At 36.5% G+C, this 109,850-nt stretch overlaps 4 protein-coding genes, 2 non-coding genes and 5 pseudogenes across 6 annotated transcripts; 5 read left to right on the forward strand and 6 right to left on the reverse strand.

Annotated features, from left to right (window-relative positions):
• Positions 1–800: 800 nt before the first annotated feature.
• LOC143577033 (multiple C2 domain and transmembrane region protein 16 pseudogene) lies at positions 801–3,739 on the reverse strand (annotated as a pseudogene).
• A 38,157-nt stretch (positions 3,740–41,896) lies between these two features.
• Positions 41,897–44,627, forward strand: LOC143577043 (uncharacterized). The gene is made up of 10 exons (XM_077060991.1): positions 41,897–41,980; positions 42,059–42,295; positions 42,805–43,029; positions 43,093–43,426; positions 43,516–43,562; positions 43,662–43,741; positions 43,845–43,900; positions 43,997–44,037; positions 44,325–44,383; positions 44,491–44,627. The coding sequence occupies exons 2-9, from the start codon at positions 42,188–42,190 to the stop codon at positions 44,379–44,381; spliced, it is 948 nt and encodes a 315-aa protein (XP_076917106.1). The 5' UTR covers positions 41,897–41,980; positions 42,059–42,187; the 3' UTR covers positions 44,382–44,383; positions 44,491–44,627.
• A 5,206-nt stretch (positions 44,628–49,833) lies between these two features.
• On the forward strand, positions 49,834–53,693 carry LOC143578808 (uncharacterized). Its single transcript, XM_077062287.1, has 8 exons — positions 49,834–50,077; positions 50,189–50,318; positions 50,430–50,516; positions 51,232–51,423; positions 52,120–52,278; positions 52,372–52,551; positions 53,284–53,482; positions 53,591–53,693. The coding sequence occupies exons 1-8, from the start codon at positions 49,844–49,846 to the stop codon at positions 53,691–53,693; spliced, it is 1,284 nt and encodes a 427-aa protein (XP_076918402.1). The 5' UTR covers positions 49,834–49,843.
• Positions 53,694–55,148: 1,455 nt separating this feature from the next.
• Positions 55,149–57,601, forward strand: LOC143577050 (pentatricopeptide repeat-containing protein At1g51965, mitochondrial-like). The gene is made up of 2 exons (XM_077061001.1): positions 55,149–55,856; positions 56,249–57,601. Exons 1-2 carry the CDS (start codon positions 55,149–55,151, stop codon positions 57,452–57,454), a joined length of 1,914 nt encoding a protein of 637 aa, XP_076917116.1. The 3' UTR covers positions 57,455–57,601.
• Positions 57,602–58,032: 431 nt separating this feature from the next.
• TRNAE-CUC (transfer RNA glutamic acid (anticodon CUC)) lies at positions 58,033–58,105 on the forward strand. Its single transcript has one exon. It is a non-coding gene; the product is annotated as a tRNA-Glu (tRNA).
• Positions 58,106–58,682: 577 nt separating this feature from the next.
• On the reverse strand, positions 58,683–59,449 carry LOC143578817 (major allergen Pru ar 1 pseudogene; annotated as a pseudogene).
• A 1,207-nt stretch (positions 59,450–60,656) lies between these two features.
• On the forward strand, positions 60,657–60,729 carry TRNAE-CUC (transfer RNA glutamic acid (anticodon CUC)). Its single transcript has one exon. It is a non-coding gene; the product is annotated as a tRNA-Glu (tRNA).
• A 3,638-nt stretch (positions 60,730–64,367) lies between these two features.
• LOC143577059 (protein VAPYRIN pseudogene) lies at positions 64,368–66,224 on the reverse strand (annotated as a pseudogene).
• An 18,234-nt stretch (positions 66,225–84,458) lies between these two features.
• LOC143577870 (dehydrin HIRD11 pseudogene) lies at positions 84,459–84,755 on the reverse strand (annotated as a pseudogene).
• A 14,966-nt stretch (positions 84,756–99,721) lies between these two features.
• LOC143578832 (FH protein interacting protein FIP2-like) lies at positions 99,722–108,037 on the reverse strand (annotated as a pseudogene).
• LOC143578054 (FH protein interacting protein FIP2-like) lies at positions 101,743–103,174 on the reverse strand. Its single transcript, XM_077061729.1, has 5 exons — positions 103,141–103,174; positions 102,814–102,944; positions 102,621–102,764; positions 102,352–102,516; positions 101,743–101,781 (listed from the first exon to the last, which is right to left on the reverse strand). The coding sequence occupies exons 1-5, from the start codon at positions 103,172–103,174 to the stop codon at positions 101,743–101,745; spliced, it is 513 nt and encodes a 170-aa protein (XP_076917844.1).
• Positions 108,038–109,850: the final 1,813 nt, after the last annotated feature.

Genomic DNA, 109,850 nt, shown 5'->3' on the forward strand with positions numbered 1-109,850 from the left:
TGATAAATGCTAACTCAGCCTAAGATGACCAAAAGGATACATAAATCTATAATCTTAACTTACAAAAGACTCCACTCTATTTTATAGTTAAGATGACTGCATTGCCACTTTTCTTTCACTAACGTGATATGAGACGAACCAAAAACAAAGATTTCAGTTTCATAACTAAAATATGATAACTCTTAAAAATCAGTCCTTTCCCATTTCCCATACCACTTTTCCCTTATCACATCTCTTTATCTTTTAGTACATATACTATCTTTATACTCTCTTCTTTATTGTAGATTATACATAAAAAGCAACCACAAGATATGTGCATAATTGTATATATGTTTTGTCTTAATCAAATGGTGAAGCTCGGATGAAAACACAAGGGGCGGGCTCAAATCTTCGGGACGAAACAGGTAAATATGCATTGCTGCCCAATCCGCATGCCGGGAGGGGGGGGGGGGGCGGGACCAGGCTTAAGCTATCCTTCGCCCCTGGTCTTCATATTTTATAATTTAAACGAGTCAAACAAGCGAGCCAGCTAACAACCTGGCTTGGGTTCACCTCGTTTACAAACCGAGTCAAATGCATCCCATTGATAATAATGTATAAATCTATTCCTTATCTTGTAACTGAAACAAAAATGAGTAATTTGTATTCGAATATATTATAGAATTCATCATAATTTAGATTGAAAAATACATAACATACAACCTCAGATGCATTTAGTACAAGCACTTAATTACTAAACTTCCAAAAGTCATGTCACATTTTCACCAATTTATACAAATAGGTACCGAACCGTTGAACTAGTTACCCTACAGCATACGATCTGCTAAGGACGGCAATCTTCGGAAGAAGTTCAACGCAGGCGACGGCATCCTGTCCCTAAAGATCGGGTGCCGCATATAGTAAAACCCGAGCGTCATGGCAACCATTTTCGATGGTACAAGGTACAATACTATTGCTACCACCAAACACATCCCAACAAAGATCCCGGTGGCACGTGGGTCCCGCCACGTAACCAAAGCCTGCACGCGTTCCCCTTGTGTCACAATATCACCTAACACGCTTTGCACACGTGCGCCTAGCATACGAAGCTTGTCATACCTTTCCCGCACCATTTCATTAGGTCTAGTACATGGTAATGAGTCAAACTCCTCATCGAGCTCGTGACCATCGATTGTTTCAGCCAACGAGAGCTTCGGGTCGAAGTGTGGGAGCCGGGCCCGAGCCCTGGCCCGGAACCGATAGTTCCACATCCCGATCACAAACGTGTAAAACGCTAGTGTCGGGATGATTAGGTCTGGAAACCACACAAGCATCATGAGGAGTACATGAACCAAGATAGTAGCTGTCGGATTCTTCCACGAACGCGTGTCGTCCAACCATTTGACCATTTCGATAACCCCGGATAAGACATTGACTATTCTTAACCAATTGGCACGGACTTTCCTCATGCTGAATGCATGAGTGTCTGCATCCAGCATGTGAGTCACCACTTCACGACGAAGTGGTGGCTCAGACCGTGCAAAGTGAGCCGCGGTTATCTTAACCGCTATGGTTCTAAGTACCTCTTGTTGCACCACACCAATTGGCTTGATGTGGTGCATTAACGGTAACAAGGGTTGCGCATATACATTTAAAAAATCAATCGTTGGTGCCATACGCACGAACCGAACCGCCAACTCTAGCTCGCCCATTTTCTTTAAACCAGTTGCATTAAGTAACATTAACGGGTACGAATTTTTGTAAACTTCCCGATCTCTAAAGTAGATAACCGTATACGCACTTTTCCCATACGAAAATCTGATCGCGTGGGCTCTTTTTGACCGTCTGATCCATAAGCCTCCCAACTATCAAAAACTCCGATTGTTAACACCGTGGACGGGTCATAAACTCTCCATGTGTATTGCTCGTTCCATTTTGGGTCTAGATTATCCGAAATGGCCCGTGTTCGTACCCATTTGTTACCATACTTTGCAACCGCATAAGCATCGGTTGACCCCTTGCCATCAATAGACTTCATCGGTAGCAAATTCTTGCACCCGATTATCCCAAGCTCAACCGTGCCAATGGGCGGTTTCCAAAGCTGCTTTGCGGTGGGCCGATAGTCGCTGCAAACATTAGTCGATTCGTCCATCACATGGTATCCCCCGTCGAAGAATACTTTGACTTGAACCCGACCACGATAAACTCTCTTCTCTTCGTTCGGGTCTTTAAAGGTTAACCATCTTGATACCACATCTCTATCGTCCACGCGACGCTCTATGGTGGCTAAAGGGATGATTGTATCGCCTTTAACCGTGGTTTCTTTAGACCCGCGTTGTTCAACCAAAAAAAAAAATGATTGTTCGGTGAATGGTTTGGCCGCAACAAACATCAAGTCTTCGGTCCACGAAGAAGATCCGTTATGTGTGATGACGAATTTGGTTTTTTGAACTACCCGAGTTGGGCTTTGATTTGGAACGATGACGAGAGGGAAACGTCTTGGGCCTCGACGATCGTGGCACGCAAGTACCATAACTTCGGTGACTGGTAGATTTTGGACCGGGAGCTTGGATTACCGGCTGTGTCGGTTTTCCAAGCTTCCGGAAACGACTCGTCCGCTTGTGTTCCGACCCATGTAGCCAACATAAGATCTCCTCTGTGAGCCCCACCTCCTTCTAGTCTGTACCACTGTGGGGCCAACGAGCTATCACGAGTGGTGTCAAAACATATCCCACCTAGGAAATTGTGTCCCGCCACATCAGACATCGAGGTCGAGATCAGCGGGTCCCACACGGAGATCTCAAGGATCGAGGCCGAATCTTGGGTGTCTCGTCGGAATGCGAATGTTTGATCCCACTCAAAGTACATCGTTTTACGAGCTGGTTTTGATATGACCTGGCAACCCGAAACCACTATCTTGGTAACCGGGTGGCCCAGTGTAGGTAAAGACCGAGCTTTAACCACCTGAACAAATAGGTAGTGCATTTTATCGACTAGATCGAACGATGACCTTTCGATCGGGAACCAATCCGATACATCTGTCGTGAAGCTACTAATCGACGATACCCGAGGGATCGGCTGTGGGCCCACCGGAATATCACCGCCAATTCTAATATCCGGCATGGATTTCGATGTTTTTAGTCGATCTTGAATAAGTGGCTCTTCCTTCACCGGTGTACCTGGTTCAACAACCGGATCACCATCACCACCACCATCGGCTATTCCGGTGTCTTGACCGGAATTTTCATTCGGTGCCGCCTCCGCCGCTGGTGTCTCTTCTGGCGGCTTCGGTTCCGTCTTCACCTCCTCCGCCGGCGGCGGAGACGGCGGAACCACCACCGGCGGCGCCTCATCGGAAAAATAAATTTTCAAACCAATGTCACCTTGAATCCAATTAAACAAATGCTTCTTCTCCAACGGATAATAAATCAAAGCCTCCTCACCTTTCTTCACAAACTGCCGTGAATCCAACCGGACTCTACCAAGAAAATTGTTTCTGGTGGTGGGTCCCAGACTGCGGTCATGGTTAACATCAACTTCAAGCATGTCACCAAACACATCCGATGGTTTGCCGACATTAAACTCCAAAACCTCGTTCCAAACCGGGTTTAAATCCCTTGGTATCACTTTGGTCTTCCTTCGTTGACCGTGGAAGTCGAGTATGACGTACGGACTGGATGCTCCATGGCCGTCTTTTGGAAGAAGGTTCCGGGCGTCAACTACTTCTACTATGAGCTTCCGAACAGCCGCCATTGATGGATGTTTTTAAGGGACTGAACAAATGTTTTGTGTTGTAGTGAGTTATGTTTTGTTTTTGTCACATATTATGTTTTGGTGCAAATGTTGAGTGGGAGATGAGAAGAAAAGGTGGTGGGTTTGCCTTCATGAGCAAGTAGGAGGAGAAGCTTTCTTTTGTTGGTATTAATGGAGGGAAATCATGCTTTTTAAAATATAACAGCTTGCTTTGTTTGCTTTTTTCTTTGCTTACTATGGTAATATTTTTAAACACTGATCTAGCGAACTTTAGTTTCTTTTTTAGTTTATTTTTATGATTATTATTAATTTTTTTGAACGGCGAACTTCTTGTCGTATGTGGGATTTGAAACAAATACCTCTCAACCTAAGGGTTTTGCACAACTAGGAGCGCCTTCAACATATATTTCACATGCACGAGAACGAATACGGACGATCATGATATCCAAACCCCCCCATTGGAAGACCCATGCACGAAAGGGTATTCGTTTGTGGGTGTACTGAATTCAAACTTAACCGGATGGAATAGTGGTGGATCCCTCATACACAACCAGTATATCAACAATTCCTTTCAAAACTATTATTATGTTAAGAACCGAGCAAACCACTCGCATAAATCATCTACTGTGTTGATTATTTAATAAATTAATAAGATAGTAAGTAGGCGGTTGTACAGCTAACTTCTGTTTCACATTTGAAACAAAGAAATGAAAATATATTTTGCGGTACTTGTAGTTTTCAACAATTTTTTTGTTATAATTTGAACACACACACCATGTGTGTATAATAAATGAGAATCTGATGTGTAAACTGATGTGATATGTTTGTAATCATTTGAACCGTTTGTATCGGAGAAGCTCTAGTGTGGTATAATAATCTATAGCGTTGTATTGTAGCTTTAACATCTATTGGTGTCATCAGCAAAATGTGTTTGCCACGAGTAATGATACGAGCCAAAGATGTATTTTTTATACTAAAAGAAAATTATAATACGAGCATACGAAAAGACTACCGGTGTCTACGTGTACCTTTAAAACTAAAAGCAAAATTATAAATCAATAAGAACTAAATAAATTGTGTGAAAAATGCAGGTTATCATTAAAATTGCAAATAGGTCGGTAAACTGAAAATGTACTAAACACGTATAATATGACATATTAATATTATTCGAATAAATTTAATTGGAAGAATGTTTTTTTCTTTTTTGGTATGTATGATCTTGAGTGGCATGTTAGAAAAGAATCTAATTTTATGACTTTCTATTATACCAAACAATTAGTAAATATTCAAATGTACATATACTTTGCGTCATGGAACTATGGAAGAGATCTTTTTGTTTTCTCTTATAAGATTCTCTTCTCTTTTAAATTTAATTTGTATCTTATTTTTCTTAGTAATAAGTACAGTCGTAAGAAATAAAAAAAAATCATAACTTTTGTTAAGTTTCCTTATTATCTTTCTAAAAGACTAAATGTTATGATTTAGCATCCCTGTCACGTCAGATTTGCGGAGGCCTTATAACACCATTTCATGGCGGCACCCCTTTGGGCATGAGTGTGTTAACGTGCAGCAAGATGTGTGAAAACGTGTGTGCATGTTATTTCAAAACCGATAACAAAAACACACATAGTCTAAAAGATTTGTACACTCTTTAAACTCGTTATTTTAACAATATGACTTTTATAATTTTAAATAGCTACATTAACTATTTATAAAACTTTTTTAAAAAGTTAAGTAAAAGGAGCCAGCCATGACTTGCCGACCCTCCCAACCTCTTTTTCATGTTCGATTCACACGTTTTGTCAATCACTACAAATGAAGCATAAAAACATATTTATTGTTATTAAAATTTGTTTTTAATATGAAAACAATAAACTATAAAAAAGATAAATCCAAAGTGGTGGTGTAGCGATGGTCTAATCATGGTATGAGACCGTCAGACCGAACGGCAAACAAATGTAATGCTTTTGACAAAGATGGCTCACTTTGGTGTCACCGACTTTCTTTTCCAACTCACTTTTTGACCTATTTCCACAAATTCTGCAGTAATTGTTTGGATCTTTGTATGTTAGATCTAACAAAAGTTGTTCTATATAATGTATGTGGCCTCACTTATCAACATGGCTAAGAAATTTCAACTGGAGTTGAAATAGATATATACATTTTTTATTTACATTTTTTCAAACTATGATAACAATTTAAGAGGCGAGCAATAAGAAAACGAGGATGTTAGATACCCATATTAAGAAGTGTTAGTTACACACTCTCTAAGGGGATTATAGTTCGATCCCACGACAAGGCATTAGGTAGATTGAATACATGTAGTTTAGGGTCGTTTGTAAATAAGTAGCAGTAAAAAGTAAACAAGTTGGATAACATGCTAAAACATGTATATACCATAACCACGTAATGAGGTGAAGTGAGCTAAGTTAGGCCAGCCCGAAAGCATTTTGTTTAATCATTGATTTTGAATTTATTGAAATACTGCGTTAAATATGATTAAGACAAAATATAAGTTAAAACAATAAATTAACTTTTGCAAATAAAACATTTACATGGTATTATGCTTTTGAATATGTTATTAATGATTACTAATCCGATTTCTTTGAGTTAGATCTTTTAGCTTAACTCAACTAACCCATTAAATCAACCCGTATAAACGACTAAATTCAAGTGATAAGTGACGATAAATCAAATACCAAGCCACATTTGGATTAGGGTTGTTCACGGTCTAGTTTTTGCGGTTTTTATGTCAAACCGTGAACCAAACCGTTAGTAACAGTTTCTGATTTTTGTAAACCGAAACCAAACCGTAAAACTTTTAAACCGAACCAAACCGAACCGTTAGTAACGGTTTGGTTCCGGTTTGATTTCACGGTTTAGAATTGTTGGGTTTTTATACAAGATGTCTTATGATACATTTATAAAATGGTTGTAAATAATTTGCAAAATTTGATAATTTTATACACAGGTTATCCAGAGTAAAAAAAACACAAAACAGTTTTGAAATATGCATAGCACAAAGTTGTCTAATACTTTCCTTTGCATGATTGGGATTTGGTACTCGGCCCATTTATACTTTCCTGTTAGTATTTTATAACACTAACAACTATAATTTAATTATGTCATCAGTGTATTTGTGTACATACATGTATAATATAACATATTTAAAAAAATTATATTAAGTATATCATACGGTCCGGTCCGGTTTGGTTTTATACGGTTGGTTTTTGGCATAAACCGTAAACCAAACCGTACGCAACGGTTTGAAAACTTTGAAACCAACCAACCAAAAGTTAGGATTAAAAATCAACCATGAAACCAAACCGATGACCGACCAACCAAAAGTTAGGATTAAAAATCAACCATGAAATCAAACCGATGACTGGTTTGGACAGTTTTATGGTTTCGAACCAAACCGTGAACACCCCTAATTTGGATTGGTAGAATGTGAAAGAAGAGTGAGAAAAATGGTCCATAACCCACAAGAGCAATCATCATAAAACCCTTTATAATACTTTTTTTTTCTAAAATGTTGATTATTGCAATTTATTTTAATTAAGTTTAGAGAGTTGATTAAGTTTGATCGAATAGATTAATTTGAACTTAATGAATAGCTTACCTTTTGATATGATCATAAGCTTTCTCTTATTTGAGTTTGATTTAATATTTCATTTAAAGTCTCTAGTCAACATATCAGTCATTTTAAGTGAACTTAATGAACATTTCAGTAGAATAACGTGCAAATAAAAGCTCATTTGTAATGTTTGAAACAACTTGAAAATGCTTCTATTATTTTTTGCTTTAGCTTTACATCACATGGTATAAGAGCTCATTAATATCATGATGACACTACATTGGGATAAATCAATTATCCCAATCCGTCTCATTGGTAATATGATGGGTATTTGTGGGATTGATGGTTTGTGCTCTGCGTATAGGGTTTCCGCTAGGGCTATCTAGTTCATCACTGAAGATCTACATTGGGATACGTGTTGGACCCGACACTATCCGTTTAAGAATTAATTGTTGTGTTCGAAGGTTGTAAAAACATTCACAAAAAATTCACAATAGTGGTTACTATGGTGTTATCTAGCATCCCGTGAAAGAGGCATTGGTGCCCATAGTTAGCTTCATTCCCTTAAATCGGCATAAAACTTGACATCATTAAAAAGCTAATAACTTCACTTTTTTATTCAGAATTCTACATGGAACTTTTAAAACTAAACCACTTTCCCTTTATATTATGAAAATTACAAAATATGTTTGGTTTTGTGCTTAATATTTTAAATCAGATTATATGTATATTGGTAAGACTACCTACGTTTGAGTATGAATTTAGCTCGATCTAATATATATACGGTTGCGACGTTATCTTTTACACAAACCGAATTGATACCGTCCGTGTTGTGACGAATCAAACTGCTTATGATCGAATAACATCAGTACCGGTACCAGTATTCGACTTTATGGTTTGGATGTAAAATGTTTGCAGATATCCTCTTGTGCATCTCTTTTGCCATATCTAGTGGCGGTATGGTACCTATACTATAACTTTGTAACAAACAACGCCCACGCCGACCTAATCCCACTAGTAAATACGATACAACAAAGAACGCAAATAGATAATAATAATAATAATAATTTTAATTTTAATATGAAAAACAAAATAAATTACTAATGAATTTTGATGAAATTTAGAAAGTTTCTTTAGTGGTGATATTTGAATTAGTGATGTTCAACGAAACCGGTTCCTGGAACCGAACCGGTGGACCCGAACCGGTTCCTACCCGTTTTTTGTAGGAACCGGACCCTATCTGATTCAACCCGATGATCCGTGACCGGTTCTTGCATTTCTGAGTGGGGGCGGGTAGGAACCGGAACCGGTTCTGGAACCGAACCATCCGGAACCGGTTCCTAACCGGTTCTAGCCGTTGGATCGAATATAGCCGTTGGAAATCGTTTTTTTGGCCGTTTTTTGACCGTTGGGGTCAAAAATAGCCGTTTTTTGGCTCCCCCAAGCACCCCACTACTAGTATAAATAGGTATTTGGTGTCATGGGTTCATCACAACACTCAAAACGCAAACCCGAACGCAAAAAAATACAAAAAAACGCTATTACAACGTTTTGAGTTCTCTAATATCTTGTTTTCTCTTCTTCTATATTCATATTTGTTGTTATGGCTACCTCACAATCATCGGTTGGTCAAGGTTCCAACGCCGAACCAAGTTTCGTTCGTATTGTACCTCATAATCGTAATCAAGAGATTTGGTGCGATTGGGATTTGGTTGAATTGAGTGACCATTCATTGAAGGCTCGGTGCAAGTTTTGTGGGATTTATTTAAACCCACTTTCGAATTCAAATTTGAAGAAACACATTGAAAAACCGTATTGCAAGGCGTTGAAAAAGAACGTCGATTCGCAACAAACGCAAATGAATAGTGAAGGCGGAATATTTACATACCAAATTGATCGAGTTCAAGATCGTATGGCGAAGTTTGTGATTCAAGAAGCTTTGCCGTTTAGCCACTTCGACAACCCTCGCTTAACCGCCATGATTCGAGATACGCTTCAACCACAATACACTCACGTAAGTCGTCATACTCTTAAACGTTATTGTTTAAAATTGTGGAAGAAGGCCAAAGAGGTACTAATTGCATATTTTGAAAATATAAATACGGGAATAAACTTAACTAGTGATGTTTGGTCGGCTCCACATGGTCTACCCGAATCTTATCTTTGTGTCACCGCTCATTGGGTAGACCCGTCATCGTGGGAAATGATGAAACGCACCATTGCTTTCGAACTCTTTGAGTATCCACATACGGGAGATAATTTGTTTGAAATTTTAGATTATGTTATAAAAACTTATAAACTAGAAAATAAAATATTTTCAATGGCATTTGATAACGCGTCGAATAATACATCGGCGGTTGATAAATTAAAATTAAAATATACGCCGATTTGCAATGGTGTATTTTTTCACTCAAGGTGTGTTGCACATATCATTAATTTAATCGTGCAAGACGGACTTGCTTCGGATGAGGTTACATCGGTTATAAACGATTTTAGACTAATGATACATGAAGTTTTTAAGAAAAGTAAAAAAAGACAAATGGAATATAGAAAATTTTGTAAAGATACGGGAAGAAAAGCTTTGGGAGCTAATTGGGATGTACCTCATCGATGGAATTCCACTTGCATAATGTTTCAAAGTGCTTTGAAACAAAGAGAAACTTTACAAATGTTTCATTCTAGTCTTGCCGAGAATGATTTGGCAATCCCCTTTTCAAATGAGAAATGGGAAATTATCAATGACTTATCGACTTTTCTTGAAGTTTTTAAAACATCAACTACGAAACTATCGGGAACGTATTATCCGACAAGTCCCTTGGTTATTTCGGAGTTATTTTTAATCGTTAACAATCTTAAAGAATTTGAAAATAAAAGTCCAATGTTTTCAAACATCATATTACCAATGAAGTTTAAATTAAAAAAATACTTTCTTGAATTGCCACCGGTTTTTACTTGCGCCGCCGCTTTAAACCCAATTTTAAATGTTACGGGGGTTGAATGTGTGATAGGCGAAATTTTTTCAGCCTTAGATATGCATGAAGTTGACCCAAACTTTTCAACAGAGGCAAAAAATGATTTTAACTTGAATTTTAAATTTATGTATGACTTTTATTTAAATAAATATGGGTCAAACATACACATGCCTATGCCGGGGGGGTCTTCATCAAGTTCAAGTGCTACTAGAGTACGAGATCCCATGATTAGCCTTATGAACACCGTTCGCAACGTAACGGATAAAAAACAAAGGGGTAACACACCTTCAAGCGAACTAGGAAGGTATAGTGCAAATGATTACTCTACCGGTTTATCCGAAGAGGAATATGGCACTTTTGATGTTTTGGCTTGGTGGAAGGTAAAGGAAACCGCGTTTCCGATTCTTGTCACCATGGCCCGTGATTTACTAACCGTCCAAGCTTCTACGGTAGCTTCGAAATCCGTTTTTTCTCTTAGTGGCAGGGTAATATCGGTGAGAAGAACAAGACTAAATTCGGAGTCGGTGGAGATGTGCATTTGCTTAAAGGATCACTTGGACTCAATCGATCGTATTCAACACGTAACCACTCTCGAAGATGAAACACCACTTGATGTTCGAGTGCACGACGAACAATAAGGCATTTCTACAAGTAATTCCGAGGAAGAAGTCGCCGCTCAATAATTACGACGAACAAGAAGGCTTTTCTAGAAATAATATGTCACAACTTTATATTTATAAGTTTAATGTTTTGTTAGTTTGTTTTTGAAGATTTTAAAACATGTAACCTTTTTTTTTGAACTTCTTAAAGTAAATAAAATGAATTTTATGTTAATTGTTTTGTTTATTTTTCATGCTATACAAATACGAATCGTAGTTTAGAATCCAAATCGCAAACGAAAAACGAAAAAAAAAACTAAATGCACTTGTATTGCAAATCCAATGAACAAGTTTACATTGTACAATGGTTACATATTTAACTGATGATGTTCCAACTGATGAAACTCTGCAACTGATGTGTCACTGATTCATATTTTGCATCAGTGACAACAAACTCTGCAACTGATGAATGTTCCCACTGATGAGTATTCCTCATCAGTGGCAACCTTCAGTAGTTGTCTTCAGTGGCAACCTTCAGTAGTTGTCTTCAGTGGCAAACATCTTCAGTAGTTGTCTTTTCTTCATCAGTTAATTGTTTATTTTTATGTTAATTGTTTTTTTTATTTTTCATGTTATACAAATACGAATCGTAGTTTAGAATCCAAATCGCAAACGAAAAACGAAAAAAAAAAAAAATTTACACTGTAACCGGTTGGAACCGGTTACGGTACAGGAACCGGGTTAGGAACCGGTAAGAACCGGTTAGATAGGTTAGGGGTCCGAGGGTGGGAGAACCGGTTCGGTTCCCTAACCAGTTCGAGCCTGGAACCTGTTTAATTGAGGGTTTTGAATATAGGAACCGGTTAGGAACCGGTTCCGGTTCTAGTCTCAAACCGTTTTGAACATGCCTAATTTGAATAAGCAAAACCATATTCATTATCTTTTTTTGGTAAACACACACTTTTTCTACTTGAATTCCTTTTGGGCCTGGACTGGGGGGCCTGCCTGCATTCAAGGTGTATCCGCCATGACTAACGGTTTCCAACACTTTATTAACGCACTAGTGTCTTTAACTCTACTTTATTAGATTACTAGGATAATAGCCCGTGTTACATACGGATGAAAAATATTTCAACAAACAATATAAAATATAAACTACGCATTCAGTCAACACAAATATTTGACATAAGTTTTTTACCCTCAGATGTTACAAAAGATGTTAAACTATGTCTATAACATAAAAAGAAAATACTTTATAAATAAACAATACAATGAATAAGAAATAATATAACATAAATGAACCATTAGACCTGAAAAAAAATAAAAAACACATATTAGTAAAAGATTTTGTAATATTAATTGAAAACTAAGTTTACAAATACATACTAGCTTTAAACTGTATCACATTAAGTTTCCAAAAATCTCTTTGTAAACAGCTTTATTTATTTATTTTTTAAATGTTCCCAATTGTTCTAAAGAACGTTTTTTTCTTTTTTTTCTTTTAGAGTGTTTTTTTATAAATAATTGAAATAAATAGACTTAATCATGGAGTTAATTGCATTAATTTGAATAAATATATTTAAATGAAACAGAAACTTAAAAAGAAAGACATACATTTGATAAGGTGGTTATTAATTGGAATAAATAGACTTAATCATGAAGTTAATTGCATTAATTTGAATAAATAGATTTAATTGTATAATTAATTGAATTAAATTGGAATGGTGATTTTAATTTAGTGGATTAAAAATAATTGTGAATATGTGGAAATTATTGATATGAAAATGTGATTATATGGAATCCTATGTGAATAGGATAGAATAAGGACATGTAAAGAGAATCATCTTGCTTTAATATATTAGTAATATACCAAATAAGCAAAGCATGCATGTGTAAAGAAAGATGGTAAATTGTATAAACTAATTAATGGTTAAAAAAAGGTGCACGTGAAGATGAGGTAGAATTGTACAGTTTTCATGTGAAAGTGTATATAAGTGACGAGGAAGCTTTTTGAACACATGCATAGATTCACCTTAAAAGAATCTTTTGCAGCAACAATATCTGCTAATACCTTTTTCTGAAAGTAGCTCTTAGTCTCATGAATCTAATCCCCTTTTCAATCCAGATTTAGTAGTTACAATTAGTCGTCCTTTGGTAATTGGTAATCTGAGTCAGGTCTGGTTGTATTTGGCTTAAAACGAGCTGAGCCGAGTTGGCTCAGTTTATATAAGCTGAGTTGATTTCGGCTTCCAGCTTGGTTTGTAAATGATCCAGGCCGGGATGGCTCAGTATGTAAACGGTCCGAGCCAAGCTGTCTCTGTTTGTAAATGAGTCAAATTCGAATGAGTTTTTTTAGCCACATGCTATATATATGAACATTTTTAATTAGACTCGGAGTTTTGAGCCACAAATTGTCTCTTTTATTAGTGTAGTACTAGAATAATAACCCGTATTACACACGGGTGGAAAACATATCAACAAACAATATAAAATTTAAATTACGCATTCAATCAACACAAATATTTGACATAAGTTTTTTACCCTCAGATGTTACAAAAGATATTAAACTATATCTATAACATAAAAAGAAAATACTTTATAATAAATAATGCAATAAATAAGAAATAATATAACATAAATGAACCATTAGACTTGGAAAAAATAAAAAACACATATTAGTAAAAGATTTTGTAATATTAATTGAAAACTAAGCTTACAGATACATACCAGCTTTAAAATGCATCACATTAAGTTTCCGAAAATCTCTTTTGAAACAGCCTTATTTAATTTTTTTAAATGTTCCTAATTGTTCTAAAGAACTTTTTTTACCTTTTTCTTTTAGAGTGTTTTCTATAAATATTTTTCAAAGACATATTTTTATAGTATTTTTCATGTAATTTCTTAATAGATAAATAAAGAAAACTTAAAGAACATTCGGTTTGATCACCATTCACCGGCTCTTCTTCTTTCCTCAAGAGTAAATTAAATCATTGACAATGTGGTTATTAATTGGAATAAATAAACTTAATCATGGAGTTAATTGCATTAATTTGAATAAATAGATTTAATTGTAGAATTAATTGAATTAAATTGGAATGCTTATTTTAATTTAGTGGATTAAAAATAATTGTGAATATGTGAAAATTATTGATATGGAAATGTGATTACATGGAATCCTATATGGATAGGATAGGATAGGATAGGATAGGATAGGATAAGGACATGTGGAGAAAATCATCTTGCTTTAATATATTAGTAAGATATAGGTAAAAATATACACACGTTTTACAGTTTTTATTTTGGTATTTATTGATTGTTTCAAATCGTAACATGTTGAGCATCAACTATATTATACGTTAAAAAATACGTCAAATTTATATCACTAACCTGTTTGGTTCTTATCACTGACTAATAAACGTTAAAAACATTACGTTAATTGCACGTCATTCATCATTAACACATTCGGTCTTTAGCATGCATGCCAAACCGAAACATTCCAAACGTTTGTGTTCAAAATTCATAACTAAAAAAAACAAAAAAAAAAAAAAAAAAAAAAACCAAATTAGCAAGCCCATAGAATATGCATACACAAAGTTAATTTACTTAAAATATAAATTGAAATCTACTAATGTGATTACTTAAATTTACATACACAACGTTAATTTACCTAAATTATAAGTTCAAAAGGGGGTAGCGGCATAATTTGTTGGCCGCTTACTCGGCTCTTTATTGTAATTTGATCATTTTGTTGCCTAATTATTAAAAGGACTATATTTATTATCGAAGCTCAAGAAAAAAAATACTAGTATGTCACAACCCAAATCTTAAAACTCTTTATTCCACATTCTTGATTCAACGATTACAGAAAACACCAAATGCAAACTGACAAAAGATCTAGCTTTAAACAATATGAACAGCAAAACCTACGTAGCTATCATCAACATGATGATACCAATTAACACGTACAAGAAAATACGAGTTCAACAAAAGATGAAAGAGATTGACTTGTATGACAAGAACTAGGGTTTGCAAGATGTGAGTGGCAAGAGAATTGATGTGTGATGAACTATAGTCTGCCTTATTTAACACAATATTTTGATTATAACTTAGACATATTTCAAACGTAGTGTAATTATATACATGTAAAAGTGCATATGCTAAGTGATTTAAATAGCATGTTGATGGATCCATACTGAAGTTGTGAATTTTGATGAGTTGTAAAGTTCTTCATAAAAAATAATATGACGTTGCTCATTACACACATATGATATGTACAACATCACATAATGCAATGCTACGAAACATAATACTTTGTAGCTAGTATAGTGGTATATAAGTCACCTCCTTATATATTGCGCAAAAGTAACAGTTAAGTATTAAATCATACCTCATGGTTCATATGTTATTCGTAAACTTACAGGATTACTTTGGGCTCAAACACTTAAATAATTCAAATCATCCTAACTATGAAAATGGACCGCATGTGAATTAATTTCACTTCCTATATTAAAGACGGTCATATAAAAAACAAAAACAAGAATTGATATCAATTAATTACGGAGCGAAGAGACTAAGAGTAAAGACCTTTAAAAACTCATAAAAATCTTTGCTAACTTCCACTCCAAACACGCAAACAAAATTATTTAAACCAACGCATAAAACATTTTAAACCTACAAGAACTTAGAAAGAACCTGATCAAGCTTCATTCCATATAACCGACCAAAATACTGAAATGACAGTTGTCAAGAATGAAGCCTGGTCCGAGATCCCCACGAATCCCACAAGGAATCTTGAATCAAACTTCATTCTTAACAGCCCCATTTCTTTGTTTTCACTATATATCTCATGATTCAAGAATCATTCAAGAATCAAGAAAACCTGCAAAGGTGCAGGCTTGTCACTCTTTGATGTGATGAATATCATGGTGTCATGATACACATCTATATATAAAGTTTAGAAATTTATGAAAAGATTTCAAATTATAGAACCACCACATGAATTGACAGGTCACTTTCCCACATGAAAATTAAAATGGAAAGCTGATAGATTTTGGAAGTGAGGGCCTTGTCTTGTTCCACTTTTTCCACACGACACAGACAATAGAGAGTGGTTACCAAATTTCTGACAGTTTAGAAAGAAATTAATGTACAAGTTCTCATGTAGCCTTTTTATCATCATCACATGAGACCCAACCAAATGAAGGTGGTCTGGACCAGTTTCTGATCATATCATCAATCAGCTTTTGATTATTATTCTTGATAATATCTAATTTCTGGGCAGTGTTTCACATGTGAAATTACTATTTTACCCCTCGCATCAACAGGTTTAGGAGGGTATATCAGTAATTTACCAACTTGATGAAAAGCCAATATTCAAGAAGATGATATCAACGTAAGTTTATCAACTTACTATTTATGATGGTACGAATAAAGATTTTCATGTTGAGAGAAAACTACAGTGGTGAATATGTAAAGCTGATTTAAAATTGGAAATTTATAAGCATTATATTTTACAAGATGCTTAAATGAATAATAGAAGTATGATAGAAGATATATGTTGTATCAAATTTATGAATAAATTAAAAGTTGTTTGCTTCCCATTCAAAATTGGAAACAGGACAACTAAAAGAGAACAAATGTAGTAGTGTTATAATATTAGCCTTAATTACAACAATATTATTGAGGTAATATTTGAACAAAGAAACAAGAGGATAAAAAGGAAAAGATGAGAATGTGTACTGGGGATAATATTTCATTTACATTGTAGTATTATTTATACTACGTAAATGTGAAATTGCCGACAAACTCAAATTATTATATTTTTACTTGGAGTGTTCATGTGACCATAATTAAGACAATTGTGAAAAAGGTGTCATACAACTTGCACAATTCGTCGGTGGATTCATAACACTCCCCCTTGGATGACACATTTTCAAAACTTCGGGGTCTTGAAGTACTGCCTCACTAAAAACCTTGCTAAAGGAAAACCCAATGGGAAAAAAAAACTTTAGCTAAGGGAAAAAGAGTGCAGTATATAGCTCCCCCTCAAATTGCAGGTCGTTACATTGTTCGTACATGGCGCATGCCAATATCATGAACATGTTTCCTGAATGTTGCTGTGGGAAGTGCTTTTGTGAAAAGATCAGCTGAGTTGTTGCTGGACTGGACATATCTCATTTCAACCTGATTGTCTTTAATAAGGTCTCGAGTATACTCAAAGTATCTTGGTGGTATATGCTTTGTTCTGTCACTTTTGATATATCCTTCCTTCATTTGCGAGACACAAGCTGCATTATCTTCATAGATAGGAGTTGGAATTCGATCTTTCTCTAGTCCACAAGAAATCAATATGTGTCGTGACATAGATCTTAACCATACACATTCTCTTGAAGCTTCATGCAATGCAATGACTTCAGCATGATTTGAAGATGTTGCAATGAGTGTTTGTTTCTGAGAACGCCATGAAATCGCAGTTCCTCCATTCTTAAATACATATCCAGTTTGAGATTTTGCTTTATGGGGATCAGATAAATAACCTGCATCTGCATAACCAACTAACCCTTCTTTTGAATCGTTAGGATAAAATAAACCTAAATCAACAGTTCCTTTTAAATACCGAAAAATATGTTTAATACCATTCCAATGTCTTTTAGTAGGGGATGAACTGAATCTTGCCAATAAATTAACTGCAAAAAAAATGTCAGGTCTTGTACAGTTAGTAAGATACATAAGTGCTCCAATTGCACTGAGGTATGGTACTTCGGGACCAAGAATCTCTTCATTATCTTCGCAAGGACGAAATGGATCATTGTCAACATTGAGTGATCTAACAACCATCGGTGTGCTTAAAGGATTTGCTTTGTCCATATTGAAACGTTTTAAGAGTTTCTCAGTATAAGTTGACTGATGCACAAGTATCCCATTATGCATATGCTCAATTTGTAAACCAAGACAATATTTGGTTTTTCCAAGATCTTTCATTTCGAATTCTTTCTTTAAAAGAGCAATTGCTTCATTAATTTCTTTTTGTGTCCCAATTAAATTTAGATCGTCAACATACACAGCTATGATCACATATCCTGATGTTGTCTTCTTGATGAAGACACATGGACAAATAAGATTATTTGTGTATCCTTTGCTTATCAAATAATCACTCAAACGATTGTACCACATCCTTCCAGATTGTTTCAGTCCATACAAGGATCTTTGTAATTTGATGGAATACATTTCCTTAGGCTTTGAGCTTATTGCATCGGGGAGTTTAAATCCTTCGGGAATTTTCATATAGATGTCACTATCTAGTGATCCATACAAGTAAGCTGTGACAACATCCATAAGGCGCATCTCTAAATTTTTAGAGACTGCTAAGCTGATTAAATATCTAAACGTAATAGCATCCATGACAGGAGAATACGTTTCTTCATAGTCAATTCCTGGCCTCTGAGAAAAACCTTGAGCTACAAGTCTTGCTTTATATCTTGTAACTTCATTTTTCTCATTTCGTTTTCTCACAAAAACCCATTTATATCCTACAGGTTTCATTGACTTTGGTGTAATGACAATAGGTTCAAAAACCTTTCGATTGTTTAGTGAGTTTAATTCAGCTTGCATAGCATCTTTCCATTTGTTCCAATCTTGTCGATTTTTACAATCATCTACAGATTTTAGTTCAGGGTCATCATTTTCTTCCATGATATCGCTTGCCACAGAATAAGAAAATATATCATCAATATTTTCCATTTCATCTCGATCCCACATTATATGTGATTTACCATAGTTTATTGACAATTCTTTATTGGAATCATTTATTTCTTCCTGAGGAAATGTTATATCATTTATTCTTTCCTGAGGGAAGGTTTTGTCAATCATTCCTTCCTTAGGGTCAGTATCCTTCTCAGAACCCTTTCTTTTTCGAGGATTTTTATCCTTTGAACCGATTGGCCTTCCACGTTTTAAACGTTTTTGAGATTCATGAGGTGCATTATTATGGTTTTGCTTGCTTGGAATCTCAACTCGAGCTGGAGCATTAGCAGCTGGTATATGAGATTTAGTGACCCTGTTTATATCAGTAAATGCATCAGGTAACTGATTTGCAATTTCTTGTAGATGTATTATTTTTTGAACCTCTGTCTCACTTTGTTTTGATCTTGGGTCTAGGTGTAACAATGATGGCACACACCATGATATATCTCTTTCTTGCTTTTTCATTTCTCCCCCTAATGTCGGGAACATTGTCTCGTTAAAATGACAATCAGCAAAACGTGCTGTAAATACATCACCTGTTAAAGGTTCAAGGTATCTTATGATGGAAGATGTTTCATATCCAACATATATTCCCAACCTTCTTTGGGGACCCATTTTTGTGCGTTGTGGTGGTGCAATAGGAACATACACAGCACAACCAAAAATTCTAAGATGAGAGATATTTGGCTCATTTCCAGAAACAAGTTGTGTGGGAGAGTATTTATGATTTGCACTTGGTCTCACGCGGATTAATGATCCAGCATGCATAATTGCATGACCCCAAATAGAAACAGGGAGTTTTGTCCTCATTATTAATGGTCTAGCTATTAGCTGTAGGCGTTTGATCAACGACTCGGCTAAGCCATTTTGTGTGTGTACATGAGCAACAGGGTGTTCTACAACAATCCCCACAGACATGCAATAATCATCAAAAGCATGTGATGTAAATTCTCCCGCATTATCAAGCCTTACTCTTTTAATGGTATAATCCGGAAAATGTGCACGTAATTTGATAATTTGAGCAAGAAATTTTGCAAAAGAAACATTACGAGTCGATAATAAAGAGATATTAGACCATCTGCTGGATGCGTCTATTAAGACCATGAAGTATCTAAATGGTCCACATGGTGGATGAATACCACATATGTCACATTGAATTCTTTCAAGAAACATTGGTGTTTCTTTATCGACTTTTAATGGCGAAGGCCTTGTAATTAATTTTCCAAGAGAACAAGATGTACATTGAGGCATTTTATCTATTTTGTGGATCTTTTGACCTTTCAGTGGATGCCCATGTGTATTTTCAATGATCCTTTTCATCATTGTGGATCCTGGATGGCCTAATCTGTCATGCCATAAGTTTATGATACCAGAATCGCAACAATTTTCTTTGACTGCCATATGTGCTTGAGGCACATTTATATATGTATAATGCAAACCAGAATGGAGCATTGGCAATTTTTCCAATATTTGATCTTTGCTTATGATATGCAAATATTTTTCATTACTAAAAGTCCTTGACTGAGTATCATATCCATTATGACATATGTTTCTGAAACTCAACAAATTTCTTGTTGATTTTGGGGAAAATAAAGCATTTTCTATTTTGAGCTTTGTACCATTTGGTAATGCTAAATTAGCCTTTCCCACTCCTTCTATCAAGTTTGTAGGACCTGATATTGTATCGATGATCCCTTTTGTTGGTTTCAGTTTATAAAAATATTTTTTAGATCTAAGTATAGTATGCGTGGCTCCACTATCCGCTATACATATATCTTCTTTATTTGTTTGATCTTGTGCTCCGGTGATTTTCATTTTAAATCTTGAAAAATATTAAGAAAAAAAATAAGTGTATAACGAAGACATATGATATTTTAATAAGAACTTTATTTAATTGAAACACAAGTAGTACATGAAAGAGAAACTACATAATTAAAGATAATGAGAACACACTTAATAACTGCATCTAATTATAGTAGTCAAGCAACTTTGTTTCAAAGTTCTACCCCAAAGTCTTCAACGCTCAGCTCAGCATTGATATTATTAAAGTTATCAACATGGTTCACTTCTTTCTCTTTTCCTTTTAGAGAGGCTTGGTACAGTTCACACAGATGTGGAGCTGTGCGACAAGCCTTTGCCCAGTGGTTTGTACTTCCACATCTAAAACATGAAGTGCCATTGTTTTCGGACCTACCATCTTCATTCCATTTATTTTGGTGGTTGGAATTGGTATTGTGTGGGACATGATAATTATTGGCTCTCTGGTTACGACCACAACCATGGCCACGACCACGACTGTAAGAGTTATTGTTCCATTTGAATGGATGCTTACGATCATTAAAATGCCTTTTGTCAAAATGACCACGTCCACGTCCTCGATTTTGTTCTCATTTATGATCAGAATTTTTATGAGAACTTTTGTGAGCAACATGTGCTTCTGGTATTGCTAATGAACCCGTGGGACGAGATTGATGATTTTTCATCAATAACTCATTATTTTTCTCTGCTACAAGGAGTAATGCATTTAGATCAGAGTATCTCCTAAAATTCTGCAAACGATAATGTGTTTGCAAGTTTATATTTGATGCATGAAACGTGGAGAAAGTTTTCTCTAACTTTTCTTCCTCTGTTACGGGATACCCACAAAATTCTAGCTTTGAACAAATTCGGTATAAAGCAGAGGTGTAATCATTTACCCTCTTAAAATCTTGGAACCTAAGACTGTTCCATTCATCTCTAGAAGTAGGAAGTAAAACTTCCTTTAGATGACCGAATCTGCTTTTCAAATCTTCCCATATCATATATGGGTTATCATAAATAAAATACTCATGCTGTAGTAATTCATCAATATGTTTATGGATGAAAACATCAGCTCTTGCTTTATCCTGGTCAGAGCAATCATTGTGTTCTTGGATTGTGTCTAACACATCCATAGATTTTAAATGTCTTTTGACATTTGCTATTCAAGACATATAATTTTCTCCAGAAATGTTGAGTGCAGGGAATTCGAGTTTTGCTATATTTGACATTTTGTTGCTAAACATAATAGAGCAAATAATAAGATAAATATTAGAATCCATATATATCAATCAACAATGAGATGCAATACATTGGTAGAGCTATAAACATATAAAAGAAAAAGAAAATGCCGAAATCTTCAGATGGGAGATTAAAAATTAGAATGAGAAGTAGTATAAGCATTACAATGACCAACAGCAAAACCGGGTGAATCATTTTGAGAATTTTATCTTGGATAAATTTAATAAGAAGAATGTTTGTTGTAAATGAAATGGGGTTAATGATTGGTTATTTATAGTGAAAATTTATAACCTTTTACAACGGTTATATTACCGTTTATAACGGTAACATTACCGTTTGTGTGTGTGTATATATATAATATATAATATTAATTATTTTAAAGTAAGATAATAAATAAGATATTAAATACAGTTTATTTTATAAAATATATATAATTAGTATGCACAATAATAAGAATAGAATTGTTAGTGTAAATAAATCTAACTTCTAAATGAGATATTAGTGTGCATATATAAATAAAAGTTAGAATAGTTATCAAATTTTAATAACAATGTTTATACACATTATTGCTATTACTCAGTATATTAGTTAGTATATGTATATGCATAGATATATATCTAATGTACATAATTAAAGAAGTGTTTATGATGCTTATGTAGATACCTTTGTGTCTATTACCTTTCTTGGTTAGGATATAAGCGGCTCGTGCTGATAACGTGTTATAATATTAGCCTTAATTACAACAATATTATTGAAGTAATATTTGAACAAAGAAACAAGAGGATAAAAAGGAAAAGATGAGAATGTGTACTGGGGATAATATTTCATTTACATTGTAGTATTATTTATACTACGTAAATGTGAAATTGCCGACAAACTCAAATTATTATATTTTTACTTGGAGTGTTCATGTGACCATAATTAAGACAATTGTGAAAAAGGTGTCATACAACTTGCACAATTCGTCGGTGAATTCATAACAAGTAGTTATTTTCTACACCAATTCTTTAACTAGGGGTGGCAACCTATAAACACTTATTATTTTTATTTTGTTACTTATCAAACTTTACAAAATAAAAAAGATTATAATTTAATAAGCTACGTCTCAACCCCTTCTTAATCTATTTAAGAGATAATAAGTCATTATTTTATATATTAGCACAAGTATATGCATTTTATACAAGTGTAAGGAATTTAATATAATAAAATTTGGTTGAGTGACTTTCAATGTTTTTCGATTCTAACATGTTAAAACTTAAATTATGTGGAAAGAATATTTGGTGAGATATGATATAATTTTTCCCCAAAATATGTGTTAAAAACAAAGTGTGGATATATTAGAATCTTGAATCCCTTAAACGTTATAATCCCTTAAAACTTAAAACTTATTCCATTGCATGTTCAAATATGCTTTAATTTTATTTCTATTTTATTTCTATTTCAAGCCATGCCTTGCTTCCACAAGAATCTTTGAAGCCAAAGCTTTGGCTGAGAGAAGCAAAATCAAGAAATCAACATAACTGGAAAAGGTATAACTCCTTTCAATCATCATGCTGCTACTATAAGAACAAGTTCATCAAATCGAAAATCAATAATCCTTTAGATCAATTTCTATTTTCTAAGCGCCTAAATCATTCTCTATAACGTTACATTATGGACTCAAAAGTTGGAGGCACCCAATCCCAGACCTCACTTTCCTACGATGAATTCGAACCTATGTGCACATGGCAACGGGAGGATGGTCAGGACATACTCGTGATACATCTACCAGGTATAAACTCGTATTTTTGTTTGTTTTTACTTTATGCTAAATACAATAAAAAAAGTTACATTTTAAAGCCGCCATGAATGCTATATTATCAAAAACAGATCTTGATAAGTAACTAATTTTTTATTGATATCATAACTCTTTACATATTCAAGAGTTCAAGAAAGAACAACTAAGAATCCAAATAAGCAATTCTGGGATATTGAAGATCACAGGAGAGAATGCCTTGGAAGGTAGAAAAAGAAGTCGTTTCGTGAAAGAAGTAAAGGTTACCAAAGATTATGACTCGAGTAATATTCATGCCAAATTCTCTCAAGGGCGCCTTCATATTACTTTGCCCAAACAGGTCTTGAAACCTTCCATGCCAGATCTTGCAGTTGCGACGCCATCGCCTCAAGATGCACAAAATGATAACCTTAATACAAATACAGAGACTGTCGTTCCCGCTATCAAGTCAACAGTAGGTCAAGTCCTAAGATCTAAAAGGTTTACCGAAGTGATGGTGAATGTTGGCTTTCTGGTGTTTGTGGTTTTCAGCGCTTATACTGCGTATAAATATTGGACTTCATATGTACAAGTTGATGAGGATTAGAAGTTATGGTTCAAAGATTCAAAGATCAGCATTTATGTAATGAATTATTCATATGGAAATAAGATGCGGATAATAAGATTAATTAATATTTATTATATATAGACTACAAACATATATCGTTATATGAAATGAAAGAAATGAAATCACGATTTGTTGAACCATAGTCGTTAACTTAATCAAATGGAGGTGATTATTATTGTAACATGTCCAAAACGTTATAGAAGAGGAGTTTTGGGAATATGCTTAGGTGTCCATGACCTTTATAGTTTTCAGATGAAATTTTTATTAGCAAGTGTCAAAAGAAGTCATATATCACAAATATAGCACGTGTATTATAAAAAATTTCGACACCTAGTAAAATTTTAACACGCTTTTACAGAAAATTACTTATTATATGTCGGATTTCATCATTTCATAGAACATACATTCCCTTTAAATTATAAAATCGCATAATAACATTCCGATAATGAAGTCAATCTTACGTTTAGAACTTACCTAATTATCACAATATCACATAGTCATAATGTAAAATTTGTTTCCAACAAACAGAAACCCATGCCTTCATGTAGTGAAATATGAAAGTGTACAAATATTACAAGAGTTTTGCTAAAATGAATCTCATTATCAATGTGACATTCGTCATTTTTCAAAAACCCGAACCATTTTAAATTTTTGATATTTTCGAATTATTAATAAAATCTCTGCATTTATTGAGTATTAATTGTGTTATTTAATTGTTTATAATTATTGGTATTCTTCAAAACGGGTCAACCGCCTTCTTCTCATCCTCTCTAAATTCATGCCATTTGACTCGTTTTTCCAAGTCTTGGATGAACCTAGACTATTTTTTTATTGATAATTAAATTCTCCCTTCATCAAATTTGGTCAAAACTCATTAATTTGGTGATTAATATTGCTTAAGACTAGCCTTATGACTAGCTTATGCAATTAATCACTTCAACCTTGTTATTAACGATTTGAAGCCTATATAAAGGCTCTCATACTTCTACAAATCATTCACCGCAACACTTTACACTTTTAATTGTGTTATTGCTTTTCAAATGGTGCAAACATCCAAGTTTCAAGTTCTTCTTTCTTCTTTGATATTCCATTCTCGGGTAATTATTGTCTTATTTATGTACAACATATCATGTGATCATCATCATATTGTCACTCTAAATTAACAACCGTGGTTGTGTTTTCACTATCATTTGTCGGCACGTTAATGTTCGGTTAAAAATAAGTTTTATGCTAAAAACTAACTTTTGCAAAACTAATAAACAAGACTAAGAATTCCCAACATGTCACACCATCTTATCATTTCAAGCATGTTAGATATAAACCCGAATCAAACCGAGTTCACGTCCAACCAAAAACATGAACCACTTGTTAAACTTGTTTTATCAAATAATATTCGGCTCGGAAACGAACCGAAATCATTAAAATGAACTAATAATTACTATAACCTGTATTTTTATTTTTATTTTTTTTTCTAAAACTAAAATAAATTGATTAAAAATCAAATAACTAACCTATTTCATTTAACTTATAAAAATAGAACAAAAATATATTTTTAACAAACTTTTTGTTTAAGAATTATAAACCGAACATGTCGGCCATCTATTTCTTATCTTTGCTCAACCTTATTTTGATCACAGTTATCTATTTATATAGGGTCATTTATTGAACCGAAGCCTGTCGGTTCACTCGCTTAAAGACATCTTCACTTATTTACTCATTCTTGCTTATTTAACATGTGAGTTTTTCATAACCCCTTTTTAATGCTTTTAATATTTTTGGGGTGTAGCATGTCACAAGTTTTTATTTTGTTAGTTATGCGCTTGTTTACAAACCGATTCACATTTATCGTACATGTTAATATTATTCTTGCATATTGTTTATGATTATATACGTGAATTATGTGCAACGTGTTTACTGTTTTTATGGTGGAAGTTACACAAACGTAAACGCATACACATAGTGGGAGGGCCCGACGGGACATACCTGCGCCGTCTAACGTTACGACTTCGGTTGTTTACGTAAGGTGGTTCTCATTTCCCCGACTTCTACGGCTTCGGCTAAATGAACGGGAGGACGACACTATTTGATTTCATTTACATTAGGTCTGAATATTTATTGCATGACGATCGTTGAATCGCGCATTTTATATATATCTATATACGCAAAAACTTATGAAAACTCACCAACATGTGTTGTTGACAAAATATATTATTTTAACGTGCTACAGGTTGATACGATGAACTGCCAGAACAAGAAAACTAGTTATACCTTAGGATTATTTCAATGAATAATATTTGTTTCATTTAGATGTAGTGTTGTTTATCTCCTTATCAAACTATTTGTGTACTTGCGATATTATGGAATAAAATAAATATATTGTCACTATTAATAGTGTTACGAGCTTATGAGTGATCTGTACGTTGCACCCGGACGTATTCCGCTTAAAGCCGGGGTGTTACAGATTGGTATCAGATCCGTGACTATAAGATAGGTGGTTAGACGTAACGACCTAGTATAGTTATAGTTTATTTTTAGTGCCCCAATTGTATGTATACTTTATGTGCTATGTGCCCGCACTTATATTTAAAGTTCATTCGTACGCTTGAATTTATATTTATAATATTTTATAACGTCGCCTGTACACATATTCACACACAAACTCCAAGGCTTAGGCCTAAAACAAATATTTTCAAAACATTTTTTTCAATCGATTTTATTTCGGTTTTCCGATATTCCCTATTTTTAAAGATGGTTCTACGTGGCGGGTATGTATTTAACTGTAAGGGGGACATGTTTGTTTTCCGAACTCTTGACACCAAGGTTATTGAAACCTAAGGACAAGCAATGCGTACAATCCAATCAGACGCGAACCCGGTTGCTTGCCTGGAGAGTTCGGAAAGGGCACGAAACCTATTAAGTCAAAGCATACCACACTAAACGTCATACGAATCACAACTTTATGCTTTCAAATGTGACCATGTTCTCTTTGTGAAAAGAATATGGTTACACTCCTAAGGATGCCATACAAGTCATGGTGGTTCATGCGACGTGAGACTCCGACCCTCAATGTTTAACAAAGAGTTTTAACTAAAAGTCTGACAAGTCGTTGTGATACACGAATAACCAGCTTTTGGTTCGATTTGATTTCACATTTTTTATTTTAACTAAAAGTCTGACAAGTCGTGGTGATACACGAATAACCAGCTTTTGGTTCGTTTTGATTACGCATTTTTTATTTCTATTGGAACATACAAGTTATGATAATTCATACAACGTTTGATTCCAAAGACTCAATTATTTATACTATGGATTTAATTGAAAATTCAAAAAGTCATGGTGATAAATGAATGGTCGAGTTTTCAATTCGTTTTCTTTTAAGTTATATATTCATTTATTGTAATGATTTTAATTGAAAATTCGAAAAGTCATGGTGTTGAATAGTCGAGCTTTCAATTCGTTTTCTTAGTTATATATTCACTTATTATTATGGTTTTGATTGAAAATTCGAAAAGTCATGGTGATACATGAATAGTCGAGTTTTCAAGTCGTGTTCTTTTAAGTTATATATTCATTTATTATTATGATTTTTAATTGAAAATTCAAAAAGTCATGGTGTTACATGAATAGTCGAGCTTTCAATTCGTTTTCTTAGTTATATATTCACTTATTATTATGGTTTTAATTGAAAATTCGAAAAGTTATGATGATACATGAATAGTCGAGTTTTCAATTCGTTTTCTTTTAAGTTATATAGTATTATGATTTTAATTTTAAATTGAAAATTCGAAAAGTCATGGTGTTACATGAATAGTCGAGCTTTCAATTCGTTTTCTTAGTTATATATTCACTTATTGTTATGGTTTTAATTGAAAATTCGAAAAGTCATGGTGATACATGAATAGTCGAGGTTTCAATTCGTTTTCTTTTTAGTTATATATTCATTTATTATTATGATTTTAATTGAAAATACGAAAAGTCATGGTGATACATGAATAGTCGAGTTTTCAATTCGTTTTCTCTAGTTATATATTCATTTATTATTATGGATTTAATTAGAAATTTGAAAATTCATGGTGATACATGAATAGCCGAGTTTCAGTTCGTTTTCCTTATTCGGATATTTGATTATTATTTTGGTTTAATTGAAAATTCGAAAAGTTATGGTGATACATGAACACTCGATTTTAAATTCGATTTCACTGTTTATATTAAGTTTGTATTGGGATACGAAAATCCATGGTGGTTCATGGATATTCTGATTGCAAATTTGATATAGTTTTCATTTGATTAGTTATGAAATTCTTAGTGAAATCCGAAAACCCATGGTAGGTCATGGACATTTGAATCTTGAATTCAAATTTTTTTTAGTGTAATTTTATTTAATTATTTATATAGAGTAATTCTGATTTCAGGAATGTTTCATATAGTGTTTCTGTTGTTTAGTAATTCAAATTTTCATATTTACGTTCCATGTCACGCAACTTATTTCCGCTTTGCAGCATGTCTTCTCGTTTTCCTCGACGTCGCCCTCGAAACTTAACCCACAAAGTGACGACCCATATTTTCAAACAATAGGCCATCGTGATCCCGACCATGCTGACCCAAATGCATCAAAACTCATCAACACCAACCACAACAACAAGCACAAACACCAAATCTATGCCCTAACCAATCTAAAACCCAACACAAACCCAAGATACTCAAAGCCAACCCAACCATTAAAAGAAAAGCCCAACACGGAAACACAATCTTTGTTTGGCTCGTTTATGTGTCACCACTCAATCACCTCTCAATATCGAAATGCTTCCCACTACCCTTTACCCAACCATTTACCACACCTTATGTTTTACCATATGCTCATGTTGCGAGCCTAGTACCATTGTAGTGACCCAAACATACCAACTATGCTCAGGAAGGCATAACTTGTTTCTGCCATGCAATACCCTAAACCGCGTTCCCTGGCCACTTGAAGCTCACTCATAGTGTGACATTCGTCAATTTTCGATTCAGATTTGTATTTGTAAACCCGACCCGTTGGGTCGTTTCGATGTATTAAATATATTTCCCGACATTTAATGTTCATTATTCGTTGTTCGTTGTTTATAAATTTCCGAACCTTAACGTTAATCGAGCCGCGCGAGTAAAACGCGTAAATAATCCAAAACCGAAAACTTTATAATTTAATTATAAAGTTTGGGTTAAAAATGTAAACTTGAAAACTTTATTTAACTTAAAAGATATTTATATTATCATTTAAAGGTTCTTTAAACTTCAGGGACTAATAGTGTAACATTTTTAATTCAAATTATATTAAAATAATAAACCTTACCCAGCTCCTCCCATCCCCCCCCCTGTCCCGATTTTCCGGCGAACCTCCGGTGGCCGGAATCCGGCGCCGGAGGAAGCCGTTACACCCTTAAACGCGTTTTTAACTCGAATTTGTTTTTATAAAAATGATTCTCCGTCAATATTAAGCAATAACCAACTAATTAATTGTGATTCCTTGCCGTAAAACACCCCGTAATCGTCGCCGGAAATCACAGATTCACCATTAATGCAAATATCGCGTATACGCTCCACCCGGAGTATAAATAGATGCCCAAGCTTCATTACAACTCGCTCATTCCTCTCAATCCCCCTCTAATACACTGAGTAATCTGTAATTGGGCATTCTTATAAATTCTTTTCCGGAAACTGGGTTTCGGTCAAATCAAAACGTATTAAGCTAATTGTTATATGCTTTGTACTGTCGTAACATCAATGATTAAAAACCCTAAACTAATTTCACCAAACCTTGAACAGATTAATCGATTGTAAAATTTAGGGTTTATGTTCTTGATAAAGGAAGAAGATGAATTTTCATTGTTATATATATATAATATTTTTCAAGTATAATTTGAATTGCTCTTTAGACCAACTGGTTAACATGTTAGGATAACAAACAAGAGACCCGGGTTCGAGACCCGGGTCACGCATGCCTTCCTTCCTTTTTTTTATATAACATGTTATTATTATTATTATTTAACCAAAATTATTAGAAACTGTTATTATATTTAAACAAAGGAAACCAAGCATAAACGAATGTTTACTCTAGCTCAACTGGTTACACACTGCACATGTAAACCTCAAGACCCGGGTTCGAAACCCGGGTCAGCCATATTCCTTTTATTTAATTTTTCACCTAATTAATAAATCCTTTTTAATCTTTAGAAATCAAAATAAATTTATAAAAACCTTTTTTAAATTAAATAAAAATTATGTAAATTAACTATAAAATATACCTCACCATTTCACACTTAAAAACCGAGTTTTTCGTTTTCGTAAACCGTAACTAAAAATCGTTTAATAAACGTAAGGTAAGCTTTAAATTCCTAGAAATCGTTTAGTCAACGTAATAATTATAATTATAACTTATAACCATTAGTTCAAGCTTTTTGAACATATAAACTTCGTTTTCTCGCTGATTAAAATACTTAAACCATATTAATAACCAAATTTCCCTTAAAACTTAAATGTTAATATTATAATTGAAGAATACAAAATAACATGAAATATTCAATAAAGGTTATCGATTGAGTCTTATTTTTATCTATTTTAGTTATTGATCACACGCTTCGGCTTTCGTGACGTGTTCGGTTGTTGCATTCTTCAACGTTTTCAAGCTTCTTTTATTACCTTATTCATAAGGTGAGTTTTTCACCACCCCTTTGTAATGTTTTAATGTTTTGGGGTAGCATATGTATCCTTATAAAAATTCAAGCATTGTTTCTTCTATTACAAAACTACAATTCGTATATGGACTTGTGTGTTACTTGTATTACTTGCACGAATATTACTTGCACGATTGGGAAGCCTCATTAAGTATGATCATACGCCCCCTTTGCACTCTGGTCCATATGTATCGAGTGGAAAAGGGCCTCATTATCCAAGTACGTTGGTTGTTACCAATTGGAAAGGACCTTACTTGCGCGATTATCCAAGTACGTTGGTTGTACCAACTGGAAAGGACTTACTTGCTCGTTTATCACATGTCTATGAATTGTATGGTTTTTATGTACGTATTTAAACTGTGGAAACTCACCAGCTATATGTATAGCTGACCATATTTTATACATATGTTACAGGTACCGTGATTAGAGGTTGAAGTATTGAAGACACTTAGATTACTTAGGGTATTTCAATAAAAGAACTATTGTTATGATTATGTTTTGGTTTGAACTTGTATTGTTACTTTCGAACTTGTGTTACTTGGATTATTAAATGAATTAATGTTAGTATGGTCACTTAATAGTGCCACGTGTGTTTGAGCAATCTGTATGTCACACTCGGGCGTTTCCGCTTAAGCCAGGGTGTTACACTTAGCCTTGCACCAATACTTAGGCCCTTCATACTCGTCAAACATACATTTTTTTTAAACCATGCATGTTTCTCCGCTTAATTTTTTTTATGAACACCCTACATTTATAATTTTAAATTCTCGATTATTTTAAATAGCTAGTTAACTAATCAGTTGATTTTCTTCAAAAAGACTCTAAGTCAAATCAAATGGTTTGTTATCATCATCATCATCATCATACCATTACTATTATTAATGTTATTATTATTATCATCACTACTACTATTATTATTATTACCATTATTACCATTATTGTTATTATTATTATTATATATAATATTTTCCAAGGTTTAAAAATTTTTTTGTTTCAAACAAGTCCCAAGCCCATTAGGCTAATATATTATTTCTATCAAAATGAGTTATTTTATTTGACGATCCTTTCTAAAGTTTTCATAGTACGCCGCCAAGAGGGAAACCTTTATTTTTCATCAAAAAAAAAAATTCATAAAGTTTTGCAAGCCTAAGCACTAATTCAGGACTTTTATTTATCATAAAGAAAAAAATTTAATTAACTTTGAATTATAAATCACCATGTTTTGCAACCGATTTTCACAAATTAAAATGAATCTTAAAAATCATTTTTATCCCCCACCCCCTTCATCACCACCAACGTGTTTCGGTTAAGAAATCATAGCACCGCCCCTCACCCTAGCCTCCATACCTCAACCCACCTACCTTTGAGAAGACAAGTATTGCAAGCTGCATTTTGTTTTTTTTTCTTTAACTTGTTCTTCATGAATTTTTTTTTATATTTGGATATAATCGAAATAATTCCATGTATCTAATTTCTTTGAAAGTTGTTATGAAATTTATATTTGAGTTTGGTTATTTGTTGATTGTTGACCTATTTTCGTTCATGTTTACTCTCAAGCACGAAACACACAAATAGCACGAAACACACAAATACATGCGTCATTTATAATACATAGTCGTATTGTTGAATTGGTTTACTTTTGTACCTCAATCTCACGGTCTATGACCGATTTCCCATGAACATAATCGTTTAGTGGAAGTTGGGTCTATGAACATGGTTATGTGCATAGTTATCTAATAGAAACCGTATTTCTACCTTTAGCTATCTATTCCGGTTACCTCTAAGGGATTAGTTTAATTATAACCAGGAATATGATTATGGCTATCTAGTATAACACACGTGCTCATTTTATATTTACTTTACATGAATTGTTTTGTTTATTTGTTTGATTTTTTTCTCGCTCAATGTTTCATCGAACCATCTTGTTATTCTTGATCTTAATGTTTCATCAATTTGAGTCTAATGTTTTACCTTGTTACTCTCAATCTTGAGGTTTCAACTATTCACTTTGTTATTCTTAATCTCAATGCTACCTTATTCATGTTGATACTTTATTTTATATGAAATTTCACTTGTTTAGCGTGTTATTATTTATCACAAAAACTTAATCTATTTTGATATTTTGACAACAAAAGTGTCGTTTATGTATTTTATTCTTAAACTCAAGGCTGTATTGACTTACTTGGCTATATTTTGTTAGTTAAAATCACCAAGCTATTCTTGACCGCCCAATATTCCATTTATTTATTGTGACGTTCATGACCTTAATGTTTTCATTCATTATTTTTGTTAATTTGTGTTACTATAGAGTTTCGCTTATTTCATTTTAGCTTCGATAGTTTCATTTATTTAGTTTTAAACCTCAATAACATCATTTATATCGTTTCAACGTTAATAACATAGTTTATTTCGTTTTAAACCCCAATAACATTGTTTATTTTGTTTAAACTTCAATAGTTTAATTTATTTATTTTGACATAATACTTTCGCGTTATCCATGACCTTAAGGGCTCGCTTTTATATTTTTGTTAGTTTTGATCCTTATAGTTCACTGTTCTTGATTTCTAAACTTTTATATAAAATTTTATTTTTATTTATTAAAACCCACACAATGGGACGGATTGTGTGGACCATCCGATGACAAAGGTAATTATGGGTCGACACATAATTATCAAAGTCCTCGCATGGAAAACATAATAAGTACGGTTGTATGGATAACTCGGAATGATTTTGGGTGTGACATTTGTCAATTTCGGGTTATTTTATACTTGTATTCTTAATGTAAACCCGACCCGTTTTGTATCCCGAACCTTTCGATATTATCAAAATGATGAATTGTATGTTAAATATTTGTTTTATAGTTGTTGGATAAAAAAAAACACCCTTTCGGTTCTTAAAATTCCCCGAAAACGCTCAAAACGAACTCCAGGGACTAAAACTACCAAAATGGAGACTTGAAGGACCATTTGTAGTTTGTGTTTTCTTGGGTCTATAACCAACCCATTTTCATGAAACACCCTTTATGAAAGACCCATTCAACTTACCCTATATATACACACCCATCTTCTTCTTTTGTGCTTGCTCATTTCTTCATTTCTCTCTCAAATTCTTGAATTCTAAGGTTGTTCTTCATAAGCTAATCTTTCATTTTAACTAACTTCTCAATACTTAAAGCTTGATGTTACAACATATATATAATATACACTCCTTGTTTACCTTCGGTCTTTCATTTCTCCAGTCTCGGCCGGTTGAAATGTCGGGCTAGTAAGGCAAGGTTACATGGAGGACTTTGTAGTCCTTGTTTATATATTTAACAAATCTAACCATATAACTTGTTATACTTGCTTAACTTCTACATATTTTAGTTTATTGTTCATATTTGTCAAGTTCCATGGTATTGGGTATGTGGTGAGTAGCCTCGGTTTCATCCCGAGTTGAGAACCGAACCAAAAACCGAACTTTTTTTTAAAAGCATTATTGTTAACTTTTTGAATGTAAAACTTGAGTATTATTATTTATAAGTTATTTTACAAGTTCCATGGTAATTGGGTATGTGGTAACCATCCTCGGTCTTATTCCGAGTCAAGGACCGAACAAAAAACCGAACTTTTGTTTAAAAGCTTTATTGTTAACTTTTTGAATGTAAAACTTGAGTATTATTATAAGTTATTTTACAAGTTCCATGGTAATTGGGTATGTGGTAACCATCCTCGGTCTTATTCCGAGTCAAGGACCGAACTAAACCGAGTTCACTCGCTTAAGACACACAAGTGTGTTTTTAGCCACCAAAACTCATATTTTTCTTCAAGATTATATTTTAAATCAATTTTAGTTAGTTTCTAAACATACTTGGCATGTAGGTAACCAACTTGATCTTATAACAAGTTCGAACCGATAAGGTCGTATACTCGCTTAACGAACGTTAAGGTTCTTCACAATAGAACTACATACTTGGTTAAGTCTATTTTGATTTTATTGAGTTATCTCATAACATTTATTATTTTGGGAAGTTAACTGTGAGCTTGGTCAATTATCAAGTCTCGAACCGACAAACCCGAACACTCGTTTAAACCTCGTTTTGGGTATTCTTATAACCAAGGGTTTTGCAATATAGCATTTTAACCCACATTATTACTTAACATAGGTTGAGTAAAAAAAGAAAAAAACTAATACCGAGACCCGGTTTCGAGTAAACTTATTTTACAAAACTCGTTTATTTAATTTCTCAAATATTTACATTTTAAATCCTAAACTTTATTTATTTACTTTATTTGTCATGTATTTTATTTTAAACCCTTCCAAGACTACCTACTAACACAAGACCCGTTTAATATAGGTCTTGCTCGTTAAACCGATCTCTCCGATTATTCACGACACTATCTTTCAAGTTACTTGTTAATGTGAGTACTTTTTCATCCCCCGTTTTCCATCTTTTATTTTGGGGGTGGCATTGCATACTTATTCAAATTCAAATGATTTATACTTGAGTCTTAAACCACAACACGTATTGTATATGTTTACTTAAATAAATGCTCGATTTGGTGTTATATGCTTTACATGATTATGTGCAAATTCTTGAATGCTAAGGCGGGTAGCCTCATCAAAGTATGATCATACGTTAATTCCGAGTATATATGGTACCCCCATATAGAAAGGTGTCGTCAATGTATTCTTATTGACGATTTCATTATTGTCGTCAATGTATTCTTATTGACGGTTTTATTATCTAAATTGTTGCTATTATTTATTGTTTTCATATACTAGTTGTGGATTTCATACTATATACTTATTGTCCAAAACTATGAAAATTGCTCACCAACCTTCGTGTTGACAAACTCTATTTTATGCAATGTTACAGGTTTGATGTTAGCTTGATTGGATTACTTGAAGAAACTTATTATCTTGGCTTTAGGATATTAGAAAATAAAAGAACAAGTTATTTGTTTATCTATCTATTTGGCATTTTGTATGAACAATTGTTGTGTTATTTATGATGATATGGATTTAAATGAGTTGTTTAAATATTGTAACTTTATAGTGTCATTGTGCAATGAGCAATCATGTCGCGCCTCGACGTTTCCGCCTTCGTTGGTCGGGGTGTGACATTGGGAAACGGGACAAATGCAATATGATAAGGACATGGTGGATACACCGCTGGTACATCTTATATATAAGTGCCCTTACCATACATCCATTTGTGGCGTTTTTCAAGTCATTCAAAGATCAGTGTTATTAATTTATTTAGTTATCGATTTCATTTTTCATATGTATTTAAAATTTGTTAAAACTTTTAACAACTCCATGTATTAGTTGTTTTTTTATTATTTTTAAATTAATTTCGGGAAGAAATTTCTAAAAGTTGTGAATCCTGTGACATTCGTCATTTTTCAAAAACCCGAAAACCCGAACCATTTTAAATTTTTGATATTTTCGAATTATTAATAAAATGTCCGCATTTATTGAGTATTAATTGTGTTATTTAATTGTTTATAATTATTGGTATTCTTCAAGACGGGTCAACCGCCTTCTTCTTATCCTCTCTAAATTCCTGCCATTTGACTCGTTTTTCCAAGTCTTGGATGAACCTAGACTATTTTTTTTATTGATAATTAAATTCCCCCTTCATCAAATTTGGTCAAAATTCATTAATTTGGTGATTAATATTGCTTAAGACTAGCCTTATGACTAGCTTATGCAATTAATCACTTCAACCTTGTTATTAATGATTTGAAGCCTATATAAAGGCTCTCATACTTCTACAAATCATTCACCACAACACTTTACACTTTCAATTGTGTTATTGCTTTTCAAATGGTGCAAAAATCCAAGTTTCAAGTTCTTCTTTCTTTTTTAATATTCCATCATCGGGTAATTATTGTCTTATTTATGTACAACATATCATGTGATCATCATCATGTTGTCACTCTAAATTAACAACCGTGGTTGTGTTTTCACTATCATTTGTCGGCACGTTAATGTTCGGTTAAAAATAAGTTTTATGCTAAAAACTAACTTTTGCAAAACTAATAAACACGACTAAGAATTTCCAACATGTCACACCATCTTATCATTTCAAGCATGTTAGATATAAACCCGAATCAAACGGAGTTCACGTCCAACCAAAAACATGAACCACTTGTTAAACTTGTTTTATCAAATAATATTCGGCTCGGAAACGAACCGAAATCATTAAAATTAACTAATAATTATTATAACCTGTATTTTTATTTTTTATTTTTTTTCTAAAACTAAAATAAATTGATTAAAAATCAAATAACTAACCTATTTCATTTAACTTATAAAAATAGAACAAAAATATATTTTTAACAAACTTTTCGTTTAAGAATTATAAACCGAACATGTCGGCCATCTATTTCTTATCTTTGCTCAACCTTATTTTGATCACAGTTATCTATTTATCTAGGGTCATTTATTGAACCGAAGCCTGTCGGTTCACTCGCTTAAAGACATCTTCGCTTATTTACTCATTCTTGCTTATTTAACATGTGAGTTTTTCATAACCCCTTTTTAACGCCTTTAATATTTTTGGGGTGTGGCATGTCACAAGTTTTTTTATTCTTGCATATTGTTTATGATTATATACGTGAATTATGTGCAACGTGTTTACTGTTTTTATGGTGGAAGTTACACGAACGCAAACGCATACACATAGTGGGAGGGCCCGACGGGACGTACCTGCGTCGTCTAGCGTTACGACTTCGGTTGTTTACGTAAGGTGGTTCTCATTTCCCCGACTTCTACGGCTTCGGCTAAATGAACGGGAGGACGACACTATTTGATTTCATTTACATTGTGTCTGAATATTTATTGCATGACGATCGTTGAATCGCGCATTTTATATATATCTATATACGCAAAAACTTATGAAAACTCACCAACATGTGTTGTTGACAAAATATATTATTTTAACGTGCTACAGGTTGATACGATGAACTGCCAGAACAAGAAAACTAGTTATACCTTAGGATTATTTCAATGAATAATATTTGTTTCATTTAGATGTAGTGTTGTTTGTCTCCTTATTAAACTATTTGTGTATTTGCGATATTATAGAATAAAATAAATATATTGTCACTATTAATAGTGTTACGAGCTTATGAGTGATCTGTACGTTGCACTCGGACGTATTCCGCTTAAAGCCAGGGTGTTACAATCAATTCATTCAGTTGAATAAGCATGTGCTGCTAATTATACAACCAGACTTTCAGCCTACGACAAACATCAAACAAGGAGGATAAGTTGATGATTACTTGAAACCCACCAATCATAAGCTGCTACCTTATTCCATACAGCTAATATGAAATGAATTAAAGATTAAATGAATTAAAAAAACATTTTTTTAAATACATATAATTAAATATAAAAGTAAGTAAAAACACATTTTTATTAAGGCAAATTGAAAATAAATAATCATAATTTTTATGTATTGACCGATAATAATTTCATATTTAATAATCACTGTCAAATGTTCAACCTTTTGACTATTTTCCTCTCAGTGAACCGCCGTTAAAAAATACTTAACGTCGTTAAAACAAAACCAAATAAGTTAAAGTCACTAATTTAGAAAACTCGATAACAATTCATTACCGAAACTAGGGATGAGTTCGGTACCGTACCGGTACCAAAAATATCGATCCAGAAAATCGCCAAATCTTGGTACCAGTACCGAAATATTCGGTTCGGTACCGGTACGGTACCGGTATTGAAGGTAAAAATTCAGGAAATACCGGTACCGTACCGTACCGGTCCCGAAACTCAAAACTTTGGTACCGATTCGGTACCGGTACCAAGTACCAAATGCTCATCCCTAACCGAAACGAATGAAATTTGAAATGTCCATTTTTCACACGCAAAAAATTTTCATTAATGGAAAAATAAGTTAAGTTTAAGTCACTAATTTTTTCATAATTAAACCATGGATGAAATTAACACAACCCACTTGTTCATTGTTTTTTATTTTTGATTTTTAATTATCTATTTCCTCTTCCCGTCCCATCTACCTCTTGAACAAAACACTCGGTTGTTAGGTTGAGGGGTGTGGGCCGCTAACCGGGGCGCTAGAGCCCCTCCGTTCGCGCCCCGGGGCGCTAACCCCACACCACTGGGGCGCGAGCAGGGGCGCGAGCGGGGCGCGAGCGCAGAAATCCAGGCAGGCGTGAGGCTGGTCGCGGGAGAAGAGAGAGAAAATGGACGTTGGGAAAGTAAAAAGAGCCGTTGGGAAGGGATTAAATTAAAAAAAAATATTTTTCCCCTAAATAATACCCCATTTCATCTTTAAAATACCTCATTTCACCCATATCAATCACCACAACTTCAAAATAAAACTCAAAATCAACCCATCTTTCCAACTTTTTTTTTAAAAAAAATGTCGTCGTACTCGATGATCTTGTATTAGATTAGTGTTATCATTAAGTATTATTGTTTGTTTAATTTTTAGTATGTTTTTTTTTGTAATTTGAATTTTAAAAAAAATGTGTGTTTTTTTAATAATTTATAGGTTTTTTTAATAATACGTTGTTTGAATATATTTATAAAAAAATAAAAAAAAAAATTCGCTGGAGCCCCTCCACACCAGGGCCAGGGGCTCCACCGGGGGCTCCAACACACCCCTTATCCAGTTTCTCTCTCTGCCACACGTTATAATATTATTGGCTGGAGCCCCCACTTGAGCCCCATTAGAGCCCCCCACCCCTTAGCCTTAGTTTGTTGTTACTCGACGGCGTGACGCAAGTCAACCAGCCACGTCACAATCACCACCGCATTGCCACCACCAATTGACAACCGGAAACCGTTGATTATCGAATCGGAGAATTAAGATGGATGAAACCGTAGGCGAGAAGAAGAAGAAAGTTAGGGTTGTGAAGAAGATCGTGAAGAAGAAGATTCTTAAAAAGGTTCCAAAGCGTCCATCATCCAATTGTAATGATTTAGGAACACAAGTTGCAAGCCCTAACCTTAATGTTAACGCTTCTCTGGAAATTCAAAACCCTAATTGTGGTATTGTTGCCTTAAGAGAAGCTGAGGTTGTTAAGAAGATGCTGCTGGAGGTTAGTGATTAGAATCAGTTTTTTTTATTTTATTTATTTATTTTTTATTTTATTTTTTGATTATTTTTTTATTGAATTACAGGATAACGTAGATGAGCATGAAGGTGATGAGTGTGAGAAAATTGAAAACCCTAGTTTTGATGTTATTGGATTAATAGAAGCTGCTGAGGATGTCAAGATGTCGGAAGCTAGTGATTGTATTCGCAATAAGTTGCAGGATGGTGATCGGGGTCAAATCGAATTGAAGGATAGTGATCAGAAGCAAATAGGATTGCAGGATGATGGTGATCAGAAGCAAATAGGATTAATGGATAGTGATTGTAATCAAATTGAATTGCAGGATGGTGATCAGAAGCAAATAGGATTGCAGGATGATGGTGATCAGAAGCAAATCAAGTTGCAGGATAATGGTCATAATGAAATCGAATTACAGGACAGTGAACAGAATCAAATCGAAGTGCTGGATAATGATCAGAATTTGATTGAATTACTGGATAGGGAATGTGATACTAACACCATGAATATAGATGAACATGAAGGTGATGAGTGTGTGAAGGAGCTACTAGTGAAAAGTGAAACTGATGGATTGGAATCAAAAGAAGCGTCAAGTGAGAGTAAGAAACCGAGTGAAAAAATGGTAGCATCCAGTTTACATATGAAACAGATGAAAAAGATTTTCATTCATGGGTTGGGGCAAGAGACAAAGGAAGAAGATGTTAGAAAAGTTTTTGAAGAGATCGGTGAGGTTGTTGAAGTGAAACTAATAGTAAATTTCAAAACAGGGAAAAACAGGGGATGTGGTTTTGTTAGATTTGCTTCAGCAGACCTTGCTAGTTTGGCCCTGAATAAATACCAGAATGTTGAGGTAACTATACTTTGTAAACGCATTTTCGTGTTTTTAACAGTTAGCATATGGTTTGAAGTGTGTGCACATTAGAATATTTAAAAGGGTGTCTTTATTTCATAGTTACATCACAAACTACATAGGTAGAATGCTGACAGTTTAATATAGATCCCATTGTCAACTTTAATGATGTGTAAAGTTGTTGTTACAACATATAGTTTGACTTACCATGAACTGAATACATAAATAGAAGACTGATCACTGATCTGTATAATTTTTAGGGGTTCTTGTTTATGAGAGATATACATGGATTTTGAAAATGTCGGTAATATACTAATATGTGTGATTTAGTATTGTAGAGATCTACACGAAATTAGGGCATCTTTAGCAGAGATAATAGACCTACTAAAAGTCTAAAAGTAAGGATACCTTTTTGTTTGCTATATGTCAGAAAAGTTCACTAAACTTGCTTGGGTCCTGTTAGTTGCATCTTGATACTATTAGAGTCGTGGGTTAAGTAATATCTTCTATGGATGATTTTTCTCAATTGACTTGAATTTATTTTATTAAAATATTCAATTATAAGTTGTGGTTAATAAGACAGAACAACATAGATCTCGTGTTGTGTTTTTCGTGTTTGTTTACTTTAGAATTTATATTTCTAGGTGTTGTTTCTAACATGATGGATCCTGCATTCGTACGGGCTTTATGAATTTCTAAAAAAATGAATGATAATTTTTAAGGACGACGTTTGGAGTTGATTCGCATTGTAGAAATATTATCAGAGTAAAGGGAGGGGGGGGGCACCATCGGGTTGGGGGCTCAGGTTGTTTGGTACCAATCTCCAAGACACCCCTATCAAATCGGGTTAACCATTCTCGTTGGCAAAATCGTATTGTGGAACCCGAAGTGAGAGGGAGAAAGTGGGGGACCATGAAATGTTGTGTGTGTTGTGATTGGTTGGAATTTGATGTTTAACATTAAAACTTAAATTATTAATTTGTCATCATCTCCATACACCCCTATTAGATCTCCATAAACTCCTTAACAATGACGTGGCAATCCCTCATTGGTGCATTTCATTCTTCGTACCTCCATGAAACTCCATACACCCCTAACACCCTCATCATTCTCAAGTTATTTTTACATACAAATGTGATTTGTTTTTATCACTGTCTACTCATATTTCTTTTCTTTTTATATATGTTCTGAAATACGCATATGAATATGTGGAAGACCGTGTCGTACATCTGCTATTGAAGGGATTGATACAATCTTACTCAATAATATTGATAAAAAGTGGAACAAGGATAATGTAAGCCACGCTTCAATTATGAATTTAACCAAGCTTTCATGCTTAACAATATCTGAATAGAATAATTCTTTTTTGCAGGTTGTTGAATTGCTGCAGAATATTGGGATAAAGAAAATAGATGAAGTTGTATTTGTACCTGACCCCAATAACAGTGAACTGAGTTGTGGTTTTGCTTTTCTTGAATTTGAAACAAAAAGGGATGCTCAAATGGCTTACTACAAACTTCAAAATGAAAGTGTTTCTGGAAAGCACTCAAATATAAAGGTTTCATGGGCCTTACGATTTGTTGATCCAGTTGAAGAAGAGAACCATAACGTTAGTCAGTTATTTATCTTTAGCTATTTCATTTATAGTTTTGTTAGTTTTCATGGAAGCTTGTGTCAAGGTGGTTTACATTTTGTTTACTAATCTTTTTTATAGGTGGCATAAAATGGGTGGGGTGGGTAATAGGTCAAGGCACGATACACTTTTTGTCCAATTTTGTTTTAGTTTTTTTTTTCTAAAATGTATAAAATGTGAATATAATTTATATATTTTAAGAACAATATGATTTTTTGAATAAATTGCATTTGAGATTTTATGCATTAAAATACATTTTGGGCTCACGTTGAACACGTTCGACCCATTTCTTTTAAGTGATTTTTTTTATATTAACCTGTTTGACACGTTATAGATGAAATATAACCTGAATTTACACATCCATAAGTAAATGGGTTGAAATCATAATCACCACTTCTCTTATACATAGAAAATTAATCTCATGTCATGTCACACTTGTAAAAAATAGTTTCTTACACTCAAAACATATATCGGCTTTTGTGTAGATGAGATCTGTTTATGCTGAAAATATACCTTTGTCTTGGGACGAAAAGAAAGTAACCGACCACTTTAAAATGTTCGGTGAAATCGAAAGCATCGCTCTTGCCAAAAATCTTCGGACAGCCAAGAGAAATGATTTTGCGTTTATTAATTACAAGACACGTGAGGCGGCTCTTTCGTGTATAGAGGCTTTGACTTCCAAAAAGTCAACCAGCAACAATGACTTAAAGGTATGTTATAGTTTTGCTATCAAGTTAGAGGGTGTTTGAATTCGCATTTTGGAACTGATTTAGGGTCACTTGAAGGTTTCTCTTTCAAAGTCAATACCAAAAGTTAAACCGGTCAAAACCGTCTCAGAGTCTGCTGATACTTTGGTTTCTAAACCGTACCAAAAAGCGAACTTATCAAGACTGTCTAAGAATCAATACCAGAATGCATACCAATCAAGACAATCTCAACAAAATTTGTCATATTTAGGCGTCTACAAACCGCCACCAAAACCTAAAATCATGATCGGTAAACATGAAGGTTCTAGAAAAGATTCAGAATCTTCAACTACTGCTGAACTTGTACAGCTTTTAAGGGAGCAGGCATCATGGAAGCATGGTGGGCCGAGTTCAACTGCAGGTTATTATTGAAATAATATAGGTTTTTTGTCATCATACAAATGATTTGAGTCGACCCATTTTGACTTGTTACACTATTCATTTTTGTAGGTCATCATCGACCGCCGTTTGGAGGGAAGCAACCGTTTACCGAATTGGTAATAATATAAATTTCACAAATTAGAAAACCTTTAAATCCTAATAATAATAATAACAAGAGTAATATCAATTGCAATAGTCTTACCGATTATGTTCAGGAAAGTACATCATTATATCATCATGATCCACGAGCATACCACCAATCTCATCTTCAAATTCCAAATGTTACACATCACAGGTTTGTTAATCTCGTTTTGATTATCAATTATGATTTCATGATTTGTTCAATTTGTATAACCGTATTTCTCAAAACTGACTAAATTATATATATTTGCAAACAGACCAAATGTGGCATCCTTCCCTCGGTATGATCAGCAACATGCTCATTACGCATCTGGTATGATTTCTAATTATTTATCAATCATCAAGGTTGGTTTATGGCTGTATTTATTTATTTAACTTTTCCTTTACCTTGATGTTTTATGCTTCATAGGATCAGTCAATGCGGTCAAACCTGATCCTAAATATATCCAGGTAACAATTCTTGGTTCTTACATAATCCAGAAATTCAAAAGAAAATAAAAAAGTAAAATCAAAATGCTACCCTCATGTGCCTTGCACATGAGTCATGACTGAACTTAACAGAAAAAATCAACGTCCTTTAATGGAAATGACGTAAACTGTTAAAAAATGTGAACGTAAGGATGATTTCTGTTGTCTCCTTCGTTTTAAGTACGAAAAGTGAAATTTGCTATACACTTAAAAATGATGAAAAGTGTAATTTGTTTTATTTAAATAATAATTATTGTTGGGTTTTGCAGACAAGGGACCAAACTACTTACCCTGGAAGTAGTAGCGTATACCGGCGAATGCATTAACTGTAAGTCGATATTTTTCTTCATAATCAAATTAATTAACAACTGTGTTAAAATTTATGGAAAATGTATGGGAATAATTGGCTAAAAAAGGTTTACTTGTAATTTACAGGACATTTGGCTACTAAAAGTGTGTTGTTTATCCGGGAACACAGTTTTTGTGTATGAATAATGCTTTATTATTTAGTTAATATGTTATAGATTAGTTATCTCATATCTTCTGTTGGAATTACATTTTTTTGCCTTCTGTAAATGCAATATAAGAACAGAAAATGTCTCCGAAGACAAGTCAATGTGAAGGCAACTCATATTAGTTTAGAATACCGTTCACTAGTTGGACCGCCGGATCAGATCGACGGTATTGAAAAACAGATGACGTTAATGTTTCATAACATATATTTATAATTATATTGTTATTGTTATGATGTTATTGATTATATAAAAGAGGTTCAACCATTCAGCGATCATCATAAATAAGTTAGTTTAGGTATATACTTATAGGCACAAACACCCATGCACTGACGAGCATGCACAAATGAAATTAAGTGCACCGTAATAAATACGCTACTAAGTGTTTGTCCATTCGTGAGTCATTTTCGATGTGGGGTAGTGGCATGAACATGAGTTTTTTAATAGATACAAAAGTTTAATCCTCACTCACGGTACTATGAAAGGACATAGATGGCTCAATAAAGGAAGACTGAGATGATTGTGATCTTCAGTTCGATCCTGAGGGCGCCTGGGTTTTATCACCACAACATTTTGGGAGGACATGGGTGGCTCAATGAAGAAAGACTGAGATCATTGTGATCTCCAGTTCAATCTTGAGGGCATTTGGGTTTTATCACCAGTGGGCTTTCGGGTGGATGGGTTTTCCCCGGAACTGGAGATAACTTGGAGGCGTTTAAGTGCTCTGTACGACTGGATTGAACTAGCTGGCGGTGGTCTTTTGCCATTGTGTCGCCCCGTATGGAATACATATGCATTTTGTTTGTTGGCTGTTAAAAAAGAGAATAAAAATAAAAATCGACCATTCGTGAACACAACATTGTGCTATGTTTATGTTTGTTAATCAATAAAACGAAAAGTTTATGTTTGTTCATTTTATTAAAAAACTGAAATTCTTATATTGAAGCTGGATCCTCTTTACTTGTTCTTAACAATTCCCTTTTACAAATGCTTTACTTGATAATCCATAAAGATACTGTTCTTCCAAGTACGTTCATAATTTGCTATTTACAATTTTTGATATGATAAAACCTTTAAATGTGAGACTGTCACTTATATAATTTTCTAGATAGGTTTTTGCCAAATTAAAACCAAGTTAATTCTTGAGAACTTTTAAGGTTATCTTCACTGACGTTGTAAGAGAGCATCCGTCTCTTATGTGGCAATGCCGCTCACAAGGGTCGCTTTGGAATTGTGCACAAGACCCTGGTGAAGGTGCCTTGGCACTTGGGCAAAGAATTTTAGCTACTCCAATCTCATGGGTGATTATTTATTATTATTAGTTTTTAAAGTTCTTCAAACGCATTGATGACTTTGTTTACAACGAGCTTTAACTTATACATCACATTTAAGAGTCCCGCCGCAACGATCAAGATTTTTTATATAAGCTTTTCAATATTATGAAAGTCCTTGTTATAACGCGTGGGTTTGCATAGAAGATTTTGTTTTTATAAAACGTGTGGGTTTACATAGAAGATTTTTTTTAACACACTTTCGAATACGTCAAACTTTTCCTCAGTCTAATGAGTAAAATTTGTATATGTTTTTCATGTCTCCGTTCCTGACGCGGTGTGTGGGTTGTTAAATACTATTTTACTATAACATCAAAATTTAATAACTTCTAATGAAATGCATTGTGATGCCAACAAAAATGTGATTTATAACGATAATGATATTTACATAATATAAAACATTGCTATAGTTACCGTAATTATATTAAAGTTATAAAAATATGTAAATCATCTAACAATATAAACCATTAAGAAATCCCAACGGTATAAAGAAAATCCCAGCCATAATTATATTCACACAATTTATTGTGATTAGAATGGATAATAAATGGGCGAGACAACTAAAAATTTCAATTTAATGAACAAGGAGTCTTGGGTTTAAGTCCAGGTTAAGACAAAAAAAATAAAGGGTTTAAGTTAGGCCAGAGGGTTATCTCATCAATCGGTGGGTTTTCTCTTGATGGTGGAATGGAGATGATCGGATGGGTCAGTGACCCGTCAGTGGTTCAAATTAGCCATTCAAAAAATAAAAAGATAATTCCATTTTCGAATAAGTAATAATATTAAATACATTCAGATACATATTTAATAACATTTATTGTAGTTTTTATTTAATTTACAACTACTCGTTACGTCTTTTGACCGGATTTTCTATAGTTAAAACATCTTCAACTCATGCATCCAGACAAAGTCCACCTTAAGCGTACATCTATGTGGCAGACAAGTATCGTTGTGGTCAGGAGTCCGACTTGGGTGGTTCGCAAGACCGGACAAGTGGTGTGGGTCACCCTCCCCAACGGTTATTTCTTCAATAAGTAAAGCAAAATTTAAACAAGTTTTAAAAAATAGAAGGATGGTGGACTAAGAAAAAAGAACTAAAAATTTAAGTTTTAAAAATAAATAACATTGTAAATAAGCATTCAGACATATTGCATTCAAAATGTTAATGATAAACTACATTACCATTTGCAAAAGTTTATGACATTTTTCAACTTTATGTCATGAAAACAATTCCACAAGCCAGTGATTTCTTATTGTAGACAAAAACTTTTACCTCAACTTATCTAATCATCAAATCAACAAACTTGTGGCATTAGTTACATGAACTCGGATGGCTTGACGTAATTCCTTCTTGTTTTTTTTTTTTGTTTTTTTACGAACTCGGATGCCTTGAAGTGATAAATCTGTCTAAATGCACATTCTGATGCTACTAATTGCAACCCAATATGACAACGCACCGTGAGATTAGACACACATGATAAAGTATTAAAATTCCAACACCAATCAAAATATATAACACTTAATTTTTATTGTTTATTTTGTGATATTTTCAACAAAATTCATTTAATACAATACATCAATACTTAAGTAATTTAACTAAAATAAAAAATAGTAATGAATGCAAAAGATTTAAATACACATTTAACATATACCTTTACTCCCTATTTAATGCTAACATAAACGTTACCGTCTCATCTCTAGCTAAACTTTACAAACTTCCTCTCTATTCAACTCATCCCCGGAGGAAGAAGGGTTTCAACGGTTCTAAAAGCCACAACCGTTCAGCATTCGAAATCCAGGTATTGTTTTTCCATCAATTTCCATCTAAACTTGTTTGATAAAACAATTTCTTACGGTTTAATCGAATTCTTGATGTTTATAAACATTAACGACGATAATCAAAATAATAGCTTAATATTCTCTAACGTTGTCAACAGTAACAGTAAACACATTTTTGAAAAACTAAAGTAAACACATTAGCAAACTTCAAACTCATATATATAATGAAACACAATCAAATATGAGATTTACAGTTCGCAAATTTGTTGGTTGCGTGTCGCAAAAGTTTGAAAGCTAAAGGCACGATTAGGGTTCATAAATTCATATTCGATTACTGAAATCGAATCGAATTCAGATTTTTGAAAACAAAATTTCAAATTAACCTTGAAATTCAAATTTGATTATAACCGCGTTTCGTGTTTTTCAATCCCGATTCAAATACCAAACACCATTACTCTTATCTAGCTATTGAATAAAGCTTTATCTTTTTAATACCTTTGTCTTTTACTAATTCAATTAAAACAATATTAAACAAATAATAATAATAATAAATGCAAAATCCCTTTTTTGTGTGGTTGTAAAGGTGTTGATGTTACTTAGCAAATACTATGATTCAAGCATCAAAGACCGTGTGTAATGGATGGGGCCCTATGAAGCGTTTTGCGTCATGTCATCATGTGAGCTTTTTACCATTAAAAAAAAGATGTAGCTGATGGATCCCCTACTAATAATTGTCTCTTTAGATTATTACTACTACTACTACTAAAAATAATACAAATAAACTAACCTATCAATTAAAAAAAGCTTTTCTCCTCACCCGACGATTTGTGAGAAGCCAACGCCTAAAGAGCCCCGGGACGCGATGCTCCCTAACGCTTTATGGCTTTTTGGGTGTGAAAAACGTCACCACTATACCCGAAATAAGAGGTAAAAATGGTGAAAATTATTAACCGTTAAGATTAATAACAACAACAACAACAATAATAATAATAAATAAATAAATAAATGGAAAATAGTTATTAATTAATATACTAGTAGACTAGTAGTTCCTAATTAATACGAACATCCACGTTACCAGCAGCTTCAGCGCTCTGCTCTGCTCTGCTCTGCTCTGCTGCTACAACAAGATTACAATAATTATTATACCAAACCTTCAATTCAATTCAACAACCTAACTAGGGTTTCAACACTCACACAATCAATCAAGATTATTATTATTACGAAACCCAGGTGATTCATTTCCATCTGAACCTGTTTCTCACCACAGTTTCTTACGCTTTTATCCAACTAATTGCTTAATCAAGCATGCATTTTACCCCCTAAATTCATCGGCTTTGTGAAATTAGGGTTTTGATTCCACTTAAAGTTTTGACCTTGATGATCGCTGCGTCTTAATCGTAACTCCAAACATAAATGTGTTACCTTTATTTCGTTCGGTTTCAGTGTTGTTCAGTTATGCTTTAGGGTTAGTCGTTATTTTGTTCTTGGGTCTTGATAATACTATTCAACGGGTCGGGTCTGACCCGTTTGTTCCTTATGGCTGATGGGTAAGACCCGGACCGATCAGACCCGGTTATTTACAGTAGGGTCGTTCCCGAGTCAGGTCTCGTGGGTCTGACCCGTTTGACCCTTGTGTTTGATTTGTATAATTGTGTGTAAAATATCTGCACAGTGAAAGAGGATGCACATTATTAATTCATTGTGTGGTTTGATTGATTAATATAATAATAATAAATTTAGCATTGTGATATTATGTGACCAAAACAACAAGTCAAGGATCTAATTCTTTTTTTTATTTTGCTGCAAGTTTAAGCTATGATTATTTATTAAATTATTAGAAAACAAGCTTATGATTAATATGATATCTGCACAGCATTAGAAAATAAGTTAAAATTTGTGCGATTCAGATGTATTTGCTTGTTATTAACGTGATTGTATAATTGCATGTAAATATATCTGCACAGTGAAAGAGAGTGCACATTATTAATTGTGTGGTTTGATTAATTTAATAATAAAGTTAAAATTTGGGATATTATGTGGCCAAAATAACAAATTTAAGGATCTAATTCTGTTTTTTTTTTTGGGCTGCAAATTTAAGCTATGATTATTTATTAGCAAATAAGCTTATGGATAATATGTTATTTTTTAAATTTTGTTTGGTTAGGTATGGCTCATCTCTACAAAAGCAGACTTCAAACTTATGCTCAAAAGAGAAACATTCCTCTTCCTACGTATGCTGTTGAAATACAAGGTCCTCCACATTGTCGTCTCTTCAAAGCGCAGGTCACCGTTAGTGGGAATACTTATGAGGGCCCCGATTTTAGCTCAACTTTTAAAGACGCGGAACACGAAGCTGCTAAAGTTGCTTTCATGGCATTATCACAGGATGGAGCACCAGAGGTTTGACTCTTTAAATATCTTTATTTATTGATTTATATTAGTGACTTAGTGTTATGCTACTTTGTTATTTAATTAATCATTGAACCAACTGTTGTGCATGCTTTGATTCAGGATGATTGTCTGTACAAGAGTTTGCTACAAGAATTAGCTCAAAAAAGGGGTCTTTTGTTACCGGTTTATGCCACAAGCAAATCAGGCCCGCCTCATATGCCATGCTTCGTTTCTACTGTTCAGATTTCCGGTTAGTGGGACCCACATGGATATCGCGATAATAAAATGTTATACTTTTTTATAGTGTGAAAGCATAAAACTAAGAATAATGATCATGAATCTTGGATTTGCTACTAAAAAGGTGAAAACTATCTGGGAGAAAATGCACGCACGAAGAAACAATCTGAAATGAACGCTGCTAAGGTTGCTTATATCGCTCTTACTGAAGGTAATAAACACATTTGATTCTCTCTTTCACGGCTTCATGTAGGCTTGTAAATGAACCAAACTTTCAGTGAACAGTTTGTGAACTGTTCAACGGGAAGTTTATTTTAACAAACTAACGAGCATGGACAAAAAATGTTCCTTTAGTTGAACGAGCGTGAACACACGTCTCGTTCGTTCATTTATGCTCGTGAACTTCCGTTCCTTTAAATTCATTCGTTCACTGTCATTTATGTTCGTTAGTTTATGCTTGTGTAAGTTCGTTGATATATTCATTTAATTTTTTTTTGCCGCATTACGACTCAGTCTAGTTTTAATAACTTTTTTACGCCCAAGACATTGCTCTTCACATTACTTTCAACTGGTTTTAGCCTTTTAGGTCAGTTACGCTCGTGAACTAGTCTTAATGTTGTTAACTAACAAACATAAACGATTACTAACATGCTCATTTTCTCATCGAGCTAACCCAGACAAGAAAGCCCCATTCGTTTAACTATTCGTGTTCGATCGTTTGTTCGGCTAAAGTATTTATTCAAAAAGTTAATTATTATTGAATTACTATTATTTTGTAATCGCATTTGACTCACTAATTATATGTTATATTTTGGACAACCAGTGATATCGTCAACACAAGTTACTGGCTTTTGAAAATACTAGTTGCATATTTCAGTAACATAATATTTTTCTTTCTTTATTTCTTTTGCATATATTATGCTTAGGTGGACCAAGGGCAAACAATGCAACTGCTATCTCCAACATTGTAGGAACTTCTAGTTCTGCTTCGGCTTCTGGTTCTTCCAGCTTGCAGACAGTTATGACTCACAAAAATGAACCAACCACCAATAAGGTGCAACCAATTATCACCAACCGGCCCATTTACACAATTCCAGATGACCCCGAGAAAGCAAAAGGTAATATTTATAAAAATCTAAATATATATTTACATATAAGCAGCAAGTTGTTAATGGAAATCCACATGTAATCGAAATTCATATCTGATTTAAGTAAACTGGAAAAAGAGTGGTCTGGTCGGACCAGGTTGACCAAAACGCTTTTGTTTAGAGGTGTGCATTGGTCGGTTTTGGGCTCAAACCAAACCAAAAAATTGAAATTTCGGTTTTTGATTGTTTCACCGTTTGAATTCGGTTATTTTGGTTTGGGTTTGGTTTTACAATCTGGACTTGAAATTTCTGGGCCAAAAAAAAAATGTTGCCCCAAAATAATGAATTAGAGCATGAATTCTCTTGTTTATTAATGATTAATTGATTGATATGCATTTGTGCTAAAAGATTTTATTCACAATATTTATTAAATTCTTATAAATTACTTAACATTCAAAATTGAAAATAGAAATCTTTAAATTTGGTTCGGTTTTTTCGGCTTTAATAACATGCAAAACCGAATCGAACCGAAAATTTGTTTTTTACGAAAACCTAAAACCGTTTTTTGTTTGGGTTCTTTTTTTTTTATTCGGTTAATTCGGTTATTGATCGTTTTTTGGTTTCATGCGCATGAGCACTTCCCTAATTTTGTCTAAAAAGATCTAGCCAAATTCTGAATTAAAACAAAATCAAGTATTAACTATTAACTCCTTATAATCTTTTTAGGGTATCTTGAATTAAAAGACTTCCAAGACGTTATAGAGAAGCATAAAGAAATAGCACCTGTCACAATCAATCCACCACAGCCAAAAACTACACCGGATATTCTTGATTTTGCAAAACTGAATATCAAACAGAAACACCATGTAATACAAGCCGGTGAAGGTATTGCCAACTCTCTTGTATGTATGTGTGTGTGTACAGATATTCACTTGTATGGTTTATTAGAATTAACAACATGAATTATCATTTGTTTAGGGTTGGGTTCAAATGGTAAAACAATCAAACCATCTTTCAATGAAGCCATTTTACACCCGTTGATGGATTCGGGCTCCGCAAAATCCTCACCGAATGTTGTTAGTGTTCCAAAACCGAGTAGGAAACTGACTAATAATGTAATTCAAGCCGGTGAAGGTACGTGTGTTAACCAACGCTTATGTAGCCGAAAACTGAATCGAAATAACCGAACCCAAACAAAAACAACCGTTTGCTTTTTGTTTCCATAAAGACCGAGTTTTCAGTTAGGTTTCGGTTTTGCATGTTATTAAAACCGAAAAAACGAACCAAAATTATGAATTTTGATATTTTATTTTGAATTTTAAGTGATTTATAAGAATTTAATTAAATAGTGTAACCCAAATGTATAATAATCAGTTAATGATTAGTTAACAAAACATTTTGGCCCAAATTCATTATTTTGGACTGTTTTTTCAAGCCCAGAAATTTCAAGCGCAAATGGCAAAATTGAAAAAACCGAAAATTGAAACTAAAGCCGAAAAAACTGATCCGAAACTGAAAAAAAATTAAACTGGAATAGCAAAACCCAAACAAAAAGCAAAGGTTTGGTATATGTTTTCTTAAAAATCGAACCTTTTGATTCGGTTTCAGTTTTGCATGTAATTAAAATCAAAAAATGCAAACCAAACAGAATTTATGAATTTTCGTTCTTTTATTTTGAATTTTAAGCAATTTATAAGAATTTAATAAATAGTGTAACCCAAATATTTTATCCCATTATTTTGGGTCAATTTTTGTGGCCCAAATAACAAAATGATAAAACCAAGAACGATTTTTAAAAACTCAAAAGCTGAAATTTGGGATTTTGATTCAGTTTGAGCTCAAAACTGATACAAACCGACCCATAAACAATTCTGCATATCTTATCTTTAGGCTCGAGCTCACATGGGAAAAAAGGTCAAGAGTTGCTCTACAAAGTCATTTCAAACCCGTTGATGGAGTCGGTTTCAACATTGCCGCATTCAACAAAGATTGTGATTCGACCGCACGTGCATGGAATGACCTATGATGGGCCCATCCATGTTGTAGATGAAGACTGGGTGGCTATGAAAGTGAATGTTGGTGATGGAATGTAAGATGGAGTTATGCTGTTTTTTGTTTAATCTTTTTGGATTCGTGTGGCATTTAGACAATATTGGGTGAACTAGGTATTTTGACAATTGTGTTTTGGTCCTAAAAGGCGGGTGTCGCCTGGCCCATGGTTTTACGATTTTGGAGAACATGTAATGTTCATATCTGATGCAACATTACTACCTTATTTTGCAACATGCTGTTTACAATAGTTAAACATATTATCTGTTTAGGTTAGATATGTCGGGTAACAAAACGTGTAAAGAGCTTAGGTTACCATGTCAAACAAATTGGGTTTGAATCAAAACCAGTATTTTTCGGGTACGTGCCAAGGTTTTGCATGCATGCATACACACTTTTATGAGCACGAAACGTGCTATGTACCGTCTTTACCAAGAAAACACAAGGGATCTACATGTGTAAGCGCTAGCGCGGTAGCGCCCTTGACAGGCACTCCAGAACCCACCAACGCTCGTGAAAACCCGGGTCGGTCGGTCCTCCATTCATCCGACCAAATAAGCCAAGCCAAATTTGAGCCAGGTTAAGTTTGAGCCCAACTTATATGCAAGCTCAACTTGTTTCAATCTATATTTTAAAAACGTGATCTTGGTTTGTGAGTAAGGTTATAAGCTCAAGGCTCGGCTCGGCTCGGCTCATTGCTCATAAATCATGCTATAGGCTCGAGCTCCACTCTTTTAGCATATACTTATTTATCCTTCACATCTGTAATGATTTGTTTGATTGTATTTTATAATTGTAATTGTATATAACTTAACATCTATAATTCTAATTGTAGTTGTATATTAGAAATATATAATATGTAATTATTCATAGAACACATATTTTATATGTTTCATAGCAACAAGTTTGTTTAGGTTTGTGACTTGTGAGGCTAATAAAGTTACACCTGAATCTTAGACTCGAGTTTGATAATTAGACGAATGCCAACTTAACATTGAGCTTGAATTCGTTTAAGCTTAATTCAGCTTAAATTTCAAACAAAGAGATTTCAAGTAGATGAGAGCGATTCAACTCATTTGCATCAAACTTGAAAATCCAAATAAGCAAGTCTTGTAACTTGTAATGCTTTAGCGTTCTGTTAGATGTAGGTTAATGATATGTCGCTGTTAAAAAATACGTCAAATAGTGATTTCATCCAATTGAAAGAGTCCAATTTCATACCCTCTATTGTCTTCAATGGGGAGCAAGTGTCCCATCTGAAGACCAAAGTATTTCCCGCCTTCCAAATCTACCAAAGCATACTACAAAGTTGATGGAATAGGAAAAATTTAAAAGGGTTAAAAAATTGTATACTTATATTTACGTGTTTTGTCTATGTATTTATATATTTGTTCATATATATATATAAAATAATTAAAAATATTCGAGCCGAACCGAACAGAATCGAGCCGATCTTTGCTCGTTGCCTGGCTCACCTTTACAAACCGAACCAAGCAGAGCGGCTCACTTACAATCGAGCGAAAACGAACGAGCATTTTTCAAGCAAACAGAAAGCGAGTTCGGGAGGCGAGTGGTTTAGACGACCCTAACTGGTACGTAGGGTCGGGTTGGAATCGGTTCGAGTCAAACCAGTTTTTATTCCTTCTCTAATTCAAATGACCAAAAATAAGTCTCCGTCACTTCCTCCACCGGACACATAGCCGCCGATGACCAACCTCCACCTCCTCTTCCGGCGCGGCTACGCCACCAAATACAACGCGAGAGTCATCACCGAAATCAACAACGGCCGTTCACTCGCCGTCGAAATCCAAACCCCTAACTTCCAACTCCACGACCCTAAAGGCTACCCACTCCCACGCCGTCAACTCATCTGCAAAGCAGTCAACATCCTATCCAAATCACCCGACCCGTTCTCCGACCTATCCGAATACCTCCAAACCCTAACCCTAACCATCTCCGAAGCCTCCGAAATCCTCAAATCCTTACACTCCACGTCACTCGCACTCCAATTCTTCCGCTTTTGCCAATCCTCTATCCCTAAGTTCCGTCACGATTGCTTCACTTATAATCGAATTCTTTTAATTCTTTCCAAATCCAATTCACCGGACCGGTTGGATACCGTTCGAAGGATTGTTGATGAGATGGAGCGGTTGCGCGTGCGTGGAAATATCTCTACCGTTAATATTTTAATTGGAATGTTTAATGGTGAGGATTTGGATAGGTGTTTACGGTTGGTGGATCAGTGGGAGCTTAGGATGAATAGGTATAGTTATAAGTGTCTTCTGCAAGCTCATTTACGCGCTCGTGATTCGCCCAAAGGATTGGAGGTTTATAATGAGATGAGTAGGAAAGGATATTATCCCAATATCTTCTCGTATAATATGTTACTCGATGCTCTTGCAAAAGACGACAAGGTCCGTCTATTTCATGACGTAACAGCCCAAGCAAACCGTGTCAAGATATTGCCTGCTTTGCCCCCGATGGATTGCTCATCCAGAAAACTCACGGTTTTGTTTTCACCTGACGAAGTGCTCGCCCAGGCTAAACACGTCCGGGTAGAGAAGTTTCCACCTCTTACAAGGAAGGCTTCGTTAACTCATTAACGAAGCCTTTACAAGGGTGGAACCGTCTCTTCCTGGACGTGTTTTGCCTGAACGAGCAATTCGTCGGGTGAAAGCAAAACCGTAAGTTTCTGGATGGGCAATCCATTGAGGGCAAAGCGGACAATATCTTGGCACGGTTTGCTTGGGCTGTTACGGTTTTGGATAATCTGATTATGGGAATGACAAGTGTTTAATCTTTGCAGATTGATCAAGCAAACGCGGTTTTTAAAGACATGAAGAGGAAGCATTGTGAGCCTGATGAATATACATACACAATAATGATCAGAATGACGGGAAAGTTAGGGAAGCCGGATGATTCAATAGCGCTCTTTCAAGAAATGGTATCAAAGAACTTATCCCCAAATTTGATTGCTTATAATACAATTATTCAAGTGCTTGCTATGAACCGGATGGTTGACAAAACCGTATATCTTTTCACAAAAATGGTGGAAAACAATTGCAAACCGAATGAATTCACTTACAGTATCATCCTCAATCTGTTAGTTTCGGAAGGACAACTTGGTAGACTTGATGAAATTGTTGAAATATCGAAAGATTACATGAACAAAGGCATATACGCGTATCTAGTTAGAACACTTAGTAAGTTAGGGCATGCAAGTGAGGCTCACAGGTTATTCTGTTACATGTGGAGTTTTCATGATAAGGGTGATAGAGATGCATATTTATCCATGATAGAAAGCTTATGCAACGAGGGTAAAATGGTCGAAGCTATCGATATGTTATCTAAGATTCATGAAAAGGGGATAGTTTCTGATACTATTATGTATAATACTGTGTTCACGGCTTTAGGTAAAGCAAAACTAATATCACATATTCAAGATTTATATGAAAAGATGAAAAAGGAAGGGCCTTTAGTGGATATATTTACTTACAATATCTTGATCGCGAGTTTTGGTAGAGCGGGTAGAGTTGATGAGGCGGTTAAGATATTTGATGAGCTGGAGAATAGTGATTGTAAGCCGGATATTGTATCGTATAACTCTTTGATTAACTGTTTAGGTAAAAATGGTGATGTGGATGAAGCTCATATGAGGTTTAGAGAGATGACTGAAAAAGGGTTGAATCCTGATGTTGTAACGTACAGTACGCTTATCGAGTGTTTTGGTAAGTCGGATAAAGTTGAGATGGCATGTAGGTTGTTTGATGAGATGCTTAATGATGGCTGTTCTCCGAATATTGTGACGTATAATATATTATTGGATTGTTTAGAGAGATGTGGGAGGACTGGTGAAGCGGTTGATTTGTATGCAAAGCTTAAAGAACAGGGTTTAACGCCGGATTGGATAACGTATTCGATTCTTGAACGGTTGCAAAGCGGGTCTCATAGGAAGTTTAGAAGTCGGAGGCAACATCCGATTACTGGATGGGTTGTTAGTCCTTTAAGATGATAGTTAGATTGATTACAACTAATTATTTACCAGATAATAAGCTTTTCTTGATCATCAAAATCAAATGATGCATGCGGTTCAAATGCAACTGAGATGACAGCGAGTGCAAGCTGATTCTAGTTCAGATCAAGCCTTGGTGAAAGGTTCAGATTGATGGGTGGTGGATTCAAGATCCTTAATGAGGATGGGCTTGGTGAAATATTCAATTGTAGTTGTAGTTGATATTGTTATGTATTACTATTTAATATTTAAAAGTAGTTAGTGTATCATTTTTCAATAGTTAATCAACATTGGTCCCCTTATAACCCATGTTGAGTTTTAATTTTTTATTCTTTAGTGGTAAAAACATAAGCCAGATGTGTACAAATTGCTGCTGAGTTTTAACTGTTAGACTCGGCCTTTATAGTTACAGGTTACTCACTGTAACATTTTTTAAGCTCATAATATATAAGTATTCAACAATTATTACCTTTAGGATATCTATGAAATTCTCCCTAATTTTAAATTTTTGATTTTTTTTATTCATAAATGCTATTTTGAAGATTTGAAAAATATTATTTTACAAAGACATTACATCATCCGTTGTAGTCTAGTTGGTTAGGATACTCGGCTCTCACCCGAGAGACCCGGGTTCAAGTCCCGGCAACGGAATATTTTTATTTATTACCATATATAATAAATGTTCAGATAAAAAATACTGGGGTGAGAGAGGCTCGAACTCTCGACCCCGAATGATACAAAGGTTTCGTCAGAAATATATGTAAGGTATAGGGTATCCATGTTGACGATGTGGCCGCAATGAATGGGAAAAACGTTTTGGAAGCAGGAGAGGATACATAGGGATACAAATATTATGTTTGCAAAAGTTGTGGTAAAATATACATTGTCATATAGGTTAGTTGCTATTTGCTTTCTGTGAGCCTGTGATAATTGACAGTATATCATATTTTCGGCTACTAATAATTGTAAGTAACATACCGGACAATGTGGATTAATATTGACTATTTGTGGTATGTGTTTTATTAATCATCATAAAATGCTCCTCCATTCTAGTAAATTAGATATCATAACGCAATTGAGAATTGAGATGTGATATTTATCAAAAAAAAAAAAAACAATTTATTAAATTAAACATTATTGATGTTGTGATGTTTATTCAAAGCGGACAATGCAAAAACTTAAAAGCAGGGCCAATTATGGGTGCAGCATAATCTTGAAATAAGAATCATTAAAAAGCATATGCATCAGGGTTTTTGAGTAGATAGCCTTCCACAACCTTGTAATGCCCTAAAACCTTCTCCTTTCCGGCCTTTAGTTCTTCTTCCTTGATCTCAAAATCACCATGCGTGTAAATTGTTGTCGTCATCTTGGAGATGCTCCCACCATCGGGTGAACCCTCAAACTTAATATCGTAAGACACCTTTTCAATCTTGTCTGATATACCGTTTCCTTCAATCAAAGTGTACTTGTAAGCAAATGCCTTCTCATCAACTTCATCGATTTGGTGCTTGGCGAAACCTGCAGACGAAAATTGGGTTGCGTTTAATTGTGTTCTCAAACGGCTCAAATCTACAAAGTTAGTTAAACCGGGTACATGTTAAATGGATAAAAGTTTCACATAGAACAATATTTTTGTGTTATCCCAACATAACCCATATAAAAAATGAAATGTTGCAATCAGTCCCAGACCCTACTCCATGAGAGAGATTTTAGTGGGCACGTTTATTGTTTTTCTAACATATCAACTTGTCTATCTTGGAATAAATATAACCTTACCTCCAGCAAAGTTAACCTGCTTAATGCTTCCGGCCCCACCGTCACCTTTAATAAATTCGATGCTTTTTATAGCATCTGACAAGAGTTTTGGCATTAAATTGTGTGAGTCGAGAATTGAGGCTTTGAAGATTCTGGCTGGAGTGACCGATGAAGTGTGCTCATCGGTATATGTCAAGACACCCATGATTTTGAATATTCAAGGCTAAAAGATGTTTAGTCTGTTAAGTTGAGAGTGTTTTAGGCAATGGAGATGGATGGTTGTATTTATAGGTGCAATTTGAGCATATGTTTGTTCAGATTTTGAAATAGGTGGAGCTATGTAATTTTGTACATGGTGCAAGTGTATTTGTACCTTGCATTGGCAAGCTCATGTATGCACATTCTCTCTCTTGTCCACATTTGAAATGGGCTTAAGCATAATGAAACATATAAAACAAACAAAACTAAGCATAAGTCTCAACACATTTGGTTTTAATTTGAATATTTTTGGCTTTTAATGTGTACTTGTATGTGAATGTCATCATCTCTTCGGTGCTTTATACAAATATTATAATAAACATTTGTCATTAAGTGTGTGTAGTAGTAACTTATGACCGAACCCAAACCCAAACCCTTGCAAATAGGGTTTTTTAAGGATTTGAATTTGGAGTTACTTGACTCAAACAAATCGGGTTATTCAAATGTTGAAATTTGAAGTTTGATTCGAACTTGATTTAAAAAAAGACACGATTCTAATTCGGAGTGATTTGAATGCATCAATGGAAATGATAGCCAAATATGTGACAATAAGACCACGTGCAAATTCATTCTAGTCCATAATGAGTGATTTGGGTGAAAGTTTCTAATGCCGGTATTTAAGATTCCCGAAGGTGACCCTTTAGTTTCTAGCAAATAATATCGTTACACTAGTATAAAAGATGGATAGGCAATGCCGGATTTGTATAATTATATTAAAGTATTTGGTGCATCAATTTTAATAGTTGCTCAACGGTGTATCACTTATAACTTGTTGACCCGTTTCTTTTTTGAGTTTCATCGTTCAACATATTATAGATAAAGATAGGTTAAATCTTCCCATAAAATTTATGATAAGTGGGTACAACTTACTACTTGTGATTTCAATTAAAGCATTCTCAATTCTATATGTTTATTTTAAAGTCACCAAAATCATCAAACTCCTTACAAATTGTCACCTTTAGCATATTTTTTATGAGATAACTTTGTTCACATCTTATATTATAAGATATTCATATCCATTTAAGATTTATTTTATATAAATATATTTTGGCTTGTTTGTTATCTTTTAATTCATAAAATCACCAACTTCATCACTGCCTTCTTGTTACACTTAGATTTTGTTCCCACCCTAGCTCTAAGTTCACTATAGTTTCATTCTAAAATGAAATAGTTAAGTACAGAACCATCATCCGTTGTAGTCTAGTTGGTTAGGATACTCGGCTCTCACTCGAGAGACCCGGGTTCAAGTCCCGGCAACGGAAAAATTTTTATTTGATTACGTTTCGGATAAAAAACAGTGGGGTGAGAGAGGCTCGAACTCTCGACCTCAGGATCACTCAAATAAATTGCTATGAGACCTACCCGCTAGCCAACTGCGCCACCACCCCATATGGTTTTGTATTCTCGACTCCAGTATCAGTCTAAATGGTTTTGGCGGGTTGTAAGCGGATTAACGGACCGTTTGTAATAAAAAGTTGAAAAGGGCTGTGACTTGTGAGTGTGCCATAATATTTCGTGAATGGATAAGATCTTTATAAGACAATTTTAGGAGATAATTAAGTGCCCAAATAACAAGCTGTGACGGTTAGGGCTGTAAACGAACCGAACGAACACGAACAAGGCTTTGTTCATGTTCGTTCGTTAAGTAAATAGCATGTTCACGAACACTTACCGAACGAGATTTTATGTTCGTGTTCGTTCATTAAGGAAATTAATGTGTTCATGAACGGTTCAAGAACACAAACGAACACAAATAAAATCGGCAGGGCCTAGAGATTGAGACCGATGTATCCATCAATGTGAATAATGAAAGCCTGTAAACGAATCGAATGAACACGAACAAGGGCATGTTCGTGTTCGTTCATTTGACTTTAAAAGAATACGGACACTTAATCGAACAAATATTTATGTTCATGTTCGTTTATTTAAAAATGGACATTGTGTTCGTTTGTTTAAAATCTAAACTAATATAACTGAATAAAGATAAACGAACATGTATGAACAAACGTAAATGAACACAAAAATATAAACGAACTTAAATGAAAAAACTTAAATGAACACAAATTAACAAATATAAAACCTTTAAGCAGATGACTTATCCAGATAATATTTAATTATTTTCTATTAAAATTAATACATAAATGAACATAAATAAACAGACATAAACGAACATAAATGAACGTTCATGAACATAAATGAATGAACAGAACATGTGTTCATGTTCGTTCATTTATTAAATAAACGAGCATAAACGAACTTTCCGTCGAACGGTTCACGATAGTTCACCGAACGTTCGGTTCGTTTACAGGCCTAGTGACGGTTCAAGAATGTTGCTAATGTTAGATCCAAACAAGTATTTCGTTTCTAATCCACAAAATATATGTGTGCGTCCAGCGAATGATCGGATTATGTGTCGTTTGAATATACAAGAATATAGAAACTGTTTAAAATACGCATAGCACAATAGCATTCGTACATTTTGAATTATCGCCCTGCTTGCGGTGCGCGCATATAATGTATATATGTGTGAATACGTTATTTTTTAGTTTAGTACTGCACAAAAATAAATGAGATAAAGACAATGGGGTGAGAGAGGCTCGAACTCTCGACCTCAGGATCACTCAGAAGCTATGAGACGCGCTAGCCAACTGCGCCACCACCCCTTGTGTTATGTTTCGTTTACTTCTATCCAAAGTTACACTCACTTGACACTCAACACAACCCATAATTAGAAAACTATTATCTTCTTATTGAACCAAACAAACAACGAAAAACACGATACAAATCTTTAAATCAACGCAAACAAAAGATACAATCAACAATCGTTCTAGGAAAACACTAATAAACAAATATAGCATTCACTATTGTGATGATTGAATACAATCGCTAAAGAAACCAAAAGAAACGATCATAGCCAAAGAAGAAAACGAGATCTAACAACAGGAGAGTATCTCTCAAAAAAAAATGAATAATCCCTTACGCTTAATGCAACTTTTATGGCCTTGGGCCTTGACCTTCATAAGCTTCCATCCAGCCCATCAGACTTTAGCCCATCTATCCATAAGCAAGTCCAAATCCAATTCCATGTGCAATCCCAGTCATTAGCTCCAAGCCCAATAATATACGACCAAAAAATAAAAATCACAGTTATGAGAATAACAAATATGTGTTTGATATTTGAATTGACACTATGTGCTTTTAACACCGGTGTACTGTCAAAGAAATAAACCCTGATTCAGACACTTAAAACCATCTTATTCAAACATCCTCTATATCTAAGCGGGTTTGCCGGGTTGTAATCAAGTTGAAAGCAGGCTAAACTAAACTGGTTGTAAGGAGTTTGTAATAAAGTTGATTTGTCAGGCTATAACTGATAAGGTTTACCGTTTACATTCTTTCTTTCTCATAATCTTGAGCTGTATGTACTAGGTGTTTGGACATCTAAATAGGCCGAAATAACTTGTTTTTTATATGGTTTGAAGTTGTTTATTTCAAACTTAAATCTTTGTGTATTCAAAATTACAAAGTTATTACAAAGGTAGTTATCCGCTTTTTGCTTATAATATAAGTTTAAATAAGCAACACTAGACACAAATAAGTAAATTCTACAAAAACACTACAATGTTTTGATGAAACATAATACTCATTTTTTATTTCTTACATTTGTATTACCTATTATCTATCATAGGGAAGTATATTATTATAATGTTATAATAACATACAATACAACCGTAAAACTAAGGGTGGCAATCTTGACCTAAACAATTTCAAATTGATCAATTTGGGTTGTTTTAAAAATTAAATGGATTGGTTTAGGTCAGAAATTTTAACTAAGTGGGTCAAAATGAGTCATTTAAAATTTCATCTTGTAATCTTCGGGTCAAATTGGGTCTCCATATTCAAATAAATGGGTCGATGTGGGTTGGTGTCCTAAGAAAATGTGGCAGGTTTTGGATCAAAACGGGTTTCCGCACGATACAAGTTTCGGCACGAAACGAGTTTGAGATTGGAACGAGTTCGGTTCAAGTTTTAAGCCAACACGAGTTTTCACACATGACGGATTGGGTTTTGGTTTCTTTTTGGTCGATTCCGAACTTGTTTTTGGTTTTCTGTTTCGTTTTTGTCCGTTTTTTAGTTTCGTTTTTGTTCGATTTCAGTTTTTTTAGTTTCGTTTTGAACGATTTTTTGATTTCGATTGATTTGGTTCGGTTTTGGCTTTTTGTTTCATTTCCGTCGACTTTTGTTTCATTTGATTCCGAACTCTTTTTTTTTTATTTTTTTTTTATGGAAAGAGGACAACGGAGAAAACATTTTAGTTTTTTTACTTTTTTTGTTTTTGAGTTATAAATTTTTTTTTATTATTTTTTGAATACTTTTTTAGGGGTTTTTGTTCTTAATAGGAAACCTCTTAGAAAAAAAATTCAAAAAAAATAATAAAAAAAATCATAACTCGAAATATAAATAAAAAATAAAAAATCTAAAAATACTAAAATGTTTCCGCCGCTATTCTCGTTAAAAAAAAAAGAAAAAAAAACGTTCCGACCCTAACCTATTACCCAAACCAAAATAACCCTTTTTTTTAGTTGACCCATTCTGACCCAAACCCGTTGCAACCCAAACCCATTTCAACCCATGACTCGTTCGACCCAACCCAACTCATTTGCCTCTACGTAAAACAAAAGCGAAACATTAAGAGGACAACAAACTATTCAAGAATTCAGTATACATTTTTGGTACTAGTACAAGAATGAACAACTACATGCAATAATTAAGGATTCGATTTGCTTAATCATAGCTAACTAATGATTCGAGTCGTGGAAACAACCTCTTACAGAAATGCAGGGTAAATATTCGTACATCAAACCCAAGTCGGCCCGACACGTGGACCAATCAAGGCTAGCTAAAACATTGCCAATGGTGAAGTAGACCTTTCAAACCCATCAAATGCTTTAGCTCGTGTAGTCTTCTTTTTCATCAAACCCATATCCTTATCGGGCCTGCGACCCGTTTTATTCGCAAATGCGGGTGGTGAGTGTCTACCAACATTTTTGATTTCATCCTTGTTTGCACCTCCATTGATGAGTATTCTTGTAATCCCTACATAGTTTAACGAATCCGCTATTTGCATCGCGGTCACGCCTTTGTTGGTTCTTGCTTTTACATCCGCGCCTTTCTTCACTAGCAATTCAAGAACATCTGCATTGCCTAATTCAACTGCGCAATGCAAAGCCGTGTACCCGTCTCCATCCCTTGAGTCAAGATTCGCACCCTTCTCGATCAAGAGGCGGACCACATCCGTGTAGCCTTTGAACGAGGCTCGGTGCAAAGCGGTCCACCCGTGTTGGTCCAGCCCATTAATAGCGGCCCCGCTGTCAAGAACTCGATTGACGGTTCTCACTTCGCCTTTTCTTGATGCAAGACATAACCGGTCCCCGAGCCCGAGCATGTCAAAGAGCCTCGTGTGCCCGTGATCTTTTGCCAAGTCGTAAGCGGTTTTCCCATATCGGCTACGGATGTCTTTGTTAGCTCCTTTGAGTAGTAGAAGCTTGACCATGTTGTCATCGCCCTGAGCCGAAGCTATATGCAATGGGGTCTCGCTGTCGGCTAAGTTTGCTACATCGGGATTTGCTCCAGCGGTCAACAAGACTCGAGCACAATCCCGTCTCCGCTCCTTCACCGCAAGGTGTAAAGCAGTGTTCCCGTCTTTTGTAACCGCATTTACTTTAGCTCCTTTTAATAAAAGAAGCTTCAGAACGTCCACATGGCCTCCACCAGTAGCAATGTGCAGTGGGCCCCATGTGGATGACTCTGACCTCTCAGTGTTAGCTTGGTGAGCTAGTAATAACTCAACAATCAAGCTATCACCTGAGGCGGCTGCATCCTCAAGTGGACTTGTACCTGATCGACTTCTAGCCTCAATATCTGGCTCGAATTCAAGTAGCACCTGGACTAGGTCAGCTCGGCCTTGTGAGATCACCAAGTGGAGTAACGTTTGACCTTCTTCGTCAACCGAGTCAACGGTTTTCCAATCGGGGTTACTCTTTTCTAACACATCCCTTATTTCACCCATGTGCCCATTCTTGACAAGTCTAGTTATCACCATTGAGCCAACAAACATGACCCTAATACCACTATCAACAAACACTTGCTTCTTTCTTGTAGTAAACCACTCAATAGGGACTGAATCATGGGTCGATGACGAGTTTTTAACCGCTGCTCCAGGTACCACCACACTATGTAACAAAAACGAATCATCACAATAAGGAAACGACGCCGGGAGACTTGAACCTGGAGAGAAGTCATATGTAATCTCTACGGTAAGCGTTGTTAGTGGAGATATGATCCCGGATTGTGGTCGGATGGTGTAACGAGCCTTGTTCATTGGTTGCAACCGAAAAGCTACCGGCATTGTGTACATAACGTTTCGCAAAGTAAGCTGACCGTAACACTTTTGACCTTGTTCGAGTCGTATTGCAACCACGCTAGACAGCGCGAGGCTTATCAACCGGTCCATGATCTTCCCTTACGATTACTGAAAAAAGAAGCAAGATTTTATGACCAAGAGTGCATCGGTACGTATGTAAATAAGAAGGTTAAAAGAGTGCCGGCTTCACTAGGGACTTCCAAATGGTGGTGCTAATAACAATGTTGAATTGTTGTATTAGGTGTACCTTTTCCCTTAATTAATTTATGTCACTTTCATCATTGTGTTTTATATAATCCCCTTTGTACTATGCACACACTTTTTATTGTAGACAAACTACAACATCTCAATCTTCATATTCCATTCGGTCTAAAAATGAAACACTTTTTAAGGTAACTTCGGAAAATTGTAATGTTTAATCGATATTATATATTTCTTTACTTGTTAATCGATTGAATCTAGACTTGAGATATCTGCTGATCCTCCTGTAAGCAAAATTTCTATCATATAAGGTATTTAACCGAGCAAGTTTGTTGTAGTTTAATCGTATAATCGCCGTCATTAGAGTGACCACGGTTTTATGACTGTAATTGAAAAGTTTCGTTTTAATCGCAAGTTCGTTTGTAAATGAACGAATAGGTTGGTGAGTATTTAGATTTCTTATTTTGCTTTTGTTAGAAAAATGTGTGAAGACATGTTATTAATAAGTTATGTGAAACTATTGGAAGATATTGTATTATTTAATTTTTATGATTAAAATGATAGGTGGTTCTTTAAGATTTGTGAAATTTAAGGTCAAACAAAGTGACAAAGGTGGGATCAAGAAGTAGGTTAAAACCTTTGGTTATGTTGCTAATATTCCTTATGTTGGCAATTGTCTTTATGTATGGTGTTGTTTCTGTCACAAACATAGGCTGAAATCTTCATCTTATTAAACACAATCAGTCAATTACAATCAAACTTGATTTCAATATGAAATCAAGTATAAGCCAAACTCCAATGAAGATATCAAAAACAACCAGAAGAGAACTGAACTCAAATCATCAACAAGATGATTTGAATAATAAAGAAAAACTCTTAATAATTCTGAAAATAGAAGAGATGAAAGCGTAACCTTTTTGATGAACAACTAGTAAGAGAAAGTAACCATAATGTTGTAAATGAACCGTCTGTTTTCTTCTTTTCACAGGCCCTCCATATTATTTGTTAGGTTTAGTGTAATGGGCCGGGCTTCTAACTTGGACTCGTAATCTTGGACACATAAACTTCTAGCAGCCCAAATGTAGTTCCAGCTTCCAGGCCCAAACGCTCTTTTAGTTTAGACACCACTCAGCAACAATATTACATAAACAAATATAACAAAAAGAATATTAGTAACTATAAAATATACAAGTGAAGAGATAAATTTAGCATATCTAATGTTATCTTTTAACAGTTTCAATTGTCCAAAATGTGCATATTTGATATTCCCAACAAAGGAACTAGTTCTATAAACTATTACAAAGTAGAGGTCATTATTTGTGGATTTTGTCAAATGAAATTTTAACTTTGATACTTTATTGCATTCTCTACATAAAAAGAGACAAAAATGTTGTACATTTTGTAAATGGATGGTTAACATACGTTTAAAGGATCGTGATCAAGAAAAATATGATGAGAAGGGTGTTAATATTTCAATCGATTTTTATATATTTTATTATCACTACTTAAAAACTTCTACATCTCATTCCATATACAGTTTTATTTATTTATATTCAGTTAAATAACAGTACTTCTGATCATCATGCATTATTTTAACAATTTGTTCGTATTAACCGAACACAAATTGATTGATTAGGATGGACCATGTCTCAATGGTTTCTTCAAGACGTTAAGGGGATGCCACTATCCATTTTGGCGCCCAACTTTTGTGAGCTTGTTTTCAGGGCCGGCTCAGGCATAGGGCAATGTGAGCAATCGCCGAGGCACTTAATTTTCGACGGCACAAAATTTTATTTTATCTATATATTTTTATGAAAAAAAATATGTATATTTAATGTTTAACCCTAATTATAGATTAACAAACTTGGTCTAGCGGCAAAAAGGTATGATTCCCAACCAAAAGGTTGTAGGCTCTAGTCTCACTTGAGATACTTTTAAGCTTATTTTATTACAAAAGGTTTACCAAGTAAGCCCATTTAATTGTTTAAACCAAACAAAAAACCATTTACGTAAGGCTTAAATTTTTTTTGCTTATATTATTTCGTTACTTATTATGGTTTACGGGCTTTTTTATTTCAACTCGGCCGAGGCATATAAATTCGAAGATGGCCCTGCTTGTTTTGGTACATATAACGCCCAAAAATCTCATGATGTGGCTTTGGCACTGTGGTGTTTAACGCCCACAACTCGTAGCCATATGACATCATGAATACATGTTTATTATCTTATACAAGGAAAACTAGCTGTTAGATATATATATTAGCGGAATAATGCTATTAAAACCACCTATAATAAAAAGCACATAATATGCAAAATATACCTTTGCACTTCTAAAACGTTATTTTTGTAATAACTTCAAGTTTCTAGCTATTTGATATAGTAGCTGTTATATTTTTTAAGATTATGTAATATTAATATTTTCATTTCGATTCAGGTTGCTTGTTTGGATGATCAAACATGTACCACCTTATACCATATCCGTTTCTAACCTACTAATTTTTTTTAATGTAATCCGATAATTGAATATGTGTCCTAGATGTTTCTTTCACGGTTATTATTCGGATTCTTTTTCATCCTACTTAATTTTACACAATCAAAATTGAATAATGTTATGCCCAAATCTGACAAAAACATAACAGTAAAGAGAGTCGAGTGAATTTTTCTGACAAAAACATAACAGTAAAGAGAGCTGAGTGAATTTTTGTTATTTTCCTCAAATTTTGATGTAATATTCATTATCTAGTTTTATTTTTCAAATTAATATAAACAAACTCACAATCACTTGGAAGATAACCTTGTATATAAAGTAATAGAATCATGTGGTTTTCGTGATTCGTTTACAAAATTCTTGGTTGTCTACCACACGCACCCACGCAATTTACAAGCATATATCTCGATCCACCCAAATGCATGTATCAACTAATGACTTGGAGTCATGTTACGGGTGTTTAAAAATTGTTGAAACTCAAACCATCCAAAATGAAGCAAGCCGACTAGTTCGGCCGCTTTGAGACTACTCGTGTAAATTGAACTGCCCGTTTGACATTTATTGGTTCATATTTTTTCTTTTCATTTTTTGAGTATGTTGTAATTGTTATGAATATCTATTTTACAATCAAGATTCATCCATCTAGATCTTCCAAGCAAGTGGATGAGCACTTTGTCAAACTTATTTTTTTGAAAAGGCGGTATTTTATAAAAATAAATAAAAACAGTCCTAGCAAATAGCTAGAACAAAAAAACATAAAACATTACAAATACAATAGAGGGTTCTTAAGCCACTCGATCCTAGAAATATTACATTTACGATTTCTGCTACTATACCATAAGAACGAGAAATTTAAAATTTCATCAAATATCGTTTCTTTGTTATGCCGATTCTTCTCAAATACCAAGTCATTTCTGAATCTCCAAATAATCCACCAAGTGACAAATATAATAATCCCGATCATATCTTTCTTATGAGTTTGGACTCTTAAAGTGTCCCACCAAGACATCAGCTCAATCGGAGCCAAAGAGGAAGACAACGGTAGGCCAAGCCAAGAAGCAACAAGACCCCAAATCCGATTAGCCACCGAGCACATACCGAAAACATGGTCAATAGACTCCTCATGATCATTACAGATAGGACATAAAGAACTCGGAATGTCTATACCCTTACTCACCAGATTGACTCTCATAGGAAGTCTCTTAAGTAACACCCTCCAAGCACAAATATTAACTTTTTTAGGAAGAAATTTGAACCATATTGTCTTTCGAGCCCACGAAAGAAGAATAAATTCATCAATAACCTTCCTTACACCCTTAACCGTGAAGTCTGTCATATCCCCAAAACTCCAAATCCATCTATCTTGAGAATCCGTTAAACTTACATGTCCTAACTCCACCATCAAATTATCAAATTGTTCACTTTCTCTCCCCCCTCTAATCTCTCTTCTCCAATTCCAAGAACCACCGTCTGCCCTTTGATTAACAAAACATTGCTTGTCCATTTCCAACGCATAAAGGCGAGGATATTTGACCGCCAACGTACTACTTGTCCCCCAACAGTCTAACCAAAATCTAGTTTCTTGACCATTTCCTATCTTTTTTTGAACAGCCGAAAGAGGAATTACTTCTAAATCGTGTAGTTTATTAAATGAGTTACACATAGACGACCACACACCCGACCCTAACCCACTATTTTCACGATAGTTAGGATTCATTTCAACTCCATATATGGCTTTGATCAACTTAACCCACACACAATTGCTATCTGAAACAAACCTCCAACGCCACTTTTGTAAAAGAGCCTTGTTAAATGCCTCCAAGGAACCAATCTCGATACCTCCTTTCTCTTTAGAGGCCAACACTTGTTTCCAAGACACCCAATGAATTTTTCTTTCGTCATTTTTAAAACCCCAAAAGAACCGAGACCGAATTCTTTCCAAAACCTTCAAAACACTTGGAGGCACAACGAATAGGGAAAAGAAATAAATTCCCAAGGCTCCAAGGAACGAAGTGTTTAAAAGAGCTCTAGCTCCAATAGATAATAAATTCGACTTCCAAACCGAAAGACGAGTTTTGAATTTATCTATGATAACCTTCCAATCTTCAACCCTTTTCATACTCGAACCAACCGGTAAACCCAAATAGGTGAAGGGAATTTTAGCCGGAAGACAACCTGTCGAAGAAGCACGTAAAACCACCTCCTCATATGGGACCCCCACTCCATATAAATTAGATTTGAATAAATTTAACTTTAAACCTGAAGCCAAATAAAAACAATTCAAGATCTGAACAATACCATTTATATTTGCCTCCGACCATTCCCCTAGACATATAGCGTCGTCAGCATAAAATAGATGAGATATCCGCCCTCCATTTCTACCAATTCGAGCTCCTTTAAAAATACCCGCTTCAATAGCATCCTCCATGGCCACATGTAACCCTTCCATAGCTATTAAAAAAAGAAACGGAGATAAAGGATCACCTTGACGTAAACCTCGATGCATCTCGAATTCCAAAGTCGGGCTTCCATTAACAAGAATTGACATACGAGCCGATCCCAAACACGCTTTAATCCAAGAAATCCATTTCATTTGAAAGCCCATGTGTTCCATCATCTTAAACAAAAAATTCCACGATAAAGAGTCATACACTTTTTCGAAATCAATTTTGAATATCATCAATTTTTTATTCCGCTTTTTGAACCACTCAACCACTTCATTCATAATTAACGAACCATCTAAAATTTGCCTTCCTTTTATGAAAGCGGTTTGTTCCGGGCTAATAATTGAAGGAATGACCTTACTTACTCGATTTGCCAGAATTTTAGCTACCACTTTATAAACAGCTCCGATAAGGCTAATAGGACGAAAATCTTTGACAAGAACCGGACTTTGCACCTTAGGAATCAATGTAACAAAAGCGGAGTTACAATTTTTTGGAAAGGAAGCTTCCAAAAAAAATTGTTGAACCGCCTCAAAAAAATCCGCCTTCATAATGTCCCAAAATTTTTTAATAAAAGCAAACGAGAAACCGTCCGGTCCCGGCGACTTATCTGAACCACAACCCCAAACCGCCAATTTCACTTCCAACATAGTGACCTCAGAAACTAAAAAATCATTATCATCCGGTGATAAAAATTTTAATTTATTACTTCTTCTAACAACCTCCACCCCATCAAAAGGTTTAAATCTCTTCGAGTAAAAATCGAAAAAGACCTGCTTCACTTGAAGAGGATCTATAATCCACTCTCCCTTATCTTTAACTCCTGAAATGTTCATTTGTTTCCGCTTCTTTTTTAACAAAGCATTAAAAAATTTTGAGTTTTCATCACCTTCCAGAGACCATTTATATTTAAGTTTAATCGCCATTTCTTTGTTCTCAAGATGATTCAACTTCTCCAACTCGAGAAGCAAATCATTTCTCTCCTCAAATACCCGTTCGTCTATCAAGCCTGTTTCAATCTTATGTTCACAATCAATCAACTCAGATTCCAATCTCACCTTATCTTTTGAAGATTTTTCTTTGTTTACTTTCACCCAACCTTTTATTCTTTCTTTGAGTAACTTCAGTTTGTTTTTAACCTTAACGAGACCTCTACCAACAACCTCCTCCTTCCAAGCATCTTCCACCACCTTATCCAGCCCCTCCCATTCAAACCAGGAATTAAAAAATTTAAACGGTATACGACCAAAGTTTACCTCATTCATTTGAATCATGATGGGTCTATGATCCGAACAACCCGAAGGCAGAATCGTTGCCGCCAAAGACGGCATCACCTCCAATAATTCTTCAGAAATTAAAACTCTATCAAGTTTACTTAACTTTTTACCCGAGAAGCCAACCCGAGTAAATTTAAAACCACCTAGAGGCATATCGAATAAACCAATCCGATCAATAAACGAGTTAAAATTCGAAGCATTTACTTTATGGAAAACGGTCCCCATTCTCTCCGACGGATACCTACAAGAATTAAAATCCCCAAAAATAAAATATAAACCCGGATTATTCCTTTTGAACGAAGAAATAACCTCCCATAAAATAAGTTTTTAACTCTCTTCTTGAGGCGCGTAAACATTCACCATATAAACCCAGACCTTTAACTTAACCCATAACCCTTCCACTATAAGCACATTGTCAAAACAAAATATTTTTGATTTAACGAACACCGAAGGATCCCAAATAGAAATAATTCCACCTGATTTCCCCCGCGCATTCACTGTAGCAAAATCAAAAAAATAGTTCCCCCACATAGACCGGACATAAAATAAATCCACAGACGTCATTCTCGTTTCTTGGAGACCTAAAAAATTTACCCCCTCCGCTCGACAAAGATTGGCCACCCACTTCCTTTTAATCGCCTTACCCACCCCACATATATTATTAGTTAAGATATTCATTGATCCACCTTGTGTTCTCCAGTCCTGCTGATTAATTTGTTAAGATCCGCCTTAGTACCTTCCATTTTGTATCCAAGAACCTTTCCCACCTCTATAAGATCTGTCAAACCATTAACAAAAGAAAACCCACTAGTTTCTTTAACCTCCTTTCCTTTGTACCTAGAGTGACCCTTTTTGCCCGAAAATGATCCTCCTTTACTACCCCCTTCTGTTCCAACCGAGCTCCTAATCGGACTATGAAACCGTATTCCACCAATCCCGGTGGAACTGAAGAGCTCCTTGATCGTACATTCCCCGCCTTTAGTTTTTTCTTAACTTCATTCTGCCTCAATGAAGTTTTCTCAACATAAGATATTTCTTCCTCTACGTTCCTTACCGCATCCTCGTTAGCATCTTCATTAAACTCCTTAACCGAATCTTCCGACTCCAAATCATTCGTTTCAAAAATGTCTTCGTCGTCCCCCTCGCAAGATCCTTCCACCGTATCATCCTCCGATGGAGCACCACGGTTAATTGAAGGTGACCACAGTGAAAGTTCTTTGATCTCCACTTCATAATCTTCCTTATCAATTACCACCCGAACCTTTTCGTTTATAGTAGACATTACCTTTGTTCTTATTGTAACTCTACCTGTCGCGCAACTTTCATCTTTGTCGTCATCCCGGAACAACAAGTCACCCCATTTCTTGACTACCTTCCTATAACTCTCCTCTGTCCATGCACATAAAGGCAATCCAATTACTTCTAGCCACACTATTCTTTCATCAAGGATGAAATTATTATCCACCTCGTTCAACAGTTTAAAAAAAACTGTCACTGCAGTAGTATTACGAAACCTGAATAAAGTATCTGCTGTGGGGAATTCTAGTAACACCCATTGCCCACCAACATATGTTACCTCCACATCTTCAAAACCTTCTTTAGCACAAATATTGATAATATTATCAATGCATTGGATATCAACAACATATCCCATAACACAACATGAGTCCTCTGTGTAAAGTCTCAAATCACTTTTACCCAACTCTATAATCTCCATCTGCTTATTATGGTTACTATTTACTAGTAACCCCTCATTTCCATTTTTTCTAGTAAGACCCCCTTTAACCACATTAGCATAAGAAGACTTTAGATTAAGATCCCCATATTTAAAATTATCCCCTGATATCAAAGTTTCTCCATGTGGAACATTCCTACCATGGTGAAATCCTCCAACCCCTCTTTTACCCCCTTCTTTCCTCCCAAACATTGCAACAGAAGCATACAACCGATAGTTTCCAAACCAAATAGACCTAAGATTGACAACCAATTCGTCTGTATTTTTAACTTTCAAAAACCGGACAAACCCGAAATGTCTACCTCGCTTGGATAATTTGTTGGCAATGAAAACATCTGCCACCAATCCCCACTGTTGACACTCACGACGGAGCTCCAAACTAGAGATTTTATCCGGGAAATTTGTTACAAAGATTGAAGTCGATATCGCACTTACCTGATTAACCCTAGGATCTTTACTTGTTTCGAGCGGCACCTCTGTTGTGTCTTTCTTCCTTTCACTCTTCTTGGTACCCTGTTGGCATTCGTCATTGGATTGTTGATCTTCAGAAACCCTAGTTTTTTCGCCTGTGCCCATTCTTCCTTTACTCTTGGATAGATTTTAATGTGTGTACTTTTGATAATTTGCCATACTACTGTATAAAATAAACTTCATTTAATATCTTATTTATTATCTTACTTTAAAATAATTAATATTATACATATATATAACCGTTATTAAACGGGTATAAAATTACCCTATAAATTTTCAATTTTCAATTTTCAATTTCATTTCTTTCACCATAAACACTCTTCAACTCAAGATTACTCAAGATAATTTTCAAGAAATGATCCATCCGGTTTTGGTGTTAACCACCATAATGCTGATAATCTTATTGTTCTTAATTTGTAATCTCTCACCTAAGGAGTTTGATTTTTTCATTTTCCTTTATCTATTTCTAACTCTACCTTTGTATTTTCTTTCAATTTTAATAAGTATGTAATCCTAATGTTTATCTTATTTGTGTTTAGTAATAAAATGGAAAACATCGCAAAACTTGAATTTCCGGCTCATAACATCACCGGAGATAATTATATGCCGTGGACGGCACATGTTAAACGACATCTCAAATCAATGGGTGTTTTGAAAACGATAATGGAGGGAAATAATTGCGAAAAACGAGACAAGGCAAAAGCAGATGTCTTCCTCCACGAACACATTGACGAGATGTTACAATTTGAGTATTCAAATTATGAGGATCCATACGTTTTGTGGAAAGATTTGAAAAGCAGATTTAACCATCAAAGGGTAGTTCTACTTCCCACTGCTAGAGATAAATGGAACAATCTCAGGTTTCAAAAAAGTAAATGAGTATACCTCTGCTTTGTTCAGAAAATGCTCAATCCTCCGATTTTGTGGGCAAACTGTTACTGAGGAGGATATGTTGGAGAAAACTTTCTCCACATTTCATGCATCAAATATAAATTTGCAACAACAATATAGGTTGCAAAATTTTAAAAGATATTCCGATCTAAATTTATTTCTCCTTGTAGTAGAAAAGAATAACGAGCTTTTAATGAAAAATCATCAATCTCGTCCCACCGGATCACTAGCAATCCCAGAAGCAAATGTTGCTACTAATAATGATACTAAAGACTCTGGGAAAAAGTGGGTATGAGGCTGTGGTCGTGGCCATATTGATAAAAAATCATTTTAATTGTCGAAACCGTCTTTTCAAAGGTAATAATAATTACTGAGGCAATTTTCATGGCCGTGGACGTGGTCGTGGCCGAAATCAAAGAACTATCAATTACCACGCTCCACAAAATAACAATTTCAACCAATACAATAAATAGAATGAAGCTGGTAGGTCCGAAAACAATGGCACTTCCTATTTTAGATGTGGAAGTACAAACCACTGGTCGAAGGCTTGTCGCACAGCTCCACATCTATGTGAATTATACCAAGCCTCTCTCAAAAGAAAAGAGAAGGAAGTGAACCATGTGGATAACTTTGAAGATCTCAATGTTGAGTTGAACACTGCAGACTTTGATGTGGAACTCTGAAACAAATGTTGCTTGGCCACAATAATTATATGCAACAACTAATGTGTTTCCTACTATCTTTAATTATGTGTTTTATCTTTAATTATGTGTTTTCCTTCATGTACTGTTTGTCTTTCAATAAAATAAAGTTCTAATTAAAATATCTTAATGTCTTTGTCATACACTTATTATTTTTCTTAATACTTTCAAGATTAAAATGAACATCAGTGGAGCACAAGATCAAACAAATGAAGAAGATATACGTATAGCGGATAGTGGAGCCACACATACTATACTTAGATCTAAAAAATATTTTTATGAAATGAAATCAACAAAAGGGATCGTGAATACAATATCAGGTCCTATAAACTTGATAAAAGGAGTGGGAAAAGCTAATTTAGCATTACCAAATGGTACAAAGCTCATAATAGAAAATGCTTTATTTTCCCCCAAATCAACAAGAAATTTATTGAGTTTCAAAAACATATATCATAATGGATATGATACTCAGTCAAGGACTGTTGGTAATGAAAAATATTTTCATATCATAAGCAAAGATCAGATATTGGAAAAACTGCAATGCTCCATTCTGGCTTACACTATACACATATTAATGTGTCGCAAGCACATATGGCAGTCAAAGAAAATTTTTGCGATCCTGGGACATTTAATTTATGGCATGACAGATTAGGTCATCCAGGATCTACAATGATGAAAAGAATAATTGAAAATACTCATGGGTATCCATTGAAATATCAAAAGATTCCACAATCAGATAAAATTCCTATGTGTACATCTTGTTCTCTCGGAAAATTAATTACAAGGCCTTCGTTTGTAAAAGTTGAAAAGGAATCACCTGTATTTCTTGAAAGAATTCAAGGAGAAATATGTGGACAAATTTATCCAGCATGTGGACTATTTAGATACTTCATGGTTTTAATAGATGCATCAAGTCGATGGTCTCATGTCTCTTTGTTATCAACTCGTAATATAGCATTTGCTAAATTTCTTGCACAAATTATTAAATTACGAGCACATTTCCCTGATTACACTATTAAAAGGGTGAGACTTGATAATGCTGGTGAATTTACATCACATGCTTTTAACGATTATTGCATGTCTATGTGAATTATAGTCGAACACCCCGTTGCTCATGTACACACACAAAATGGCTTAGCTGAATCATTGATTAAACGTCTACAGTTAATAGCTAGACCATTAATAATGAAAACAAAACTTCCTGTGTCTGTTTGGTGTCATGCAATTTTACATGCTGGCTTATTAATTCGTGTGAGACCAAGTGCAAATCATAAATACTCTCCCCTACAACTTGCCTCTGGCCAACAACCTAACATATCCCACATTAAAATTTTTGTATGTGCAGTGTACGTTCCTATTGCACCACCACAACGCACAAAAATGGGTCCTCAAAGAAGGTTGGGAATATATGTTGGATGCGAATCTGCTTCCATCATAAGATATCTTGAACCCTTAACGGGTGATGTATTTACAACACGTTTTGCTGATTGTCGTTTTAATGAGGCATTTTTCCCTACATTAGGGGGAGAAAAGAAAAAACAAGAAAATGATGTCTCATGGTATGTACCTACATGTTACATCTTGATCCAAAGACTAAACAATGTGAGACAGAGGTTCAAAAAATAATGCATCTACAAGAAATTGCAAATCAATTGCCTGATGCATTTACTGATACAAACAGAGTTACTAAACCTCACATACCAGCTGCTAATGCCCCAGCTCGAATTGAGATTCCAAATAATCAAGTAGATAACAAAATGGCTCATGAGTCTCAGAAACGTTTGAAACGTGGAAGACCTATCACTTCAAAGGATAAAAATCCTCGAAAAAGAAAATCTCTTGAAAAGGAAGTTAATCACAAAGTGAATGATCTTGATGAAACATTAAATACTAAAACCTCCCATGAGGAGGATGTTGATAATAATAAAGAAATGTCAATAAACTATGGTCAGACACGTATCTTGTGGAATCAAGGTGAAATGGAAAATATTGATGAAATATTTTCTTATTCTGTAGAAAGTGACATCATGAGTGGAGATGATGATCCTGAGCCAAAATCTATTAATGATTGTCAAAAGAGACATGACTGGGATAAATGGAAAGGCGCTATGCAAGCTGAATTAGATTCACTTAACAAACGAAAGGTTTTTGGACCTATTGTTATTACACCAAAGGTTGTAAGGCCAGTAAGGTACAAATGGGTTTTTGTACGAAAACGAAATGAGAAAAATGAAGTTACAAGATACAAAGCTAGACTTGTAGCTCAAGGTTTTTCAAAAAGGCCAGGGATTGATTATGAGGAAACATATCCCCTGTTATGGATGGAATAACCTTTAGATATTTAATCAGTTTAGCAGTCTTTAAAAATTTAGAGATGCGTCTTATGGACGTTGTCACAGCTTACTTGTATGGATCACTAGATAGTGACATATATATGAAAATTCCTGATGGATTTAAACTACCTGAAGCATTAAGCTCAAGGCCTAAGGAAATGTATTCCATCAAGTTACAAAGATCCTTGTATGGACTAAAACAATCTGGAAGGATATGGTATAATCGTTTGAGTGATTATTTGATAAGTAAAGGATACACAAATAATCTTATTTGTCCATGCGTCTTTATTAAGAAGACAACATCAGGATATGTGATCATAGCTGTGTATGTTGATGATCTAAATATAATTGGAACGCAAAAAGAAATCAATGAAGCAGTTGCTCTTTTAAAGAAAGAATTTGAAATGAAAGACCTTGGAAAAACAAAATATTGTCTTGGTTTACAAATTGAGCATATGCATAATGGCATACTTGTCCATCAGACAACTTATACTGAGAAACTCTTAAAGCATTTCAATATGGACAAAGCAAATCCTTTAAGCACCCCGATGGTTGTTAAATCACTCAATGTTGACAATGATCCATTTCGTCCTTGCGAGGATAATAAAGAGATTCTTGGTCCAGAGATACCATATCTCAGTGCAATTGGAGCTCTTATGTATCTTACTAACTGTACAAGACCTGACATTTCTTTTGCAGTTAATTTGTTAGCAAGATTTAGTTCATCCCCTATTAAAAGGCACTGGAACGGGATTAAACACATTTTTCGATACCTTCGAGATACTGTTGATTTAGGTTTGTTTTATTCTAACGATTCAAAAGAAGGGTTAATTGGTTATGCAGATGCAGGTTATTTGTCTGATCCACATAAAGCAAAATCTCAAACTAGATACATATTTAAGAATGGAGGAACTGAGATTTCATGGCGTTCACAGAAGCAAACACTTGTTGCAACATCTTTAAATCACGCTGATGTCATTGCACTGCATGAAGCTTCAAGAGAATGAGTATGGTTAAGATCTATGTCACGACACATATTGACCTCTAGTGGACTAGAGAAAGATCGAAGTCCAACTCCTATCTATGAAGATAATGCAGCTTGTGTCTCGCAGATGAAGGAAGGGTATATCAAAAGTGACAAAACAAAGCATATACCACCAAGATACTTTGAGTTTACTCGGGACCTTATTAAAGACAATCAGGTTGAGATGAGATATGTCCAATCAAGCAACAACTTAGCTGATCTTTTCACAAAAGCACTTCCCACAGCGACATTCCAGAAACACGTTCATGACATTGGCATGCGCCATGTACAGAGGATGTAACACCTTATATATTGCAACTTGAGGGGGAGCTACAAACTGCACTCTTTTTCCCTTAGCTAAGGTTTTTTCCCATTGGGTTTTCTTTAGCAAGGTTTTTAACGAGGCAATACTTGAAGACCCCAAAGTTTGCAAAGTGTCATCCAAGGAGGAGTGTTATGAATATCTATTTCACAATCAAGATTTACCCATCTAGATCTTCCAAGCAAGTGGATAAGCACTTTGTCAAACTTATTGATAATGTGTCATACTACATGACTATCAAATAGTTAATCTTGTCTAGAGAAAAAGTTAATCTTTTGTAGCATAAATACTAGCTCAATGTAAAGGAGAAAATACACTTCATACATACACATTTATAAGTGATACATTTCACTACTTTCTCTCTTTGCTAAATTTTTTAAAGTTCTCAAGTTTTAGCACTAATTTTGTGTTAATTCTTGTAAAAATCATAACAGTAATGTAATATATTACAATTTATAACCATCTTTTTCATTTTTAAACTTTAATATAAACTAAAAGGGGTTCTAAAAAAAAATTCGTTCGGTTTTAATTTCAATACTGAACTGGTCATGCCAAACCCGACTGGTTTGTTTTCCAAGAAAATTAAACTTGTCGCACGTCAAACGCCCTCCAAACTCGACTGGTTTATCATATTCAGGAACTATAGTTAGCACTTAGCATTGATTTATTATATAAATTTTTTAACCAAATCACTCCCGAACTTCACACGTAAACTATTTTTGTAAGTCACCCAAATATCATTTTTTAACGACCCTAATCTTACTTTACTGCACTTAAATCTGTGACACGTCTTAAATGAGTTTGAACCTAACACCTCTTGAATGATGGCATACTTTCTTGTCACTAGGCCACTGCTAGTGGCTTGGAGCTAAATATTATTCTAGTTTCTTTATTAAACAGACAATTTCAAGGTAAAATAAAAATGAAAACAACTTATAAAGATGGAGCATTTTTATTTGAGAAAGAATTGTAAAACAAAATTACATATATTTTGTAAATGTGATTCAAATTTTTCCATGATGTTTTTGGCAGCAATATATATTTATTATGATGTGATGGGTATTATTGTGTTACAAATCACTATACTTTAAAATGAAAATCACCATCTGCTGATGTGTCAGGTATCGAAAATCTCACTCATTTTGTAGCCTTTCACTACACATAATCTAAGATGACAATTGATACTGTATTATAAATAGCTTAGCTCATATATCATTATTATTATTTAAATCAAGTATTATATGATATTATTTAGGAGTTATGGAGTAACTGAAGAAACACTAGGTGACCCCGGGCAGATTATGGACAATCTGGGGGTTAAGTAATGTTTCCCACGAGGGTTAGGTACGGCAAAGAAGGAATGTTCTTCAGATGACCTGCAAAACAGACACTGTGAGCTCGTCACTGAGAAGGGGGGGTTCCTCCTTGTGACCACCCTCCGGCGTGAGAATCAGACTAGATTGCTCTGAATATAAGTGTATATTGAGAGAAATAGCTAGTGAAGGTAAGATACAAGATGATCATACCGTTCCAAGGTGTTGGAGTATTTATAGCCGAAGGTAGGTTTCCAAGCAGGTACAGCCAGCTGTATAATATTCATGTTCTACCAACTATGGGCTACGCACGTGCCATGCTGGTTGGTGGGTAGGCAGAGGCTGATAGTGACAAGGCCGGCTGTGTACTGTTCCCTTTCCACCAACTGCAGGCTATGTGCGTGCCACGACAAGGGTTGGTGAGTAGGCAGCGGCTAATAGTGACAAACAGTACTAGAGCATGCTCCTCGTACTGTTGTCGGTGAGCTGTCACCCTGTGATTGGTTCATGGGCTGCTTTGGTCAGATCTTGTCTATTTTGTCCATACCTTGGCAGGTATAGTACAAAAGATCTTCCAGAAGCATACGGACTGGCTCATTTGGGCGGGAGTATTCCCGCCTTGCTCATTCCTTCAGGTGACACTGAATTATTGAGAGTTAGTGCCTTGTGCGTGTAGCCTTGCTATTAGTGCGGGTAGCCTTCCCTGATGGCTTGTATCCGCAGCTGCGGGGACAGGTGGGGTACTTCACCATTGGGAGGCTTTCCCTGCGGAAACAGCTGGCGTACTGCGCGTAAGGTCTTCATCTCTGAGCATGGTGGGTCCTGCGGAACCAGTTGGTCCTTGCGCAGACGTCCCTCTTCAAGGTGAGTCTTGCGGGTCCAACTGAGCTCTGCTGGGACCTACCTCTTCAGTAACGTAGATATAGAGCAAATAATTGTAGATCGGCGTAGTTAATGAAGATATCTAAATTTTTAATATATGTTAATTTCAATGATTTTTTTCCCGTGTAACTTATTAATTAAAGATTTTCAGTAGCGGTAAAAACTATTAAAACTTCATTCACCGTTTAGTAGCAATTACACCCACCCATTAATTAGAGATCAACTATTAAAACTATCCATAACTCCTTTCTACTCTCTTAGGCTGAGGGGTGCGGAGCGCTAGTCAGGGCGCGTGAGGGACTTCGATAGCGCCCCGGGGCGCGAGAGCCACACCACCGGGGCGCGAGAGGGGCGCGAGAGGGGCGCGAGAGCGGAAAACGAGGCAGGCGCCAGGAGGCTCGCGCGCGTGAGTGGCTGTGGGAAATGGGAAAGAGCCGTTGGAAGGCTTTAATAATGAATAAAAATATTTTTTTTTTTTTAACAAAATCATCTATATATATCACAATACATATATCACAATACATATCAAACACAACCATTCTCACATACTACAACCAAAACGAATATCACACACCACACCCAAAACCCAAAATCACCCTATCTTCGAAACCTTTTTTTAAAAACATGTCTGGAAATTGGTACCCAAACCTAGATTCAGATTACCCTTACGACGATTTATGGTCGGCACCGGAACAACCGATGTTTTATTCGGGGTCGCAACAATCATCCGGCTTTCAACCATCCAACATGCAACCGTCTCCTAACTTTGTAGTTCCGGAGACACAAGAACCGGAACCAGAAGGTGAAGCTGCGGGACAAAGAAGACGCGTCCACCGGAAAAAACAACTTGCAACGGACGGGTCGGGTTCGGCTTCGACCGGAAGGGCGAAACGGAAAATCACTCCGTGGTCATCGGATGAGAAGGAAGCCCTGTGTCGGGCTTGGATAGCCATTTCTGAGGATCGGCGTTGCGGTAATTGTTTTAACGTTTTTAAAAATGATTGTAAATAAAAAGTTAAATAAAAAAGTTAAATGGCTTACAAATTTATTTACATAATTTTGCAGCCGACTACCAAAAGAGCAAGGTCTTTTGGACAAAGGTTAGGGAGACGTTCTATTCGCTCGTTGGGAGTACAGAGCGGAATCCCGATATGATTTCGGGTCGGTGGACCGAAATTAGAAAATTTGTCGGCTTGTTTACTAATCTGTTCAACAGGAACGCCGGTCGTATGAGACCAAGTGGCAGTGACGATTTGGCGGTCTATAATTTCACTGTCGAAGAGTGGAAGCAGGAGTGCCTGCGGAGGTATGGGGCGGTGAAGACGTGGGACGGTGTAAAGTTGTGGGAGAGGTTGAGAAGGTGTGCCAAGTGGGTTGAGCTGGTGGCGCCGGACCTTGATGCGGAAGTAGGGCCGAAACGGACTAAAACTAGTTCGTCTGGAGCGTACAGCACAACGGACGGGTCGGATTGCCGGGTTGGATTCGACCTAAACGTTGCGGGGGAGGAAACGTCTTCACCGCCGAGGAGGCGGCCATTGGGAAGGGACGCCAGGGGGAAAAAACCGGCTGAGGGGGAAGCCGTAAACATCAACGATCTTGTTGAATCCCTCAATAAATTCAACAAAACCCTGGAGGTGGTCTCTGTTGACAAAAAGGAAAAAAAAAGAATGAGAGATTTGGACTTCCTTGCAAGAGACTTCAGCCACCTAAATCCGGTCGACCAAATGCTGATGGAAAAACAAAAGGAACGTATCCGGAAGAGGTTGATCGAAGAAGACGAAGCCGAAGAATAAGAATAATGTTAATGTGTTTTTTTAATTTTTTTTAATTAATGTGTTTTTTTAATTTTTTAGTACTTTAATTTTTTTTATATATTAATGTGTTTTTTTAATTAATGTGTGTTTGTTTAAATAATTACTTGTTTTTTTAATAATACGTTTTTTTAATACATTTATAAAAAAATAAAAAAATAAACCGCTCGCGCCCCCTCTCGCGCCCCTCCACACCATGCCCCGGGGCGCTATCACCACTACCAATACCCATCTTATCAAGTTTCTCTCTCTGCCACACGTCACAATATTATTGGATGGCGCCCCCACTCACGCCCCCTCTCGCGCCCCCCACACCCCTCAGCCTTACCACATTTGTTTATTATTATTATTATTATTATTATTATTATTATTATTATTCCAAGAGAAAACCACTCTAATAACGCCTCTACCTTCATCTACACCACGCCATCCCCTGCAAAACCAAAACACACAATAACAATAATTAATTATCAACACACAAATAAAATCTGTTAATCATTTAATATTAGCGATTAAATTACAAGTTCAAATACGATCCGAAGACTTATTTTACGCTTCAAATCGTTAATATATATATTCAAATGTCTACCGCTTAAAATGTTGCACAGAGATGATGCTTGTCTACGTAGATCTTAAGACATATTAATATAATATTATATACACATACCGGTGACCTAATCGCTGTCGCTACTGCTACTGCTGCTGTCGCCGTCGCCGTCGTCATGCTCACCGACCTTAATCTTCTTCTTATCCTTCTTTTTCTTCTTCTCGCCTTCGCCGAAATGTTCCTTGATTCCGCCGTGGATCTTATCCTTTATCTTATCAACAATTCCTTTCTTGTGCTCCGGCTTGTGATCAGACTTGGACTCACCGTCGTGCTTCTTCTGCTCGGACTTGTGGTCGCCTTCGTGCTTCTTGTCGCCGCCGATGTGAAGTGCGTCTCCGATCTTGTTTATGATTACGGCCATTTTGATTTGGTGTGAGAAATAAGGACAATTGGAGTGAAGTTATATAGGGGAATGAGACGTCCACGTGGCCACGCGTGTCTACAAATATCTAATTACGAGAGGACGATTTGGACTATTTTAGCATTATACGTTTTTAATAACTAAATATTTATTGACTTTTATTGTTAAGCATGGAGTTTTTACCAAAATGAGTGGTGGGAAAAACTATTTATTAAAATAGGTTTTATTTATTTAATTTAATTATAAAAATAACATTTTTCTGTGTACATTCTTTCTCCTCATCATCTTTGAGTCTAGGGATGACAGTGAAACCCGAATCTGACAGGAAAACCCGAAACCCGATACAATTGGGACGGGTAATACCTGACCCATTAGGGTTTGGGACGAGTTTGGGATTAGTTTTGAAATTTTTCATGGGTTTGGGATTTGTAATATACCCAATTACCCGACCCGATTATATACCCAATGTACCCGACAAAACTTTTTTTTATATATTTATTTTAAACATATATGTTATATATATATATATATATATATATATATATATATATTATGTCAGTTTTAAATATTTCTTTCCTATTTTATCTCCATTTAGACTCAGTGGCGGAGCTACACCTAAGATGTAGGTGTTGGCCGACTCCTGTGAAAAAATAATTTTAATGGTATATATATGTTAAAATCCCGGTTGACCCTATGAAATTTGCACACCGACCCTCTTCCGACCACTATGAATTTTTTTTCTGGATCCGCCATTGCATTTAGTTCTGTTGTCTAACTATATCAATTGATTTCCAGTTCTCCAATATAGAGATGATCAACAAAACCGGTTCCTGGAACCGAACCGGTGGACCCGAACCGGTTCCTACCCGTTTTTTTTAGGAACCGGACCCTATCTGATTCAACCCGATGATCCGTGACCGGTTCTTGCATTTCTGAGTGGGGGCGGGTAGGAACCGGAACCGGTTCCTAACCGTTTTTTTGGCCGTTTTTTGACCGTTGGGGTCAAAAATAGCCGTTTTTTGACCGGTTACGGTACAGGAACCGGGTTAGGAACCGGTAAGAACCGGTTAGATAGGTTAGGGGTCCGAGGGTGGGAGAACCGGTTCGGTTCCCTAACCGGTTCGAGCCTGGAACCGGTTTAAAAGGTGGTTTTGAATATAGGAACCGGTTCCGGTTCCTAATCCCAAACCGTTTTGAACATCTCTACTCCAATATATTGGCATTAACTTATTTTATCTCATAGTTTTCAAAAGACTCAGCAAGTTATACTCCTAACAGGTTGCTATTTTTAACTAACTTATTCATAAAAAACACCATAGAACAACCTATAAGAAATCTTTCATAAGTTTTGGATCATATCTGAATAGAATTGGACATTTTGTTTTACTTCATAACAATGGTTACCACTTGTGCTAAATAATATTTTAAACCTGATAAGAATTCCGAAACTCGACGGGTAATTACCCGATAAATACCCGACGGGTTTGGGATGCCCTTTAATAAACGTGGGAATACCTAAACCCGACCCATTGCCATCCCTATCCTAGTCTCCGACCATAACGCTCACGTCGGCCAACATGTTCGGATACAGCCCCTCGTAGACCATCATTTCTGATGGCAAGAACATAATCGAAGTTGAAGACAAGATCGACCTCTACCACCAAACCCTATGTCCCTCTGTTGGGAGAGGGGGACAATTTCTAAACCGTCGCCGACCCTCTTCGTTCGTCCGAAAACATAAAACCCATTGAAGAGGTAGGTCCCAGCAGAGCCCAGTTGGACCCGCAAGACTCACCTTGAACAGGGACGTCTGCGCAACGACCAACTGCTCCCGCAGGACCCACCATGATCAGAGAAAACCTTACGCGCAGTACGCCAGCTGTACCCGCAGGGAAAGCCTCCCAATGGTGAAGTACCCCGCCTGTTCCCGCAGTTGCGGATACAAGCCATCAGGGAAGGCTACCCGCACTAACAGCAAGGCTACACGCCCAAGGCATTAACTACTTCAGTAGTCACATGAAGGAATGAGCAAGGCGGGAATACTCCCGCCTAAATGAGCCAGTCCGTATGCTTCTGGAAGATCTTTCGTACTATACCTACTAAGGTATGGGCAGAACAGACGATTTGACCAGAACAGCCCATGAACCAATCACAGGGTGACAGCTCACCGACAACAGTACGAGGAGGAGCACCCTCTAGTACTGTTTGTCACTATTAGCCGCTGCCTACTCACCAACCCTTACGATGGGACGTGCGCAGCCTACAGTTGGTGGAACAGTGCGTAGCCGGCAGTAAAGGAACAGTGTACAACCGACCTTGTTACTGTCGGCCGTAGCCTATCCACCAACCAGCATGGCCTGTGCGTAGTCCACTATTGGTGGAACAGGAATACTATTCAGCCGGCTGTACCTTCTAGGAAACCTACCTTCGGCTATAAATACTCCAACACCTTGGAATGGTAAGACATCATCTGATATCTCATCTTATCTAGCAATCTCTTAATATACACTTATATTCAGAGCAATCTAGTCTGATTCTCACGCCGGAGGGTGGTCACAAGGAGGAACCCCCCCCCCCTTCTCAGTGACGAGCTTACGGTGTCTGTTTTGCAGGTCATCTGAAGAACAAACTTCTCTGCTGAACCTCATCCTCGTGGGAAACATTACTTAACCCCCAGATTATCTATAATCTGCCCGGGGTTCACTTAGTGTTTCTTCATTGGCGCCATCCGTGCATAAAAGCTAGAACTAATTCTTAGTTTTTTCAAAATTTATGAAGAAATGGTTAACGTTACTCCGGTCCCAAGGCCAGTAAGTGACCAGGAAACCCCGGTGACCACAACCCCAGCAACTGGGAACACCGGCGGTTATACAAATCTTACGAACACTACCCCGGTTACCCAAGCCGGGGCAAGTGCAGTAAATATTCCACTGGGGTTCACTGATGCCCAGTTGGAGAAACGAACGAGGGTCCCTCGCCAAACACTAGATCAAGTTAAGGCGTGGGCCGAAGCACGTCAGAAAGAGTTCCAAGCTGAGTTGGATGAACGCTTGCGTTCAGTTCAACAGGCTGACGAATTCGGCAGTACTCGCCAACATCTCAATATGAACAGTGAGTGCGAGTACTCAGACGATGAGCGGGAAGAATCCGATACCGACGCAAACCCTCGCCATAAGGCAAAAGGGAAGCGTAAGGAAACGGACTTCTAACCGACAAGGAATTTTGGGGAAGCCTTTAAACCAACAAATGCGGAGAGAAACCCGCGTGACTTCTCCAAAACCTTTAGACCAACTGCTGCAAATGCAGGAAAGTCTAAGTTCGCAAGGGGCATTGCGGAAGCAATCGCCCCGAGAAGTGCCAAACAAATGTCCAACATCGGCACTTATGATGGTCTATCCGACCCAGACGACCACTTGAACAGATTCATTGCGGGGGCAACCGTCAGTAACTGGACGGAACCCACGTGGTGTTATATGTTCCAGATGACTCTGGTTGGAGCGGCCAGGGCATGGTTCGATCGTTTACCGGTCCACCACATTTATGATTGGGCGGACTTTCAGAACAAGTTCAGCCAGCAAAGGAAATATACTGAAGAACAGTGGACGATCCTCAACTGCGTTAGAGAAGAGGATGAATCTTTACTAGACTTCATCACTCGCTTCAACTCCAAAAAGCTAAGTCTCGGCAACATAAGTGAAGATCTTGTTCGCGCCGCTTTCATCCAGGGCGCCGAATACCCAGAGCTTATCCGCACATTGACGGGTAAGGACGGCATGCCATCAACATGGGATGCCATCATGACGGCGGCCAAGCGCTTTGCCGAGACGGAGAAGCAACTGGGAAGAGATCTTCCCCAGAGTACACACCTTTACACGCAGAGGACTAGAGAAAACAATGTTCGGATCGCCCGGCAGAACAAAAAGAGGAAGCTAGGTATCTGGCAGTCAAGGGTAAACTTTGACACCTCATCCAGCTCTCACCCTCTTGTTGGCGGAAGAAATAACACACACCCTTCAAGCCAAAAACACCGGTGGACGCCACTCACCAAAAGCGTCACGGAGATATTTGCCACTGAAAAGCTACCATGGCCAAAAGCTCCAATGATCCGGCAGCGACCTAATGCGGATCAGAGTAAATCCTGTGACTTCCACGGGACAAAAGGTCATAGTACGGAAGAGTGTACATCCTTGAAGGATATTGTTGAAGCAGTCGTCAAGGATGGAAGACTGGCACACCTGGTGGCATCAATCAAGAAAGGAGGAAGGAACGACAACCGGTACCGAGGCAACGGACGAAAGCCCGTTGGCATCAGCATCAACATGGTTCATGGTAAGATCAGAGGAAGAAAAAGGCGAACGACAGAACCATGCGCGTGGAAGGAAGCTGAGGTGCGCTTCCCGCGAGTGCCAGGAGGACCCAGCAAAGAAGGCCCTATCGTCATCAAAAGCCAGCTGGGGCACTACATCACTTCTCGCACTCTTGCTGACAACGGCGCCTAGTCAACGGTGATGTACAGGCAGTTCTTCGACAAGCTAGATGACGAAGACAAAGAGCGCCTAGAAACGATCTGTGCCTCGATGGAAGGGTTCGATGGCAGCACAAACACCCCCCTGGGCATCCTATCTTTCCCCGTCACTCTTACGGACGGGAATCACTCACGCACAGAAGACGTGGATTTTGTCGTAATGAGGAAGCCACACCACACATACGACATTCTCTTCGGAAGAGATGGGATGGCAAGATTCAACGCCGTGGTATCCTCAGTCCACGGCATGATGGGATGGCCAACAGCTGAGGGTGTAGCGATGATCACCGGCATTCCCCAGGTATGCATCGCATCTGTCTCATCTAAACCCAAACCAAAGATGGCTAAACCAACCATCACCGAACCAGAAAGATGGGCCTTCAACGGCAAATACCCTGACCAGGCCGTTTCCATTGGCCCAACAGTTGTTGATCCCACACGCACCTTACTCAAGCGCTTATTACAAAAAAACGCTGACATCTTCGCGTGGACACCAGCTGACATGACTGGTGTACCCCGAAGTAAGGCAGAGCATAAACTCAAATGCGATCCGGCTGTTACGCCAATCGTACAAAAGCGCAGAGTAATGGGGCCAGAACAAACTAACGCGTGTAGAACCCAAGTCAAGGAACTCCTTGACGCAGGCATCGTACGCGTTAGTAGATATCAAACTTGGGTTGCAAATCCCGTTATGGTACCGAAGAATAACAAACAATGGCGCATGTGCATAGATTTCAAGGACTTGAACAAAGCATGCCCTAAAGATTGTTATCCGTTACCCGAAATTGATCTTAAGGTGGATTCGTTGGCACCGTTCCGCCTTAAATGCTTCCTGGACGCGTATAAGGGGTACCATCAAATCCACATGGCCGTTGATGATCAGGACAAAACCGCTTTTCGGACGCCCGATGGCACATTTTGTTACCAAATGATGCCATTCGGACTTAAGAATGCCGGGTCCACATACCAACGCCTGATGGACAACCAGTTTCATGCCCAAATTGGGAGGAACTTGGAAGTCTACATGGATGACTTGGTCATCAAAAGCCCTGACCCAGAAGCGATGTTGAAAGACATCGAAGAAACTTTCAACACGCTCAGGAAGATAAACATGAAGCTCAACCCGAGCAAGTGTGCCTTTGGAATGGAAGAAGGGAAGTTCTTGGGGGTCATCGTTACTAAAGATGGCTTCAGAGCGAACCCTGAAAAGGTCGAAGCCATTATCAAAATGGAATCACCTACTACCATCAAACAGGCTCAGACACTGAATGGACGACTAGTGGCACTTAATCGCTTTTTGGCAAACCACGCGGATAAGTCGTTTCCCTTCGTGTCAACGTTGAGAAACTGTTTAAAGAAAACGCACTTCCGCTGGACACCAGAAGCGGAAGCAGCTTTTCAGGAGATTCGGTCACGCTTGATCGAACTCCCAACGCTCACAGCACCAAAAGCGGGAGAGGAGTTAATCCTATACCTTTCCGCAACAGATAGAGCAACCGGGGCAGTCTTGCTAGTAGAGCGAAAAGGCATCCAGATGCCAATCTATTATGTCAGTCGTATCCTAACAGATGTAGAAACCCGGTACTCTACCCTCGAAAAATTAGTCTAAGCACTTATACACGCTTCACGCAGATTAAGACGATATTTCCAGGGTCACCCAATCACGATTCTCTCCAACTTCAAACTTGCAAACGTTCTAGGCAAACCCGAGTTATCGGGACGCCTAGCCAAATGGGCAATTGAGTTGGGGGAGTACGCGATAAAGTATAAGCCAAGACCAGCCATAAAAGGCCAGGTTTTGGCCGACTTTATTGCGGAAGTGCCTGCATCGCGGGAAAAAGAGTGCCAGGAAGAGGCTCAACCCTCTCCAGCACAAGACATCAATGATGTCTGGCGACTCTACACTGATGGAGCAGCCAGTAACGAGGGTTCAGGCGCAGGGCTGAAACTAACCAACCCAGCAGGCCAAGAATACACTTACGCTATTCGACTGGATTTTCCAAGTACGAATAACGAAGCCGAGTATGAGGCATTCTTGGCTGGGCTGAGAATTGCGCGTAAGATGGGAGTGAAAAACTTGGAAGCCCACGTGGATTCCATGTTAGTAGCCAATCAAATCAACGGGACGTACACGGCCGTGAACGACACAATGGCCCTGTACCTCGCACAAGCAAAATCCCTTATGCGCGATTTCAACGACTGCAAAGTCATACACGTCAAGAGAAGTGAAAACAAATCTGCGGATGCGTTAAGCAAGCTTGCATCATTAGCCTTCACCCACTTAGGAAAGGACATCCGCATTGAACTCCTCGAGACACCTTCGGTCCCGCACAAGGAAATTTGTGTCATCCAAACCGGCACAGAAACGTTGATGACACCAATAATAAAATACCTTGCGGCAGGTACACTACCAGAGTCAAAAACACAGGCAAGAAAACTACGCTGTAAAGCACTGAATTATCAACTCATCGATGACATCCTTTACAGACGTAACTTTCTTGGCCCACTCTTAAGATGCGTGGACAACCAAGATGCTGACTACCTCCTAAGGGAAGTACACGAAGGCATCTGTGGAGTACACGCAGGTCCCCGCGCTGTTGTAGCTAAGCTAAACAACGCGGGATACTTTTGGCCGGGGATGCATACGGATGCGCTGGCATACATCAAAAAATGCAGGTCTTGCCAGCTCTACGCACCCAACACGCACCGCCCGAAGAATGAACTTGTTCCAGTCACCTCTTCATGGCCATTTCAGAAGTGGGCCATCGATGTGACAGGCCCATTTCTTACAGCAGCAGGAAATGTTCAGTTCCTAGTGGTAGCCATCGACTACTTTACCAAGTGGATAGAAGCAAAACCCTTAGCCCAAACAACCGCAAAACATATCAAAAAATTTATTTGGGAATTTATTATTTGTCGTTTTGGACTTCCACAGAATTTGGTGAGCGATAACGGCACCAACTTTGCTGACAAGAAGCTACAACAGTGGCTGAAAGAACTTCAAATCACCCACACCTTTACCTCAGTGGCACACCCGCAAGGTAATGGTGAGGTGGAAAGAGCAAATAAGAGCATCGTCGAAGGCATCAAGAAAAGACTCTTTGAACACAGATCCGGCTGGGTGGACGAGCTTCCGCACGTCCTTTGGGCAAACAGAACGCTGAAGAAGGCCAGTACGGGAGAAACCCCGTTCAGTCTCACTTATGGCACTGAAGCCATGGTCCCGGTCGAAATTGGTTTACCCTCACCAAGGGTCTTGATTCAGCCTGAAGACAATGATGCGGAAAGACGGTTGGACCTTATGCTAACCGAGGAACGCAGAGACTTAGCCGCAGTGCGTGAAGAGAACTACAAGCGACAAATGCAAAAGTACTACAACACGCGGGTAAAACTCTGCAACTTCAATGTAGGAGACTACATACTGCGTAACAACGAGGCTTCGAACCAAGAACGCCCGGGAAAGTTGGCCCCGGTCTGGGAAGCGCCATACATTATCAAAGAAGTCCTGGGAAAGGGCGCATACCGGCTCGAAAGGCTCGATGGCACTCCCATCCCAAGAACATGGAATGGAGCTCAATTACGCAAATGTTATATGTAGATCAATTCCAAACTTGTAAAGAAAAGGCCTAGAGCCACTTCTAATGGAAATGATTCTCCTTTCACAATGTGTTGATAGCCTTACCTTTATACTTATGAACTTCCCACATTGATGTGCCGGTATTCACCGCATAAATGGGGGAAGAAGTAAGTCGTTACGTGTGGAAAGCGGCAAAACCCGCATAAACACAACGCTAGAAATCTCAAGTTTTAAGGAAAACCTACACGCAGGTCAGATGTAAGTAAAGTTTAGCCATCCTTGTAAGTGCAAGTGACGGTCTTACCCGCACAATCACGAACAAGGAAGCAAAACTTCAACCTATCATCTACCACGTTCAAAGGTTAACTTATTCTGAACACTTAGAAAATTTCAAAGGAAAAGATGAGGAAAACTTCCACGCAGGTCAGATATAAGTAAAGTTAAGCCATCCTACTAAGTGTAAGTGACGGTCATACCCGCACAATCATGAAAGAGGAAGCGAAACAAACTTATAATTTACCACGTTAAAAAGTTAACTTATCTAAGTACTAAAGAAATTGCTAAGTTAGATCAAAACATGCGTAAAATAAACAAGGCAAAGAACTAACACAATCTTTATTCCATCAAATTCAAATATTACAAAGATAGCTATACAAAAGCAAAAATCTACGCTAATGGTGGAAAGGGATCTTCAGAATCAAGCTTCAGGACCACTTCCACTTGGACCCGCTCCATCAGTAGAGCGTGGTGGTTCAAGGAAAGCTTTAAGAATAGCTAGCCCATCATCAGCCGGATGCGGGAAGGCGGCATACTGGTTCACTGCTTGGTCATAAATAGCTTCAGTATCCACATCGTACAAAGGGAAGTTGGAAGGCGGGATGCCTTTCTCAACGAACCCTAGACCAAGCAGGAAGCCGGCCTTTTCCCCATCCTCATGAGAAGCGTTGAGGGCTGCGCTCATAGCATCGTCATAAGACGTCTCTGAGAAGACCCGATGCACAACCTACAAAGAAAAAATACAAGTATCAGAACCTTTTCTATTTACAAAGAAAAGCGTAAAGACATGAAAAGCTTACCTGAGACAACGCTTCTCGAAGAAGCCATTCCTTGGCAACCAGAGCTTCTTGGAGGGCGGCTTGAGCTTGGGTACAGGCGCGTTCGGCTTCACTTTTATTAAGGTTGGCAAGCAACACTTCCTTTGCAGCAGCCTCTTCGACGCCCTTTAGCTTCCGCTCAGTGTGGTCAAGCACGCCCCTCTGGTCCAGGATTTCTTGGAGCTTCTTCGCGTCCTCCATCGCCAAGGCATCATGAGCCTGCTGGAGAGCCTCTAATTTGGCTTTAAGCTCTTCATTCTCCAGGCGTAGAGGCTCAGCAACAGCTTCAGCCTTGGTGGCCCTTTCAGTTGCGTTCCTAGCAGTTTCCTTAGCCAGCCGAAGCTGTTCATTAACAGCTTGGGCAGCCTTGGAACGGGCCTCGAGACGGGCCTGAACCTCAACTTCAAGGGCCTTGAACGCCTTCTCCTTCTCTGCAGCCGCGGCGGAGAGCCTCCTATTCTCCTCCCGGACAGCCCGCGCCTGAGCCACCTCTTGAATGCGAGCTGCTTTTAACTTGTCGTTTTCACGACAAAGCAGCTCGACGCGCGGCTGCATCCGGGCCAGGAGAACCCGAAGCTCATTGGTTAGCCTACCCTCTTGGTAGCTAGCCATGGCTTCCCCCAACGCACCACTGGGAGCTGCGTGACGAGCCTAATCCACATACTCCACAGGGGTGCGAAGGGTTGTTCCTCGGCGGATGTTCCATCGTGGAACATACACTTCATTGGAATCCGACACTGCAAAAAACAAAACGCAGTTAGGAAAAGATGATATAAAAAAAAATATAATAATAGGCCAAGAGAACCCTACGCACCTGTAGGGTCAATAACAGGCCGATAGCCGCCAAACCCGTCACCTGAACCCAAGGGAAATCCGTCCAAGAGGTCAGGTAGATGGGAAGGAGGCAGAGGTTGGCGAGAAGCCCCATGCATACCTGAAGGATCGGCCGTCGAGGCCGATGACGGAGGAGGCATGGTGAAGTCCGCCGCGGTCGCCGCTGCGGAGTCCGCAGCAAAAGTAACCGCCGGCTCGGTGAAAGATGCGGTAAAGATGGCACTCACAGCCGGCGGTGACGTCATCACAGCTGGAACAGTCGGCTCGATGGAATGAGCAACTGAACCAGCGGAAGCAGGCGCAGCCGCCTGGGTCGTCGCCTCAGGTAGGCTGACCAAGCCTACCGTCACGGGCGGAGGGGTACTCCTCCCCGCTCCACCCTGGAATGCGTCAACATCCACGCCTGCACAAAGAAAAGTATTAAAGATGGAAAACTATGAAGTTAAAAATAAAGTTTGTACTTACGGGTTTTCTTGAGCCTGAAAGTGCGGACATGCGGGGATGAACTCGATGGAGCCGGCCTCTTTGCTCCGCTCACTGTCGTCATCCGGGGCTCTCCGGAGGTGACAGTCGTCACAGCCTCCGGAGCGGTGGTCTTCTCACCACCGGGGTTCCCCGCCACCTCTTCGCTCTCGGCCTCGGAGTCAGACCGAGGCACCGGATCGGCAGTGGAGGCCACCTTCTCCTTCCCCTTCCCGCCGACAGCCTTCTTCTTCCGCACCAACGGAGGACCATCTGCGGATTTCTCATCAGAACATAAGATTAGAGGAATTCCAGCAGAGGTTTCAACATTGAGGGGTCGAGGGTTGAATAGCGCCTTACCTGGCCGCCTGGCGCTCAGGATCTCGTGGCCCAGCGGGTAGACCTCCACGAACCGATCCGCCTTTTGTTCTAGGATGGGCAACTCGTTCTCGTCTAGAGCGCGAGTACCCATCCGGGCGGGACCGTCAGCCTCCCGCGGATACAGGAGCGACTGCAAGTCGTTCCCCTCTGAAATAAACAGGAAAGAAGTTAGAAGAGATTCTAAATCAACAAAAAGAAACATAGCTTACCATAAGGAATAGAGTTCAAACCATATTCGAGGATGATCGGGATCTTTCGCGCATCCGCATCCTTCCACACCCGGCTCATCCCGAGCATCACCATCCCGGACTCCGCAAACCGGTAAACCGGAGATTGGACTCGGGATATCCTCGAAAACCATTCCGCCTCCTGGTAGTTGGAGGCGTGAAGGCTGGGAAGTGCTTGCCCATTTTTGAATTTCATGGCAAGGGGGATGGCACGGGCGGAGATGAAGAAGAACTCCCGCTTCCACGATCGAAGACTGCGCTCGGTTGCGCAAATCTTCAAACCCTTTATCCGGGTTATCAGGGTATACCACCCCTGGATGCACCTCCAAGAGTAGAAGGTCATCAGGCGGTCAACAAAGGGCTCAATGCCCAGAATCCGGCACACCCACTCGAAGTGCCGAATCTTGGCAATCGCCATCGGGTGCACCTCGGTCAGGTGCACACCGTGCCTCTCCAGGACACGGTACACAAACTTTGTCAATGGGAACTTAAGATTCCCATAAACAAAGAATGCAGCATATACCCCGATCTTGCATCTGGGGGCATCGTACACCGTCTGATGAGGTTCAGGAAACTCAGGCTCGAGAGACTCGAGCATGAACTTCCTGACGACGTACTGATACAGATCGACAGGCAGAGCACACTGGCACTCGCCAGCAGTACTCTTGTCATCGGCTGTAGCTTCGACATCATGAGAAGACATGTTGCAGATGAAAGAAAACGATTTCGAGAAAAGGCTCGACTGAAAAGTTGAGTATTCACCGGAAATCGTTCTGAAGATGAAGAGAAAAGTGAAAGTGTGAATTACAAAGAACCCTCTCCCCCTTTATATACTAATCGCAATTAATGCGATGAATTTAATGCGGAGGAGAGAGAAATCGAATGTGCAATGAAACTATGACACGTGGCAAAAAGCAAGCTGGCAACAGCTGTTGAAAGGACGCATACCATTAATTTCGCGGCCACGCGCCCGAAAAATCGGGGCCACGCGCCTGAAAAAGCGTCTGGAATGACCAAGTACTGTCACGTCACCATAACTTCCTGCACGTCCTGACACAGTCAGAAGAAACCGTCGCACGACGTTTCAGAGGTTAGGACTGTTCTTATCCTTTCACCAACTCTTCGAATTTCAAAAAAAAAAAAAAAAAAAAATTCAAAAAGATTCAAAAGTAAGCGGGAAAATACCCCTTACCTTGGCAACCAAGTAACCATAAGACGGGTGCATGTACAGTGTCAAGGCAAAACCCTTCACATACTTAGCACCCGCAGAGAATTGACGCCAGGAATACCTTGGAAGTAAAGTAACCGTAAGACGAGTGCGGGTACAGTGTCAAGGCAAAACCCTTCACATACTTAGCACTCTGCAGGGAATTCAAACCAAGAAGGATCTTCTGGGCCATGCTTGCGGAAATGGGAATAACATCCCCGCATGACGGGAACGTCGAGAACTATATTGTTTGAAACTCCATGATGGGATTGGTGGTTTCAGCATAATTGATCAATATGATGAAAACTACCAAAACCCCATGGAGAACCCACACAAGTGGGACTCAACGCTCCTGACTTGCGAGGAGGTTACAAACCTACCCGCTTCACACCCAAAGATCAAGCAGAAAAGTCGGGAATTTCTGCGTGACATCAGGAAAACCGCGGGAAGAATCACCACGGAAAACCTAAAAACTAAACCCTTTTCAAAACCCCTTGCTAAGTCCAAAAGTTCACCTCACTTATTAATAATTCATGAGAAGAACATTGGACTGGGGGGAATTGAAGAGGTAGGTCCCAGCAGAGCCCAGTTGGACGCGCAAGACTCACCTTGAACAGAGACGTCTGCGCAACGACCAACTGCTCCCGCAGGACCCACCATGCTCAGAGAAAACCTTACGCGCAGTACGCCAGCTGTACCCGCAGGGAAAGCCTCCCAATGGTGAAGTACCCCGCCTGTTCCCGCAGTTGCGGATACAAGCCATCAGGGAAGGCTACCCGCACTAACAGCAAGGCTACACGCCCAAGGCATTAACTACTTCAGTAGTCACATGAAGGAATGAGCAAGGCGGGAATACTCCCGCCTAAATGAGCCAGTCCGTATGCTTCTGGAAGATCTTTCGTACTATACCTACTAAGGTATGGGCAGAACAGACGATTTGACCAGAACAGCCCATGAACCAATCACAGGGTGACAGCTCACCGACAACAGTACGAGGAGGAGCACCCTCTAGTACTGTTTGTCACTATTAGCCGCTGCCTACTCACCAACCCTTACGATGGGACGTGCGCAGCCTACAGTTGGTGGAACAGTGCGTAGCCGGCAGTAAAGGAACAGTGTACAGCCGACCTTGTTACTGTCGGCCGTAGCCTATCCACCAACCAGCATGGCCTGTGCGTAGTCCACTGTTGGTGGAACAGGAATACTATTCAGCCGGCTGTACCTTCTAGGAAACCTACCTTCGGCTATAAATACTCCAACACCTTGGAATGGTAAGACATCATCTGATATCTCATCTTATCTAGCAATCTCTTAATATACACTTATATTCAGAGCAATCTAGTCTGATTCTCACGCCGGAGGGTGGTCACAAGGAGGAACCCCCCCCCCCTTCTCAGTGACGAGCTTACGGTGTCTGTTTTGCAGGTCATCTGAAGAACAAAATTCTCTGCTGAACCTCATCCTCGTGGGAAACATTACTTAACCCCCAGATTATCTATAATCTGCCCGGGGTTCACTTAGTGTTTCTTCACCCATCATAGGCCAAAAACGCCAGCAAAACGAAATCTAAAACCTGTAAATCGACCTACACCATCTCTCTCTCTCTCTCTCTTTCTCTCTTCGACTTTGTGGCGATCTGGAATATCACCATCTCATGAGTGGCGGCGATGGAAGTGATCCACGATGACGATGTTTACATCACAATATGTTCATTGTAATCGCATAGAACCTACGAGTGGGTTTTTATGGACATGAACGAAATTTGAACAACTTTTGATGTTGTATGCTTAGAAACTTCATGTAGTAGAATCATGTGTGGTTATAACCTATCAATTTGCAAAAATATTATTTAACACCCTTACTTAAATTCAAACCCAACTTGTTACGTACCAGATGGGTACTTAAACTCAAACCCAGAGTACATTTTACTTTACACGATTAGCCCATATGGTGGTCAATTTGCACGGTGCATAATCGGAACCAGTCGTTAAGTCAGCCGTTCGTTTGACTATTTAAAAATGACTTTACCAGAGGCAAAGTCGTCTTTTTACACATAAACTTAATATATAATAACAAAAAATAATAATTGATAATCAGAAAGTAGAGAAGCCAGAGCAAAACACTATTCAACGGCAATCAACATTGAAAAAACAAGGGGGTTGATTTTGAGAAGAAATCAGAATCAAGTATAAGTATCAAGTGTATAACCTTTAGTTAATTATCCAAGAAATCAAATAAAGTGGTAGGTTTTACCCTAATCATTAGACTCTAAAAATCCATAATTGGTGATGAATTTGATGCCCTTGATGACTCAAACAGAAGTTTATTTGTAAATGTAGATAAATATGGTTGGTTCATGCCATTGTAAAATTAAAATATGCTTAAAAACACCCATGTTTCATTTGTAGTCACACCCAATTCGCACCGAGCGGCAGGCAAGCGCACACACACCACCCTAATTTAAGTGCAACGACCGACTCAGGTCGTAATTTCAATTAGATTACTTTTATACTTAATCTCAAAAGTCGATGGTCGGCGATCAGTATATGCTTAAGAAAGTTCAAAAAGCTTGTTTTATACCACAAGTTACTCGAACCATAGAGTAACAAACAGACTAAAAATAGGCAAACAATATAATAGAAAAGTAATCAAAATAGCATGGTCACCGCCAATCGGCCCGATCTTCTGGTCTTCTAACTGCCTGAAATAAATTTGCCCCCTCCAGTTTCACATCTTCCAAACACTACAAAGATTAAACAAAATCATCTTTGAGGGCTTATACACCAACTTGGTTAGTTGTTACAGGTTTAAGAGCTTTTTAATCAAATGACACAGTCTCACTGTCTCATGTTTAATAAACCAATTTTCTCAATTTTCATGGGATGTATGTGTAGTGTATAATAAAGGTTTAAAGGCTTATTAAATAAACTATAAGATGTCAGGTTACTTACTGCCTCCAAAAGAATAGCTCGATAAAGACTAGCACGTTGAAGATTTACACCCTTCAACTGGGCATCACTCAAGCTAGCTTCCTAAAAAGTAGAACAAATACATATAACAAGAATCAATCAATATTTTCACTAAACACCAAACCCTAACGCTAAGTTTGTTTAATTTTCACTAAACACCAAACCCTAACGCTAAGTATTAAACAAACCGATAGATCGGCTTGTTCCATATTGGCTCCTTCAAGATTCGCTTCATAGAGGCTCGCTTTCCGAAAATACAGAAATACTCCAAGGTTAAGAGCTAAGAATTACTCGTGTAATTTAATCCCGTTAAAGCATACCCTGAGTTTTGCAGATCTCAGGTCTGCATCACGTAAACTACAACCTATCACATATGAAAACATTTATGAACAAATAATATATTAAAAAATTAATGAAACAATGAAATCTTGATAACTCGACGTTAATATAAATTAACAAATAAAACTTAGCATTGCATCTTAAACCCCATTAGCAAACAGTCAGAAATTTTAACAAACGAGCATATTTAAATATACCTCATAAAACTTTACATAATATTAGATTTATATTTTCAAAATTTTTTAATATTTATAATTAGAATTCCCATTAACTTCAATTTAGAATATGACCATTATACTTGTCAGGCTGTCATATCCTAATAGAATTTTAATGAAAAGTTTTAACTTTGAAAATGAGTATATTAAAATATATATTATTCTAAATTTATTGAGTAAATACGATACTATATATATATACACACACATACACACAAATAAAATATGATTATAAAAATAAAAAATAGATTTACTTGATAAGCGGGCACTCTCAAGATTGGCCCCCGCCAGCATAGCTCCACGAAGATTAGCCATTGTAAATAGGCATCTTCCCTAGGCATGAAAAATCAATTACGTTAACTAATAATGGAAGAAAATTTGGCAATAGGAATAAAAAAAAGTTTGCTGAAAAAATATCAAAATAGGCGTTTTATAATTGATGACAAAATAGCTCTTGACTTTAAATTATGGCTCTAATTAAGAATTTGTCATGTCCAATGAAAATGCAGTGTGGTGCGCCAGATTAAAATTTGTTGCATCATACATGTCTTGCCTTGGTTAAACAATAATTTTAAACCGTGGAAAGGTTTGTTTAATTGTTTCGATCAAAATGGCTATTTTGGTGGTTTTCCAACTATAAAGTTCGTAAACCACAAAAAAAGACTACAAACTATGTGCCTCATAACAAGAACAAATGACGGTTCGAAGAATATTACTCGCTCAACATTGCATTTTGAAAAATGGCATTTTCAGTATCTACCACCTGAAATATAGATAGAAAACAAAATTCAATTATTAATTCAAATAACGATAATAAACCACAATATTGCAAATGCGTGTTTTAGAATATATATATATATATATATATATATATATATATATATATATAAAATAAATTAAGGTGGAAGAAAATAGAAACCAAGTTAGATAACTTACTACAAACATAGCACTACAAAGAATAGCATGTGAGAAGTTAACACTTTTGAGGCACGTAAAGCTGAAGTCCACACCTGACAAGTCCTACATGTTTATCAACACTCAATAATAAAATGTTTTGCCTTTCTATTTTCTTTTGATCGGTAATGGACACTAAGAACCAAACACTTAAAACAAAAAGCGAACAAACAGATGCTAGTATGCTATTAAAAACAAGAGATTACTCAATCTATAACGAGAACAAAGTTGTTACCCACGTAACTCTGAAAAATACAATTTGTATTCATTATCTTTTTTGATGGTATTCCTATCCGGCTATCCTGATATATATGTAAATGTACTTATGTAACCTTAAAGGGTGGCACAGTAATAAGCACATATATGGTCTAGCAGAGGTAAAAGGTTTGCAGCTTTCATTGGCTCACATCGGTTAGCAGGATACTAAAAGGGGCGTTGAGTTTTATACACAGTTGTTTTTAGTGTGCACGTGGCACATGCTTAAACCATGCCGCAAGTTTCTTTCCGCCAATCCCCTCCGTATAACCGGTATCAGTCAGTGGTTTTGTGCAATATATAACTACTTGACCCTAGCCATGTCTCCTCAATTTCAGCATTCTCTCTTTGAAACACACCCTGCGAGTGGTCTTAGACTCTTAGTAGCAATTCAGCTCTAAATATATTAAATTTGTATGGAAGCCAGCCCAAATTTGTAAAAGGCCTTTAGTACCATAATCAATGCAATAGCTTATAACTTAATGTCCTATAAAAACCTACTCAGATTCAACATACAATTATCATCCATAACACAATAATTTTTTGAATTTTGATCATACCAGCCTTGAAAGATCTAGCCCAGAAAGATTTGTTCCTCTTAATTTCACAATGGGATTACCGGCCATACAGGGTCGTACATATTTAATGATATCCGCGCGTGTTAAGTCAATATTCATTTGCTCATCCTTCATTTTCAAGACCTCATTTATTTTTTCCACGAATCCCTAAAACAGTCAAATGAAACAAACATATAATCCCACACATGGCTAGCTAGCGCCTAGTGGTAAGGTCTAGACCGAAACTTAAAAAAATAGTAAAAATAACTTACAAGAAGCCGATAGTATTCCGCTTCCTTCAAAAGCTCAAAAAGCTCTAAACGCTGTAACTCATACAAGTTGAGAGCTACCCCATCTCTCAACCAATTCAAAATATGCCGAAAGTGCTTCCCGTCCCTGTCGACAAACACATGTCCCTGCAAAAACATAACAAAACCATGAGTTAAAAGAAAATAAACAAGATACGTAATCATCCAACCAAAGATGTTGAATCCAAGTTTTGCTTACCGAATAAGGACCACTAAGCATGGCAGCAAGCATCGACTGAGGCTCCCTTTGAGTTAGCGTATCAACAGTCGTCCAAAATTTCTTTCCACCTAAATTTCATGCTTCAATAACTTACATAAAAACTTATGAAAAATAGTCGTATGTGTGGCAGCCAATATAAGCATAGATAATCGACGGTCAGATGACAAGAACGGTATAAAAATATTAACTGAAAATTAAATCATTAATACATAACGAGTGAAACAGTAAACGTAAAAGCAAGAAATAGAATATTATGACCAGTACCTATATTGAGACGAATAGTCGATGAACAGGCCATCACTATCTGATATGTTAGTGGTGCAACCGATGAAGATGAACACGCTGCGCTACAACGGTTTTATGGTAGTGTAAGAAAGAACGGTGAAGATGAAACGAATCAGAGAAGATAAAGTGAATGAAAGGTTAAAACTGAATAGTCGTGGTGTTGGAAGTTGGACCTGTAAAAGTGAGAAATTACTATTCGTTTTTTATTATTATTTTTTTTAACAAAATTATTCAAATGAGTTACTAGCTAAATTCATTACAAAGAATATACTTGTCTTTTGATCTGGGAAAACCCTCATCTAAGGCTAACGTCCGTGAACACTTGCCAAAAGCACGACAATGAGGTGAGAAAAAACCCGTTCAATTCAAGGATCCAACTAGTGAGAGTCACATACTCGTCTAGTTTCTCATCATCACCCTGAAACTAAATGCCTAAGACAGGAATCAAACCTGTGTCATTTGGAACAGTTTCTCCCTTAATACTCCACCACCATCTCATTGGCGAGAAATTACTATTCGATTAGAGCGATATATTTCTGAGTTTTTTTTTGTTCCTAGTATTAGTAAATATTTAATTCTATTTTTTTAATGACCAACAAAAATTTCATTAAACTAACATCGCATGAAATACTTTAGCTTTTCTTTAGAAACCCTCAAGAATCTATGTAAATCCAACAAATCATGAAAGCTAAACAGGAGTAACGTAAGCATCTTATACCACTGGGCTATCACACTTCACATGGTTTGAGCTAGGTCATATGAGACTTGAACATGTTCAATCGATTCCTCAACTTCACCACAAATCAAACAAATACATCGAATTAACTATAATATTTCACTTAACCAAAGCATCGAAAGTAGGTAACCGACCAGCGGCCGCCCTCCAAGCCATAACACCAACTTTCAATGGAACCAAGCGGTTCCATTAAAAAATTTAACTTGGGTCGTAACTCGTGTGACTTAGAATTCACCAGTAGGTTCATAGGTCCATGCATGTGACATAGTAATCTCCTGGTACTAAATGAACTCCTAGGCAAATTTAATCGGTTGTCTCAACTACTCCCAAGCCCTACAAATCAAACGCCACTCAATTTTTTTTCTAGTAATATATATTTATTTCTGAGTTATTTTTTAAGTAATATATATTTTCCGGTGAGCTTCAAGCTATTTAAAACTTAACTCAGCTTAATCATTACTTGGGCCTCGGTTCCACCAATTGATTATTCCATAGAAGACATTTCAAGAATCATAAAAAGAGCTAGAACGTTTATTTAGTCATAAAGAATATAATGGATTTTAATACGCCATATAATTATATCTAGATTGTTATTTGACTACAACATACCAAATTCTTGTAATGAAAGAAAACACCTACGTTTTTTTTAAACGATCAACAAAATAAAAAAAAACCACATTAACACTTCAAACAAGACGCTAGAAACAAACAAAGTACATCCGCCGAAAAAACGAAAACATCACCAAAACAAAAAATGACAAGCAAGCTAGCGCACACCCTCAAGACCCCATTACAACCTAAACACAGACCTACTTTTCAAACGATGCTTTTTATATATCAAGACAACTTAATTTTTGAATGGCATTGTAAATTGTAATCATTAATTGATATGTTTTTTATTTTTGAATATAAAACTAAAAAATGTGATGTCTCAGTTTAATGACTTAATCCAATCCATTTTACGTGTAGGGTGTGACCCAAAAGGTTTAACAAGAATCAGACGAGTTAAAAAGTACAATAGTCCAGCCCATCCCTTGAACCCAATAGGCCAATACTCAAGAGCAAGCCCAAGGACCTTTAAACCACAATCTACTTGAATCAAGTATGTGAAAAAAGTCAAAAAAAACCAGTCACCAATTGAGTAAAATTAGGTTACGTCAAAGTTTTAAGAAAAAAAAAAGAAGTTAAAGAAAGAAACCACCAATCTTCTTCTGCTGTAAACCAACTTTCATATTCATCTAATCGCCCCGAGTAAATCTGCTCCGGTCAAATTTGCCCCTTCCAAAAGCTACAAAAAGATCGATTAGACATTTGCTACTAATAATCAAAACCTTTGTTATTGCTAAAGAGTATTTTATACATTTGACCAATGGTCTTTTGTTTACTTATAATTTAGTATACCAATATTAGCATGTAATAAACTACAATATATATATATATATATATATATATATATATATATATATATATATATATATATATATATGAGATTTCTAATGAGAACCCCTTTGAGTTTTAAGAACTCGAAAGAACTCAGTGTAACGATTTTTTTTCGAATTTTTTTTACACATGCGTAATATATTTAGGTCACATACACGTAAAAAAATTACATAATTTTTTACGCACCGAGTCGACTTTTTACACATGTGTAACGGACGTAAAAGTTAGTGTAACCACTTACATCTTTATTCACTCCTACTTTGACTTTTTTTGCCAGATTTAATCTCAACCACATATTCCAATCCATTTAATTAAATGTATGGCCTAATAAAATGAAGTTCTTAAGTTCTTACAACTCAACATGGTTCTCAAAAAATCCCTCCTCTCTCTCTCTCTCTCTCTCTCTATATATATATATATATATATATATATATATATATATATCAAATTATCAATGGTACTTACTGCATATTGAAGATTAGCATACCGCAGATTTGCACCATTCAAATTGGCTTTATTCACTTTGGCACCCTACGAATATAGAGAAAGAATTAATCAAAATTTACCACAAAACACTAATCCCTAAACCTTATATTATGCGAACCTTTAAATAAGCTCCTTCCAAATTGGCTCCCTCCAAATTCGCATTTGTGAGATCAACGGACTAATTATATAAAATCACTTACAGATTTAGAACTGCTAAACAAAATATTTATTTGATTAGAATTAAACATACCTCGATATTCGCGCCTTGCAGATCTGCACCTGCAAATATCAAATATATAAATTTATTATAATAACCGATAAGAGATCATGATCTCGACTAAACACGTAACCTAATGGCTTACAACATCACTTGGCTTAGCATTGCATAACTCATAATTAGTATATAGACCAAATATTCAATAAAGGCGAATTTTCATACATACTAACATTATATTTACCGAAACAAAAAATGGTGATATCAAATTTACCTAATCAAAATACTTAAGCTTCTTCATATTTACCTATTTCATTAGATATAATTTATAACATGACCACTACACTCTTCCCTTTCTCGTTACAAGTTGGGCATAAATTATGTCCTAAAGAAAATGGGTATATTTGGTACTATGTTAGGTTAATATGATATTATACCGAGTTTTGAAGGAATATATAAAATGGACTTGATAAATTGAAGAAAAGAGAAATTTGCCTTGTAACTTTGCAACGCGAAGATTAGCCCCCACCATATGAGCGCCACGGAGATTAGCCCCTTTGAGCTCACTACTTCCTTAGGAAAGACCAAATCAGTTAAATGGAACAAAATTTGACTAACAAAAAAATTGACATGTAAAAAGTGTGTGTACCATAAGAAGAATAAATAACAGATTTGCATAATCTTACCCATTTAATGTTGCGTTATCAAAAATGGCGTTTTCAGCATCCACGCACTTGAATAAAAGAGCCAAAACATATTTAATGACTAAAAAGATCAATTAAATGACAATGATAAACCACGATATCGCAAATATTTGTATAAGGCGCGCCCACCCAATAATAAGATTATATATACAGACACAAACACGCACACACACCAAATTGCATATTACCTCGAGATGAGTACTAAGAATAGCATGCGAGAAGTTAACTTTTTTGAGGCATGCATAGTTAAGATTCACGTTCGCCAAATCCTGCATAAGTCGTACGTAATTGAAAAAAAAACACTGTTTACTAAAACATTCACTATACACTCATGAGTCATGATATATATGACAAATGTCTCATAAGATCCTACCAATTTTGAAAGATCAAGCCCAGAAAGATTTACTCCTCTAAAATTGACATAACCAGATTGCCTGCATTTAATAATATCACTGCGTGTAAAGTCGATATCCCTTTGTTCATCCTCCTCCTTATTCAAGACCTCATTTATCTTGTCCACCAAGCCCTGATTTAGTAAAAAACTAATCATTTATTCTAAGAAAAGAAACTAAGCTCATTAATCATATATTATCTTTATCTAAAATAATTCAAAACTGCCTGCTTATTTGTCTCTTTATTGTAATTGGATCCTTTTAACTTGTAATAGTGTGTTACACTAAAAAAAAATATAAAACAAATGGTATTACTAAGAAAAATGAAGACCAAAAATATATTTTTTTTTCTGGTTTGCATGCTATTTCTTATTAAACTCAAAACGATTACAATAAAATGACAGACAAACTGGCAACAAGCTGCGCCGTAACCCCTTTCGAACAGCAAAGCCAATTCCCTTTTGAATAGCAAAAAATATTGGCTTACAAAAAGCTGTTAGTATTCTGCTTCCCGCAAAAGCTCTGCATACTCCGAATCGGAGAAGATGGGAGCCACACCGTCCCTCAACCAATTCAAAATATGCCGAAAGTGCATCCCATCTCTGTCAACAAACACATAACCCTGCAAATACACAAAATGCTCAAAACATGTTCCAAGAAATTCTGTATTACTCACCAAACTTTACATTCTCATTGTAAACCGCGTGGCGACCACTGAACATGGCAGCAAGCATGGACAGAGGCTCCTTGTGAGTTAGGGTGTCAATAGTTGTGCAGAATTTATTTCCGCCTGTTTCATAAGCAAACAACATTAAATTAAACAATTGACATGTTTCGGCCACAAGAAATAATTAAAAGCAACAATACCTATATTGAGACGAACAAACGGATCGTCGGAGTCCATTATGTTCTCAGTGCTACCGACAAACAGTATATTATTATTATTATTATTATTATTATTATTATTGACTTATTGTTATTTATATATTACATGAGCTAAAACCCTAAAGCATGTTCAGCCATTTATCTAATGCCCCCTTTTACTTTTATTTATGTTTTTAAATGCCCCCCTATGCTTTTCTTTCTTTCACATTCCTCTCTGACTTGGTCTGGTCAAAGTGATCAACTTCTTATTTTTAAAGCTAAATGGATTAAAGCGTATGTTAAGTATCTGTTTGTGTTAGGTTTTCTTTGTGAAATGTTGAAGTGTTTCTTTTGGCGTGGCGTTTAAACTATACGCTTGTGCTTTTAACTTAGTGTAGCATGTTTGCAAATCGAGTTTTTTAAAAGTTACATCAAATAAACTTCGTATCATTACCAGAACTTGTTATATTTACAAATTACAACTCAGCTAAAAATTACATGACACAGGTAATGTATATATGTATCATCACACAAGCTCACATTAATTCAATTTTTTGTCCTTAGTCATGGCCATTCCTCACAAGGATGTCTCACACATAACACACGAATAGTAGCAAATTCATGTGGTAAAAATAAGATTTACTTATATGCTCAACAACATTCTAAAATGTTCATATTTATTTATTTATTTTTGTACAACCAACAAATAAAGCCCGGTTCTTTGGGGTAACCAAATTGCAAATTGATCAAAACGCCTGCGAATAACCTAGACAAAGCTAGGTAGCCTAAGCCCATAATCTCATGTTACAGGGAAGACTTGCCCCTAAAGGCCTATTACAGTAAACTCAGTTGGGGGCGAATTCGAACTTAAGACTTTGCAGTTTCTAGCCAAGTCTACACTTCCCCCTTTAACGTGAGCTGAGCTAAAACTTTTCGTCAAAATGTTGATATTATGTGGCCGCCTTTTAATATCAAAGCCATGCAAACGTGTGTGGATCAATGTTGTAAAACTCCCGAGTAGGCGGCCGAGTACTCCCCGATTACTCCCCGATTACTCCCCGCCTAGATCGAGTACTCCCCGCCTCGGCCGAGTACTCCGTAGGTATTTTCCGAGTAATCCCCGACTACACCCGAGTACTCGCGACTCCCTAGTCGACCGCCTAGGACCGCCTAACGACTTTTACAACCATGGTGTGGATAATAAATATCCAACTTTTTTAATGATAACCATTTTATTTGACTTAATTGAAATATTGTAACTCTAAAGGGCTGTTTGGTAACTTATATACTAGTAAGTTTGCCTGAACGAAAAATAATTGGCCGGTGTTTTTAATAATTGTAATGCATGACCAAATTTTCGTTATAACCAACCAAAATACATTTTAAAAATAGTCTACCAAAACATTGACACAAGAAACTTAACAATACACCCACAAATGAACAAAACCCCTAAGCATGAAACTAGAGCTTGAGCTACATGTGAAGAAACATAACACCCATTTTAATACAATAGCGAAATAACTTCTTGAATCTGACAAAAAAACCTTGTGGAAGGTTCTTGACTTGGGCCGAACAGAGTATGTATCATGGTTCCGGTATTTATGTTTTAGTGTCTGTTTTTTTCTTTTCTTTTTTTTTTATTTACATTTTTCTCTAGATTATAAAGAAACATATGGATAAGGTTCCAATGTTAATGCTTTTATGCATGCCATAGAAGACAATCTATGATTCATATAAAGAACAAGAACGTTTGTTTATAAGTCGCCTAAAATATATATCTAGAGTTGTTATATGACTAAAACAGTCATAAAACATACCAAATTCTTGTAACCTAGCTAGCTAGCTTTTCAAAT

This window comes from Bidens hawaiensis, unplaced genomic scaffold (assembly GCF_021521415.1).
Source record: "Bidens hawaiensis isolate Kalapana, Puna unplaced genomic scaffold, B.hawaiensis_p1.1 tig00001461_1, whole genome shotgun sequence".
Classification (NCBI taxonomy): Eukaryota; Viridiplantae; Streptophyta; class Magnoliopsida; order Asterales; family Asteraceae; genus Bidens; species Bidens hawaiensis.

Excerpts from the sequence above, each read along its gene's own strand:
- LOC143577043 (XM_077060991.1), top strand. The coding sequence starts at position 42,188 with ATGGCTTACTACAAACTTCAAAATGAAAGTGTTTCTGGAAAGCACTCA. Across the intron at positions 43,901-43,996 it reads ACATGCTCATTACGCATCTG|GATCAGTCAATGCGGTCAAA; the intron begins GTATGATTTCTA and ends TATGCTTCATAG. Across the intron at positions 44,038-44,324 it reads CTGATCCTAAATATATCCAG|ACAAGGGACCAAACTACTTA; the intron begins GTAACAATTCTT and ends TGGGTTTTGCAG.
- LOC143578808 (XM_077062287.1), top strand. The coding sequence starts at position 49,844 with ATGGCTCATCTCTACAAAAGCAGACTTCAAACTTATGCTCAAAAGAGA. Across the intron at positions 50,078-50,188 it reads CACAGGATGGAGCACCAGAG|GATGATTGTCTGTACAAGAG; the intron begins GTTTGACTCTTT and ends GCTTTGATTCAG. Across the intron at positions 52,552-53,283 it reads GTGTGTTAACCAACGCTTAT|GCTCGAGCTCACATGGGAAA; the intron begins GTAGCCGAAAAC and ends TCTTATCTTTAG.
- LOC143577050 (XM_077061001.1), top strand. The coding sequence starts at position 55,149 with ATGACCAACCTCCACCTCCTCTTCCGGCGCGGCTACGCCACCAAATAC. Across the intron at positions 55,857-56,248 it reads CTCTTGCAAAAGACGACAAG|ATTGATCAAGCAAACGCGGT; the intron begins GTCCGTCTATTT and ends TAATCTTTGCAG.
- LOC143578054 (XM_077061729.1), bottom strand. The coding sequence starts at position 103,174 with ATGGCCTGTTCATCGACTATTCGTCTCAATATAG. Across the intron at positions 102,945-103,140 it reads GACTATTCGTCTCAATATAG|GTGGAAAGAAATTTTGGACG; the intron begins GTACTGGTCATA and ends CATGAAATTTAG. Across the intron at positions 102,765-102,813 it reads ATCTTTGGTTGGATGATTAC|GGACATGTGTTTGTCGACAG; the intron begins GTATCTTGTTTA and ends ATGTTTTTGCAG.